This window comes from Cyprinus carpio, chromosome A1, assembly GCF_018340385.1.
Source record: "Cyprinus carpio isolate SPL01 chromosome A1, ASM1834038v1, whole genome shotgun sequence".
Lineage (NCBI taxonomy): Eukaryota > Metazoa > Chordata > Actinopteri > Cypriniformes > Cyprinidae > Cyprinus > Cyprinus carpio.
Window position 1 is genome coordinate 36,565,908 of NC_056572.1, and position 133,049 is coordinate 36,698,956.

General features: G+C 38.2%; 4 protein-coding genes and 1 long non-coding RNA gene across 6 annotated transcripts in view; 1 reads left to right on the forward strand and 4 right to left on the reverse strand.

The window, feature by feature from the left end:
* LOC109071263 (meteorin-like protein) overlaps nt 1-6,200 on the forward strand; it is a 6,669-nt gene extending 469 nt beyond the window's left edge. Inside the window, exons 2-4 of the mRNA XM_019087738.2 lie at nt 2,015-2,403; nt 5,561-5,620; nt 5,836-6,200. Of these exons, the coding sequence (XP_018943283.2) occupies nt 2,015-2,403; nt 5,561-5,620; nt 5,836-6,200 (814 nt within the window). The remainder of the gene's footprint in view (nt 1-2,014; nt 2,404-5,560; nt 5,621-5,835) is intronic.
* Nucleotides 6,201-17,396: 11,196 nt separating this feature from the next.
* Nucleotides 17,397-31,310, reverse strand: LOC122134368 (B-cell receptor CD22-like). The gene is made up of 9 exons (XM_042764969.1): nt 30,594-31,310; nt 20,157-20,504; nt 19,780-20,058; nt 19,437-19,691; nt 19,104-19,352; nt 18,515-18,602; nt 18,386-18,428; nt 17,967-18,160; nt 17,397-17,778 (listed from the first exon to the last, which is right to left on the reverse strand). Exons 1-9 carry the CDS (start codon nt 30,691-30,693, stop codon nt 17,730-17,732), a joined length of 1,605 nt encoding a protein of 534 aa, XP_042620903.1. The 5' UTR covers nt 30,694-31,310; the 3' UTR covers nt 17,397-17,729.
* A 134-nt stretch (nt 31,311-31,444) lies between these two features.
* On the reverse strand, nt 31,445-64,456 carry LOC122134272 (B-cell receptor CD22-like). 2 transcript variants are annotated; one of them, XM_042764931.1, is made up of 11 exons: nt 46,448-47,048; nt 46,217-46,371; nt 45,703-45,827; nt 45,269-45,610; nt 44,922-45,170; nt 41,036-41,293; nt 40,691-40,939; nt 38,996-39,077; nt 33,170-33,209; nt 32,800-33,065; nt 31,445-32,634 (listed from the first exon to the last, which is right to left on the reverse strand). In XM_042764931.1, exons 3-11 carry the CDS (start codon nt 45,761-45,763, stop codon nt 32,583-32,585), a joined length of 1,599 nt encoding a protein of 532 aa, XP_042620865.1. In that variant the 5' UTR covers nt 45,764-45,827; nt 46,217-46,371; nt 46,448-47,048; the 3' UTR covers nt 31,445-32,582. The 2 variants fall into 2 exon arrangements, with proteins under 2 accessions (XP_042620865.1, XP_042620857.1); XM_042764923.1 differs by lacking the exons at nt 45,269-45,610; nt 45,703-45,827; nt 46,217-46,371; nt 46,448-47,048 and adding exons at nt 55,484-55,828; nt 64,246-64,456.
* Nucleotides 64,457-115,203: 50,747 nt separating this feature from the next.
* LOC122146429 lies at nt 115,204-117,493 on the reverse strand. The gene is made up of 4 exons (XR_006160985.1): nt 117,465-117,493; nt 117,237-117,317; nt 116,998-117,063; nt 115,204-115,518 (listed from the first exon to the last, which is right to left on the reverse strand). It is a non-coding gene; the product is annotated as an uncharacterized LOC122146429 (long non-coding RNA).
* Nucleotides 117,494-117,683: 190 nt separating this feature from the next.
* Nucleotides 117,684-120,570, reverse strand: LOC109111470 (B-cell receptor CD22-like). The gene is made up of 6 exons (XM_042768203.1): nt 120,549-120,570; nt 118,928-119,272; nt 118,581-118,829; nt 118,174-118,428; nt 117,847-118,095; nt 117,684-117,771 (listed from the first exon to the last, which is right to left on the reverse strand). Exons 1-6 carry the CDS (start codon nt 120,568-120,570, stop codon nt 117,692-117,694), a joined length of 1,200 nt encoding a protein of 399 aa, XP_042624137.1. The 3' UTR covers nt 117,684-117,691.
* Nucleotides 120,571-133,049: the final 12,479 nt, after the last annotated feature.

Genomic DNA, 133,049 nt, shown 5'->3' on the forward strand with positions numbered 1-133,049 from the left:
AAATGTTAGGACTCGTAATAAATGTTAAGAAGAAGTGTAATAATATGCACTAGTTTTAAATCATGAAATCCTGTGAGGTGATGGGGAAGGTCCGGGCATGCCCTTATTGGACATGTTAAGACATTTTACCTGAAGACACTGAATCGCGAACCGATTGTTCTTATGAACCACTTCTTCAGTGCTCGGATTCGCGAGGGTTTGTTCGTCAATTCGGACGGATTAGTTTGGGAGTCAATTCTGAAACGGTTAAGTATGAATCATTAAGATAGTATCTGACACAATTTACTGTCACTGCATGAAAATAATACATTCCAAAATAATAGATTCCAAAAAGGAAGCGTCCTGATTTGACTGCTCAGCGCTAAAGCGAAGCTGATTTTTGCGCCCACAGTGACGTTCATCCCCATCTGTTCTCGTTCTCTCTCTCTCTCTCTCTCTCTCTCTCTCTCTCTCTCTCTCTCTCTCTCTCTCTCTCTCTCTCTCTTTTTCTGTTGTGGTTTAGAAGCTGACTCGCACTTTTCCTTTCAACTCCTTCATTCGACTCTTTGAAGCAGACCGCGCCGAATCTGGCCTCTATTACGCGCTGCACGGCTTAATTGACTCCAGAAAATGACTTAATGACGTTAATTAAAAGCAAGCCGGATGAAATGGCGGGGAATTTCGGGGTCATGTGTTCGAAACTTGGTTCTTTTCCTCTGAGGACATTTGGCACTGATTTCAGCAGAAACCAAACCCCGTCAGTTCAGTTATCATGCCCGGCCGTGAACCCATCAGCTGAGTTCAGCCATCCTTTACTCAACCTCGTGAAGATCCAGACCTTCACTATTTGGTGGAAATACAGGAATATGATCAATTTGTATTTTTGAATCAGCCGATCATTTTTTGAACTTATGAACTTGACAAAACTCAATTGGCAATGCTGCGATCCAGCCGAAACACACACAAACACTGTAATCATCCCCAAATAAACCAAACCACAGCCAGTTGAAAGCGCTGTAGCGGGGAAAATGAACACGTCACACCTGGATGACGCTTGCGTGATGTCTTTCATCTGCACGTAACCCTCCTCAGTATCTCACTCTTTCGACATCTGATCTCTCCTGATGTTCATCTGAGGGGTCAAGGCTGTGCACATCCCGATTCTTCAAGCTCTCAGATTTCTGTGCCATTTGAAAAACGAGCAGTTGTGTTTCTCTCTGTTGACTGAGAAAAATAAATAAAAATGAGAAAAGCACAAAACAAAATTTGTAAAACAAGCTAAATTAAAAAATATGAAGCAAGCTAATGAATTCTATAAAAATATATAAACAATATTAGAATGACTGGCAAGATGTCCCTGCATTCTTTAATGCTTTTGTTTTGTAGAAAAGGTTTTTTTTAATTAAACAGTATTATTGTGCATTGTTAAATGGATGCATATAAAAAATAATAAATCTGAATTTTCTTTGCCTTGCCAGTTGTATTTTATTATTGTTTATATACTGTTGTGGTATTTATTAATATTTCGAATTAGCTTTTATTTTTATATTTTCAGTTTAATGTAATATGGTTTGTTTAACTAATTTTATTATGTAATATTGTTATTATTTGAATTCATTCATTCAGTTTAGTTTATTCTCATTTGGTGAAAGAAATGTCAAAGTAATCAGATTATTGTTATTATTATTATCTTACTTTTTTCAGTTACACACATGCATTAAACATTTTAAATCTACTTGGTAACATTGGTTGTCTAAATTGTGATTATTTCCTTTGACTGGAAAAAAAAAGTATCCTTTAAAGTATTTTCAGAGCAAATGCATGAATATTAAGATGAATATAAGATAGATAAAGATAAATATTTTTTATACAGTGTTGGATATTGTATAAATTGTTGTATCTCTCTGCATGGAGATCAGCTGATATTGAAATGCGGGAGGATGGTTCATGTAGTCAGAGGATAAAACCACAAGGGTTTGTGAAATGATGTCTCCGTTGTGAAACCTAACATTGAGAAACGGTTCTCTGTGTGCAGTGGTCTGATGCACGAGGCTCGCGAGCGGGACGTGGAGCAGGTGCACCTGCGCTGTGCTGAAGGCTCTCTGGAGTGGCTCTATCCCACAGGAGCCCTCATCGTCAACCTGAGGCCCAACCTGCCCCCGGCGGAGGGTCACCTGCGCGCCTGCATCAAGCCGCGGCCGGACTCCCGCGGGGCCACGCTGTACGTGGAGCGGACCGGAGAGCTGCGGCTGCTGCTGACGGAGGAGGATCAGGCGGCTGGACGCGTGGGCTGCTTCTCTCTGCAGGAGGGGGCGCTGTTTGTGGAGGCGTCTGCGCGACGGGACATCAGCAGGACAATCACAGCGTTTCAGTATCAGCTGATCTCCACACAGACGCCAGGAGACGAGCCCTGCTCACCTACAGGTGCTGAGAACACAGACGGATTTACGCTTTTTTTTTGATTTTCACTTATTAACAAACTGAAAGACAAACCAGAACCCCCTCAAATTCAAGCAAGGAAAAAATACAAATAAAGATAAATAAACTAACTGAAACAAAACAGAAGTAAAATTCCGCAGTAATAATAAAAACAGTAATACAGAATCATATAACCCTGAGCCTAACAGTACACCTAATGAGGGAAATTTATTCATTTGCTCTCAAAAAGATTTTTTTTTTTTTTTTTTGAGAATCATAATCACAGCTTAGACAGCTGGTGTTACCAAATACATTCAATGCAATAAGTCAAATATAATAATAATCGAGCATGTTTTTCCACATTTTCATGAAATTAATTCATATTTTATTTATTGATGTACACCAATTATCAATACACGTTATTATTGTTTAAAATATATATTTAATATTTTATTTATATACACCCATGTAACAATACACAATATTATTATCGTAATATTTTATTTATAAACACCAATTTAATTCACAATATTGTTATTGTGTAATACAGAAAGAAAATCATACTTACCTTATTTTATCTTATTTTTATTTATTTATTTATTACAAAATACAGGCATTAAAGAATGTAAAAAGCCATCTTCCCAGTGCTATTTTAGTATTGTTTTATTACTATTATTTTTTGTTTGTTTGTTTTATTTATGGTACTATTTTATATTCAGTTTTATTTTTATATTTTCAGTTTTCATTTTTGGTTTAAGTTTTAGTCATTTTGATATGTGCTTTTTTATTTTATTTTATTTTATTATTATTAATTTATTTTTTACATTATTTTAGTTTGAATAATTTTAGTACTTGAACTTACACATATTTTAGTTCAGTTAGTTGCCAAGGCAAAATTTCAAATTTTTACATTTTTTTAACCTAAAGTTTTTCACCGAATAGTTAAATTTTCCTTATTTATATCCTTAAAAAATACAGAATTTATTGTAAATATTTGCTCTATCTTGCAGCTCTTTGATACAGCAGTATGCGTGAGAGAGAGAGTGTTGTGTTGGGGGTTGAATAACAACACTGTCAGATGAGCGTCATTCACATGAAAGACTGGTTTAGAGAAGCCGTAAAACCCCCGCCGCTCCCCAGATCCATGTTCAGCCTGACATAAGAAAATAAACAGAGTAATCAGGAGGTCCCTCCGGGGTCAAGCTGCCTGTAGAGCTGTCAATCACAGCCAGCGCTGCGTCTGATTGGCCTGATGCTCACTCAGGTCCACTCTCATTGGTTAGTTTGTTATGAAAGACAGTGAAGGTGAGATGAGAATTAATAGAGTATCTTAATAGTTTCAAAAGGAATATGTAATGATATAATTCAGTTCACACACAGCTGCCTGTAGAGAATCACAGTCTAAATATATTCAAATTAATTGTTCTTCCTTCTTTCCCCCCACATGGTACACACACTTGGCATTTCTTGTTATTTTGTTTCCCTTCCCCCTCACTTTTCCCGTCTTTTTTCCCGCTCCATTCCCAGGGCTTTAGATTCATAAACATGTAAGTCTTGAGGTGTCCTGAGCTCCTCACCTGCTGGTCTCACTCACAGTCACGCTTGGACAGGCTTCGATGCGTCCACAGCGAGAAAAGTGTGTGTGTGTGTGTGTGTTAGTGAATGTCCTAACTCTTTCTTGTAAACAATGAAAGTGGACTGTGATTTATACCAGCTCAAGTTCCTAAAAAAGTACCATAAAAGTTATCAATGTGACTAAAACCCTGCTTTTGTCAGATTTTCAGTGAATAATTTTCGTTCTGTTCATCATAAGGGCTATCACATTGTGATTTGTTGGTTCAACTGGCCTTTTAACTGAAGTCTGCAGTGCTTATAAGACAGCTGTTGCAGTCATTTCTGGTTCCCTTGAAGTTTATAATAAAAAAATGCAAGGTTTACAAGTTAAAATCTAAAACATAACCATTATAGAAAGTTTTGTAAAAGTGACTTTACAATTGTGAATATAAAACCTAAAAATAACATATCTATATGCAGTGTGAGTCTGAAAGTGTTAAATCAAGTGAGGAATCACATTTCCACTGAATCGTTTCTCAGGGTGAGTCTGGAGATAAATGCTTTACGTTTGCATTTCACCCAGTTTGTGAGACTTAACTAAATGTGTTGAGGAAAAGATGATAAATGTCTTATTATTTTGTCTTCTATAACAAGCAAAAACAAACATGCAGCACGATCAGTGTAGTCCGATTCACTTCTGATCTGTTTGAATCATTGGAACGAATCGTTCACTGATTCATCAGAGCATCTGAATCACTCGAGTGAAACATGTCAGACTGTTGCAACACTTTTTATAATAAATGATACTGTAGTTTTAATCAAAATTAAACCACATTAATACATCTATAACATTAAACTGTAAATCTTTAAAATGTTGAAAATGTTATTAGTTACTGTGCTTTTTTTCTATGCATTTGTTTGGAGGCATTTTCAGTTGCCAGAGCGTTCTGAGAAAGATTTTGGTTCCCACTCTACATTTTTAAGTTTTATATTAAAAGTGTAACATTTATAAATAAAACCTAAAAATAAGTAGAAGTAGTTATTTTATAAATGTACATTTAAAATGTAAAAATAACCTTTAAGAAACATTCTGTAAACATTTTTAGTTAAATAATAAAATAAAATAAAAAAAAAACATTAAAGAATGTTCTAACATAAAACCTATTCTGAGAATTGTTATAATAATAACTCTTCTGAAAATGTTCTATTTTGGTTCACAGAACATGCATTTTTACGACTGGACATTGTAACACAGACAACAATTACAACAGTAAAAACAAACTTGTGTTAAAATATTAAAAGGCTAAATAGCACAAATATATAACCTTTAAATGTATTAAGCACTGGAGAAGCTCCAATATCACTGGGTAGATTTTGGGTAGACTTTTCCATTATTTTGTACGAGTCAAGCATAAAAGCCTTTTTACACACGTTTAAGATGTTTATCATGCTGTAATGTAGATGCTGGGGTTTGCTGGTGGAGAGGCAGATAATGATGATAATATCTGAACAGGGTCAGAGGGCAAAGGTCAGAGATCACAGGACTCAGACACAGCTGGAGTCTGACAGGCAGGACATGTGTTCATGTGTGTGTGTGTGTGTGTTTCAGCTGCATGCAGGCCCTGCGCTGATGAGGAGCTGCTGATGGCGATCTGCACCAGTGACTTCGGTAAGATCCACCTGTTTTGTTACTGCTTTAAACTCTTATTTACCCCATTATTTACACTATTAGCTTAATTAAAATGAAAATACTTCATGCATGTTTTGCCTACATGATATTAATTGCGTTATATAAGCTGCAGCACATTTCAGATGTAAAAAAATGTGACTTCTATTCTGTAAATGATGGTAAATCTCTGTCACTGCTGCTGCTCTTTCTCTCAGTGGTGCGCGGCAGTGTTCATCATGTGGAGGAGGAGGAGGAGGAGGATGAAGGTGAGGCGTCAGTGGTGTTGTCGTTGAGTCACGTGTACCGTCAGAAGAGCCGTGTGTTTGTGTCCGGCGGCGGGGGGCGCGGGCGCGGCCGGTGGACGGGTCGTGTGAAGACACCGCGGCGGTGCGGCCCGCGAGCAGGACAGGGCGAGCTCCTCTTCACGGGCGCCGTGCGGTTCCAGGAAGCGTGGCTGGGATGTGCTGCTCTCTATGAAGACTTCATCAGACTCTACCGAGCGTCTCTGGACGCGGGAACAAACCCCTGCCACATAGACAACAGACTGAGAGACACACAAACAGACCTCTGCTGGTGTTAAACTGTGCACTCGGGGTGAATCTCAGCAGAACATACCTTCTTTTTTTGTTCATGCTTCAGTCTGGGTCACATTTTATCCCAAAATCCAATGAAATAAATAAGAAATTATATTTAGTATTAAATTAAATTAGGATTATTTTAGAACCAGTTTTTGAGATAATTTTAATAATAATTAAACACATTGCCCCTCCAAAATAACTGCTTCATCCAGAGGCTTTTTTAATTTTTTATTTATGATTCATAATTTTCAGATGGGGTTTCTTTAGATTAATTACTGTCAAATGTTTCAATTTTACAGTAATACTGTTCTTTAATCAGCATAAATTAAATTGAAATTCAATACTGTAAATCCTGCCATTATGTATGAATATTTCATTTACTTTAACTTTGCTGATATAATAATAATAATAATAATTATTATTATTATTATTATAAATTATATTATTAATATTATTATTACAATTGTTATTAAGCTTGATTTGTGAATAATAATTAAACATATTTAAACAAAACTTAATAATGCATGTTCTGTGAACCAAAACACTATCATAATGTTAGAAATCATAATAATAATGTGAGGGAAAAAAAAAACAATAACATAGAATTTAAATAGTGAAATAATTGTATATAATGGCTTTATTTGTATTGCTAAATTTAAATCATGTTGTTTTTTTGTTTTTTTTATATTATTGTAATAAAAAACCAGGGATTTAAAAAAAAAAAATTCTTCTTCTTGATTTGTGTTGATTTTGGGGTGAAATGTGGCCTGAGTGTTTTTCTGATGAGATCCAGAGGGTACAGATGGATGGAGCTCAGTCAGGAATCCTCCTTAAACGCTGCGGTTCTTGGTTGATGTTTGGGTTGTACGGACAGAAGTTCTGTCTGTTCTTGTTGCCTGATTTCATCTGTCTGAAAGTGATACAGAGAAAGTGGTGTGTGTGGTGTGTGGTGTGTGTGTGTGTGTGTGTGTGTGTGTGTGTGTGTGTGTGTGTGTGTGTGTGTGTGTGTGTGTGTGTGTGTGTCATGAGCTCTTGCCTGCACGCGTGTGCTGCTGCGAGACGATGAACGGTGCTTTTGTTTAAAGCTTTGTTTATAGTTATTGAGCGGTCAATTCTTCTGACTGACGTCTGGACTGTGTTCATGAAGTGAGTTTGTGGGGATTGTGTGTTTACGCTGTGTGTGTTGGTTGAGTTTCTGTTGCTTGGACTCAGAACGAGTCTGGAATAAAACACTCCTAATGGAAACATAATGGTGTCATTTTCTGTGTTTGTGTTGCTGGGTGTTTTCTACAAACTGCCCAACTGTGGAGAGAATTTGTGAAAATGTTCATTTCACCATGTGAACACGAGCGCTTTCAGAGACACAGAGCCCTAATAAAGCAGGTTAGGTAAACATGCTGATATATAGCCAGCTGGAATGATAACACATCTGGTTTAATGACAGCGCCCCCTTGAGTTACTGTGGTTTAAAAACATTAAGTCTGAAATGAAATGTTGAACAAGCCTTGAGAAAATACGGTTAATGAATAATTCTGTGCGATTATTGTAACTAATAATTATTATTGATTTCCGGCTAATGCTAGAACGTTCTGGGAAGGTTATTGTCTGAATAAAAAAAGAGCCAACAGAGAATGAGAACGCTAGAGGAACATTCTGTGTTTGTTGGGTTAATAAATGCATTGGTATTGTAATACACAATTCATCGGTACTTCTTATTATATATATATATATTAGCAGTTTTTTCCAATTTTCCAAACAACCAAGACCACGGAGAAATGATATTAACCAGTTCTGTCAGTTTCACATTTAGAAATGCATCGCAGTTCAGATGCCAAACACATCCAGAAGCCACTTCATGTTGTCGTTGGCGTTCTCTTCCCCAACTTTAGCCTATTCTTCTAAGTTAAAGTTTACCATATCATAACACAGCAGCGCACTGTGCCAGTCTCATATTACGTGTTGCGTTCATTCTGAGAGTGTGTTTCCAACCTTGTGTGATTCTGAAACCAAAGTTTTATTAATCCTTCATGTAAAATATGAACCGTTCTTAACCGCTTACTGTTTTTCCGTGATTTTCTGCCAAGTTGGATCGTTCCTGTGTCGTTCAGGGACTCCATGTGTTCCAGGATGAATTCTTACCGCTGTTTCTCTCAAACATTAAAAAATAAGACCACATGCATTAAGAAAGTAAAAAGTACTATTATTTATTTATTTATTTTTGGCAGATGGGTGCATTCCAGTTATTAGTGATACCTGGATAAATGACCCTGGACCACAAAAAGGTGTAGTAATAATAATAATAATAATAATAATAATAATTATTATTAATATTTTCAAAATTGAGGTATATACATCATCTGAAAGCTGACAACTATTTGAAAATCTGGAATCCGAGGGTGCAAAAAAAAAAAAATAATAAAATAAAATAAAATAAAAAAACCTCCAAATATTGCGAAAATCGCGTTCAAATGAAGTCCTTAGCAATGCTAAGGACTTCAGTTGAACATCAATATTACTATTCATTTGGACTTCAATATTACTAATCATATAGTCTCACAGTGGAGCACCAGAACCATGACAACAGTTTATTGTTCATTGTTCAGAGCTCCGAAAGCGTTCTGTCTGACCCGTTCCTGCATGCATCCGATCATCTGTGGGCTCATCTGATCTGTGTTGATTCTTAAGACTGTCCCCTGCTCAGCTGTCTCAAGCACGACCGGAATGAAGCACAGACAGCACGACTCTGAGCGTGTGTGACGGGTTATTAACACCAATGTGACGCAGAAACTCTTTCCTGACCGTCTTCACCTGGAAAGCGTCTGCTGTGCACAGACATCTGATAGACACGCTCTGTTTGAGCCCTAGGCGAGATTTTAGATCCCCCTCCCACCCCCCCTTTAAAAAATTCAGAAAATGCTGATTTTTCAAAACTTTACTATAACATAACATAACATAACATAACATAACATAACATAACATAACATAACATAACATAACATAACATAACATAACTCCCAAACAGAGAAATGCCACCCACAACTATGCCTACAATGAAAAGTACTTATTACAACAAAGAGAAATATGAGAAATATGGAATGCCTAAAATAGTCTAACAGACAACAATGGCAACAAAATAAAGACTACATATTGTGATTTATTTGTAGGTGTTAGCTAGTTAATCTAATTAGCATAACCATTTAATTACCATTTTGTGCATACAGTGGAAAATTGCTTAAATACTTAAATTATTTTCATTCATGAATGCTAGATTACAGTCCTATGGTCTCTTTCAAAATACATTTAGTGCACTTTTGGTGAATTAAAAGCAAGTAAGCTTCCCGGCTCCTGCCTTGTGCCCCTGATAATTTTCTTTTTTCACTCATATTTATTTATTTATTTTTATTTTTTTAGAAATGATTCTTTCAGAGCACATGCATGGCAAAACTATGCGTGCGCCACGCATAATTAATGCGTTATGATGATGTATTATAATTATGTCATGTCCAGGCAGAAAGTGTTTAAATTAGTCCAACATGACGTGTTATCAAATCTTATGGTTTTTGTTGATGTCAATTGTATTTTATTCTAACATTATTTTAATCAGTTCGATGATCGATCAGTAGCCCATAATTAATTGTCAGCATTTGCACGATGGTCACAAGAGGTCTTGCCAGAAAAAAAAACTTTTTTGCGCCCTAGGCAACTATAATCAAAATCAACAAAGTGTAAACAAAAATAAAAAAAAAAAAAAAAAAAAAAATAGTAAAAATAAAAATATAAATAAATATAAATAGTTATTTTTATTAAAATAGTTATTATAAAATGGCTATTTTCCCCAGTCACATGAACACATCCTTCATTCACATTTTTGTGCAGGAGTCACATGGTTAGTCTCAGTGAAGGCTTAACCAATCATGGCACTTAAGAGCGTTTATAAGCTGCGGTGAGTTTCCCCAATCAGTAGGGTGAGGGGGAAGCCACCGGAGCAGCTGCACTCGGTATGTCTCTACACAAACAAAGCTATTTTTCGTTTGGTTTTCATCTAAAATGCTTGGTTAACTCTAGCATGCGATCCTGCACTTGTAGTGTTCACCATCGTTGTCTTTAGAAGCCGACTGGTGCCGCTGTGCGTCGAATATCTGCGGGAATTGGTGAGTCTGTTGTTGTTGTGTTCGCTAGCATGTTGCTATTGGCGTTGGTATCCTTACGTATTATAGTGAAGGGTTCGCTAGCTTAATGCTAATAGCATTAAGCAATCTCAATGTATTTATATGGGCTGTGGGAGCTGGTAGCATTAGCTTCCCATTTGCTCCTATGGAGTTTTCATTGGATTCCATGAATTACAATGTAAATTGAGCACTTTGTTTTCAATGCTTTGGCTTTAAGTATTTAAATGGATTATTTACATACTGAATGACAAGATTATCAATTGTATTGAATGGAATGTTATATTGTAAATAATCCCAATATTTATGGGTGGTTATTTCCATGCATTTGAGTATTTTTATACAATTTTGTTATGGCCATTTAATATAATTATGACAATTACTTATGCAGTATTTTTGAATGCTATTGTGTACACATAAAAATATAGAACATGGAAATATAAAACTAGCTAGTGATAAATTATGAGTAGTGACTAAACCATGGGTCCTGTTATTTAATACAGGCCAGGTGCGGCCAGTTGCGGGCCAGTTGATGGCGAGCCATTATTACTTGGAACAGAACCTGCCCCAACAACATCATCAGGCCCTGTGGGTTTGGTAGGAGGCTGTGCAGTCTGCTCATCCCCTCCACTCGTATACACATACACACACACCCAGCCATTCACTAAGCTCTGGCTTATGGACTATTTGCGTCTCACGGACCATTTGTGTTATCAGGACGTGGTGTTCATTTTTTATGAACAAAGAATATAGTCCTACAGTGTGTTATGAATTGTCTTTGATCTGAGTACTCTTTCATTCCTGAGTTGTATTTTGTTTTGTTTTCCTTGTGAATTATTGAATTTCTCTGCAGATTGGAAATATTTTGGGATATTGTTATTGTTGTTTGTCTTTGTTTCACTTAATACATGGTACCAACACCAAAATTAAATGATCTGTCTCCGTGTTATTATTTACTTTTTCAACACCTCCTTAAGATGAACTTTATCTTCCGTAGCCCAATCATTATTTAACTTTTTATAGCTATATCCATCTGCTATTTAACACATGCACCTCGTGTGTATGCTACATAAATGTGGCGAGCCAGACAGGAGGTAACATCACAAGCCCAGATTGCATATGGAGAAGAGGAAAAGAATTTATGTGAGACACTGACTATTATTACCAAACAACTCACTGAACAGATGGCTGCAATACAGCGTCAATTGGCTGTTCTAACTGTAAATCAGTCTCAAGGCCGACAGTCTTATACTCCAAGACCCAATCCAGTTGTCACACCAGCAGAGAGACAGTGGCCATGTTGGAGTAGTGAGACTCCTCAGCAAAGTCCCAGTGCGTGTTCCAGCCGGCCGCACATCCATCATCGAGGGCTCTGCTGATGTTGCCTCTCCCAGTTTTAGCCAGTCTGTTTTCGTCCAGCATCCGACATCCATCTTGCCTGGTGGTCTATGTGTTAGCAACTGCCTTTTCACTCTTCCGGCTCATGCTCCCTATAAAGTCCCAGTGGTCGTAACAAATGAGTCAGAGCAGGACCTCTACATTCCACCCTTGAGTGTCATTGCAGAGCTCGGAGCATACCACTGCATTTTGTCACAGCATCAGGTGAAAGGCTATTTATCTGAACCTGCACTTACCTCTCTCAATTTTGATTTCGGGGACTCTCCCATACCATCGGAGTGGAAAGAGCGAATCACAAAGCGATTAAGCGACATGTCAGAGGTCTTTTCGCATCATGACCTTGATTTTGGATGCACAAATAAGGTAAAGCATCACATCACACTTCATGATGGAACTCCGTTCAAACACCGTGCTAGACCAATCCATCCCAATGACATAGAAGCTGTTCGTAGTCATCTGAGCGAGCTTCTGGAGGCCGGTGTCATCCGTGAGTCCACATCACCCTTCTCTTCTCCTATTGTTGTCGTACGGAAGAAGAATGGGGATATCCGATTGTGCATCGACTATAGGAAGCTTAATCTCCAGACCATCAAGGATGCCTACGCTCTTCCCAAGTTAGAAGAATCCTTTGCGGCGCTTACTGGTTCAAAATGGTTTTCAGTCCTGGACTTGAAGTCAGGCTATTACCAGATTGAAATGCACGAAGCGGATAAGCCCAAGACTGCTTTCGTGACACCCCTGGGCTTTTGGGAATTTAACAGGATGCCACAGGGGGTCACTAATGCTCCCAGTACGTTCCAGCGGTTGATGGAGCGATGCATGGGTGACCTCCATCTTCTTGAAGTGTTGGTGTTCTTGGATGATTTAATAATCTTCTCCGAATCCCTTGTAGAACATGAGAGGAGATTGATACGAGTGTTGGACCGGTTGAGAGAGTACGGATTAAAATTGTCACTAGAGAAGTGCAAGTTTTTCCAAACATCCGTCCGCTACTTGGGTCATATTGTGTCAGAGAAAGGAGTAGAAACGGATCCAGAAAAGATAAATACCATCAAATCCTGGCCAATTCCCACCAACTTAAAGGAACTACGCTCTTTTCTGGGATTTGCGGGTTACTACCGCCGTTTCATTAGAGACTATTCCATCATTTCCAAACCTCTGAATGACCTTACCCGTGGGTACTTACCTGCACGGAAGTCCAGAACCAAGCCATCTAACGTTAAATATCAAAGTCCAAATCAGCCTTTTGGAGAACGTTGGAGTCCCAGTTGCCAAGTCGCTTTTACCACATTGATTGAGAAAATAACAACAGCTCCAGTCCTTGGGTTTGCAGATCCATCCCAACCATACATACTTCATACAGATGCTAGTACGACAGGACTAGGGGCTGCACTTTATCAGGAACAGGAGGGAAAGTTGAGAGTGATTTCTTATGCAAGCAGAGGCCTGTCTAAGAGTGAAAGCCGCTACCCAGCCCACAAACTGGAATTCTTGGCATTAAAATGGAGTGTCACTGAAAAAATTCCAGGATTACCTGTATGGAGCCACCTTTACCGTTGTGACAGATAGCAATCCCTTGACTTACATACTCACCTCCGCCAAGTTGGATGCTACTGGTCACCGCTGGTTGGCCGCACTCTCCACATATTCGTTCAAACTCCTGTACCGGGCTGGGAAACAGAATATAGATGCAGACGCACTTTCCCGACGTCCTCACCAGTGACTTGAGGAAGCACCTAAAGATTATGAGCTCATACAACAGTTCCTGGAAAACCGTCTTGCTGACTCAAACCTGATCTCTTTAGAAATTGTTGAAGCCATCTGTCAGGGTGTCTTGTCCGAGCTGCTCAGCCTGTCAGTCCTGGTTCTGAGGGCATTACGCTGGTTGAGTCCCTCTCTATTACAGCAAAGGCAGTCCCTGACAGTTATACCACTGAAGAGGATCAGCTACCTTCAGCCCTGTCTCATCTCAGCATTAGGGAGGAACAGAGAGCTGATGTAACCATCCGAGAGCTGGTTCATCAGATGGAGAATGGAGAAAAGATCTCTCCAATGGCAAGAACAGAGCTGCCTGAATTACCTCTCTTGTTGAGAGAGTGGTCAAGGTTGGAGCTGATTGATGGAGTCCTTTACAGGAAACGGCAAGACCATGAAGATATTACTTACCAACTTGTTCTTCCAGAGTGTCTTCGTCCGGCTGTACTAAGGAATCTCCATGATGAAATGGGCCACCGGGGAATTGAGCGCACCTTAGATCTTGTTCGCACTAGATTTTTCTGGCCAAAGATGGCCAATGACGTTGAGCACAAGATCAAAAAACGTGCGGTCGCTGTGTGCGACGGAAAGCTCTTCCTGAACGAGCTGCTCCACTGCTCAGCATCAAAACATCCCGTCCTCTCGAATTAATCTGCATGGATTTCCTGAGCCTTGAACCCGACACAAGTAACACCCGTGATATCCTCGTTATGACCGATCATTTCACAAAGTTTGCTGTGGCCATTCCAACACCAAACCAAAAAGCAAGGACTGTAGCAAGATGTTTATGGGATAACTTCATTGTTTACTATGGAATTCCTGAACGGTTGCATACAGATCAAGGTCAAGATTTCGAGTCAAAACTGATTAAAGAGTTGTGTGAAGTTGCTGGTATCCAAAAGTGTCGGACGACGCCGTACCACCCAAGAGGAAATCCGGTGGAAAGATTTAATCGGACGTTGCTGGGGATGTTGGGTACTTTGGAAGACAAACAAAAATCTAAATGGAAAGACTTTGTGAAGCCATTAGTTCATGCATATAATTGCACAAGAAATGATGTAACCGGGTTCACTCCATATGAACTAATGTTTGGTAGAACCCCACGTCTTCCTGTCGACTTGGCTTTTGGCTTACCTCTGCGTGAACCACACCATAAAACTCATTCTCAGTACGTGCAAGGGCTTAAAAAAAAACGCTTGGATGAAAGTTTCCAGATTGCTTCCAGAAATGCTTTAAAAACAGCTGAGCGGAATAAAATACGGTTTGACAAGAGAGTCATTCCGTCAGCGTTGGAAGTGGGAGACAGAGTGCTTGTAAGGAATGTACGTCTCCGCGGGAAGCACAAGCTCTCAGATAAGTGGGAGCGGGATATCTATGTCGTGGTCAGAAGGGCGGGTGAACTCCCTGTTTACACTGTAAAGCCAGAGGGTAGAGATGGACCACTGCGCATATTACATAGAGATCTTCTCCTGCCATGTAGCTTTCTACCAGTAGCTGAGAATGTTCCGTCACTGGATTGTGCCCCTGTTGCCAAGCCGCGAACTCGCCAGCAAAAACAAAAATCAGACAACTTGATCAACTTACCTGCTAGTGATGATCATATTGAAGATGTGGAGCCACTTATCTTCAATCCATCTGTATCTCGATTCACTGTGGAAAGACACTGCAGAGTTCCAAATGCCGTTCTTTCTAGTGATGCTGCTGATTGTAGTTCTTCTATCGCACCTCCTGTTAGTTCTCCAGCCCCAGATGTGCCGCCTGTGTCGGAATCCAGCAGCGAGCAGTCTGAGTCCTGTGAGAAAGAGGAAGCTGTGGAAGAGGAAGATGTTGTAGAAACTATAACTGAGACCTCACCTGAACCTGAAGAGACAATTACCGAAATCCAGTTGAATGAAGATCCTCCTGCAGAACTTAGTCCATTGCCTGCTGTTCCTGTTGAGCCTTTAGTTAACGATGACATAGCTGACAATGACTTGACTTTCAGACGTTCGACCCGACACAGAGTACCGCCTGAGCGGTTGCAATATTCGATCTTAGGTAATCCTCTAATCTCCGTAGTTCGGTCTCTGCTTCATAGCTTGTCTGATGTTTTAAGTATATCATCTGCATCTGATACCGCTTCAGCTGTTCGTGTCATCTAGTGTGCCGACATGCAATGGGACGTGCATGAATTAAAGGGGGGAGGGTGTAACCCAGGGTAAATATAAATAAAAATGAAAATAAAACGTCTTGAAGATGTCAGATAGACGTCTCTGTGATGTATCAGTGTAGGCTACTTCACTGTGAGAAGCTTCGGTTATTTTAGCTGTACCAAAAACTTTAGATATTCTTTGGTTGTACATAAACATTCTATTATGATTTGCTATATTATTGCAATTTATTATAGGAATCATAAACACACCGGTTATTAGCGCGAAATTATTTGACCCTTAACTTTCAGAATCAGACGAATCTTACATTCACGGAAATAACTTAATTCCACAATGAAAATAATAAGGTGGATATTCGTGTGTGTTTGTGTTTTCGCACGCGCCCTGCACACGCTGGCCTGACCCCCCAGACACCCACCACCTCAGACACACACACACCCAAATCAGTGTGAAGCCTGCTCTCAAATACGATTCTACTCATAGACTACAGTGCGCCCTGCTGGACAGGATAGGTAAGTGCATCATTTTGTAGATTTGCTGAAAATGTGTCTTCCCCAAGGGTGCCGCACACGTCCTGAACAGTCTGAGAAGCCAAACCCCTGGTGGCTGGACGCAGTATAGGTCATAAACCTCCCCCTATCCATGTCTTATTGGAAGTGGGACAAACTAAAGTGTTTTTTTTTTTTTTTTTTTTTTGTCATTTTATGTAGCTGATGTAAATTCAAGCGCTCGTTTTATAGATACGTTTGGTTTTAGTTAGTTATTTGATGCTATAAAAACGGGAGTGTAACGTCATGATCGATAGCTGATATAGCTGTATAAAATAGGCCTTTATTAATGTGTTACTTTTGACTAGCCCAGGTGGTTAGTATGTTGTATTAACTTTATTTTAACAAGCCTCTTTTTACGGCAATCAGCAGACATCAACATTGGAGCAGTCAGTGAAAGGAGACTTTTGGGTTTCTTGTTTTAGTAATGGCATTCATTCTCGCTACATGAGATGTGTCTGTGATTCAACGCCCTGTTATACTGCATTTGTGTGTAATATTGATGGTTTCTAATATAGCCGTGGCATCATAATGATGTTATGAAGAGATGGATTCATTCAGGTAGGACACGCTGAAGGCCTAGGTGTGAAATGCATGACCTGTCACTGTTGGGATCTCTTTTTTCCTAACAATGTGATGTGATTTCACACATTTTCTGAGAAAGAGAAAACTCTTTTGCGCATGTTTAAGACCAGGTCAATTCCCACAAAGTACAAAAGCTTTAATTTTATGTGATGGCTTTTCAGTGTTTTATCAGTTGGGGAAAAATATATATTTGATGTCCATTGTTTTCCTGTTTAAACACATAAATGAAGAGAAGTATCTCAACATCACATCATCAGTGTTGACGAGGTGAAACCGTACTGTGTCAAGCTGATGTACAGATCAAAACCATATCAACAAATATTCACCATCAGATGTGATTTGGATGTGTAAGAATGTATCACCAAACACATTTAAGCTTTATTTAAATCTTACAGCTCGACTAGCTGCATTAAAATGAAACTCTTTCTGTTAATAGCATGTTTTGTAATTTTCCATGAATTGCAGTCTCGATGTTACATGTGTGTCTTTGTCACTCTTCAGTTAGCCTCAGCCTCAAAACACACCAAAACAGATGCTAACTGAAGAGTGACTAAGGCAAACGTCAACGTAACATCGAGATTGCAATTCATGGAAAATTACAAAATGTGCTATAAACAGAAAGTGTTTCAACATTTAATGCATTTTTGCAGCTAGTCGATGCTATAACTTCCCACACAGACACGCCAAATCACAGTCTTAAAAAAATCTAGGTACAATGATGTAAATAACCACCACTGAAATTCTTCTAGTTTGTGGTGTTGGTACAACTGTGCAGCACTTCCTATTTAACTACAGGCAATCAACAGAGAAGGAGAAAATGTGATGGGACTTTACACGATTAAATCACTATTATAAACATTTGATTTAAAGGTATGTTTACATTCAGCTGGAGTCCAGCTCCATTTTCAGTCCATTTGCCGGGTCCTGGATCATTTGACTGTGCTGTAAATCACTGATTTATCCATCATCACAACGGATCTGTGGAACAACATAATCAAATATAAAGGGAGAACGAGCTTTTTTCTAGTGTGACTGAGAGCCAAAACAAGTAATTCAGGAGCTGATCAAAGTTCAGTCAATTCTGAGAGATCATGCAAGTTGTTATATATACAAAAAACCGATTTCACATGAGAAAATGTGTTTTTCAAACCTATTAAGTTTCTCACCTCACAGCAGAATCAGGATGGTGTATTCGCAGATTCTCATAATTGCTTTCATTGTTTCTGATGTGTTGGATGGTTGTGTACTTGAGCTTCATGGTATCTGTGGATTCAGGAGTTTTTCCTGAGGTCTGATCTGTTCTGTTGGCATACAGACCATCCTCAAAGTGGTTTCTGTCAGAGCTGGAAGGCTGTTGAAGCTGGAGAAAGAAGCCTAGACTTCAGAAAAGTAAACTATGAAACTAAAATCACCTGCATGAGATTCCTGTTCCTGTAAACTTTAGTTCCTTGTAAGAGCATTTTCTAAAACCCACTGATTGCTGATGCTGGATTCAGATACAAAACAAGTCTAAAATATATTGTACATCACAGCACTGCATGTAATTTCACTTTGAAGACTGATGGATATTTCTGTATGTTCTGACCTGCATCTGCCTGACGTCTGACACTGCACTTCCTTTTCTCTTCCTGTAGAGTTAAACATGTCAACGCAAACACACATTAATAATTATGAATGAGTTCACCAATGTGAAATATAAAACCGAAGATCTCACCTCATGAACATGATGATGCAGATAAGAAATAAAACTCCACATCCAACTGCAATCACAACAGCTGTGTACAGGACTCTATTATGTCCACCTAAAACAGAAAAAATGAATACTAAAATATGATATAATGTCTGCATAGGAATAGAAGCAATGTTTTTATTATCTGCAAAATTGAAAATGTTCGATGGCAATCTTGAACTAACTTATATTTGCTTTGTGCTATTTATTTGTTGCATATAGCATTTCTCAGTTCAGTAACTATTATTGCGTAAACAATTATGCACAATTTATTTAAATATTTAAAAAAAAATTGATATTTAAATTCTGATATTGTCTCTGAGGGCAGCAAAGTTCCACTATAATAATTATGGGCAAAAACATGTGAGCATATATACAAGTTGTCTTGTTAGGTCTACTGGACAGTCATAAACATCTTCACAAAACATTTGTTTTGAGTCATGAGTAATAACTGGAAGGATTTTACATGAATGGACAGGCCAAGGAGGTTCTCTAGCAACCTTAGCAGAAACCTATTTATATTAATGATCTTCAACACTTGCACTATCTTTATTTTTCTGTCAAACTGATTTACCTTTAACAGTGACAGTAACAGCGTCTGATCTCTGAGATCCATGTTGATTGTGAGCCTCACAGTAGAAGCGTCCACTCTGTAGTGCACTGAAACTCTGTCCAGATCCAACAGCTGAGCTTTGATTCTCCTTAAACCAGCTGAAGTTCAGAGCAGGAGGGTTTGAATCACTGCTGCAGATCAGAGTCACTGAATCTCCCTCCACTATTACACCAGATCCAGTTATAGACACTGAGACGTTCCTGGGAGGATCTGAAACAGAAAAATAAAGATATCATTATCAATAATGATAAATCTGAGGTGACAAAGAATTAAACTGAACCAGCATTAACTCACACATGATGTTTAAAGTCACAACATCAGAGTATTTCTCTCCATGTTCATTGGTGGACTTGCACTTGTATTCTCCTCTGTGATCAGAACTGATCTTTGAGATGTTGTAGATTCTTCCAGATCCTACAAACGTTCTTCCTTTAAACCAGTTGATTTTTGCAGGAGGGTTTGAATCACTGCTGCAGCTCAGAGTCACTGAATCTCCCTCCACTATTACACCAGATGGACTGATGGACACTGAGACATTTTTTGGTGCATCTATAAAGGATACATATTAAATCCTTATATCATCCCATTCAAACACAATTTCCAGGTTTTTAAAAAGTACTAATGAATCTGTACTCACAGGTGACATTGAGATGAGCAGCAGGAGAGATGTAACTGTGTCCATGTAGAGCACAGCTGTATCTGCCTGCATCCTCTCTTCTGACTCTGCAGCAGCGGAGTTGATTGCTATCTGTTTCTGGCAGCAGGAGTTGATTGTTTCTGTCTCTTCTCTCAGTTAATGGCTGTGAGTTTCTGTACCAGATGAATGTTGCTCTGTCAGTCAGAGTGCAGCTGCTTTTACATGTCAGACTGACATTATGACCCTCTGTCACTCTCTCAGGAGCCTCCACCTGAAGATCTAAACACAACACACACATTATATCTAGTGCTGCTGTCATACACTGATTATTATTCAACATAATGCACAGAAGAAGAGCTCAGCCTCATGAAAGTCACCTGTGACAGTAAGAGTCACTCCTGGATAACCAATCCATTTCACATCAGGTTTATCAGTGATGAATCTGAAATAGTACATGTGTTGGTCCTTCTGTGTCACATGACTCAGTCTGATGGTGCAGTTCTGCTGTTTGTCTCCCAGATACTGAAGCCTCTGTCTGTATTCAGGATCCTTAGATAGATCTGGAGGCTCTTTACCCTTTACAGGGTTTTTGGTCCAGAACACTTTCATGATCTGATATCCAGTAGGGTATGTAAAAGTGCAGCTCATTATCACTGATGAGTTCTTTAGTGCACAGATGTGTGAAGGACTGTAACTCACACCCCAACCATTTTCACTGAAAACATCTGAAATAAGTTTTGTTTTATTATTTAAACAAATACTACAATTAATATAAATATTTGCTAAGTAAAACAACATTATTATTTTGGCATTACATTAATAAGGAAATCTATGGATAGACACACTTTATGTAGGACTTCATGCTGGTAGTAGGACAATTTCTTTTGTCATTCCTTTTATTAATATAATTAATGGAACTAAATTAATATGTTAAATACTCTTGAGCCATGAACAACATGCTGCACTACGATAGAATGACAGAAATGAAAGCACATACAAGCATCTCAAAACTCACTGTGAATCATGAGGAGAAAGATCAGAGGAAGAGGAGGAGGAGCCATTCTGACTGACATCACCATAGCAACGACTACAACACAGCAATTACAATAATCCAGCATGCTTGAGATGAAAATGTGAGATATTTTACAAGAAAAATACTTTTCATTCTTTCTACCTTACATTTTCATGTTCTTTGTAATTATTTGTGAAATGTACAGCAAATTCTGATTGAAAATTGTTTCAAATGAAACCCTACACCCCATTTTCTTCAGTCTAGTAACATTAATAATCAACGTGGATAATATATATATATATATATATATATATATATATATATATATATATATATATATATATATATATATATATATATATATATATATATATATTACTTTTGGTTTTGTGCATGCTCTATTGTTGGTGTAGCATCACCCGGGTGATTTTATGACTGTTACGAGAATAATAATAATCATCCAGTAGATGACACGTATACCGGGGGAATCCCCATCTCCCCTCCCCCCATCATTACGTGTAAACGTCATTTGGCAGTTTTTCTAATATTTGAATAACTAAGTACAAACCTAAAAAGACAGAATAAAGATCGGAGAATTAATTTCATTTACAAATAAGGTAGGAAATGTGCATACTTTTAAATCGACACCTGCCACAGTGTTTCTTATTTGTCTGTGATTCTTCTTTGAGTGTGTCCTAAACCGATGAGAGGTGGAGGAGAGCTTAGCACTCAGTGTACGGTTAAAAAACTGCTACATAGATCTATTATTTATTTACATATTCTGTGTCAATCTATTGATAGACAAAACATGACAGCAACTGTGTAGATGTTTCCTGTTGCACATACACACATCTGACCAGCAGATCTCCAGTGTAGCGAAATACATCTACAAAAGGTTTATGGCTTGTGGCTTTTTTTTTTTTTTTTTTTTGCTGTTATGATTTTCCATGTATATATTTAAGATAGTGTTTTTTTTATTATTATTAAAAATTCAATTTAATTTCATTATTTACACAATTAAAATCAGTATCATGTGGATGTAACCCTTAAATTTGGTTTTGTTTGTGTAACCTTATTTAAATCAAAAATAACATTTCTGATTTAAATAAAATCAACTGAGATGATGCAACATTAAACATTATTGGGTTACAGTTCATTCAGTGCTTGTATGTGTCCATGTCTGAGTAGAAAGAGGATGGGCAAGCAGAGGTTTCAGTTCCTTGATGTAACCAGCAGAAGCTATAGTTAGACTTCTAGTCACTCACACTAAAGATAAAGTACCAACCAACACCAATGTTATTTATATATCTGAATGACGGAACTGGGCCTTAAGGGTTTGAAGAAAACTTCAAGAAAAAATACTTTTTACTAATTCTTTTTACCTCAAATTTTCATGTCCTTTGTAATTATTTGTGAAATGTACAGCAAATTCTGATTGAAAATTGTTTCAAATGAAACCCTACACCATTTTCTTCAGTCTAGTAACATTAATAATCAACGTGAATAAGAACTTGTTCATACCTTAGCGCAGGACACCTCATCAGCTGAAAGCAAGTGACACATGAGAAATAAGGAAGGTTTACCAGCCTCATTTATAACCAGAGCTGCATCATTTCCTCCTCATTTCCTGTCTTTTTTTTAAACCTCTAGTAAGATAAAATATTACATTAAATAAATATTTAAAAAAGAAAAAAAAAATCGTACTTTTATAGCTTTGCGAATAAAAAAAAAAAGTTTATTTTGCAGATATTTATATAGATCATAAATACATTATTGTAAATGAAAGCCAGGAATAAACACATATTGCATGTAAGTTGTACTTTGATGACACATTCTAAACACACAAGTGAAAAAGTACCCAAAGTCTTAAAATATAAACATCTGACACTGACATGTGAAGACCTACATTCAGGGCTGGACTGAAAAAACAAACAAACAAACAAACAAACAAACAACAACAAATAACATTTCTGATTTAAATAAAATCAACTGAGATGTTGCAACATTAAATATTATTAGGTTAGAGTTTATTCAGTGCTTGTATGTGTCCATGTCTGAGTAGAAAGAGGATGGGCAAGCGGAGGTTTCAGTTCCTTGACGTAACCAGCAGAAGCTATAGTTAGACTTCTAGTCACTCACACTAAAGATAAAGTACCAACCAACACCAATGTTATTTATATACCTGAATGATGGAAATGGGCCTTAAGGGTTTGAAGAAAACTTCAAGTCATCTGCATTGTTCTCAGTAAACAAGACATTTCTACACTTTCTAAGAGTAGCTAAAAGAGATTTGGGTGTTTGATCCTGAGTTGGACGGCCACTATAAGGTGCTGTTTCAAGCGATGGCTTGTGATACAAAGACATCCTTATTCAAGATTCAAGATTCTTTATTGTCACTATACAAGTATAGTGAAATTTGAACAATTCTAACAGTGCAGTCACATGTAACTTAAACATCTGTAATACAGAGAAGAAGAAGAAGAAAAAAAATATGTTATGTTACTACACAATACAAGACAAACAATACACAAACCAATACAAACAAGGCAATAGTGCAAATTTAAGTCTTATTAAATATCGTATTGCACACATTATCGCACAGTTGGCACATAGCAGAAAAAGATGTGCATGTTGCATTGTTTGCATTCTAAAGGCTCCAGTGAGTGGACAAATATTGCATAGGAATGTTTTACAATAGACATAATATTGCACACTATGAAGAGGTAAGTGCAACATAATGTCAAAAGAACTGAATAATATAAAGTGTGAACATTTACAGAGTAAGAGCACACTGAGGTATACAGGGGGTATTAACCTGTGCAGGTTGAGATATAAATAGCCCCATCAGATTTGTGCATTTCTCAGTTATATGTATTTGTTTAAGCTGGCAATGTTCAGCTCCCGTACGACGCTGGGGTAAAAGCTGTTGTTGAGTCTATTGGTCCGTGCTTTGATGGACCTAAGACATTTACCAGAGGGCAGCAGTTCAAACAGTTGATGTCCGGGATGGGAAGGATCCTTTTAAATGTTTGCTGCCCTTCTAAGGCGAGGTGAAGTATAAAATCTTTTAAGGAAGCCAGAGGGCAACCAATGATTTTTATGCTGAGTTGATCACCCTCTGGAGAGCTTTCTTATCTGCTGCTGAGCTGCTAGCATACCATGTGGAGATGCAGCAAGTTATCACACTATTGATGGAACAGCGATAGAAGGACACTAGCAGCTGATTTTGCAGGTGGTTCTTTCTGAGAATCCTCAAGAAATAGAGTCGCTGCTGTGCTTTTTTGTCAGCTGCTGAGGTGTTTGTGATCCAGGAGAGATCTTTAGCAATGTTTGTGTCCAGGAATCTGAAGGCTGGAACCCTCTCCATGCAGACCCCACTGATGTGCAGTGGTGTGTGAATCAAGTTGTGCTTTCGGAAATCCATTATGAGCTCTTTGGTTTTAGAAGCATTCAGGGCCAGGTTATTTGCCCCACACCATTCTGCCAGTCTCTGAATTTCATCTCTGTAAGCCGTCTCGTCTCCTCCTGAGTGGAGTCATGAGTGTAAAGGGTGTAGAGAAGTGGACTCAGCACACAGCCTTGGGGGACACCTGTGCTGAGTGTTAAAGTGGAAGAGGAATATGGGCCTAACAGGGTTTCTCAAATCTTGCCCTGGAGGGCCAATGCGCTGCAGAGTTTAGCTTCAACCCTGATCAAACTTACCTACCTGTGATTTTGTAATGATCCTGAAGACATTGATTAGCATGCTCAGTTGTGTTTGAATAGGTTTAGAGCTAAACTCTGCAGGAATATGGATCTTGTGGGCCAGATTTTAGGATCCCTGGCCTAACCTAACTGTCTATGGATGGTTGGTCAGGAAGTCCTTAATCAAGAGGCAGATAGTAGAGTAGAGGAGAGACCTAAATCCAGCAAATTTGGCTATGAGCCTGTCTGGAATAACTGTACTGCACGCTGAACTACAGTCAATGAAAAGTGTCCTCACATAGTTGCTTTGGCGTTCCAGGTGAAGCAATGCTGTGTGCAAGGTAGTAGTGATTGTGTCTTCTGTAGATCTGTTGGCTCTGTATGTGAATTGATGAGGGTCAACGGTGTCTGGGAGGCTGGCTTTGTTGTACTGCTCCACCAGCCTCTCAAAGCACTTCATAATAACTGGGGTGAGTGCAACTGGGTGGTAGTCGTTAAGGCCACTAATGGCTTCTTTCTTTGGTAGTGGGATAATTGTTGCTGACTTCAGACAGGTGGGGATGGTAGCTGTTGAAAGGGACAGGTTGAAAAGCTTTGTGAAGACAGCAGAGAGCTGCTCTGCGCATTCTCTGAGTACTCTTTCCGTTACTCCATCTGGGCCTACGGCCTTCCTTGGGTTAATAGCCCTGAGCACACCCCTTACCCTGTGTTCCTGTATTGTGAATGGAGGCACATGTCCGTTGAGGGTGGGTGTGAGTACTCTGTCACTCTCACTTCAAAGCAGGCAAAGAGACAATTAAGTTCCTCTGCCAGTGAGGCGCTGAAGTCAGAGTTTCTCTGGGTAGTGCTGTTGTAGTTAGTGAGGTGCTGGATCCCCTGCCAGAGTCGTCGTGGGTAAAGTGGTCCCCAATCTCTCCTTTGTACTTTGCTTTCGAACCATTGATGGCTCTTTTAAGGTTAGCTCTGGCTGTACTGTAGAGGGCTTTGTCTCCAGACTTGAAAACAGCATTACATTCTTTCAGGAGGGCCCTGAACTCTCTAGTCATCCAAGGCTTCTGGTTGGGGTATACAGCAAAATCCCCAGTGTTAATGTAACACTCTGAGTGTGGACTCATATAAACACTGAAGCAGTGTTAAAGTTAATGAGAAAATTAGACACCTGATGTTAACAAGCAGAATCGCCAAAGGAGAAAATCACAATTTTAAATCACCATTATAGTGGTCAGTTTTTACTTTAGTTGGCCTCTTGACCCTTGACTTTTTAATTTTAACTTTTTTCTGTAGCTGACTTATAACAGATAAAAAACAAAAAAGCATAAAACAAAAGTCACTGATTATTTATTAATATTTTTTAAAATAGACCTATTTAACCACAAAAACCAAAATAATCTAGAGTCTGTTCTCTGAGTTATATTTATTTATTTGGTTATAACAACCTTGTGATTCCATAGTGAAAGATAATGTATTTTCTATACTGTATTGATAAAAAACAACAAAAAAAAAAATTCTGATTTTTTTTTTATGAGTCCACACTCAGAGTGTTAAATTAACACTGGGGATTTTGCTGTGTAGACCTGGATGCATTTGTCGACAGTGACGTTGTCGACACAGTTCTTAATATAGCAGAGTACCACTGTTGTATACACCTCCAGATCCTGGTTCTCGAAGACCTCCCAATTGGTTCTTTCAAAGCAGTCTTGGAGCTGAGAAGAGGCTCCTTCTGGCCATTTTTTCACCATCTTTGTAGTGCTTTTTTTCTTAAGGGGGCATATGCTGGGCTTAAGAACACAGAAATGTGATCTGACTGTTCTAAGAGAGGGAGTGGCCTTGATCTGTAGCTTTTCTTGACATTTGAGTATGCCTTGTCTAAGGTGATTTTCCCCCTTGTAGCACATTTGATGTGTTGATGAAATTTGGGATGAACTGGTTTTAAATCAGCATGGTTAAAATCTCCTACTATGATGTGAGTTGTATCATGATGGACAGTCTGATCGTAGTTTCTGATATGTAGCAAGTAGCTTTGAGCTGTGTTGGCATTAGCATCCAGTGGGATGTAAACAGCTGTAACTATTACAACGGTAAACTCCAGAGACAGATAGAAGGGCCTGCATTTAACAGTTAGGTACTCTAAATCGGGGAACAGTGACTACCTATGATGTTGGCATTGGTGCACCAGTCACCACTTCTTGATTACACCGAGACCTGTAGCACCGAGGCCAAAATTAAGCTGCGTTTCCACCGTCAGGCCAGAAGCTCCACTGCGCTTCACTAAAACCCGCCCTTTGTCTGGAACAAGGACACGCAACCCCATCATCACCAATAAAGAAAGGTTATCAGAAAACTAATAATAAATAAGTCACTGGAACTAGCACGATCACGAAATGAACATGATAAAAGCAGCCTTTATTTGCATGCTTTGTTAAAGATTTAAATCCAAAAGCATCAATATTTTACAATGATAAGAGATATAATGAATTAATTTATCAGGATTGAAAATTAGTCACACAGAAATAAAGCGTTATGAACATAGCCTACACTTATTCAGTCAAGTCTGTTTCCTGTTATTTGTAGTCACAGTATATACATCACATTTACAAAGAATGATCATTTATATATTTTTATAAAAGCTCCCGAATAAAAAACATTATTATATTTGTTATGACATACGCGGAGCTAAACCCTCGAGAGGAGATCAGGGCTGTATTTACCTCTTTTCGTGACATAGGCAAAACAAATTTTGGGCCCCCCTAATATAATAGGCCTAATATTACCACCCAAGCAAACAAAAATATTTCTTAGTGGAAACATTACAGTGTTTTCTATTGCAATAAGCGCTTGCGTTCAGAAAATAAAAATCGAATGTAGCTTTTAATTTGTTTGAGAACTCAGAAAGACCATTCCAATAATAGATGCAGCGTACCACTCCGGGAGTTATTTCTCTAATCATTTTAACGGCCAGGAGTCACAACCACACACATCAAGACATTGTTCAGATGATTTGTTTCAAGACATTTGACATGTTTTCATCCTGAAATCGTAGGCTATCTTTGGTCAAAAGAGGACGGGTGTCTTTGAACCTCTCTCACTGTAAGACATAAGACCACCGTTTAGGAGCCACGATCACAGAAAACCCCTGATAACCTCCCCGTGCTGGGCTGCATCGTATCATGTGTCGATAGCCAGAGATATTGCCGAAAGCATCAAATATTGGCAATATTAAGAAGATTTGGCATTTCCAATTAATTTAGGCCTGTTACATTCTCATTATTATTAGGCCTAATATTATTATTAGATTAGGCCTACTTTTATTATTGAATTACAGTTAATTTGCCCTGCAACAATAACTGACACACTATGAGGATAATAAAAGATTAGGTTAAAAACATTAAAAATCTAAATGCAGCAAGCTTAAAAGATTGTATAAAGTGTAAAGAGAAAACACACTTAAGGGATTACACCATTTTATCAATTAATTAACTCTTTACTTCCATTTTCACGCAATTATCTATAAAATTATCAGTCAAATGCACTTGTCAATCATTCAGGTCTCCACCCACAAATCGATGTGAAATCAGTAAAATGTTTGCTGTGTGTCCAAAACACTACATCCTCTTCTTTTTATGCAGAGTTTGAAAAAAGAAAAAGAAAGAAAGAAAAAGAGAGAACATTAATGATGATGTATTAAATACAGGCATCAAGAACATTAGTCATGAGGAAAGGCTAATAGGTTGTGTATTTTTCATTATCTAGCGCAGGGGTTCTCTACTCAAGTTCAGCTCCAACCCAATCTTGACCAAACCCACTGCCAGTAACTTTCTAGTGATCCTGAAGAGCTTGATTAGGATTGGAGCTAAACCTCTGCAGGAAAGTGAACCTCGAGGGCCAGAGTTGAGAGCCCTGATCTAGTATGTGTTCTACTTACTGGAATATTTTCATACACTAGAGAGTTCAGTTTAGGTTTACAAACATCAGGGCCATGTTGATCAGCCTTTATGAATGAAGAGACAACATACAATCAGAACTGTGTTATAGAAATTTCTGTACAATAAGTTATAAGACATTTGCTATTTTCACAATGACATTGAAGACTGTTTTATTTCCTTTGGCTACAGGTGAAGAGAGTTTAGTCTTTTGTAGGAAAACCTCAGCTAAAACACATACCAATTCATTTGCATACACAGGTTCATTCAATTCATCATTGCAAGCTTTGTGCCGGTCATGATGAGGTCCGGAATGATTGACCTTTGACATAAAAAAAATAAAAAAAGACAGAGAGTAAATAATGCATGTAATCATCTCAATAGAAAAAGCCACAAATTCGGACTTTCAATCTTTGAGTTCAATTACCTGCTCAGTAAATTACTAATAATGAAATTAATATCCATACCTCAGCTTTATTTCTCTTTTTAATCCACCTGCATCCCCTTTAAAGACAATGATTTGACACAATTACAGCCAATCACAACTTTTTCAAACACACACAAAAACACACACAAACATCTCTCTCTCTCTCTCACACACACACACACACACACACACACACACACACACACACACACACACACACACACACACACACACACACACACACATATCTTACCAAATCAGCAATATCATTATAACTGCAGCTCCACAAACCACTCCAGCAGATATGTACAAAATCACCAGACGACCTACAACAGAGACAAAAGAGTAAAACATCTGAACAGATTCACTTCAGAAAGAGTTCAATATATGAGCTGCTCTACCTTTAACAATGACAGTAACAGCGTCTGATCTCTGACATCCATGTTGATTGTGAGCCTCACAGTAGAAGCGTCCACTCTGTAGTGCACTGAAACTCTGTCCAGATCCAACAGCTGAGCTTTGATTCTCCTTAAACCAGCTGAAGATCAGAGCAGGAGGGTTTGAATCACTGCTGCAGCTCAGAGTCACTGAATCTCCCTCCACTATTACACCAGATCCATTTATGAACACTGAGACGTTCCTGGGAGGATCTAATAACAAACAAAAATCAAGAGAATAGTTACGAATATAAACTCAACCCTTTAAAAAAACAAAAACTAATGAATCTGTACTCACAGGTGACACTGAGATGAGCAGCAGGAGAGATGTAACTGTGTCCATGTAGAGCACAGCTGTATCTGCCTGCATCCTCTCTTCTGACTGACTGCAGCAGGAGTTGATTGTTTCTGTCTCTTCTCTCAGTTAATGGCTGTGAGTTTCTGTACCAGATGAATGTTGCTCTGTCAGTCAGAGTGCAGCTGCTTTTACATGTCAGACTGACATTATGACCCTCTGTCACTCTCTCAGGAGCCTCCACCTGAAGATCTGAACACAACACACACACATTATATCTAGTGCTGCTGTCATACACTGATTATTATTCAACATAATGCACAGAAGAAGAGCTCAGCCTCATGAAAGTCACCTGTGACAGTAAGAGTCACTCCTGGTTTACCAATCCATTTGCCATCATCTTTATTAGTGATGAATCTGAAACAGTACATTTGTGAATCTTTCTGTGTCACATGACTCAGTCTGATGGTGCAGTTCTGCTGTGTGTCTCCCAGATACTGAAGCCTCTGACTGTATTCAGAATCCTTAGATAGATCTGGAGACTCTTCACCCTTTACAGGGTTTTTGGTCCAGAACACTTTCGTGATATTATATCCAGTAGGGTATGTAAAAGTGCAGCTCATTATCACTGATGAGTTCTTTAGTGCACAGATGTGTGAAGGACTGTAACTCACACCCCAATCAGCACTAGAAACCCCTGAAACACAGAATTCATCATTCACCATTTTCACTGAAAACATCTGTAATGAGTTTTGTTTTATTTAAACAAATGCTACAATTCATATCAATATCTACTAAGTAAAACAACATTATTAAGACAATTAAGGCATTACATTAATTAAATCGCTGGATAGACATAACAAAGACACACTTTATGTGGGACTTCATGCTGGTAGTAGGACAATTTCTTTTGTCATTCCCTTTTTTAATATAATTAATGGAACTAAATTAACGTTAAATACTCTTGAGCCATGAACAACATGCTGCACTACGATAGAATGACAGAAATGAAAGCACATACAAGCATCTCAAAACTCACTGTGAATCATGAGGAGAAAGATCAGAGGAAGAGGAGGAGCCATTCTGACCGACATCACCATAGCAACGACTACAACACAGCAATTACAATAATCCAGCATGCTTGAGATGAAATTGTGAGATATTTTAATTGTGAGAAAAAATACTTTTAATTCTTTCTACCTAAAATTTTCATGTTCTTTGTAATTATTTGTTTAATGTAAAGCAAATTCTTAGTGAAAATTGTTTCAAATGAAACCCTACACCATTTTTTTCAGTCTAGTAACCAATCTTAATAGTAATAATCAACCTTGATCAGAACTTGTTCATACCTTAGCGCAGGACACATCAGCCGAAAGCAAATGACAAATGATAAATATGGAAGGAGTACCAGCCTCATTTATAACCAGAGCTGCATCATTTCCTCCTCATTTCCTGTCTTTTATTATTTTTATTATTATTATTACCTCTAGTAACCTCTCTCAATGATGAACTGCCTTTAACTGTCATTTTGCATTATTGACACTGTTTTCCTAATTATTGTTGTTCAGTTGCTTTGACGCAATCTTTTTTGTTTAAAGCGCTATATAAATAAATAAAGATGACTAGTAATGTAAAATATTACATTAAAAAATATACCAGCATACCGGTTAAAAAAGTCACTGATCTCCACTGCTACATATCTGTTATTATATTCTGTGTCAATCTATTAATAGACAAAACATGACAGTGACTGTGTAGATGTTTTCTGTTGCACACATCTGACCAGCAGATCTCCAGTGTGTCGAAATACATCTACAAAAGGTTTAAGGCTTGTAGCTTTTTTTGCTTTTATGATTTTCCAAGTATATATTTAAGATGTGTGTGTTTTTTTTTTTTTTACAAATTCAATTTAATTTCATTATTCACACAATTAAAATCAGTATCATGTGGATGTTACCCTTAAATTTGGTTTTGTTGGTGTAACCGTATTTAAATCAGAAATAACTTTTCTGATTTAAATAAAATCAATTGAGATGTTGCAACATTAAATATTATTAGGTTAGAGTTTATTCAGTGCTTGTATGTGTCCATGTCTGAGTAGAAAGAGGATGGGCAAGCGGAGGTTTCAGTTCCTTGATGTAACCAGCAGAAGCTATAGTTAGACTTCTAGTCACTCACACTAAAGATAAAGTACCAACCAACACCAATGTTATTTATATGCCTGAATGACGGAAATGGGCCTTAAGGGTTTAAAGGAAACTTCAAGTCATCTGCATTGTTCTCATTTAACGAGACATTTCTACACTTTCTAAGAGTAGCTAAAAGAGATTTGGGTGTTTGATCCTGAGTTGGACGGCCACTATAAGGTGCTGTTTCACACAAAAATACTTCTAAGGATCCCTGCGATACCAAAGATGTCCTTATTCACTCAATCAGGTCAATTAGGAAAATATATTGCATGCATCGCAACATGCATCCTAAGATAAACTTGGATATTGTGCTCAATGCAGGGCACTACAGGCTTTGGTTGAAAACTGTATAATTTACACTAAAGGCTTTGACAAATAATTTCTCTTGACAAGTTTTTGTCAGGAGTCTCTCTAGAAGAAAGGTGCCAAATTTCATAAAAATTAGATGAGTTCTTTCATTTTTATTTTTAAAGGGTTCCCTGAAGATTACAATTGGTAGGCCAATGTAAACCAAAGACCTAAAAACTAAGACAACAAGACTGTAGGTTAAAATGTCATTTTCAGTTATTACATAGCCAAAATTTTATCAGGAGGGTCTCTAGATTTCGTACAAACTGGATGAAGAATTTAGGATTTGAGCAACATCCTGATCAAAGGACCAGTGAATCAAAATGTTCTTTGCAAAAACATGGCATACACCATCTCTTTAGCAAAACTAAAAAGAGGAAATTAAATTCCAGCATCAGACCAGCAGTGCCACAGTCCCACCACATGAGGGCGATGTCAAAATGGAGATCAGTTTTCCCAGGAACCAAAATTTCACCAAACTGATCTGTTGATTATTTGACTGTGCTGTAAATCACTGATTGATCCTCCACCTGCTGACCAGATCTGTGAAATTAATATATATTTAGAGACCTTTACAGATCAGTACTGCCTGCATGCAAATACAACCTCAACCAATGCAAATGCTACATTAAAACCATTCAAGTGTCATTAGAAGTGCTATGATTAAATCTAAATATGTTATAAACATGTTATGATTGAGTTTCTCACCTCATGGCAGCATCAGGCTGGTATTTTCTAATGTTGTCGTACTGGCTTTCATTCTCTTCCGGTTGGTTGCTCTCTTTGTTTCTGTGATACAGGACGGTTACATACTGGATTTCTTCTGTATCTTCAGAATCAGACACTTTTTCTTCAGTTTGATTGTGGCTGATATTGCTGAGAGTAATTAAAGAATAGAGGGCATCGTTTTGACTCGCAGGATCAGATTCAGACAGAGGATCATCATGAGCTGAAACGTTGACATAAACATCATCCTGAAATGAGAAAATGACTGTTACATTTTATTTGTGCCAAAAAGAACAATAAATAAATGAATTCAATGTGATGTTTGCATTAGCTTAATGGTCATTTGATTTACCTGCTTTTGTGTGATGGGATCAGGTCTGTGTTTTTTCTTCCTGTAATAAAAAATAATTTTAAATGTATTTAGGAAATAAAAATAAGTTTGGTATACTTAGAGATGGAAAGTAAATAATTACAAATACTTTCGTTACAGTACTTGAGTACATGTTTTCTACTTTCTTGAGTATAATTAAATTTGTGGAACTTTTACTTAAGTAAAAGTGAAACTAAAGAATTCAGCTTCGCTACATTTATATTTCACCAAAAGTACAAATACAGATCGAGCCAGCGTTTGACTGGCACTCACACTGCTGGGGTGGAGCCCTGCGCTCAGGCCAATAACAGACAGGTCGGACTCGGGTGCAAAACCAATCAAAACTTCCAGTTCAGCTGCGGGGGCGGGCTGTTCAAACTTTGAACTATGCTTTGAACGTCAATCACCGGCGTCGTTGTTTTGAATCAGCATCATAAGTGTTTCAGTATTTTAGTGAATGTGAGCTATGCTCTGATTTTAAATCGTAATTTTGTCAACTCCTGAAATGGGTCATACCGTCAATATAACACTCGGTTGATAGAAGGATGCAGTTTTTGCATTGATGCAGCAAGAACAATGTAAGTGTCTAAAATATATGCACACAGTTCAGATGAATGGTTAAAATCACTCTCTTTGAAGTGAAAGTGACGTGACATACAGTCAAGTATAGTGACCCATACTCAGAATTCGTGCTCTGCATTTAACCCATCCAAAGTGTACACACACACACACACACACACACACACACACACACACACACACACACCACACACACACACACACACACACACACACACACACACACACACACACACACACACACACACACACACACACACACAACACACACACACACACACGGAGCAGTGGCCAGCCCATTTATGCTGCGGCGCCGCCCGGGGAGCAGTTGGGGGTTCGGTGCCTTGCTCAAGGACACCTCAGTCGTGGTATTGCCAGCCGGAGACTCGAACCCACAACTTAGGGTTAGGAGTCAAACTCTCTAACCACTAGGCCACAACTTCCCCACAAAAGTGCAGTTAAACTAAATGTACAAAGCTAAAATAACCTCAACATAACAACAACATTGAAATAAGAGTGCATGCATTTTTAAGTGCATCTGGCTGATAGGTCAACCATGATTTATCTGTCAATCAGATGCATTTAAAATCCCCTTTTCTGTGTGCTTGTTTTGGATGTGTGAGCACATGGACGAAGAAACAAGGTATTCTATGTATAGTCTCAGCCTCAGACGTCATGCCCTCGGGCCGTTGGCTAAACGTCTGATGCATATGGGACACAACAGTGGAAACACTTCAGGAGTGTCGAAGTTGTCATCGGATTGGTTGAATTCTACAGCATTTCCGGGAGAAGTATACTGTGGTCTTTAATGTTCTGTCCGGAAACAAAGATACCGTGGCTCCAAACCACCTCATGAAAGAAGAAAGCCATAGTGTTTACAACTGTGACGACGAGTGCTTATCAGGATCAATTAAACATTGGAGGAGTTTCAAAAGTACGTGAAATATTTAAAGTTCCGGCATAGAATATTTCAAATACGCCAGAGAGTTTTACACACTGGTCTGTTATTGTGGTGATATTTACACGCCCCGAAACACGACGCTGAATGAAACAAACTGTGATTGGTTGTTTGACATGTCAGTCAAACGGCCTCATGGGTGGGCCTTGGCCAATGAAAGCTGCCATGAATTCCAGACCTTCAGCTGAGCAAAAGTTATCTTACTAAGCATAGCGCCACACGTAGTGTTTTGGATCATTTCAAAGTTTTAATCTACGTTGATGTCAAGTCAGCATTTATTTTTTTATAGCGATTAAATCAGATGATAGATAGATAAGGTAGCTGATCAGAAACAAGGTGAGATTGATAAGGCTTTCATAAAACAAAGCTACAAATACATAATTAATCACTCAAATGAACACACATACTCAAAAAATATTCAGAACCAAATTCACACAAACCCATTCACAAAATTACCCAATAAATAACTCATTAATGAACACATCGACTCATAATAATCGAATTAATGACTCATAAGGACATTTACCGCCACCTGCTGGCAGTTTTAGTTTCTTATTTAGAGTATTATTTCATTGTTCACCCCCCAAAAAATGTATTATGCCATCATTTACTCAAACCTGAATGAATCAAATTTCGTTTTCATTAGAAAGGATAAACAAAAGTGCTTTCCTTGATCTCTGTATTAAATAGTTTTTTCAGTGAGCTCTGTACATGGTTCTTGAGATGCCCTTTGATTGCTCAGCTGTAAGTTGTTGTTTAAAAAGATTATTGGGTCTTAATTCAGTTTGATGATATATTAATATTTGCTTTTCCTTATTTGTCAGTTTGATTTTCGTCTGATACTTAAATAGTTGTGCCTCATTCTCTTGAAAAATTTGCACTTGAAAGGTATCTTTTTCTAGCTTACGTTTTTCTCTGTCCAGACTACAAATTAACATAATTATTTTCACAGGAAACATGTCCTCACTGTGTGCAAGTGCCAGAAAAGCAGGAGACTGAAATCTGCAACAGGGTATGTTTTTTATATCTCAAATAGGGGCACTTGAGAAAAAAAAATAAATCTAAACTTTCTTGCTACATCCTGACTAAAGCTCATGACTTTTTAGTATTATGTGATACTGAATGCACAGTATTATTAAAGGCATCTCCAACACTTGTTTGTCCACCTCATTCAGGAGCCGAGGATAACAAAAGACCCCCACACTGCAGTTGATGGCTGCAGAAACACCTCTGTGTCTTCAGAGGTTTGGTGAGAGAGCTGAGGTTCCTCCAACTGAAAGAGGAAGACCAGAAGAAAGCTCTTCTTCAGCTTCCACAGCCCAAACGGCTGACGACCAGCAACTGGCCAAAGAACCTTGTGTTTTCAATTCCAATAGAAGGATAATATGGACAGTTTTCTCGATGAGTGCATGGACAAAAGGGGCCTCAAAATAAATTGCATGTTTCTCGAATTTTTCTTTATTTTAGTTTTCTTTTATCAATTTTGATAATTATTGTTAAATGTGTGCCTGCTATGCTTTAACATTTGTTTATTTTATTTTATTTAGTTTTATGTTGTTTAATCTTTTGCTACTTATGTTTGATAATGTGTATTTTTTAATTGTCAAAAAAAAAAAAAAATGAAAATGTTCAGACCCTCAAGCTTCTTGTTATCATCTATCTACCATCTGATTAAATAGTTGTAATAAAATGCTGACTTGACATCAACGTAGATTAACACTTTAAAATGAATTTTTTTTTTTTTTTAATGATTTTTGTTCTTGGTTTTACTTTTATTTTTCATTGTGTTATTTCTTTTTTTTAGATATTCTGCACATTGGTCAACTCTGGTTGTAGTAAATAGTGCTATATAAATACAATTGCTATTGATATCCAAAACACTACGAGGCGCTATGCCTAGTAAGATAACTTTTGCTCCGCCCACTTCTGGCTTGACGCTGCTGTCCTGAGACTGCTGTGACGTAAGGGTTCTGCGGTTCTGCAGCTAGAGGTATCTCGCACAATTGCTACTCAAAACTAGACTAAAACTAGCCCAATGGCATTTTGAGGTAGGCTCCCTATTAAAAATCGCATTCCAGATGGGGTAAAATACATGTTTTTGGCTGGGTTCCCCAGGTAAAATTCACATTCCAGAGGCCAAATATCACATTATCAGTGTTGCTTTAACCCGTGGCAACAGTGATAAAGTAGACCAATTCCGCAGGGGAACTGCAGACTTGACAACACTGCGGAGGGCACTCTTTTGCAGAAAGTCCAAAATGGCCCAGTAGAAGTAATATAATAACTTATGGCATGCAGGAAATCCCTACTATGGACAAAGGCATCCAGCTATGGCTGTAGCTAAAAAAAAGAAGGTAATTTCAGTTCATTTCCAGGTAATAAATATAGTACATGAATAATGCAGTGCTGATTGACATAACATTTATAACAATAAAGAAACTATTCTGCCTTATGTGTTTGTATAAGCCAATCCTAAAATTGTCATTAGGAGAAGACATAATAAAAAATAAGAATATATATGTAAGATTTTTACATTTCTATCTCCCTCATTTCTGAAATGATGGCTATGCCCCTATGTGTGCAGTACAGAAAACTGTACAGGTCTTCTTGTGCTTGAATGGTTTAAAGTCATATTAAAATGCGCACAAAGGAATCAATAAGAGGAATCAAAAAAATTATTTTATAACAACAAGATGATACCTGAATTCCAGAATTGGAATAGATGTTGGATTCCCAAGCCTAGGTATGTGTTAACATGTTAAATAAAATGCTCTTTTTTTTTTTGTCCTACCGAAAATGTCCCTGGAGTCCACCTTTGTTATTATTACAAATTACACTTTCAATGTGATTTTAAACCATTCAAGTCAAGAAGACTCATGGGCTGTTTTCTCTGTTGCACACACATCCTTGTGTAAGTGTTCTTTAGCCTGTCGATTTTCATTCATAGTATTCAGCTAACTATGAAATATTTAGCTCTAAGATGATATCTAAGATGTTTTATTTATTATTATTATTATTATTTATCTTATTGGGATCAAAATTAGGAATTGACAAGAATCGGAATCATTAAAATTCAAACGATGCCCAACCTTACCCATAAACCACATAATTTTTTACTGGCACCTTTCTATTGACACTGTTTTAGACCCTTTCTCTTTTTTTAACCTTTACTTACCCTTCTTTGCTTTTGCCATTCTTAAAAAAAAACATATAGTCTTATACGTGAATGTACTTTTCAAAATTAGTTACAAAACAGTTGCTCCTGGCAACAGGGATAGGTAGTATGTTTGCTTAACATAGCATCAGACATGACAATTTATAAAACTAATATCATGTTTTGCTCCAAAATTACTATATAACATCAGTCATGTTCGAAACAGTTAGTTCTGTGTTTCCATGTTGCTTCTTATCACAGTGAGACAGAAAACATTTTTTATAAAATTCTATACTGTGATACAAGCTATGTCAATTAGCGTTTTATTGTGTGTTTATTGTCTTCCACGTTTCATCAGTCAAAACGTCTCTATCTACATGTTATTCAACTGTATTGATATCTGATGTGTTTGGCCATATAAGGAATTTCCTGGGTCTAAACTTGTAAAACAGACATTAAGTGAAAGTCGTGACATTTGTCAAGTATGGTAACCCATACTCAGAACTGGTGCTCTGCATTTAACCCATTCAAGTGCACACACACAGCAGTGAGAAGTGAACACACCCCCTGAGCAGTGGGCAGCTATATATCCAGCACCCGGGGAGCAACTGGGGGTTCAGTGCCTTGCTCAAGGACACTTCAGTCATGAGTATTGAGGGTGGAAGAGAGTGCTGTTCATTCACTCCCTCCCACCTACAACTCCTGCTACCTTCGGGAAACAAGTCAAACTCTCTAACCATTGGGCCACAGCTGCCTAATGCTCACACTGTCTCATTTTGGGTAAAAATAATAAAATAATACTAAATTAATTTGTAATGCAGTAACTTGAGTAGTTTTTCAGCATACTACTTTTTTACTCTTACTTGAGTCATATTATTTTTCAGTACTTTTACTTGTACTTAAGTAAAAGTATTGCTACGTAAGGAATAATTTACTTGAGTACAAGTAAAAGTACTGAAAAATAATATGACTCAAGTAAGAGTAAAAAAGTAGTATGCTGAAAAACTACTCAAGTTACTGCATTACAAATTACTGCATTACCAATTCTGAGTATTCTTAGTACTCTTTCCACCACTAGGTATACTAATGTGTTTTCTCACAGACAGGATGAACTTACATGAGCAGCACAATGATGAAAATGAAAATGAAACCTCCCAATCCACCGGTGACCCCAGCAACTGCATACAGATACTTCCTTCCTATAGCAAGACGAGTGACAGGACAATGATTTTATCATTATACATGATGACAAAACAAAACAAAACACAATGTTTATCTTCATAGTCAAAGATTTTGCAGTTCTAACTAAATCAAATAGCATCCAATTCTGTAGAGTAGCATCGTCCTACAGCAACACCAATGGAAGGTTCATTCATTAAGGTAAAAGTGAAGTGAATCGTGAGATCATGTGAGAGAAAGTGAAACCTCAACAGTGCTCTGATTGGCTCATTACCCTGTCAATAAAATAATGCCCACCTATCATGTTCTCTTGCCAACTATGTTTTGCTGAGTATTATTTCATTGAGATAAAAATATGGAATTACATTTGCTTCTATAAAAATGAACTAAACTTTATAAAACTGAACGTAACTTTTTCAGAAACTATCAAAAATATGTCATTACAAAAGAAGAAAAACAATGAAAATAAAAAAAATGAACTCAGTCGCACAAATTTAACAGGCTCTTCAAATATGCTTCATTCTTTGTTAATGTTTTTCAAAGATTCGTTTTCGCTAATCGTGGATTCTGAATGCATTGCCACAGATTTCGCTTACGCTTCGAAGCTTTTCGTTTGGTGTTTTGACACAAACCTCTCGTGGGGGCGGGCTTAACAGTGATCTACTCCGATTGGATAGTGAGCTTTTGATGGACAGGTGCTCTTTGACCTGGAAGTACAGACGTCACTCAGTGGCGCACATATTGGAAAGGTGTTGCAAAGATGACTGCCATGTAAACTAACTTTTCTTGAAAGGTTCTTTGATCCAACTTAGTGCTGGAAATGGACATACTTGTTATAAAGAAACCCAATTATAAACACCTCACCCAATTATGTCCAAATCAAAATAAACAACACATTAAATAATCTGTGAGGATGTTGTTTATAACTACATTAAAGGGTTAGTTCATCCAAAAAATGAAAATTCTGTCATTAATTACTCACCCTCATGTCGTTTCAAACCTGTGAGACCTCTGTTCATCTTTGGAACACAATTTAAGATATTTTTGATGAAATCTGAGAGCTTTTAGACCCTCCCATAGATAACAAGGGTCCTTACACGATCAAGACACAGAAAAGTACCAAGATGATCGACAAACTAGTCCATGTGATATCAGCGGTTCAACTGTAATGTTACGATGAAAGAAAACAAAATAATGACTTGGCGGCACCGGCCCTGAAATGGCACAGAGATTCAATGTCATCATGCCGGATCCGGGTCAGCACTGCCAGGTCTTACGAGTTTGGAATGACATGAGGGTGAGTAATTAATGACAGATTTTTCATTTTTGGGTGAACTATCCATTTAATATCGTGTCTATAGAAGATTTTGCAAGTTACGTTTTTTTTTTTTTTTTTTTTTTTTTTTTTGTTGATGTGTGTTTAACCTATAAGAACAGAATGGAATGAAAACATGAAATTACTTTGGACCTAAAACTCCAACCATCACTTACTTTAGGGAATTTTATAAGTACAGTCATAAAATAACAGTAAATTTCTTTTATTGATTTTTTCCACCACATTTTCATTTTGCCTAGAGAATATCAGTAGCAGAAATGCTTGTCTAATCACATAATGACTCGGACTGATACACACCATGTACAGTGACAGTAACAGCGTCTGATCTCTGAGATCCATGTTGATTGTGAGCCTCACAGTAGAAGCGTCCACTCTGTAGTGCACTGAAACTCTGTCCAGATCCAACAGCTGAGCTTTGATTCTCCTTAAACCAGCTGAAGTTCAGAGCAGGAGGGTTTGAATCACTGCTGCAGCTCAGAGTCACTGAATCTCCCTCCACTATTACACCACATCCATTTATGGACACTGAGACGTTTTTAGGAGGGTCTTAAAAGGACAAAAATTAAAAATCACAATAAATATGAGAGAAATGTGAATCTAGAAATTTTGAAAAGGAAAAGGTGCAGATGATGATTAACTCACACATGACATTTAAAGTCACAGCTTCAGAGTATTTCTCTCCATGTTCATTGATGGATCTGCACTTGTATTCTTCACTGTGATCAGAGCTGATCTTTGAAATGCTGTAGATTTTTCCAGATCCTACAGACGTTCCTCCTTTAAACCAGCTGAAGTTCAGAGCAGGAGGGTTTGAATCACTGCTGCAGATCAGAGTCACTGAATCTCCCTCCACTATTACACCAGATCCATTTATGGAAATTGAGACATTCTTTGGAGGGTCTCAAAAGGTCAAAAATTTAAAATCACAATTAATATTAGATGAAATTTGAATTTAGAAATTTTGAACAAGGTGCAGATGATCATTAACTCACACATTTTGTTTAAATTTACAGCATCAGAGTATTTCTCTCCATGTTCATTGAAGGATCTACACTTGTATTATTCATTGTGATCAGAACTGATCTTTGAAATGCTGTAGATTCTTCCAGATCCTACAAACATTCCTCCTTTAACCCGTTAGCCAGCACCCCCCATTATGGGACTCACAGCTGAAAGTGCCCTACCTAACTTAAAATTGCAACAGTTCCTTACTTCAGTGTGTTACACACATAATTTTGGTCTCTTTGGAAAGAAGTACTTTTTTCAACCAGAATTGATAATGCTCAAAAATATTAAAAGTTATAGACACTGAAGTGCCTTGAAAATTTTTTTACCACACTGATTTTTTTTTTTTTTTTTTTTTTTTATATAAAATTACATGAAAATCAGTCCTGGAGCAATCTAGAAAAGTAATGGGTTGAAAGTCAAATCTCTCATGAGTTTCTATTTCAAATCTGAAGGAGATACCATGAAAAATGAGATTCCTGCAATCATTTTTCTGATACTATGTCTAGTCCCCCCCCACCACAAATATAAAAAAATATTTACCAAATGTATAGAAGGGTTCTACAAACTATTTTAGTCATTAAACATACCACTGCATATTTAATTTTTTTTTTTCAATTATAAAACAATAGACATAAGCTTAGACATCATATAAGTGATTTTTTGAGCACTAGAAAGATACAATAATAATAATTTGAGTAAGAAAAATAAGAAAAATAAAAAAGATTTAACTTTGTATGACAATTAAAGAACATCCTGAGATTGCTAGAAATGCAGCATTTACAAGGAATTACAATGAAAATACATGCTGATGTGCAGTTATAGAGATGGTAATCATATAAATGCGCCATAAAATCTATTCATATAGATGGCGTTCACATTGATAGACGTGATTACACAGTAATAGCGAGCTGATTTGCACTCAAACAGATGGTAATCATGCAGATACAGGCACATTCAACATAAAACACACTCACACATATATAAAAAATGTTGAAAAATAAAAAAAAATAAAGAAAAAGTTCCGCCTCCATCAGATGACAGGTGCGTCAGAGCGCGCATCACGAGAGAGTGCCAGAATTCAAATAAACAATCTTCCACCTATCTATCACTTTTTTTTTGTCGATCATCTCATTCTGTTTGTGACACTGTATGCTACAAAACCATGCCATTTTTTTTTTTACTACTAAGACGCAGTTTCTGAGCGTGAGTTATTCCTTAACGGACACAAACAAATCTGTCCCTGAAGAACTGAAACGTAAACAAATATCCATATTACAACGTTATCGCTTCGTTGGACTAAACGTGCTCCATGAGATTTCGTTCAGTGGACCCATACCTTTCTAACTAAACTGGGATTTACAGCTGCGGATGTGTTTATGACTCGTTATTACGACAAATCTGGTATGTACTGCGTTTTCAATCTTCATGTTTTGATGTGTACTGCTTACACAAATTTAGCAAATACATTCTTTATAAGCTTTCCATTGAAAAACAGTGATCGGTCCTCGATGCTTGAGGCTTAGATCTTCATAGTGATATATAGTTTGTCAAGATTAAATTTGTCCCATTTCATTTAATCTATTCGTAAATATTGACAAGTGCAAACAAGGGGAGTTCAGGACGCCGGCGTCGGGATGCAGGTTAACAGGTTTTAAACCAGCTGATTTCTGCAGGAGGGTTTGAATCACTGCTGCAGCTCAGAGTCACTGAATCTCTCTCCACTATTACACCAGATGGACTCAATGCTACACAAGCCCCCTTTGGAGGATCTAGAGGTCCAGTATATAGAATGAAAATAATATTAATACAAACCCGATTCCAAAAAAGTTGGGACACTGTACAAATTGTGAGTAAAAAACAGATGGTATAATTTACAAATCTCCTAAACTTACATTTTATTCACAATAGAATATAGATAACATATCAAATGTTGAAAGTGAGACATTTTGAAATGCCATGCCAAATATTGGCACATTTTGGATTTCATGAGAGCTACACATTCCAAAAAAGTTGGGACAGGTAGCCATAAGAGGTCGGAAAAGTTAAATGTACATATAAGGAACACCTGGAGGACCAATTTGCATCTTATTAGGTCAGTTGGCAACATGCTTGGGTATAAAAAGAGCCTCTCAGAGTGGCAGTGTCTCTCAGAAGTCAAGATGGGCAGAGGATCACCAATTCCCCCAATGCTGCGGCGAAAATAAGTGGAGCAATATCAGAAAGGAGTTTCTCAGAGAAAAATTGCAAAGAGTTTGAAGTTATCATCATCTACAGTGCATAATATCATCCAAGATTCAGAGAATCTGGAACAATCTCTGTGCGTAAGGGTCAAGGCCGGAAAACCATACTGGATGCCTGTGATCTTCGGGCCCTTAGACGGCACTGCAGCACATACAGGAATGCTACTGTAATGGAAATCACAACGTGGGCTCAGGAATACCTCCAGAAAACATTGTCGGTGAACACAATCCACTGTGCCATTCGCCGTTGCCGGCTAAAACTCTATAGGCCTAAAAAGAAGCCATATCTAAACATGATCCAGAAGCGCAGGCGTTTTCTCTGGACCAAGGCTCATTTAAAATGAACTGCGGCAAAGTGGGAAAACTGTTCTGTGGTCAGACGAATCAAAATTTGAAGTTCTTTTTGGAAAACTGGGACGCCATGTCATCCGGACTAAAGAGGACAAGGACAACCCAAGTTGTTATCAGCGCTCAGTTCAGAAGCCTGCATCTCTGATGGTATGGGGTTGCATGAGTGTGTGTGGCATGGGCAGCTTACACATCTGGAAAGGCACTGTCAATGCTGAAAGGTATATCCAAGTTCTGGAACAACACATGCTCCCATCCAGACCTCGTCTCTTTCAGGGAAGACCTTGCATTTTCTAACATGACAATGCCAGACCACATACTGCATCAATTACAACATCATGGCTGCGTAGAAGAAGGATCCGGGTACTGAAATGGCCAGCCTGCAGTCCAGATCTTTCACCCATAGAAAACATTTGGCGCAACATAAAGAGGAAGATGCGACAAAGAAGACCTAAGACAGTTGAGCAACTAGAAGCCTGTATTAGACAAGAATGGGACAACATCCATATTCCTAAACTTGAGCAACTTGTCTCCTCAGTCCCCAGACGTTTGCAGACTGTAATAAAAAGAAGAGGGGATGCCACACAGTGGTAAACATGGCCTTGCCCCAACTTTTTTTGAGATTTGTTGATGCCATGAAATTTACAATCAACTTATTTTTCCCTTAAAATGATACATTTTCTCAGTTTAAACATTTGATATGTCATCTATGTTGTATTCTGAATAAAATAATGAAATTTGAAACTTCCACATCACTGCATTCTGTTTTTATTCACAATTTGTGTCCCAACTTTTTGAAATCGGGTTTGTACAAACATTTAACATTCTAACCAATTTGGTCTTTTACACAATGTGGATTCTTTATTCCACATCATGTCTCATATACTGTATGAATATATTTACCCAAGTTGGCAAAGTATGACTGTACTCACACGTGACACTGAGATGAGCAGCAGGAGAGATGTAACTGTGTCCATGTAGAGCACAGCTGTATCTGCCTGCATCCTCTCTTCTGACTGACTGCAGCAGGAGTTGATTGTTTCTGTCTCTTCTCTCAGTTAATGGCTGTGAGTTTCTGTACCAGATGAATGTTGGTCTGTCAGTCAGAGTGCAGCTGCTTTTACATGTCAGACTGACATTATGACCCTCTGTCACTCTCTCAGGAGCCTCTACCTGAAGATCTGAACACAACACACACATTATATCTAGTGCTGCTGTCATACACTGATTATTATTCAACATAATGCACAGAAGAAGAGCTCAGCCTCATGAAAGTCACCTGTGACAGTAAGAGTCACTCCTGGTTTACCAGTCCATTTGCCACCATTAGTGATGAATCTGAAACAGTACATGTGTTGGTCCTTCTGTGTCACATGACTCAGTCTGATGGTGCAGTTCTGCTGTGTGTCTCCCAGATACTGAAGCCTCTGTCTGTATTCAGGATCCTCAGACAGATCTGGAGGCTCTTCACCATGTATTAACAATTTACTCCAGAATACTTTCGTGATCTTATATCCAGTAGGGTATGTATAACTGCAGCTCATTATCACTGATGAGTTCTTTAGTGCACAGATGTGTGAAGGACTGTAACTCACACCCCAAGCTTTTTCACTGAAAACATCTGAAATTATATATACATATATTTCTCTTATTCAAATTACCTGCATCTGTAGAGCTGGAGGATGTTGAAAAGCTGAAACAGGTGTGACTTACCCGGAATCATGAGCAGAAAGATCAAAAGAAGGGGAGAAGCCATCCGGACTGACATCAGCATAGCAACAACACAATCAATGTGCAGTGCTTTATTTTAGCTTCTGTGAAGGTCAGTCTCATGAAATCTATCAATAATTTTCATTACAGTAAAAGAAGAAGTAAAAATAAAAAATTTAATGTTTAATGCACATTAATTATTATTATTATTATTATTATTGTCATATGACTCTCAGGTGAAACAAATGTTTTTGTGAGATTCACCAATTATTTACAAGTCAAAACTGAAGAAATGTTTTTTTAATTGCGCAAACAAATACAAATTCTGTATGTTAAAACAGTTTCCATCTTAGAAATCAAGTCCGTAAAATTCCAGTCTTGAATTTTTTTTTAATGCAATGACTGAACTTTTGTCTTTTAAACATGCAGCATGAACACGTACAGAGGACAAGGACATTTCTTATGCTTCTTTTAAAATGTAAATTCATAAACTACAAACAGACAAATTCTCCCTTACCGTTTTTCAGAGATGAAGCTATACAGAACCTAACAATCATAAGATGCGTTGTCTTGAAGATGAACTCTTTTCAAGTGCATTTTACCCTCAATTGTTGCTTCCAAAGCATCATCATAAAGCTCATCATAAAAAGGACAGGACAAATGAAGCAGCATCTGCCAGTGCATGAGAATTAGTCAAACAGAAAAAGAGGAAGTGAAAAGAGATGAGAGAACATGCAAAGTTTTTCACATTTTCAGAGAGATTCCCGAAGATGCGTATGATTTTCATATGCAGTGGTGGTTTTATTTCTTCAAAGACAGGACTGTCCACAGATACTGAGTTCCTTCAGAAGGAAAAAAAAATATTCAACCGTGTTCTTGAAATTAAATTTATGAGTTTTTAAAATCATAAATCTCTGTTGTACACTACATTTCTCTTCCTCTTTGTGTGTTGATAAGAGGCCTGTGAACTGCATTAAACCTTTATGCAAATCCTGAACCGACAGACTCTGTATCCTGTATGACACAGATGCTCTCCGTTCCTTGTTCATTGTTGCACAAACTGCAAGGGAACCACATCCGACCTAGTGTTAATTTTGTCAGCCATTTTGATTTAGTCTTAGATTCAGTCTTTAAATTAGTCCTGGTATCAAATGTACTTTTTAGTTGTTATCATATTTAGTGAACCTCGTCCTGTTTTTGTTTAGTCAAGTTTTTAGTAAATGTCTGAGCATTTTATATATTTAGTCAATAAAAATTTTTTGTCACATTTTCGTCATGCTGTATAGTAGTTACACTGATAACATTTTTGCGGGGGCTCAAAATTATAATCAAAAAGATTGATAACATTTAATAATACACATTTAAATTTCACCAATTGCAATCAAAAAAAAAAACAAAAATCAACATAAACATGCCTCATACAGACAGTTTATTTCACCTCATCTATTGTACTGATTTATTATAGGCTATTTAATATATAAATTAATATCAAAGACTTTGATATGCACTCCCACATTATGAAAAATGAAAACTAGCAAAAACAAACTAAATATTTCAACATTAAAATTCCTAACAATGATTTCAATAATTCCAAATTACAATTATTGTTCTCTATTAAAACCACAGTGGTTGAGTTAAGTGCATTTATTCAGCAAACACAAATGCAAACACAATATAGTCGAGATCTCCTGACAGAACACAGACAGGCTGAGTGACACTTTCATTTAAGCTAAACATCGCAGATGGAGATCGCTAAACTTCAGCTTACTTGTTTGTTGGTGTTTTCAGATCATTGTTGGCGCTTCTGTAATGAAGAGTGGGTGTGTGCACATGGTTACCTGGTTGCAAGTAAAGTAAAACACCGGGCAGAAATGTATCCTTTTACTGTAACAGAGAAGAAGCTATGAATTGCGGATTTGAACTCTTGATACCTGGCAACCGCACACATGAAAGTTTGTGTAGTAGAGGCATGTACAGCAGTCCGCAATAAAGTTTGATGTTTATTGAAGGGTTAATTCAGCCCATAAATTACTCACCCTCAAGTCATCCTAGGTGTATATTACTTTCTTCTTTCAGACGAATCCAGTCGGAGTTACATTAAAAATAGTCTTTGATCTTTCAAGCTGTTTAATGGCATTCAGCGGGTGCCGCTGCTTTTTTCCAACCTGCTTCAGCACATCTGGCCTCTGACTTTTCAAGTGATCCTGAAGACCTTAATTAGCTGGTTCAGGAGTGTTTGATTAGGGTTGGAGCTAAACTCTGCAAGACAGCGGGTCCCCAGGAGCAGGTCCAGAGAGCACAGGTACATCTGCACAATGTCTGTTTGGAAAGCTAAAAAAGTATCTGTTGTGTACAGACATCTGACAGACATCTAAAAGACATCTGTTTTACATACATTCTAAATCATAAACATCTGAAAGACATTTCCAAAACGTCTATTTGACATCTGATAAAAATCGCCCTATAGATTATTGCAGATGAGCAAACACTAAAAATACGTCTTGCGGATGTAAATCCAGATGTCAAATAGATGTCTCCATGATGTATGTGTGCTATTAGGGGGTTGAAAGACCTATGCTCTATCAGATGCCACAAGAAAACAATAAACGGTGCTAATATACACTCACAATGTGATATAATACTACCAAAAATTCTCTCTCAATAATCTCAATAATCACTCTCACAGACTTTTTCTTGGACTGCGCCCAGCTGGTGGAATGACCTCCTGATCTCAATTCGAACAGCTGAGTCTTTACTCATTTTCAAAAAACATCTAAAGACTCATCTTTTTTGCCTGCACTTAACCAACTAACACTAGTACTTACCTTTTATTTTTCTTGTCTATCATATTCAAAAAAAAAATAAAACCCTGGCTATGTGTTCTGTACTAGACTAACTGAGACTTGTCATAGCACTTGTATACCGTTGTTGTTCTCTCGTTGATCTGATTGTTTCTACTGTTCTCATTTGTAAGTCGCTTTGGATAAAAGCGTCTGCTAAATGATTAAATGTAAATGTAAAAATTATAATCCTAACCCTTAACGCCATACTGAAATTCCTGATAGCCAGACAATGAAAATATAAATATAAATAAATAAATATAAAAATTATTTGTGTCTGGGACGCTGTGAGCATGGAGACTGTATACACCGTAAGTTTTTAAATGTTTAACTTAAATGTGTAAATGTGCTTGGACCCAGAAATCCTTTTTTGACGAAAATTAAAATAAATTTGGTGTAGTTTTTATTTTTAGTCTCATCTTTTTCGTCAACAATATTCCATGTTGATATAGTCACAGTTAATGTTTATTGACCTTATTGTCATCTCGTCGTTTCGTCTTAAACCCGAAACACACTGCACAATTTCAGCAATTCTATAAGATCACTGCAAATCATACTGTGCGACGTGGATCTGATAAACTTGGTTATGGCATGTCTGTACAGTCTCTACGATGATGATGACAACTATGAACTCGCAGGCTGTGACGCACGTAACTATAGAAGAATAAAAAAAATGGAAGCGGCAAAAGAGGAAGGGTTAAGAATTTGAGGTAAGCATTTTTATGTTTTAGCGCTGTGTCGCATTGATTTCATGTCACATTTTTATTGGCTGGTCAGTAAACGTGGGTTGTAGCAGCAAACACACTGTGCGATGATCATGCTGAATCTCTGACACTATCAGAAAATGATCGTAGGCTACGAACGGGTGTCTTTAAACCTCTCTCACTGTATGACATAAAACTACCATTTAGGAGCCACGATCACAGATAACCCGTGATAACCTCCCTGTGCTGAGTTGCGTTGTATCATTTACATTTACATTTAATCATTTAGCAGACGCTTTTATCCAAAGCGACTTACAAATGAGAACAGTAGAAACAATCATATCAACGAGAGAACAACAACGGTATACAAGTGCTATGACAAGTCTCAGTTAGTCTAGTACAGAACACGTAGTGTTTTTTTTGGAATATGATTGACAAGAAAAATAAAAGGTAAGTACTAGTGTTAGTTGGTTAAGTGCAGGCGAAAAAGATGAGTCTTTAGATGTTTTTTGAAAATGAGTAAAGACTCAGCTGTTCGAATTGAGATCGGGAGGTCATTCCACCAGCTGGGCGCAGTCCAGGAAAAAGTCCGTGAAAGTGATTTTGAACCACTTTGGGATGGCACCACAAGACGTCGTTCACATGCAGAGTGCAAACTTCTGGAGGGTGCATAAGATTGAACTAATGAGCTTAGGTATGTTGGCGCCGTGCCAGTGGTCGTCTTGTAGGCAAGCATCAGTACCTTGAATTTGATGCGAGCGGCTACTGGTAGCCAGTGTAACCTGATGAGGAGAGGAGTAACATGAGCTGTTTTTGGCTCATTGAAGACAACCCTCGCTGCTGCATTCTGGATCAGTTGTAGAGGCTTCATAGTACATGCAGGAAGGCCCGCCAGGAGAGCATTACAATAGTCCAGTCTGGAGAGAACAAGAGCTTGGACAAGAAGTTGGGTGGCTTGCTCTGACAGGAAGGGTCTAATCTTCCTAATTTTGTATAAGGCAAATTTGCAGGACCGGGTTGTTGTAGCAATATGGTCTGTGAAGCTTAACTGATGATCCATCACAACTCCTAGGTTTCTGGCTGTCCTGGAAGGAGTTATGGTTGACGAACCCAGCTGTATAGAGAAGTTGTGATGAAACGATGGGTTAGCTGGAACCGCCAGCAGTTCAGTCTTAGTAAGGTTGAGCTGAAGGTGATGGTCATTCATCCAGCTAGAAATGTCACTCAGACAGGCTGAAATGTGAACAACTACCGTGGGGTCTTCTGGTTGGAATGAGAAGTAGAGTTGAGTGTCATCAGCGTAGCAGTGATAGGAAAAGCCATGCTTCTGAATGAATGATCTTAATGACGTCATGTAGATGGAGAAGAGAAGTCGTCCAAGTACTGAGCCTTGAGGAACCCCAGTAGCAAGTTGTTGTGACTTAGAAACTTCACCCCTCCAGAACACCATGAAGGATCTATCAGAAAGGTAGGAGTTAAGCCACTGGAGTGCGGTTCCAGAGATGCCCATCTTTCTGAGGGTGGACAGGAGAATCTGGTGATTAACGGTTACAAAAGCAGCAGACAGGTCCAGCAAAATGAGTAGTGATGATTTTGAAGCTGCTCTTGCCAGTCGCAGGGCTTCAGTTACCGAGAGCAGGGCAGTCTCAGTTGAGTGGCTGCTTTTGAAGCCAGATTGGTTGCTGTCAAGGAGGTTGTTCTGTACAAGAAACATAGAGAGCTGGTTGAACACAGCTCATTCAAGTGTCTTTGCAATGAATGGAAGAAGGGATACCGGTCTGTAGTTTTCTAGAAATGCTGGATTTAGAGATGGTTTCTTCAGCAGTGGGCTAACCGAGCCTGCTTAAATGCTGAGGGAAATGTTCCAGAGTGAAGAGTGGAGTTGATAATGTGAGTAAGTGAAGGTATGACTGAAGAAGAAATCACTTGAAGGAGGTGAGTTGGGATCGGATCAAGTGGGCAAGTAGTAGGATGACTGGACAGGATAAGTTTGGAAACGACCGTCTCTGAGAGTGGGGAGAAGGAGGAGAGAGAGTGTGCATTAGTCGTTGTGAAGTTATCCTCAGTCTGCGGTGTGGAGAATTGGTCACTGATGGATCTTGATTTACTTGTGAAGAAAACTGCAAAGTCGTCAGCTGTAAGAGTCGATGGAGGAGGAGGTAGAGGTGGATTAAGAAGAGAAGCGAAGGTTTTGAAGAGTGTCCGAGCGTCACAACAGTTGTTAATTTTGACGTGGTAGTATGATGTTTTAGCAGTGAAGACGTTTGCAGAGAAGGAAGAGAGGAGAGACTGATACACACTGAGGTCGGTAGAGTTTCTTGATTTATGCCATTTCCTCTCTGCAGCCCTGAGTTTAGAGCGATGTTCACGGAGTACATCGGACAGCCAGGGGGCAGATGGGGTGGTGCGTGCTGGTCTAGATGACAGCGGACAAAAGTTGTCCAAGCAAGAGGTTAGAGTGGAGCAAAAAGTGTCCGTAGCACTGTTCGTGTCCAGAGCTGAAAACTGCGAGAGTGAAGGAAGTGAGGATGAAACCACAGAGGCTAGGCGAGATGGAGAGAGTGAGCGTAGGTTCCGTCGAAAGGTGACCCGTGCTGGAGCATGTGCCACTTCAGGAGTAAGTGCTAGGTTAGCAAGTGATCTAGGTGAGGAAGTGATCTGAGGTGTGCAGTGGAGCAACTAAAGTGTTGTCCACTGAGCAACAGCGCGTGTAGATGAGGTCCAGTTGGTTGCCTGATTCGTGAGTTGCTGTAGTAGACACTCACTTGAGATCAAATGAGGCGAGCAGAGTGTTGAAGTCAGCAGCCTGGGGTTTATCTAGGTGGATGTTGAAGTCACCAAGCAGTACCAGAGGAGTACCATCTTCAGGATAGTTTGATAGCAGCACGTCCAACTCCTCCAAGAAGTTTCCCAATCGACCTGGAGGATGATAAATGACCACAAAGTGGATTTTAACAGGGTGGGTTACAGTAACAGCATGTGATTCAAATGAACCGTTACTTGTAGGTGGTGGTTGAAGATCATATTTCCAATCTTTCGATATAAGGAGACCGGTACCTCCACCCCTCCCAGTCGTACGAGGGGTGTGGGAACAAGCAAAATTAGTGGAGAGGGCTGCGGGAGTGGCAGTGTCTTCAGGTTTGATCCAAGTCTCAGTCAGTGCCATGAGGTTGAGACCAGAATGAGTAGCAATGGAAGAAATGAAGTTGGCAGTTCCAGAGACCAACTGGAATAGAGAGCGTAGTAGTAGAGGTCAGAGGGACAGGACTTAGATTTGTCGGGGAGGCCTTCCTTTGACGTACATAGCGTGTTCTCCGAGTGTTAGTAGTGATAGTAGAGATCTGAAAGCACATAGTGACTACAAGTGACCAAAATAAGTATTTGAGGACGAGCTGTACAAAAATTGAAGGGGAGAAAAGCAATACTTCAAGTGCCCTGTCAGTGTCCTTGCTCGGTGGAGTCGCGCAGGTAGAGTCGATGGTCTTTACACTCGTCGGTCTTTACACGAGGAGGCTTCACACGAGAGCTGCCGCGACCGCTGCCGCGGTGACACTTACCACTTATATATTTGCCTGATTACCTGTGATTGAAGTCAGCTGGTCACGCCTCCCTATTTAGCAGACCGAAACTGGCCAGTCCCGCGAAAGGCAAACGCAAAACCAAACGCCACTTCAACACGTATTCACCAGGGTAAGACACACAGTAAATAAAGCAAGGTTTCTCCAAGCAACAATGATCACGCAGTAGTCTTATGAAAAAACGAGGCAAAACACTTACAAAACGCTGTCCTTATCTGTCACTCGACTGTGTCGATAGCCAGAGATATTGTCGAAAGGCATTTCCAATTAATGTAGGACTGTTACATTCTTCTTCTTATTAGGCCTAATATTATTATTAGATTACTTTTATTATTAAATTACAATTAATTTGCACCACAATAATTTTATAGCACATCACCAAATATTTGACGCACTGTGAGGATAATAAAAAAATAGGCTATTAGCTTACTCCTCATTGAAAATGTTTTTTAAAAAGTCTTTTAAAACAGGTCTATTAATTTCTACAATGAATTATTGGCCTATAATATTAACACTGCAGTCATCAATGCAAATTAATAGCAGCTTTATTTGAAGCACTGACTTTAAAAAACAATCTGTTTAACGCAAAATACATTTCTCTTATTTTAATTTTTTTTATTCACTATGTATGGCCCACAAGAGAAATATTAAGGGAATAATTCAATACAGTTATATCAGCTGTTCACTGGCATAACTCTTGTGCAAAGTTGGCACATTGCTTAATATCAGACTTCATGGTTTAAAACAGAAATACTCCCCCCCCACCCCAACATGTAAAATTGCACAACTAGCCTTTCATGGGAAATCTGAAAAATACTGACACCTAAGGTTAAAAACATTAAAAATCTAAATGCAGCAAGCTTGTATGAAGATTGTATGAAGTGTAAAGAGAAAACAGACTTAAGTGTGTTAACAGACACCCTTTTATCAATTAACTCTTTACTTCCATTTTCACTCAACTATCTATACAGTTATCCACAAATTATATCAGTCAAATGCACTTGTCAATCATTCAGGTCTCCACCCACAAAACTGATATGTGAAAGCTGTAAAATGTTCGCTGTGTGTCCAAAACACTACATCCTCTTCTTTTTATGCAGAGTTCAAAAAGACAGAAAGAAAGAAAAAGAGAAAACATTAATGATGATATATTTAATACAGGCATCAAGAACATTAGTCATGAGGAAAGGTTAATAGGTTGTGTATTTTTCATTATCTAGCGCAGGGGTTCTCTACTCAAGTTCAGCTCCAACCCAATCTTGACCAAACCCACTACCAGTAACTTTCTAGTGATCCTGAAGAGCTTGATGAGCTTGTTCAGGTGTGTTTAATTAGGATTGGAGCTTAACCTCTGCAGGAAAGGGGACCTCAAGGGCCAGAGTTGAGAGCCCTGTGTTCTTACTTACTGGAATATTTTCATACACAGGTTCATTCAATTCATCATTGCAAGCTTTGTGACGGTCATGATGAGGTCCGGAATGATTGACCTTTGACATAAAAAAATAAAATAAAAGACAGAGAGTAAATAATGCATGTAATCATCTCAATAGAAAAAGCCACAAATTCGGACTTTCAATTACCTGATCAGTAAATTACTAATAATTAAATTAATATCCATACCTCAGCTTTATTTCTCTTTTTAATCCACCTGCATCCCCTTTAAAGACAATGATTTGACACAATTACAGCCAATCACAACTTATTTTATGTTGGTTTAGACGTGTGGTCAGTATCTCTCTCTTTCTCTCTCTCTCTCTCTCTCACACACACACACACACACACACACACACACACACACACACACACACACACACATCTTACCAAATCAGCAATATCGTTATGATAACTGTAGCTCCACAAACCACTCCAGCAGATATGTACAAAATCACCAGACGACCTACAACAGAGACACAAGAGTAAAACATCTCAACAGATTCACTTCAGAAAGAGTAATATAAATATATGAGCTGCTCTACCTTTAACAGTGACAGTAACAGCGTCTGATCTCTGAGATCCATGTTGATTGTGAGCCTCACAGTAGAAGCGTCCACTCTGTAGTGCACTAAACTCTTGTCCAGATCCAACAGCTGAGATTTGATTCTCCTTAAACCAGCTGAAGTTCAGAGCAGGAGGGTTTGAATCACTGCTGCAGATCAGAGTCACTGAATCTCCCTCCACTATTACACCAGATCCAGTTATAGAAACTGAGACGTTCCTGGGAGGATCTAAAACAGACAAAAATCAAGAGTATAGTTACAAATATAAACTTAACCCTTAAAAAAAAAAAAAAAAACAACTAACAAATCTGTACTCACAGGTGACACTGAGATGAGCAGCAGGAGAGATGTAACTGTGTCCATGTAGAGCACAGCTGTATCTGCCTGCATCCTCTCTTCTGACTGACTGCAGCAGGAGTTGATTGTTTCTGTCTCTTCTCTCAGTTAATGGCTGTGAGTTTCTGTACCAGATGAATGTTGCTCTGTCAGTCAGAGTGCAGCTGCTTTTACATGTCAGACTGACATTATGACCCTCTGTCACTCTCTCAGGAGCCTCCACCTGAAGCTCTGAACACAACACACACATTATATCTAGTGCTGCTGTCATACACTGATTATTATTCAACATAATGCACAGAAGAAGAGCTCAGCCTCATGAAAGTCACCTGTGACAGTAAGAGTCACTCCTGGATAACCAATCCATTTTCCATCATCTTTATCAGTGATGAATCTGAAACAGTACATGTGTTGGTCCTTCTGTGTCACATGACTCAGTCTGATGGTGCAGTTCTGCTGTTTGTCTCCCAGATACTGAAGCCTCTGACTGTATTCAGGATCCTCAGACAGATCTGGAGACTCTTTACCCTTTACAGGGATTTTTTTCCAGAACACTTTCTCGATCTCATATCCTGTAGTGTATGTATAAGTGCAGCTCATTATCACTGATGAGTTCTTTAGTGCACAGATGTGTGAAGGACTGTAGCTCACACCCCAATCACCACTAGAAACCCCTGAAACACAGAATTCATACTGAACAATAGTTTTTTAATTATTATTTTTTGCAAGCAAGATGGAAGCAAGCACTGATGCAGTGATGCCCGATCAAATAACTATAGCTTAAGCAGATCTTGAGTGAATTTTTGCACTTAGACACTATACCAAAGGAGATAGCCAGGACACCGGGCTCTACGTGGACTGTTGTTGGGTCCGACAAGTGTCAGGGGGATAGGAGAAGGGCTAAAATTGAGGGGGGATGCGGGGCGATGGCATCCCCCTGGTTGAAAAAAAATGACAAAAAACATCCCCTCAGTAAATATTAAGATTAATAATGCTGTGTATTATGTAAAACCTATTGTGCAAATTAAATATTATTATCATGCAAATGAAATGTTTAAAATGTTCTATTTCTGATAATTCAAGAACTAAATAACAATAATTGCCCAATCAGAAATTGCAACTATAACAAGCTGCGCACAAGCGGAAGTTTTCGTAATTTTTTTGCAGAAATATTTTTGAGAATAAAGTCGAAATTATACAGGAATAAAGTTAAAATGTTTGAGAATGGGGGGGCGCAGCTGAGCAGTGACATGTGAAGACGTGTTCTTGTGAGCTCTGCTTGGATTGAACATTTATTTAATTTTCCCACTCTCCTTTTTGTTCTTTTCAGTGCGAACCTGTCTCTAGTGTGCCTAGGTCTTCGAATTAGTAGTATTTTTTTTTTTTTTTTTTTTAGTCCAAGGCTGCTCAAAATGCCTAAATCGCACAAGCCGAGGCCAGGGCCTGATGCCCCAGACTTGCCTGATGTGGATCCGCCCGCGGAGGTGGGGTCAGGGTCGGATCTCGGCGCAATTATGGCTGCCATAAAGCAAACGGAGCAGAATGTGCTAGTCAAGATCGACTCATCTGTGATGGCAGCTGCAGGTGAATTACACAAGAAAATTGACAACTTAGCGAGTGATTTAAGGACAGAAATCCTGAATGTGCGCGCAGAGTTTGCAAAGGTTATTGAAGAAATACAAAAAGAAAGTGCCACATTATCAACCCGCATTGATGATCTTGAGGAGGAAGCTAATGGCCAGGCTAACCGTGTTGTAGCACTTGAAGCTCAAGTTGATAGATAAGACCGATGATCTGGAGTCACGGCAGCGGCGAGATAACTGCAGACTAATCGGTGTTGAAGAGGGATTCGGAAATATACGACCGGAGAGAGCCGTGGCTGAACTGTTAAAGGAAGCGCTAGCCCTCGACTATACGCCGACGCTTGATCGGGCGCATAGGAGCCTGCAGCCGAGGCCAAAGGATGGGGATGCCCCGAGACCAATAATCGTCAAGTTCCACTACTTTCAGGAGAAAGTGGATGTTCTTCGGAAGGCCATGGGAGCAGGTCCCATCACCCACAATGGGAAGCGTTTTTACATCTACCCAGATTACTCGGCCGCCGTCAGGAAAAAGAGAGCAGCCTTTACCGAGGTGAGAGGATTGCTTCGCCGGTGTACGGGCGTGAAATATGGTCTCCTGTATCCAGCTACATTAAAGATCACGCCCCCAGCTGGCGAGCAGATGTCTTTCGAAGACCCGATCAAGGCAAAGCACTACATTGAGACTAATTTGCGTTCACGGGAAACGGAGGGAGAGCGACAGTTAATTCACCGACCATAACAGGTATCACGCTGCATGTTAGCATTGCTGTAGTCTGTGCAGGCTTTGACTGGTAAACGTCGCCACACTACAGTTGGATGCATTTTATGTTTGGACAATGCATAGCTTATTACAATATGTTGAGACTTTATGTGGACATCATGTGGCCTGGAGAATATTTTATTTAAGAATATCTTCCTCATTGTTTCTCCCTTTTCTCTGCCACGTCAGTGTGGATAGCGCTGAGTCTCAATTTGTCACTATAACCCTAATGGTACTTTTATTTTGTTTTCTAATGTAGTTTGTTTAATCCCATTATTACCACAAGTGTCATTAATTTTATTTGATTTTACTCTTTTCTTGTGGGATTATCTTCCAACTGTGAGTGTTTGAAACCGTATCAGCCTGTAAACAGATGGGTACCGGCATGCATGTAGCAATAATAGTGTTGAGAAAAGGGTCCTATTACATTTTGTTCTACCTTTGCTGAGTTCATGTAAGAGTTGAAGTTAGTGTAAACTTGTTATATGCCTAGGAGAGAGAGGAGAGTTTTCAGGGCGGTCTCAGGTTTAAGGAAGACCAGCCCAGGGGCCCAGGATGGTAAGAGGTTTATCTATGTTTTATCTGTTCGTTTTTGTTAGTTTTGTTTTGGGTTTATTTGTGGTTTATGATTTGACTCAAACAGGCATTGAAGTATTGAGGTATAGCCAACGTGTAGGACTGGTTCATTATCAATTGTGGCACTATGATTCTGGATAATGTAAATAGCCAACAAAAAGCGGTTTCATATATTAGCTGGAACGTCAAAGGGCTGAATAATATGGTTAAAAGGAGCAAAGTATTTAGTCATTTGAAATCATTCAAACCTGATGTAATTTTCCTACAGGAGACGCACTTAAACATTAACTCCCATAAAAGACTAAGCTGTAAATGGATTAAACAAATATATCATTCTCGTTTTAACTATAAAGCCAGGGGAACGGCAATCCTAATTAGGAAGGGGATTCCATTTGAACACTCTAAAGTAATATCAGATGCTAATGGCAGATATATTGTTGTAGTGGGCAAGCTATTTAACACACCATTAATATTGGCTAATATCTATGGACCTAACTGGGACAATGCACAATTCTTTCTTAATTTTTTTTTCGACACTCCCAGACCTTAACTCCTACAAGCTAATTCTAGGTGGAGACTTTAATTGTGTCCTCCATCCTCAGTTGGACAGGTCAAGCGTAATGTCGAACAATACTTTTTTGTCAGCTGCAGTGGCTATTAATTCTCTCCATCGTTCTTATGGCTTATCAGACCCTTGGCGTATAAAAAATCCAACTACGAAGCAATTTTCTTTTTTGTCCCCTGTTCATCATAGTTACTCCAGGATTGATTACTTTATTGTCGATAACCAGCTATTACCCTTAATTTCCAGCACCAAATATCACAGTATAGTGATATCAGATCACAGCCCAGTACAGATGGATTTAGTTTTCCCAGGCAATGTAGTGCCCCAACGAACATGGCGGCTAGATCCCCAATTACTTTTATGTGAACACTTCAGAATATTTCTCAACAATCAGATCGACTTCTTTTTGGAATTTAATGACACTCAGGATGTGTCAAGGGGAGTTTTGTGGGAGTCTATGAAAGCCTATATTAGGGGCCAAGTTATTTCTTATGTGGCACATAGAGATAAGGAGCGTTCTAAACAACTTAAAGGACTGGCTGACAAAATTGCAGATATTGACAAGCGCTATGCTCTTTTACCTACGCCAGATCTTTTTAAGGAGAAATTATTGCTGCAAACAGAATTTAACACTCTTATAACATGGAAAGCCGAGAAAAATATTTTTAAATCCAGACAGGTATATTATGAGCATGGAGATAAGGCTGGGAGGCTCCTTGCACTACAGCTCAAACAGCAGTCGGCTGAACAAATGATTTCAGGAATTGAAAGAGGTGCTGACTCGATATCCCACAATCCTCGAGTCATTAATGACCAGTTTAAACAATTTTATTCTACCCTATATCAATCAGAGGTGGGTAGTGACTCGTTAGAGATCTACTCATTTCTTGATTCGCTGGATTTCCCCAAGCTTTCTCCAGATGCTCAGTCATCTCTAGAACAGCCGTTGTCGCTTGAGGAAATAGCGAGTGCCATCAAGTTGTCTCGGACAGGAAGGGCGCCAGGTCCGGATGGTTTCCCCATGGAGTTTTACAAGGAATTCTCTTCTAAACTCACACCCATCCTGAAATCAGTCTATGATGAAGCTTTGGCTACTGGAAATCTGTCGCAGACGCTTACCCATGCCACGATTTCAGTCTTACTAAAGAAAGATAAGGATCCTGTACAGTGTAGTTCATACAGACCAATAAGCCTTCTGTGCTGTGACTATAAGATTTTAACCAAAACTCTTGCACAAAGGTTAGACCCTATTATTTCCACCATTACTGATGAGGACCAAACAGGCTTCATTCCCGGACGGCAATCATTTTCTAATGTGAGAAGACTATTTAATGTGATATTTTCCCCCCATTCAATGATACATCCAGAAGTTATTCTGAGCCTTGACGCTGAAAAGGCGTTTGACAGAATCGAATGGACCTATCTTTTCGCAGTTTTAGAAAGATTCGGCATGGGGCCTACTTTCTGTAGGTGGATCAAAGTTTTATATTCAACACCTATGGCGGCAGTCAGGACAAATGGTCTGATCTCGGAATACTTTCCGCTCTACAGAGGAGCAAGGCAGGGTTGCTGCCTGTCGCCCTTCCTGTTTGACATTGCGATCGAACCACTGGCAATTGCTATCAGATTTGATGGGAGTATTAAGAGTATATCCAGGGGTCAAATAAAACATTAAACTTTGCTTTATGCCGATGATCTCCTTTTACAGATATCAGACCCAATTGAGAGTATGCCCCATCTTCTCTATTGGCTACAAAAGTTTAGTAACATATCGGGATATAAAGTTAATTTGTCAAAATCTTTATTGTTTCCATTAAATAATCTGGCAAAACAGATCACTTATGAAAATTTGCCTTTTAAAATTGAAAATGACAAATTTACTTATTTGGGAATAGAAATAGCTGGCTCAATTAAGGCTATTTTCCAGTATAAACTACAGGTCTATTTTAGATCGTACCAAAACTGATCTGGATAGGTGGTCAAAAACTCCACTCTCCCTGGCAGGACGGATAAATGCAGTGAAGATGACTGTACTGCCCAGGTTTCTTTATTTATTTCAAATGATTCCCATTTTTCTCCCCAAATCCTATTTTGCTCAGTTGGACCGCTGTATCTCTTTGTTCATATGGAACAAAAAACCTGCACGTATGAAGAAAGCAAGCCTGGAGAGAGCTAAATCTGATGGGGGGTTGGGTTTACCTAATTTCTTGTTCTATTATTGGGCAGCCAATATTGTTAAGCTGACATACTGGATAACCATGTTCGCAGATAAGGAGGGTCCAGTCTGGACTGATATGGAACTGAAAGCTACACTCCCAGTTTCTCCGATTTCGATCTTAACTGCCCCTCTCCCACTTAATAATAAATTAACTGAGCTGAACTCAAATTTGGTGGTTCAGAATTCGATTAAGATCTGGGGTCAATTCAGAAAACATTTTAATTTGATAAATACATGTAGCTTCTCTCCAATAATGTTTAATCATCTTTTTGTACCATCTCAAATAGACCATTCATTTGCAGCTTGGCACAGAAATGGCTTGGTCTTCTTTCGAGATCTCTTCACTGAGGATGGCTTTGTTTCATTTAAATCTTTATGTGAAAACCATAATTTACCTAAGTCTCACCACTTTAGATACCTTCAGGCTCGGAGCTTTGCCTCTAAATTTTTCTCAGGGTACCCATCTCCACCCTCTAAAGACCTACTGTATTTGGTTCTTAATGTGAGTCAACCTACTAAAAGAGCAATATCAAAGATTTATGCATTAATTCTTGATAGCTGCCCTCATACATGGGACAAAATCAGGGCAGCGTGGGAAGGAGAGTTTGGAGAAATGATACCGGAAGACATCTGGAAAAATACCATACAGCGCATACACACATCTTCTCTCTCTGTATTAGACATGGCTTGATTCAATTAAAGGTTGTCCACAGGTTGCATTACTCAAACGACAGATTGTCTAAATTATACCCTAATGTTGAACCAAACTGTCCTAGATGTCACTATTCTCCTGTTTCTTTGGGGCACATGTTTTGGTCATGTCCATCTTTGTATGATTTTTGGTCATCAATTTTTTCAATCACTGTCAGTTATATCTGGCGAAACACTGCAACCTGACCCCTTGATAGCTATCTTCGGTGTAGCACGTGATGAGCAAAAGCTCTCCCACCTCCATAAAAATGCAATAGCTTATGCTTCGTTGCATGCCCGCCGTCTGATACTGTTGAACTGGATGGCGAAAAACCCTCCTTCTTATGTCCATTGGATTAGAGAGGTGATGTTGGGATTAGCTCTGGAAAAGATTAGGTATACAGTGCACGGCTTGGAGGGTAAATATGACAGAACCTGGTCACAGTTCATAACTCATATTAAGAATCTGCCTTTTCCTTGACTCATTGTCTTTTTATTTGTTGATAATTTAGTTTCTTGCTCTTTTCTCTGACTGCCGTCCCTAGTCTCCTCAATGCCCGCATTCTGATTGTTAGGAATTTTTTTATTTATTTATTTATTTATTTATTTTTTTTTGTGTATACTTGTTTTCTTCTTTGTGGGGATGCCACCTGGATGGGGGTGGGGGGTGAAGTTCACACAACCTTTGTAAGAAATGCTGAACTTATGTCAATGTTTTGTTGAAAATCATAAATAAAGTTGCAAAAAAAAAAAACATGTTTGAGAATGTAAATCTTAGAAATTAAAGTAATAATATTTCAAGAGTAGGCCTATAGTCTTATAGGGAGAAGTTGCCAGGCCCCCACACACCCAATCAACATCCCCCCAGATTTTTTATTTTTTTTATTTTTATTTTTTTACAATTCGACAAATGCGTAGGAGACACAGAAAACAAAAGCATGGGTGCCGGATCGCCCTACTTGCCAGACGACTGCACAAACCATGATATGCTACCCAGCATTTTTCTCACCAGTGCCAGATCTTTTAGCCACAAAATGGATGAACTGAATCTATGAATCTATAAAAAAGTAAATAAATAAATTAATTTATTAATTTAAAAAAGGTAGATTTACCAAAAACATAGGTAGGTTCTGCCAATGTGGAGTACATGACAGTCAAATGTATCTACCATGTGAATTTAATGTTTTTATGGTCACAGTCAGATATTCCACAAGATGCAAACTTCAACATAGCTTTAGGCCGCCTGCTCAGTGAAATAGCTGATTAATTTAACTGAGCAGATTTAAATGCTGTTCTCCAGAAATTTGATCAACACATCAGATGTGTTACCAGGGGGACAAACACACTAGACAGTTTGGGCCTACCACATTTAGACCAATCAGATCACTTGATCATACTTCTATTCCCAGCATACAGGAGGAGGAAAGCTCAACCCAAAACAAAGACTGGCAAAAACTTTGCCAGAAGGAGCGAAACTTGCTTCTTCCTTGACAGACAAACTGGGATATTTTTGAGGTTCAGGACATGGGGGAATATACATACACTGTAATTTGTGTCGACAAAAACATCAATGTGTACCCCAACCAGAAGCCCTGAATAACAATACATCAACATAACAATACATACATAACAATACTTCAAGTCTGGCTCTGCACCTTATACAGCATTGCTAGAGCAAACCTGAAGAGAGGCAGCAGGGAGGCAAAAGTGGCCTACAAGAAGTTGTTTGAGGGCCACCACCACCAACAATGACTCACAGCAGGTGTGGCATGGCATCCAGCATGTCACCAACTATAACGCCTATTTAACGGTGACACCTCCCTGGCAGAGCAACTAAATTGTTTCTTTTGCTAGCTATTGAGATGAAAGCAGTGGAGACAGTCAAGACATCTCAGCCAGCCTCCAGTAGCCACACCCTCATGTCGCAGGAGCATGTTGTGAGGCATGTGCACAAAGCCAAACCAGCTTTCTGAGGGTTTGACTGGGATCTTTAATAAAGGGGGCTATTTGAGGATGCTGTTTATATACTTTAACACAGTCTTCCCAGGTAGATTCATCACCAAACTTGCTGACTTAAAAAATTCACAGTCCATCTGTCATTGGATAAAGGACCATCTCTTTTCCTTCCTCAGTGTGCCACAGGGCTTTGTGTTGAGTCCACTTCTGTATTCTGTCTACACTCCTGACTGTGCCCCCACCAATACCATTAGTAACTAGTCAAGAAGACACAGTAGTTTCCACTTCCTGAGGATCCTCAGATAAAACCACCTGCAAGAAAAATTACTGCCCTGAGGGTCATCAGCCAACATTTCAAAACACTGTCTTTTTGACTTCCTGCCCTCTGGTAAATGCTTCAGGTCCATTGTATCATAGACAAATGGATCACAGACATTGTATCACAGGCTCAAAAGCAGTTTCTTCCCCAAAACAAGAACCAAATACCTTCAAATACTGATTTCCCCCTCGGGTTGAAATCACCAGCTTCCCTCAATATCTGGGGGCCCTTAAAATCATCGCCATCTTTCTCCCTGTTAGCGACAGCCCTGATTATAGGTATACATGTTGTTTTTGTTATGTGTTATTTTTGCTGTATAATGTTGTTGGGCTGTGTGCAATAACAATAGAGTTACTGAACAAATGTTTGAAAAAAGCATAATATAGAATCTTGAAAAAGTGTTGCTGAAACATCAGTGACTCACCGTGAATCATGATCAGAAAGATCAGAGGAAGAGGAGGGGCCATTCTGACTGACATCACTATAGAAACACCTACAACATATGTACAGTGGCTTATTTGTATGTATTTTTGAAATGGTTTATAAGGCAAATATGTAGATATTACAGTAGTGCATTGCCCGTAGATGCTTTGAAGCTTTTCAAATGGTGTGTGGCTCATGGTGAATAAAGTTTTACTCAAAATATACAATCTATTATCTTTTTGTCTATTTTGTATTGTTTTTAAATATTCATTTTTACTCATTTATTTTTATTTTGTTATCTGTGTCTTGTCATCCAGTCTGTGCACTGGAAGCTTTTGTCACCAAGACAAATTCCTTGTGTGTGTAAGCACACTTGGCAATAAAGCTCTTTCTGATTAGATGATATTAGCTTGATTATGATTGCACGTGCAAATGTACTAGTTTGTGGTTAACTTAATGTAGTATCAGTTATCTTCCTCTTTCTTTTCAGGCCAAATCAAACACCATCTGTTCTGAGATTAAGCAAAGAACAAACCAAAAAGAGAGCTTTTCTTATGAAAGCCCATTCAACTATATAATAAATCTGTCTTCATTATATAGTTATCTGTTGTTAAACACAATTATTTGTACCAGAGGTATTTGTTATTAACATACAAAAGCTGCTAAAGAAAACTTTTTTTTTTACAGAGATACAGTCCTACAGTATGACAACTAGCCCCAACCAATCTCCAATACATAAGATATTTGACAGAATGGTAATAAAATCATGCACTTACCCATTTCACCAAGGCTCTTGACCAGTGATAGCACTACAAAAGATCAAGATGAGACCTGCCCTGGTGTTTTTACACTCTAAATATCACGTGATTAACACCTTATATTTTAAAATGATTTTGACACCTCACCTAGTGCTAGATAGAGCGGAAGAAGCATTTTAGCAGATGACCTTAGACTAAATGCCAATGAAAGTTGAACAGAGAGAAACTTACAAAGATGATCCTGTTAAATTTTCAAACTTGGGAATATCTAAACAATCAATTACATACAGATGCCGATGACAAAGAACCTGTGCCTGAGAGACAAAGAAATATAATTTATTGAATAACTAAAATTTTAATATACAGTCCAGATATGCTGGTTTGAGGACGCTGCACTTGGGATCGTGAAATACTGGAAGACATTGCATTGGCAGTGACTGCAATAAACTGTGCATTTGATGAACCTCAATTCATTACCAAATTTATATTAATCAATCAATGGAATAAACTTAAAACAAGTTGATGAAGCAGAATTTATTTAATCTTAATGTCTTATAGTTTTTATCATATGAGAACCTATAAGCTTTTTCTGTCAGCAGCCTTGCTCTTGAATACATGCTGAGTCTCTATATATGGTCATAAATACAGTTTCCGTTGTAATGAGAGAGGCGAGAAAAAAAAAAAAACATGTGATTGTAGACCATGTGATCACATGACCTTCATGAGAGATGGAGAAACACTAAGTGATGTCACTTCTGGGAGGAAGAGGAAATCAGTTCTGTCAGTTGGTGATGTCATGGTGTTACTGCATCAACTGTTAGAAGCTCTGCTCCCCACAGAAACAGTTCTGAGATGCATGCTTGGGACTCCAAAAGAACATTGGCTGGACGGACCTGAACGCTTTGTTCAGAATCAGAATCAGGAAGAGCTTTATTGCCAAGTATGCTTGCGCATACAAGGAATTTGTTTTAGTGACATAAGCTTCCAGTACACGGAGACAACAACACACAGTCAAAAAAAAAAAAAAAACATTTTCACATAATTAAGTGTATAAACAATTGTGTTATGAATGATAATGGATTAGGATTGAGTATGATGCAGGGATGTACTAGGATGGGGGGGGACAAATAAATTTAAGGATATTGCACATTTTTATTGCATAAGTGGGGAACAATGTCATTTGAGCATTAAAAAAAAACTACAATTATGGACCAGTTTATGTCAGATTTTATTGCTGATTTTAAATATATGATCAGTTTGGCAAGCAGTTCTTAATATTTCAGCATATTTCTCCATTCTAGCAGACTGGATTGAAATAGCTGCAACTGTCTTCACTTGTGACACATTTCAAACAAACAAACAAACAAACAAAAAAGTCTGGGAATTAACTTTATCCACTGGTTGTGGGATTGGATTATAAAAATGGATTGCATACCAAAATAAAAAATTTTGTTGTCTGAAATGTGCATTACACTGTGTCCTAACCAGACGTGACGTGACACTGCAACATGTGATAAAAGGATTCTTTTTCATGTTAATCTGAGTTTTTGTCCTAACCAGCCACAACAGTGACACGCGACAAGTGACATGGGGATTCTATTTTAGAAACGGTTTCTATTTTCTGACATTGCAGCGGGAACAAAAACACACAAAATATGACAGTGATAATCTCAGGCACTGATTATGTGCTTTATTCAATGTTACAAGTGTCTATTGTGAGTTTGAATATCATTTTGTGTGACCTCTATAGCCATACTGAATGTGACGACAGAAAGTTTACCTGCCACGTCTTACCTGCCACGAAAATAATTAACAGAAAACAGTATTTAATAACCTGAAGAGGGCAAATCTAACTGAAGAACAGGTAATCCAAACACAGCAACACACAGACCAGACCTGACAATGAAACACAAGGAGGACAGAACGTAAGTAGTAGGGTCCAGGGCGGTGCAGACAGAGGTGAAAGCCAGGAAAGTGATGGTGGTGAAGTCCAGGGAGGAGCCTTGAGCAGGAGAGGGTAGATGGAGACACAGGCCACAGCTAGGACTGCACTCCATGGCCAAGGTGTGATGGGAACACACAACACCATGGGGACAACTGGAGGTGACGACAGCAATGGAGGGGTGGAGCCCCTGGCACAGACAGAGAGCCAAGGAGGTGGAGCAATACTGAGGATGCAGGTGGCCACGATGGAGCCGTATCCATAGCTGTAGCCTACAGCTCCATAGCCACTTAGAGACTGATTCCTAAGATTTGGCCTGTGACCACCATAAAAATTCCTCAGGACCTCCAGATGCAGCAGCAGTAGGTGAAATAAAGAGAGATCACATAGATCCATTCATAACTGTTTTCAAACCTTAAAACTGATACAAACTACAACACAACCATCTTATACTTATTCTCAGTGAGAGTGATGTGTAGTGTGACATCTTACACAAAAACTCAGCTGTTAATGGACAAGTGAATGCAAGTATGACAGTTCACTCCTTTTTACATTGTAATTGACCCAGTGGGATTGTTTAAAGGAGCAGAATCCCAAAATAATTTAGGGGAGGGTCCCTCAACTGAAAACTACACAGAACAAAGTGTTTATATAAATAGAGACAATCCACAGATCACTACAGCAAATGCATGTAAAACAAAGTCGTTTTGAGTTTCATTAATCAAAGTAAAGAAAAAAAAACACTTATCTGGTTGAATGGATACTCATTTCTAATCCGAAGCATGCACAGAATTCGAATACTGAATAAATACTCAATGATAGAAAGTCCAACAGTCCTATAGCAAGCGTACTACAAACATTCATCGATCTGAGTTTCCTTAAGACATAGCGTGTGTTGCAGTTCTTTGATGTTGATTTGTCCTGCGATGAGCACAGAGTTCTGATGAAGTTATTTCTTAGTCCACTGATGAGGAATTCATGTTAAAAAAGAAAGACGGAGAGAACGAAACAAAAAAAGTTTTTCTACAAAACAAACAAACAACTAGTATTAGCATTTAACAACAGCCCATAATTTCACCATATGTTAAACTATTTACAAAACAAATGCAAATTTACACAGCGTAAAATAAACTAATACACTTTCATGCCTGAGCTGAAAACCTTAGTTTCTCAATCCGAACTCCATTTGCAGTAAAGCCATGCTTTCCCTTAACCAAACAGGTATGTCTTACTCTACTGCCTACATCCATTTTAACCCTTAACATAGAAAATCATATAGTGCCCCCTGGAGCACAGTAGAGAAGCTATACAAAACTACAACAACAACAACATAGTAACAGTACTATGGTCGGTTACAACATCATGTTTGGACTGAATGTGTTCTCAATATTGCCACAGGTATTCTGGTTGTGGTTTGGAATAATGCATCAGTAAAACTTTAGTGACACTTTTCTAAATGTGTGTTTAGACTATGCAAATAAGTTCCACAAGAGGAAAGAAGAGTGGGACACACAGTGTCCCCTCGCTCTGATGGAATGCATATTATCAGTATATTATTTTCTAATTTACCATAGATGTTATATATAGCTGATCAATTAAGGACAAATAATCTTTCATTTATTTGTTTGAGGCATACTAAGGTTTTTCACCTTATTAGATCAGTTTATCTTTTAATAAGATAACACAACTCTGCCATAGTAACACCCAACTTAATCACTTACATTTTATCCATCTTATGCACGTTATTCCTTTTTATTGACTTGTGTCTTCCTTGTGTTGATAATACAATAATAGTTTCTGCAAGTTAGATATCCCACCAATCTTTCTTCTCTGATGTACTCATCACCGAATCTTAAGTGACACGTGATCCAATAATCACTACGTCATTGGTGACATGAGTACCCATCACTACACGATTTCACCGAAAGAATCACTACAAGTTAGATCATCATCAAGTCTCTATAAGGCACACATTGTCACAAAATGTCGTAGAAAAGTGAAAGTGAAAGTGGTGACATTTGCCAAGTATGGTAACCCATACTCAGAATTGGTGCTCTGCATTTAACCCATCCAAGTGCACACACACAGCAGTGAACACACACACCGTGAACACACACCCGGAGCAGTGGGCAGCTATATCCAGCACCCGGGGAGCTGTTGGGGGTTCAGTGCCTTGCTCAAGGGCACCTCAGTCGTGGGTATTGAGGGTGGAAGAGAGCGCTGTTCATTCACTCCCTCCCACCTACAACTCCTGCCAGCACCGAGACTCGAACCTGCGACCTTCGGATTACAAGGCCAATTCTCTAACCATTAGGCCACAGCTGCCTCCAGAAAATGACAGATGCCCATAATAACACTGTATACTTGGTCAACCAGCACTCATAAGGGAAACTTTCTGCATAGCTGTACTTCTCTTCTTTCTCCTGCAATCACTGCAACTAAGGCCCTGTCCACATGAACGCGGTTATTTTTAAAACCACATCTTTTTCTTCATAGTTTGGCCATTTTTCCACACCCAAACACAGCACCAGGTCACTAAAACCGAAAATTTTTGAAAATGCCTGCCAGGTTGACACTGGCGATTTTGGCTTGTGACGTCGGAGCCAGCGCTGTTATTTCCGCCTACTGGAAACTTTTTCAGGCTTCTGATTGGCCAGCATGGCTTTAACGGTTGAGATTATATTGCCACCTGTTGGCTTAGCATGCTCTTAACAGTTTATCACAGTATGGCTGCATCCGAAAACTTAGGCAGATTACTTGCTGCCTCGCTGCCGTATCAGGCAATGACTTTGCAGGCAGCGTTTTTTGCACGAAGGCACCTCATGAAACTGATTTTGGACAGGCTTCTGAGGCATAGTAATGGTTAAATTATCTACAGCAAAATATAGAGACCTTTGGTTATAAGTAAGTGGATATTTAATTACTGCAATATTAATTTCTCGCTAGAAATGACAAAAAGTGGAAACCGTTGATCAAAAACATACATTTACACACAAACTGAGCACCGACCACAACTTTCAGACGCCATCTTTATTTTTTGGCCTAACTGTCACGGAATGGAACGCACAGGATTGTGGGATATCAAAGGCAGCGAAGGATACATCTATCCTGCCTTCAAAAATCGGCCAGATGAAGGCATCTCAGCAGACAGGAACTGAAACTAACATTGAATTCGGACGAGCCTTGATGCCTTCCTACCTTGGAATGCGTCCTCAGAAGGCAGCATTTTTCAGGTTTCGGATGCAGCCCATGTGTTTGCGTTTTCATGTGGACAGAGATTTTTTTTAAAACGGAAGAAGAAAAAACTCAGTTTCTAAAAATACCCGTGTACGTGTGGACATGGCCTAAGTTAAAGGTGCAGTGTGTAAATTTTAGCGCCATCTAACAGTGAGGATGCAAATTGCAACCAACAGCTCAGTCCACAGGACACACACGGGATAAAGATGTAATGCTGTTTAATATTTATTGTGCTGATGTTCTGATGAACTGAATGACTGAAAAGTGTCAAATTTAACAGCTAGAGCCTGCCTTTAATGCAAAACATGAACATTACACTGATACATATTAAAAACATTGAAAATCTAAATTAAGTGCTTTAAACTTCATATAAAGTGTAAAGTGACTCGTGCTCTGCATTTAAACCATCCAAAGTGCACACACACACCAAGAACACACACCCGGAGCAGTGGGCGGCCATTTATGCTGCGGCGCCTGGGGAGTCGGGGAAATAAAAGCATCAAGAACATTAGTCACGAGGAAAGGCTAATACAGTGTAGGTTGTGATTTGTTTCTATCTAGTATGTGTTTTTACTTACTGGAATATTTTCATACACAGAAGAGTTCGGTTCAGTTTTACAATGCGTTACTGTAATTAAATTACTTATCCACTGAAAAAGCAAAGTAAGGGATTACTGTTTATTTTTGGGTAAGTTACTTATAAAGTATTTGCGTTACATACAGTAAATCATTTAAACAGTTATTTGTATGACTTTTTGAAATGCTTTATAAGGCACAAATGTAGATATTACAATAGTTCATTGCCTGTAAATGTTTTGAAGCTTATCATATGATGTGTGACTCATAGCAAATTAAGTTTTACTCAAAATATACAATCTATTGTCTATTTTGTATTGTTTTTACATATTTATTTTTACTCACTTATTTTTATTTTGTTATCTGTGTCTTGTCATCCAGTCTGTGCACTGGAAGCTTTTGTCACCAAGACAAATTCCTTGTGTGTGTAAGCACACTTGGCAATAAAGCTCTTTCTGATTAGATGATATTAGCTTGATTATGATTGCACGTGCAAATGTAGTAATTATGTGATTAACTTAATGTAGTATCAGCAGAAGTGGGTAGTAACGAGTTACATTTACTTTTGGAGTATATTTAAAGATAGGTACTTTTACTCTTACTTAGGTAAATTTTTGGGGGAAATCTGTACTTTTACTTTATTTCCGTGAAAGAGTTTATAAGTTAAAAAGGGTAAAATGTCACAGTGCATGTTAAATAGTTCTAATTATATTGTTAACAAGTTCATTTAGACTAACAATATAATTCGATTTTTTTTTTTTTTAATGAACAATTCCTGTATAAAATGGGACATCAACCTTTATATCAAACATTTTTTTAAATCGTCCACAGCTGAGCAACGCGCGAGGCAGGTTGAGCGTGCGAAGTGAATGTGCTGCACAAAGTCATTTTCAAATGCAATGAAAATAAAAAAAATTAAAAACCCTGGATAGCCTAGATTAGGCCCAGACTCTGTTCCTAAGTATATAATAATTATAAATTACTGTTAACCCACAGTAACAAATTTTAATGTATAAAATGCTTTAAAAGCTTTAACAGAGATGTCTAGAGGGTATTTAATAGGTCTGCCCCCCACGTAAGATTTTTCTAGTTACTAGTTCTTCATTTGTCATTATTCAACTAATCAGAGGTTTATATTAAATTTACATCTATAATCCACAATGAACCTTAATATATTCTGTGCTCAAGCACATGCATTAAGTTTGCCACAAAGCACAGGCAGAAGTAGCCAAATCTTCATATATATCAAATCTTCATATATAATCAAATAGCCAAATAATCAAATAGCCAAATCTTCATATATAATCTTCATTATATAGTTATCGGTTGTTAAAGATAATTATTTGTACCAGAGGTATTTGTAATTAACATACGAAACCTTATAGTTACTGAGAAACAGCCCAATGACCACTAGCCCCAACCGATCTCCAACACATAAGATATTTGACAGAATGGTAATAAAATCATGCACTTACCCATTTCACCAAGTCTCTTGACCAGTGATAGCACTACAAAAGATCAGGATTATACCAGCACTTCAGTTTTCACACTCTAAATATCACATGATTAACACCTTATATTTTAATGTTTTTGACACATCAACTAGTGCTAGACAGAGCGGAAGAAGCGTTTTGGCAGATGAAAGTTTTTAGCCCATAAATATGATCTTGTTAAATTTTCAAACTTGGGAATATCTAAACAATCTATTGCATACAGATGGCGATGACAAAGAACCTGTGCCTGAGAGACAAATAAATATAATTTATTTAAATAACAAAAATGGGCAGTGACTGCAATATGCTGTGCACTTGATGAACCTTAATTCATTACCAAATTCCTGTTAATCAATTAATGGAATACACTTAAAACATGTTGATGAAGCAGAATTGATTTAATCTAAATGTCTGTTTTAATCATATGAGAACCTATAAGCTTTTTCTGTCAGCAGCCTTGTTCTTGAATACATGCTGAGTCTCTATATATGGTCATAAATAGTTTCCATTGTAATGAGAGAGGCAAAAAAAAAAAAAAAAAAAAAAAAAACGTGTGATTGTCGACCATGTGATCACATGACCTTCATGAGAGATGGAGAAACACTAAGTGATGTCACTTCTGGGAGGAAGAGGAAATCAGTTCTGTCAGTTGGTGATGTCATGGTGTTACTGCATCTACTGTTAGAAGCTCTGCTCCCCACAGAAACAGTTCTGAGATGCATGCTTGGGACTCCAAAAGAACATTGACTGGACGGACCTAAACGCTTTGTTCAGAATCAGAATCAGGAAGAGCTTTATTGCCAAGTATGCTTGTGCATACAAGGTTTTTGTTTTAGTGACATAAGCTTCCAGTACACAGAGACAACAACACAAAAAAAAAAAAAAAAAAAAAAAACATTTTCAAATAATTAAGTGTATAAACAATTGTGCTATGAATGATAATGGAATAGGATTGAGTATGATGCAGGGATGTACTAGGATGGAGGGGTAACAAATAAATATAAGGATATTGCACATTTTTATTGCATAAGTGGGGAACAATGTCATTTGAGCATTAAAAAAAAAAATATTTTATTGCTGATTTTAAATATATGATCAGTTTTTTCAAGCAGTTCTTAATATTTCAGCATATTTCTCCATTCTAGCAGACTGAATTGAAATAGCTGCAACTGTCTTCACTTGTGACACATTTCAAACAAACAAACAAAAAAACGGCCAGGAACTAACTTTATCCACTGGTTGTGGGATTGGATTATAAAAATGGATTGCATGGTTAATATTCTGATTATTGATGTCTGTGTGACTAATTGACACCATAGAAGACCAAACTGTTTGGAAAGTCTTTTATACTAACTGATTATGAAAGCACCACTGACTTTTTGAATGGCTTTCATTGTAATCAACTGAACTAACTATAGAACACCTATTTAGTAAGATTTTGAACTCTGAACAGCTCCATAATTGATGATTATCATTACCAATATGCTGTATAACAACCAATACCTGATCATATTTTCTCTGGGTTTTTTGAGTTATAACAAACATGTTTCAAAAACACATGGTTACAACATCCAAAAAAAATAATATAAGACAGAAATCAAGGGTCAAGAGCCCAACTAAAGCAAACACTGATCTCTAACATGGTTACTTCAAATGAAACAATAAATCAACATCTAAACCTTAGTTAATTCTCAATAAGATCTTCTGTAGACGTCTGACAGAAATAAAGTCAGTCTGGTTATTAATAAGTGGAGCTGGTGATGCTGTTTGTTAACAGCAGCTGTTCATCACTAATGCTCAATCAGCACTTAATTAATCACTTGATTACATAATTGCAAAGTTTTAAAACTCAAATGGTTTAAGTAAAGGCAATCTGTTTACTCAAACGGTTTGTTACTGTGACTTGTCAGGTTTTACAGTGAACCAAAATGTTGAAGTCCAAATCAATGCAGTTTCAAAGAAGTATATAAATGTTTATTTTTTTTTTAGAAAATGACCGATCGTTTCGCTAGATAAGATCCTATTCCTCAGCTGGGATCATGCAGAGCCCTTTGAAGCACCTCAAAGCCCTTTGAAACTGCATTGATTTGGACTTCGGCATTTTGGTTGTAGTTGAAGTTCATTGTGTGGAGAAAAATCCTGAAATGTTTTCCTCAAAAAACTGTTAAAAGAAAGAAAGACATAGATATCTTGGATGGCATTGGGGTGAGTAAATTATCGGGAAATTTTCATTTTGAGGTGAACTAATCCTTTAAGGAACACATTAAAAATGGTCCTAAGACACCCAAACAAATAATCTGTTAACACACATTAACACTTTTTATTTTAATTTATTTTTTTAGATCAAGCATTGGAACAATGTTTATGGAGCAGAACAGGCACCAACAGAGAAGTCCATCACTAGTAAGTATCCACTGCAGTATATAAAACCATAGTCAATTTTAAAGGCACAATGCACTCCAAAATAAAAATAATCTACAGACAAAAGTTTTAGATACAAGACAAACAGACAATTTATTACAGATGCACCAAGGATCCAGCTGATTACTGGCCGTTTGCAGAATTGCTCTTTATTTGCTGTATCTGTCACATCTGGTACACTTTTGTTGTATGTTTTGATTTAATGTATTAATACACTTGTTATAGTTAGGATTCTGAACTAAAAGACAGTATGATATTTATTATCAGAACTATGCAGGGCCCCTAGGGGTCAGGAGAATATTGTGAAAACAATATATAAAACCGATTTGGAAAATACAAGCCAAAAACAGCACAATTAGTATTTTTTCCTATAAAAATACTATAGTATAGTTCCTAGCCATATCGGCCTAGAAAATTGCAACTTTTCATTTTCTGTCGGTCTTAGTACACGATGTAACTACAGAAGAGTCAAGTTTTAAATAGGAAAAATATCAAAACTCTTTGGTCATTTTTTTTTTTTTTTGAGAGAGATGCTAATGGTCTGATCTGATTCAATGATCTATGCTAAGCTATGCTAAAAGTGCTACCGCCAGACCCGGAGATCGGCTGAATGGATTCGAAAACGATAAAACTCAACTGGTTAACTCTGGGGGAGTTGTAAAATGAGCATATTTCCAAAAAAGTGGAGTGTTCCTTTAAATTTAAATTGTTTAATGTTTAGAATCAATAGTGGTGTGAAATATTGTAAATATATCAGTTTTGTGTTCAGTATATTTAGAAAATTTCACTTTAATCCTAAAGTTTGAGAATTTGTTAACTGATAACTACACTGTAAAAAAAAGTCTGTAGTTTTTACAAAATAATTTTGGCAGCTGTGGTTGCCAGAATACTTTTGTAAAAAATACACTGTAAAAAAAAGTCTGTAGTTTTTACAAAATAATTTTGGCAGCTGTGGTTGCCAGAATACTTTTGTAAAAAATACAGAAAAACTGTAAACACAATTACGGCCAAAAACTGTAAATTTTACAGTATAAAACTGTTATTTACAAACAAGAAAATTTTAATGTAAACCAGTTAATTCAACAACGCACACTGCTATTAAAATCTGTTTTGTACCTTTAACATACTGACAACCACCATAATAATGCAGGTGGTAAAAGAGAAAGCCACATGAAGAATCGAAGTTCATCATAAGTAGCTTCGCCACAAGCAGAAGTTTATATTAATATATAGAAGGTGCACAAAGTCATTCATGCAAACACAAAAACACCATCATGGTGACACACGATACTTAAACAATTCAATAAACTTTCATTAAACAGCAGAAGATGTAACATAAAGCCCAAATGTACAACTGATAACAAAAAACTATTAAAAAACACGATTATTTAAACAAAATACTTTCAAATGTGGAGCGTCACACAGGGAATTCTGGGAATATCAGTTTACAGTTTTTGACTGTAAATTATACATTGATTTGTTCTTTTTTTTATTTCTAAAAACTGTAAAATTAACAGCATTTTACTGTAAAATTACATGAAATGTCTGGTTAGATCTTTTACAGTTTTTCCCTGTATATAGTACAGGAACTTACTGTTAACCTATTAACACTTTTTTTTTGTAGCGTTTTTACAAAATTGTACAGTTAAAATGACACTTATTTTTTACAGTGTACTAGTAGTTAAAATGTTGTATTTAATTTAAGATATATACTGTAATTTATCAACTGAATCATTCCATTTTATTTAGATTACATGTTTACGGAGATGATTTTAATCCGTTTTATACAGTTTTTTTTTTTTTTTTTTTTTTACAGACTTATTTTGTCTTCCAAAATAAAACTGTTAATTTACAATCTTGAGCACGTCTTGACAATTAATTGAATGTGTTTGATTGTTATAATTTAGCAAAGGTCTGTTAAATAACAGTGTTTGTCATTAGAACCTTTAGTGCCGTCACTTTTTTAAAGGTGTTTGATTGTAATAATTTAGGAAATACCTGTAAAATAAGTGTTTCTCAGTAGAACTTTTAGTGCAGTCACATTATTGAAGGTGTTTGGTCATTAAAATCTAGGAAATACCTGTAAAATAACAGCATTTCTCCATAAAACTATAAGTGCCATCACTTTATTGAAGGTGTTTGACTGTAATAATTTAGGAAATACCTGCAAAATAACAGTGTTTCTCAGTAGAACTTTTAGTGCCGTCACTTTATTGAAGGTGTTTGACTTTAATAACGCCCGTTAATTTTTCCACATACCCCTTCCCAATTTTTCTGTTGAGTTACATCATCACCCAAAAAAACACCTAAATATTTAATCCCTCTTTTACCCCAAACTACCCCATCAACCCACTGACCAACCAACAGTGTCTCACATTTTGTCCAATTGACTTTAGCAGAGGATTACAACATAAAATCTCAAATTAATTTAAGTAAAGTTTGTACATCATTCTGCCCACTAATTAAAACCATCACATCATCAGCATAAGCTGACAAAACAATGTTATTTTTACAATTGGGTAAACATAAGCCACACACCTTTTGTCTTATTTGTTGTAACAATTGTTTAATGGCCAAAGAATATAGCGTCCCAGATAAGGACCATCCTTGTCTTATACTCCTTTGAACCTGGAAAGGAGCGCATAAGCCACCATTTTTCTTCAGTACACTCTCAACGTTACTATAGAGTACTTTGACCTTGTCTATAAAATCTTGACTAAAACCAAAAGCTCTCAAAGTCCCCCACAGATAGGAATGTTCGACTCGGTCAAAGGCTTTTTCTTGATCCAAAGAAATCAAACCAACGTCTAACTTTAACAAATTTGAAACTTCTAATACATCTTGAATTAGTGAAATGTTATCAAACATTGATCTACCACAAACACAATAGGTCTGGTCCGGATGGATGACCTCATCCAATACTCCAGCCAGTCTGTTAGCTAAGGCCTTGGAGAGCAGTTGTAATCCCTACACAGAAGTGAGATGGGGCGCCAGCTCTTGATCTCAGTGAGATCTCCTTTTTTGGGTATGAGGGTGATTATCGCTCTACGACAACTCAGCGGCATCATACCTTCAGACAAGCTGTTATTCAGTACCTGTAATATATCCACTCCCAGCTCCTTCCAGAATGATTTATAAAAATGAACTGGGAGACCATCCACTCCTGGAGCCCTCCCAGACTCCATGCCTTGAAGGGCCTTATGCAGCTCTCCCAAGCTCAACGCACCTGAAAGGGCTGCATTACCCTCTTCAGACATCTGGGGTAAGGAAGTGAAAAAGGCATTTCCTTCATTATTCCCAGACTCAGACTCACTTCTGTATAGATTCTGATAAAAACCAACTGCTCTCCTTCGAATATCAACAGGTTCTACTAACAACCCCCCTTTCTCAGAGCGCAAAGCTTGAATTAAACGTCTTTGCCCATTCTTTTTCTCAAGGCTGAAAAATTTTTTAGACGGCACATCCATTTGGGCTATACTCTGAAATCTTGACCGGACCAGTGCCCCTTGTATACTATACCCCAGCAGATCATCTAACTGAGCCTTTTTCCTTAAGCCAATTTCTAAATATTGATTGTCTCCAGTGGATTCCGCTAACTGTTGACATTCATTTATTTCAGTTTCTAAATTCTCCAAAGATCTTCTTATCTCTCTAGTAACATTGTGAGTGTACTGCTGACAGAACTGTCTAATTTGAACCTTGCCAAAGTCCCACCACTGTTGTACTGACTGAAATTCGTGCTTTGTATTTCTGTATTCCTCCCAAAAAAACTAAAAGAGCCCCTAAAAAAACTTGTCACTCAACAGAGAAATATTAAAATGCCAGTAAGCACTTCTAGGTTTGAGAGAACTTAACATGAAACAGCATTGCACCATTCCATGATCTGAGAAGCCTATAGGAATAATTGAACATTTATTAAAAATATCAAGATGATGCTTACATCCATAAAATCTATCCAATCTAGCAAACGACATTACGTTATCTCTTGTATGAATCCATGTGTATTGTCTCTCAGTTCCATTTAATTGTTTCCAGATATCACATAGTTCATACTTCTTTATTATGTGGATGAGCCGTTTTTGGGAAGGCAAGTGAGGTTCATGTGGTTTCTGTCTAACATATGTTCAGTACAATTAAAATTACCCCCCACAAATAAATACTCTTCAGAAGAACAGGTTTGCAAGATAGAACATAATGTGTCTAAAAAAACCATCCTCTCAACTGCAGCAGTTGGAGCATAAACACAAATAAAAACAAACACACTATTTTCAAAACAAGCTCTTACTTTTAAAAGTCTGCCTTTAATGATTTCATCAAAAACATATGAAATTGGACTAAAACTTTTTGCAAACAAAACAGCAACTCCAGCACTTGTTGAAGTATGATGGCTCAGTACAGAAGTACCCTCAAACTCCCTCGCCCAATCAGCAGCATTTTTTTTTACATCACTGTGTGTTTCTTGTAATAAGATAACATCTAGGTTCTTCTGTTTCATCACTTCATTCAACATGGCTCTTTTCCTAATGTCTCTGGCACCGTTCACATTCAAGGTAGCCAGGCGTACTTTACTCATAACAAAAGTAAGCAGATAAAAGAAGAAACAGCCCTTCAGCACACAACAAGTCATAAAAATAGTGGTATCTCTTAAAAACATCATCATGCAACTCCTTGTCTAAATTCCTCACAATCTTCTTCAAACGATACATTTCAACAAACTGCTTGATGTCAGGGAAATATTCTTGAACACAAACATCTCCTTTGTTTTTTGTTGCCTTAAGAAACATCTTTATATCCTCATTATCGTAGCTTCGATCAGAAAAAACACTTTGAGAAAGCACTACACTGGAGTCAGACAACTCACTATCACTTTCAGTCTCCTGATCCTCACTAACTTGTACATACATTTTTTGCAAGCTTTTTCATCCTGCAATTGACCAGGTTTTTTCCTTTTTTTGGGCACTTTGAACATATTGTTTTCCATCTCTGTAACACATACACTCTGCAACAACGGCAAAGTCATACTCTCTGCACCATCAGATGATTTTTTTTTGCCTTCTGGGTTCCCAGAAAACTGTACACCATTCACAAATAGTTCAACGCATGTCATACCTGAGTGCTCTAGATGCGTCGAGGTTGAACCAGCCTCAGCGAAGCCAGCAGCATCCAGCTTCTCACCGGGGGGATCCTTACCCGTGACCGCCCACTCCGGCTTGACCCGGCTCACCCCCGGTGCCTCACAGTTCAACAAAACAGCCACGGTTGCTTCATTCTTACTGGGAACGGAATTAAAGTTACTTTCTTTATTAGCTTCAGTTTCCTTTAATTTATCCGGACACTTTCGAAATATATGACCTGATTTGCCACATCCGAAACACTTTGCTTTCACGGTTGTAACAAATATCACGTAGTCAAATCCCTCAACTCAAAAAATAAGTGACAATTCTAACTCGGCATCATCTTTGACTACCATATATGCAAAACGCCTAAAAGAAACAACGTGTTTCAAAAGAGGGGATTCACTACTGATCGCAATCTTTTTGATTGGGGATACCAGTTTTCCGTAACGAGACAACGCCTGAGTTAATATTTCATCACTAAGAAAAGGGGGAACGTTGGATAAAGTAACTCTTTTAGATGGTAGTAAGAGGGGAAACACAGTAACAAACTCGTCGTTGATCACAATTCCATGCTCAACTAATTTGTTTGCTTTTTCAATACTGTTGAGGAAAATCACCATGGCATTATTCATCCTAGAGGGAGATACAATACATTCATGCCCCACAACCACTCCAACAGCCATGCAACATTCCTCAACACCTGCAGCGGACGCCACTTTAACCGCATGGCGCCGTGTGCGTGAACCCAAAACCTGCGCACTTTGGCCCGTCATGTTTCCCTGATAAAACAGGTAGCACGAGGCCCCAAAGGCAAACACAAGAAAATAAAAGAAAAGAAAAGAAACCAAACAGAAAAAAAAACAAGAAAAATGAGAGAAAAGGAAAGATTCACTCGAGTAAATCCACCCATGCTCACAACCATCCACTCGCACCCAACACTCATGCCGGAAGCAGAGAGAGAGAACGCACGTGAGAATACCTGCGTCTGTGCATCTCTCAGCAGTGTTCAGCAGCAGCTATTTTATTGATTAATTCACAAGGGTGCTGTTGATGACGAGTTTCTGTCCACGTGTGTGCCCCTGTGAGAGAGAACCGGAGAAAGTGTAGGTCGTAGCAGCAAACACACTGTTCTAGGATCATGCTGAATCTCTGACACTGTCCAAAAATGATCGTAGGCTATCTTTGGTCACAAGACGACGGGTGTCTTTGAACCTCTCTCACTGTACGACATAAGACCACCGTTTAGGAGCCACGATCATAGAAAACCTGCGATATCCTCCCCGTGCTGGGTTGCGTCATATCATGTGTCGATAGCCAGAGATTTTGCCGAAAGCATCAAATATTGGCAATTTTAAGAAGATTTGGCATTTCCAATTATTTTAGGCCTGTTACATTCTTATTATTATTTTTCACAACTAGCCTTTCATGGGAAATCCGAAAAATACTGACACCTAAGGTTAAAAACATCAAAAATCTAAATGCAGCAGGGTTAAAAGACTGTATAAAGTGTAAAGAGAAAACACACTTAAGGGATTACACCATTTTATCAATTAATTAACTCTTTACTTCCATTTTTCACTCAACTATCTATAAAATTATCAGTCAAACACACTTGTCAATCATTCAGGTCTCCACCCACAAATCGATATGTAAAATGTTTGCTGTGTGTCCAAAACACTACATCCTCTTCTTTTTTTGCTGAGTTTGAAAAAGAAAGAGAAAGAAAGAAAAAGAGAGAACATTAATGATGATGTATTAAATACAGGCATCAAGAACATTAGTCATGAGGAAAGGCTAATAGATTGTGTATTTTTCATTATCTAGTGCAGGGGTTCTCTACTCAAGTTCAGCTCCAACCCAAACCAAACCCACTGCCAGTAACTTTCTAGTGATCCTGAAGAGCTTGATTAGGATTGGAGCTAAACCTCTGCAGGAAAGGGGACCTCGAGGGCCAGAGTTGAGAGCCCTGAGCCCTGTGTTCTTACTTACTGGAATATTTTCATACACTGGAGAGTTCAGTTCAGGTTTACAAACATTAGGGCCACGTTGAGCAGCCTTTATGAATGAAGAGACATCATAAAATCAGAACTGTGTTATAGAAATTTCCGTACACTACTTTATAAGACATTTGCTATTTTAACAATGACACTGAAGACTGATTTATTTTCTTTGGCTACAGGTGAAGAGAGTTTAGTCTTTTGTAGAAAAACCTCAGCTGAAACACCTACCATTTCATTTTCATACACAGGTTCATTCAATTCATCATTGCAAGCTTTGTGCCGGTCATGATGAGGTCCGGAATGATTGACCTTTGACATTAAAAAAAAACAGAGAAAGAATAAATAATGCATGTAATCATCTCAATAGAAAAAGCCACAAATTCAGACTTTCAGTCTGAGTTCAATTACCTGATCAGTAAATTACTAATAATGAAATTAATATCCATACCTCAGCTTTATTTCTCTTTTTCTTCCACCTTTAAAGACAATGATTTGACACAATTACAGCCAGTCACAACGTATTTGATGTTAGTTTAGACGTGTGGTCACACACACACATCTTACCAAATCAGCAATATCGTTATGATAACTGCAGCTCCACAAACCACTCCAGCAGATATGTACAAAATCACCAGACGACCTACAACAGAGACAAAAAAGTAAACTATCTGAACTTCAGAAAGAGTAATATGAATATGAGGTGCTCTACCTTTAACAGTGACAGTAACAGCGTCTGATCTCTGAGATCCATGTTGATTGTGAGCCTCACAGTAGAAGCGTCCACTCTGTAGTGCACTGAAACTCTGTCCAGATCCAACAGCTGAGCTTTGATTCTCCTTAAACCAGCTGAAGATCAGAGCAGGAGGGTTTGAATCACTGCTGCAGCTCAGAGTCACTGAATCTCCCTCCACTATTACACCAGATCCAGCTATAGACACTGAGACATTCCTGGGAGGATCTAAAACAGACAAAAATCAAGAGTATAGTTACAAATATAAACTTAAGCCTTAAAAAAACAAAAACTAACGAATCTACACTCACACGTGACATTGAGATGAGCAGCAGGAGAGATGTAACTGTGTCCATGTAGAGCACAGCTGTATCTGCCTGCATCCTCTCTTCTGACTGACTGCAGCAGGAGTTGATTGTTTCTGTCTCTTCTCTCAGTTAATGGCTGTGAGTTTCTGTACCAGATAAATGTTGCTCTGTCAGTCAGAGTGCAGCTGCTTTTACATGTCAGACTGACATTATGACCCTCTGTCACTCTCTCAGGAGCCTCCACCTGAAGATCTGAACACAACACACACATTATATCTAGTGCTGCTGTCATACACTGGTTATTATTCAACATAATGCACAGAAGAAGAGCTCAACCTCATGAAAGTCACCTGTGACAGCAAGAGTCACTCCTGGAGCACCAGTCCATTTTTTTACAGGTTTATCAGTGATGAATCTGAAACAGTACATGTGTTGGTCCTTCTGTGTCACATGACTCAGTCTGATGGTGCAGTTCTGCTGTGTGTCTCCCAGATACTGAAGCCTCTGGCTGTATTCAGGATCCTCAGACAGATCTGGAGACTCTTTACCCTTTACAGGGTTTTTGGTCCAGAACACTTTCTCGATCTTATATCCAGTAGGGTATGTATAAGTGCAGCTCATTATCACTGATGAGTTCTTTAGTGCACAGATGTGTGAAGGACTGTAACTCACACCCCAATCAGCACTAGAAACCCCTGAAACACAGAATTCATACTGAACAATTGATTTTTAATTATTATTTTTTTGCAAGCAAGATAGAAGCAAGCACTGATGCAGTGACAACCGATCAAATAACTATAGATTAAGCAGATCTTGAGTGAATTTTTGCACTTAGACACTTAACCAAAGGAGAAAGCCAGGACACCGGGGTCTATGTGGACTGTTGTTGGGTCAGACAGGTGTCAGGGGGATAGGAGCAGGGCTCAAATTGAGTGGAGATGCGGGGGGATGGCATCCCCCTGGTCGAAAAAAATGACAAAAAACATCCCCTCAGTAAAACCACCTTCCCCTTTTACAATCTCCTTTGGATTATAAATGTTGTGTATTATGTAAAACTTATCATGCAAATGAAATGTTAAAATGTTCTATTCTGATAATTCACAAACTAAATAACAATGATTGCCCAATCAGAACTTGCTACTGTAACAAGCTGCGCACAAGCGGAAGTAAGTTTTCGTAATTTTTTGCAGAAATATTTTGAGAATAAATTTGAAATAATACAAGAATAAAGTTAAAATGTTTGAGAATGTAAATCTTAGAAATTAAAGTTATAATATTTTGAGAGTAGGCCATATAGTCTTATAGGGAGAAGTTGCCAGGCCACCGGAATTGATTTGAATATTTTTGCTTCTGAGTGGTTCAGTGCATCATTTTACTATGATGAGGAAGAGTACATTTTAAGGACTTGTGGAAACATCTTAATATCAAGAATATGTTATTTATTAACAGACTGAACAGAAACAACATTTTATCTTAACAACAGCTCACACGCCCAATCAGCATTCCCCCCAACCCCACCAACCGAAGAAACTGACCACATCCCCCAAGATTTTTTTTTACAATTCGACAAATGTGTAGGAGACACAGAAAACAAAAGCATGTGTGCCGGATCGCCCTACTTGCCAGACGACTGCACAAACCATGATATGCTACCCAGCATTTTTCTCACCAGTGCCAGATCTTTTAGCCACAAAATGCATGAACTGAATCTATGAATCTATAAAAAAGTAAATAAACAAATTAATTAATTTAAAAAAGGTAGATTTACCAGAAACATAGGTAGATAGTTTCTGCCAATTTGGAGTACATGACAGTCAAATGTATCTACCATGTGAATTTAATGTTTTTATTGTCACAGTCAGACATTCCTGTCACGGCGTGATAAAGGACAGGAGGCAAATGCAAGTAAAAATTAGGTTTATTGCAAGTAGGTGATGGTGAATGGCTTCTGGAGAATGACGCAGGGACTTTGGTGGCAGCACAGACAGGTGAGTAGATCCCCTTGAGTGCGTTGGTGGAAGTGGTGAGATCCTAACAATCTCCTTGAGTGCGTTGGTGGAGGTGTTGATGGCGATAGATCCGGGCAATGATGGCAGTAATCCAGAGACGACCGAACAGGAAACAGAGCATGAAGCAGGAACGCTGAATGACGAACAGACATACACCACACGGACCTCACACAACGATCTGACAAACAAGAGACGAAAGACCGGGCATTAAGTAGGCTGTTGTATATAATCAGATGATCAGCGGTAACACCCACAAGAAACAATTAACATGACGTCACAACAAACCAGCAGGAGACGGTGCATTCATGAACCGTGACAGAACCCCTTACCTGTCGATTGTAATCATCGATAAGAGAGTGATCCAGGATGTCCCTAGCAGGTACCCAACTTCTCTCCTCCGGACCGTAACCTTCCCAGTCCACCAAGTACTGAAATCCGCGTCCCCTCCGTCTAGAGTCCAGAATGCGATTGACCGAATAAGTGGTCTCCCCATCTACGAGTTGCGGGCGGGGGGGGGGGGGGGGGTGGGGGGGGGGGGGGGGAACCGGGATAGGCGGATTAATAGGGAAATGAAAAACATGATATACATGAAAGGCGGGATGAATTCTCCTGTACGCAGGAGGGAATTTAAGGCGGACTGCCACCGGGCTAATGATCTTGGTGACAGTAAACGGGCCAATAAATTTGGGAGCCAACTTATTAGATACGGAGCGGAGAGGAATATTCTTAGTAGAAAGCCACACTCTTTGACCCACAACGTATACGGGAGGCCTAGACCGGTGGCGATCGGCTTTAGCCTTGGTGCGCGCCCCCACTTGGAGTAGAGTCTCACGGGCTCTAGTCCAAGTGCGGTGACACCTCTGGACAAAAGGCGTGAACGGAGGGGACGACCGCGACTTCGGATTCCAGACTGGGAAAAACAGGTGGCTGGTAACCTACACTACATTCAAATGGTGATAGGCCCGTAGCTGATATGGGTAAGGTATTGTGGGCGTACTCCACCATAGACAATAGTTGGCTCCAGGAGGAAGGATTCTTGGAAACCAAACATCACAACACCCTTTCCAAATCTTGGTTGGCTCTCTCGGTTTGACCATTGCTCTGGGGATGAAACCCTGAGGACAGACTTACAGTCGCCCCCAGTAATCTACAGAATTCTCGCCAAAATTTGGACACAAATTGGGGTCCCCTGTCGGAAACCACGTCTATCGGGAGGCCATGTAACCGAAAGACGTGATCTACAATGGCCACCACTGTCTCCTTGGCTGAGGGTAATTTGGGCAAGGGAATAAAGTGGGCAGCCTTCGAGAACCGGTCCACCACGGTCAAAACTACCATGGTGCCCTGGGAGGGCGGGAGGGCAGTAATAAAATCTAGAGCGATGTGGGACCAGGGTCTCGAAGGGACCGGCAGCGGTTGAAGTTACCCATCAGGGGGTCGATTGGAAGTCTTACCAGTGGCACAAACCGAGTAAGCCAACACAAAACTGTGAATGTCGCGAGCCATCAGTGGCCACCAGAATCGTTGCTTGACCAAAAACTTAGTACGGTTAATTTCTGGATGGCAAGCCACATTAGAACAATGTCCACACTGGATAACGTTGGACCGTAATCCCTCCAGCACAAATAAGCGATTCGGTGGGCACCCGGGCGGAGGCGTTACCCCTTCTAAGGCTGTCTTAACCTTCAATTCGATCTCCCATGTGAGTGTGGAGACCACTAATGTCTCAGGAAAAATACACTCGGGAGTGAACGGTCAAAAATACGTGACAAAGAATCGGGTTTAGTATTTTTGGAACCCGGGCGGTACGAGATAGTAAAATCAAAACGTCCGAAAAAAGTGCCCACCGAGCCTGCCTGGAGTTCAACCTTTTAGCCGTACTATCCATACAATAAAAGGAACCCCCGATCCCTCTAACCAGTGGCGCCATTCCTCCAATGCCATCTTGACTGCCAACAATTCTCGGTTACCAATATCGTAATTTCGTTCGGCTGGAGATAAACGATAAGAAAAATACGCGCATGGGTGGACCTTGTCGTCTGAGGGAGAACGCTGAGATAACACCACTCCTACCCCCACCTCTGACGCATCGACCTGCACCACAAACTGACGTGATGGGTCAGGGGTGATCAAGATTGGGGCTGAAACAAAGCAGCTCTTCAGTTTGGCAAACACAGCCTCGGCTGTGTCTGACCACCTGAACGTAGTCTTGGCGGAGGTCAAGGCGGTCAGAGGTGCGGCTAGTTGGCTGAAGTTGCGAATAAACCGCCGATAGAAGTTGGCGAACCCCAGAAACCTCTGTAGGGCCTTACGGGAATCTGGACTTGGCCACTCTACCACAGCCTTAACCTTCTCGGGATCCATGCCTATTCCCTCAGTCGAGACGATATACCCCAAAAATGGAACCAACTGTGCATGAAACTCGCATTTCTCCGCCTTGACAAAAAGCCCATTCTCTAGCAACCTCTGAAGCACTCGTCGAACGTGCTGCACATGTTCCTGGAGAGAAGAAGAAAAAATCAATATGTCGTCCAGGTAGACATATATGAACTGATCAATCATATCTCGCAGCACGTCGTTGACGAGTGCCTGGAAGACCGCTGGGGAGTTGGAAAGCCCGAAGGGCATGACCAAATATTCAATGTGCCCCCTGGGGGTATTAAAAGCGGTTTTTCCATTCATCCCCCTCCCTGATGCGGACCAAATGATAAGCATTACGTAAGTCCAGTTTTGTGAAAATCGACGCTCCCTGCAACCTCTCGAAGGCTGAAGACATCAACGGCAAAGGATAAGTATTCTTGACCGTGATGTCGTTCAGTCCCCGGTAATCAATACAAGGTCGCAGTGATCCGTCCTTCTTTCCCACAAAAAAGAACCCCGCCTCCGCTGGAGAAGAGGAAGGGCGGATGAACCTGGAAGCTAGAGAATCAGAAATATATTTCTCCATAGCCTTCCTTTCCGGAACAGAAAGTGAATATAATTTGCCCTTAGGCGGAGACTTACCCGACAGTAATTCTAGGGCACAGTCGTAGGGACGATGCGGAGGAAGAGAAGCAGCACGAGACTTACTGAACACTTCCTTCAGGTGGAGGTACTCCGCGGGCACGTAAGACAAATCCACCGCCTCCTCCTGCAGCACAGACATAGAAACAGACGGACAGGCAGACACTAAACAAGACTCGTGACATCCTTGACACCAAGTCAGAATGGTATTTGAGGACCAGTCTACTTTAGGGTTGTGGAGGAGGAGCCAGGGGTGACCAAGGACTATGGGTGCCAGAGGGGAGTCAAGGATGTGAAAGGAAATAGTTTCAGAGTGATTGCCAGATGTGATGAGGGTGATGTCTTCAGTGACGTGAGATATGACCGGGAGTTTCTGTCCATTGAGGGCGTGAACCGTGATGTGGTGCGGAAGGGGTCTGAGAGGAATGTGAAGACGGTGTGCCAGTGTACTGTCCATGAAATTACCTTCTGCCCCTGAGTCCAGTAGTGCTTGACAGTCGTGGGTCTGTGCTGCCCACCTTAGTCTTACCAGAAGGAGCGTGGATGATGATGAGGTCTTCTCGGCGGAGATCCCACCCGATAGTAGCCTCATACGTACTACCTGGCCTGGCCTTTTACCGGGCAGGTGTAAGCGTGATACCCAGTTCCCCCGCAGTAGAGACAAAGGCCCAGGGACCTCCGCCTCTCCTTCATCTCCCGGGAAAGCCGAGCTCGCCCTACCTGCATGGGCTCGTGATCGTAGGAGGGGCTGGCCGCGTCCCCGCCGCTGGACCGCACGTCCGGCTGGGTCCTGGATGTGGAACTGGGTAAGCTCCGCCTCTCCATCCGCGTCAGACGTGCGTCGACCCGCAAAGCCAGTTCAATGAGGCCATTCAGTGAAGTGGGGAGGTCCAGGGCGTAGATCTCCTTCTGGACGCGGTCAGCCAGCCCATGCAGGAACATGTCCCACTGCGCCTCCTCGTTCCAATGACACTCTACTGCCAGGGTTCGGAACTCGATGGAATAGTCCGAGACGGATATCTCGTGCTGCCGTAGTTCCGCGAGCTTCCTGGCCGCCTCCCTCCCGGCGACGGCCCGATCAAAGACCCGTCTCATTTCGGCGGAGAGTGACTGAAACGAGGCGCAGCATGGATCCTGGTTCTCCCACACCGCCGTTCCCCATAATGCCGCCCTCCCAGTGAGCAATGTCAGCACGAAAGCCACCCTGGCTCTCTCATTGGCAAAGGTTCTTTCCTGGAAAGAAAAGAGCATTTCACACCGGGATAAGGAAACCTCTACAACCGTTAGGCTCACCCGAATATGACTCCGGAATGGGGAGCCATGGTTCCGGCTGGGAGGGGGCTTCCGATGGGGCTGGAGGAACGGGCGGTGTGAGCGGCGCAGTGGGAGCTCGTAGTAACTGTAGTTGTTGGGTGAGCTCCAACACCTTCAACACCACTCCCTGAACTGTGCGACCAGTGTCGTTAAGATTCCTCTCCTGGGAGTCCATCCTCCGAACACTGGCGCTGAGAAAATCCTCCAGAGCGGACGTTTGATTACTTGCTGCCTCCATAGTTGGTCAGATCGTTCTGTCACGGCGTGAGAAAGGACAGGAGGCAAATGCAAGTAAAAATGAGGTTTATTGCAAGTAGGTGATGGTGAATGGCTTCTGGAGAATGACGCAGGGACTTCGGTGGCAGCACAGACAGGTGAGTAGATCCCCTTGAGTGCGTTGGTGGAAGTGGTGAGATCCTAACAATCTCCTTGAGTGCGTTGGTGGAGGTGGTGATGGCGATAGATCCGGGCAATGATGGCAGTAATCCAGAGACGACCGAACAGGAAATAGAGCATGAAGCATGAACGCTGAATGACGAACACACATACACCACACGGACCTCACACAACGATCTGACAAACAAGAGACGAAAGACTGGGCATTAAGTAGGCTGTTGTAATGAGCTGCAGCTGCCGCTGATCATATGATCAGCGGTAACACCCACAAGAAACAATTAACATGACGTCACAACAAACCAGCAGGAGACGGTGCATTCATGAACCGTGACAATTCCACAAGATGTGAACTTCAACATAGCTTTAGGCCGCCTGCTCAGTGAAATAGCTGATTAATTTAACCGAGCAGATTTAAATGCTGTTCTCCAAAAATTTTAATCAACACATCAGATGTGCTACCAGGGGGACAAACATACTAGACAGTTTGAGCCTACCACATTTAGACCACTCAGATCACTTGATCATACTTCTATTCCCAGCATACAGGAGGAGGAAAGCTCAACCCAAAACAAAGACTGGTAAAAACTTTGCCCGAAGGAACAAAACTTGCTTTACAGTTGCCTTGACTGACAAACTGGGATATTTTTGAGGTTCAGGACATGGGAGAATATACACTGCTCAAAAAAATTAAAGGAACACTTTTTAATCAGAGTATAGCATCAAGTAAATTAAACTTCTGGTATATTGATCTGGTCAGTTATGTAGCAGAGGGGGTTGTTAATTCATTTCAGCTGCTTTGGTGTTAATAAAATTAACAACAGGTGCACTAGATGGGCAACCATTAGAAAACCCCCAAAAGAGGAATGGTTTTACAGTTGGAGGCCACTGACATTTTTTCCCCTACTCATCTTTTCTGATTGTTTTTCACTAGTTTTGAATTTGGCTAGGGTCAGTGTCACTACTGGTAGCATGAGGCGATACCTGGACCCTACAAAGGTTGCACAGGCAGTCCAACTCCTCCAGGATGGCGCATCAATATGTGCCATTGCCAGAAGGTTTGCTGTGTCTCCCAGCACAGTCTCAAGAGCATGTAGGAGATTCCAGGAGACAGGCATTTACTCTAGGAGAGCTGGACAAGGGCAGTAGAAGGTCCTTAACCCATCAGCAGGACCTGTATCTGCTCCTTTGTGTGCAAGGAGGAACAGGATGAGCACTGCCAGAGCCCTACAAAATGACCTCCAGCAGGCCACTGGTGTGAATGAATCTGAGAAAACAGAAACAGACTTCATGAGGGTGGCCTGAGGGCCTGATGTCCTCTAGTGGGCTCTGTGCTCACTGCCTGGCACCATGTAACTTGATTGGCATTTGCCATTGAAAACCAGAATTGGCAGGTCCACCTCTGGTGCTCTGTGCTTTTCACAGATGAGAGTAGTTTCACACTGAGCATGTGTGACAGATGTAAAAGGGTCTGGAAAAGCGGTGGAGAATGTTATGCTGCCTGTAACATTGTTCAGCATGACCGGTTTGGTGGTGGGTCAGTGATGGTCTGGGAAGGCATATCCATGGAGGAACACAGAGACCTCTACAGGCTAGACAATGGCACACTTACTGCCATTAGGTATCGGGATGGAATTCTTGGACCAGTTGTCAGACCCTATGCTGCTGCATTGGGTCCTTGTTCCTCCTGGTGCACGACAATGCCCGGCCTCATGTGGCGAGAGTATGCAGTCAGTTCCAGGAGGATGAAGGAATTGATACCACTGAATGTCCCCCACGCTCACCTGACCTAAATCCAATAGAACACCTCTGGGACATTATGTTTCGGTCCATCTGACGTCGCCAGGTTGCACCTCAGACTGTGCAGGAGCTCAGTGAGACCCTGGTCCAATCTGGGAGGGAATACCCCAGGACACCATCCTTCGTCTCATTAGGAGCGTGCCCTGATGTTGTCAGGCATGCATAAAAGCATGTGGGGGCCATACAAACTACTGAGTACCATTTTGAGTTGCTGCAATGAAATTTCAACTCAATGGACTAGCCTGCTGCATCCTTTTTTCACTTTAATTTTGAGTATCTTTGAATTCAGCCCTCTGTAGGTTGATAATTTTCATTTCCATTAAACAATGTGGCATCTTTTCATTCCTAACAAATTACCCAGTCCATATCAGTATAGATATCCTGCATGATATTTTTCCCCACTGAGATCTGATGTGTTTTCAAAGTGTTCTTTTAATTTTTTTGAGCAGTGTACATATGCTGTAATTTGTGTTGACAAAAACATCAGCGTGTACCCCAACCAAAAAAAACCTTCACCAGCAACCTCAATGATAATCTTCGAATGCAATTACACCGGTCATCATACTGAGCTTTTATAGGCTGGTTCTACAGCCAGTCTCCAACTCACCTTTTACCTGTTCATTTACAGAGCTACAGACAATGCCATCATCACTGGCCTGCACATGGCAGGGCTCACACACCTTCAACATCAAGGGAGCTATTTGAGGATACTGTTTATATACTTTAACACAGTCTTCCCAGTTAGATTGGTCACCAAACTTGCTGACTTAAAAATTTTCACAGTCCATCTGCCATTGGATAAAGGACCATCTCTTTTCCTTCCTCAGTGTACCACAGGGCTTTGTGTTGAGTCCACTTCTGTATTCTGTCTATACTCTTGACTGTGCCCCCACCAATAACATTAGTAACTAGTCAAGAAGACACAGTAGTTTCCACTTCCTGAGGATCCTAAGATAAAACCACCTGCAAGAAAAATTACTGCCCTGAGGGTCATCAAAACCTTATAGTTACTGAGAAACAGCCCAATGACCACTAGCCCCAACCAATATCCAACACATAAGATATTTGACAGAATGGTAATAAAATCATGCACTTATCCATTTCACCAAGGCTCATGACCAGTGACAGTACTACAAGAGATCAAGATGATACCAGCACTGCTGTTTTCACACTCTAAATATCACATGATTAACACCTTATATTTTAATGTTTTTGACACCTCACCTAGTGCTAGATAGAGCGGAAGAAGCGTTTTAGTAGATGACATTAGACTAAAGGCCAATGAAAATAGAACTGTTAATTTTTCAAACTTGAGATTAAGACAAATAAATAGAATTTATTTAAATAAATAAAATTTGAATATACCGTCCAGATATGCTGGTTTGAGAACTGCTGTACCTGGGATCGTGAAATACTGGAAGACATTGCATTGGCAGTGACTGCAATATGCTGTGCATTTGATGTACCTCAATTCATTACCAAATTTCTATTAATCAATCAATGGAATAAACTTAAAACATGTTGATGAAGCAGAATTGATTTCATCTAAATGTCTTTTTTTTATCTTATAAGAACTTATAAGCTTTTTCTGTCAGCAGCCTTGCTCTTGAATACATGCTGAGTCTCTACATATGGTCATAAATATAGTTCCCTTTCAAGGGAACGAGACACTGCCTCCTCTAGGGGTCGCTATGGGGGAACACCTCGTCGTGACCCGTGTCTGAAGCATACAAATGAAAAAACACCAACGAGTTGGCCGGCGACAGCCTCTGACGTCACTACCGGTGCGACTATAAAACAGGCACTGGGAAAACACGTCATTCTCTTCTTCGTCTTCACTGACTGTTTTGTTTGAAGCGTGCATCTGAAAGAACCGGTAAGAGCGCTCTTTCTCTGTCTATCATGGCGACTACTAGCAAGCGTTTAGACAATGTATGCATCCGTGTCGGCATTATTTGACACCCGATGACACACACGATCTTTACGTGATTTTGTTTGGGTAAAGAGCACGCACGCGATGTCTTTGAGGAGGCAATCTGCATGCATTGCGAGCGTTTTTTTCAAGGAAAAAGCTCCGCTCTGGTTCGTCTCTCTTTCCGAGAAAAAAAAAAAAAGGCAGCCATCTGCTTCCCGCGGTTCAGGACCCGCCGCTGCTGAGGCACGGAGGAGAATGAGCTCGTGAGAATTTCAGGTGGATCTGTCTGAATAGTTTAAAGAGGGACTTTCCCTTTCGCGCTCATAATGGCGTCGGATGAGAGAGAGCCTCGGGAGGATGATGTTATATCTTTAACACTTTCTGATACTGAGGTTAGTGCTCTGCTGGGTTTTTTTACCCAGGAAAAGCAGGAGATATTTGAGGATGGTGAAGAAGCTGAGGCTGAGCCTTCTCAATTCTCCTGCTCTGCGTATGTAGAGCTGTTGGAGTTTATGGATCGCGCCTCGATGAGCGTTATCTTTCCGACCATAGCCCTTCCAGCTCAGGTGAGCCTTCCATTTCTACCTGATCTCCATACTGAGATCGAAAGGAAATGAAAGAGGCCGTTTTCTTCTCGCATCCATCGGTTTCAGCATAAGAGTTTTGCCGACATCGAGGCGATGCACGAAAACGGCTATGAGAGGATGCCCCCCTGCAGAAAGAGCTTTCATTCTGCGGGGGAGACATCCTCTCTTAATCTCCCTCCTTGCCATCTAAGCCCCTTCAAGCAATGCATCTTGCTTAAATGGCAGGGCATACGCAGCAGCAGGTCAGGCTGTGGCTTTATTACAAAATAAATGCTTCAAGCATATCAGACTGATCTGCTAAGAGACCTGGATAAAGGCGAAAGCCTTTTTACCTGATCAGGTAGCCGAGCTGCGCCGCACCACAGGCCTCTCTCCGGGCTACCAAGCAGGCCGCCTCTGCCAAGCGCAGGACTATGGCGGCCATGGTGGTAGCGGAGAGACATCTGTGGATGAACCTGTCAGACATCGGGAAGAAAGAAAAGGCTTTCTTCATGATGCTCAGGTTTCGCCTTTTGAACTTTTCGGTATTTCCGTTGAGACAGTGATCGAGAAGTTCGGGGAGACAAAGGCGCACTCTGCTGCTTTCAGATCCTTCGTTCCACGAAGGTCCAGGTCTGAGCCCGAACAACATAGGGGTCCTGGCCTGTCTCGATCTGAGAATCAAAGACGGGCACAGAAGGCTAGTGTCGCGACTCACGCTCCTCCCCCACCTGCGGGCAGGGTTAAGAGGAATTGTGGGTCACAAGGGGGTAAGCAGAACCTAAGGGATGTGATCCAGACGAGGCAGCACTGAGTCAGAGTGATACTGAGGTATCTACTTGTCCCCTTTAGGGATTTTTTAACTTCTGCTTTTATCCTCCCCTTCCTAATTCCCCTGTAACCACCAGCTCTCCACCTGATCGAGGTTAGGTGGAAACCTCTAACGCATAACAGTCTCCTATGCTGGACCTATAATGTTTTTGGCTGGTTCTATGTTCATAGCAACCACCTTACTGATGGTCCGGACTAAAAGGAGGCGCCCCTTGAGTGGGGCTCCAGCGCAGGAGGGTGGGAGTATAAAAATAACCCTTTCTGTATATACTTATGTGTAAATTGCTGGTGGTTATGTCTACTAATAAACTCTGTGAGTTTCCTTTGCAGTGCTCAGTTACAGTGTTTACTAAACACTCGTCAGCACCAGCCATCCGGCTTCATGTTCCGGTATTAGGCGGCTGAGATCACAGGTTTCTGCGGGAGCCTCCTTGATCATCAGGCCTGGCACAGCACTGCAGGGAATTTCATGGATGTCCGGCCAGGTCACCCTGAGGGGTCTCCTGGCCGCTTAGGTGCTGTCGCATCCAGCGGGAAGTGAAGGTGGCAGTTACAGAAGTCTTCTTGTATATGCTGCCTCAGGTGATGCTCCCCTCGCTAGAGGTTTATAAAAAAATTTGAGCTTGCCTCTCCCGTACGGTTCAGCGCCTCTGCGATGCTTAGGAACCTTTAGGTACACACGCTAAGCTCTGTGTACTTTCTGAAAACCACATGGTGGTCAGTGTGCACGTGAACACTTTGCGCACTTTCTAAAAATCCACATATTGGTAAGTGTGCACGCAAGACTCTGCGCACTTTCTGAAATCCTGTATGGAAGGGTTACGCGCTCCGCCTCGTTCCCTTTCTTGAGATGATTAGACCTTGGTTCCTTGGGCTCCATTCAGCCAGTGTGTATTTGTTTATACACTTCAAGCATCGCTTCCCTCAACATGAGGGGCTATTCGGGCGATTCTCGTGGTAGTTTAGCAGCGCTCCCCTTTTCCAAGAAGGGTCGCCTATGAGCGTGCTACTCTGGATTCAGGAGTTCTCCTCTCATATGAGACTGAGTTCACTGTTTTTCCCAGAGCGCTACAGCATTATTTCCACAGATCGAGTTGATGACTCTCAAACATACTTTTTTTGAGATGCACCATTCCATCTATGAGCTGCTCTATCAGAGTGCCACGAGAGCCCTTCCCTAGAACAGTATTTGAAAATCCATGATATGGTAAGTGTGCACGTGAAGTCTTTGCACACTTTCTGAAATCCACACTGTGGTAAGTTCGCACGCTAGTACTCTGCGTTCTTTCTAAAATCCTATATGGTGAGGGCTTCGCGTGGTTGCTTCGTGCCCTTTCTTGAGTTGGTAAAAGCCCCGTTCATCTTGGGCGCCACTCCACCCATGTATCCTCGGATACCTATCTAAACAGGGTGTTGCTACTGGAGATCTGTTGAGACAGCTCCTTCAGCAAGCTTTTGCGGAAGCAAGCTGTAGCCCCTGTGTGACAGGCAAGACTTAGTATAAAATGCTAGGTTCCTAGCCGTATCCCTTTAAAGGAATCTTTCCTGATTCCAAGCCTTTAGCTCTACCACCGGGCCGAGGCCCTAACAATTAAGTTGGGTATGTAGCTTAGGCCTTTGGCCGTAAGGGGTATTGTCACAGACAGCCGTCTAAACGTCCCGGGGGCAACTCCCATTGAAATGGTAGAGTTGGTACTTAGTGTTCGCCATGATTCTGGCCTGCACTCCCCTCAGCATGGCGGCGTGGGTATACTGTTCCCCATAGCGACCCCTAGAGGACGCAGTTCGAAGTTCCCTTGAAAGGGAACGTCTCAGGTTACGAATGTAACCATGGTTCCTGAGTAGGGAAACGAGACACTGCGTCCTCTCTAGCTCCCTGCCATGCTTCGGACGCAAGCTTCAGACGAAGAAGTGAATGACGTGTTTTCCCAGTGCCTGTTTTATAGTCGCACCGGTAGTGACGTCAGAGGCTGTCGCCAGCCAACTCGTTGGTGTTTTTTCATTTGTATGCTTCAGACACGGGTCACGACGAGGTGTTCCCCCATAGCGACCCCTAGAGGACGCAGTGTCTCGTTCCCTACTTAGGGAACCATGGTTACATTCGTAACCTGAGACGTTTCCATTGTAATGAGAGAGGCAAAAAAACAAACAAACAAAAAAAAACCTTTTGATTGTCGACCATGTGATCACATGACCTTCATGAGAGATGGAGAGACACTAAGTGATGTCACTTCTGGGAGGAAGAGGAAATCAGTTCTGTCAGTTGGTGATGTCATGGTGTTACTGCATCTACTGTTAGAAGCTCTGCTCCCCACAGAAACAGTTCTGAGATGCATGCTTGGGACTCCAAAAGAACATTGGCTGGACTGACTTAAACGCTTTGTTAATGTCATTTGAGCATAAAAAAAAAAAAATACATTTATAGACCAGTTTATGTCAGATTTTATTTTGGATTTAAAATATGTGATCAGTTTGGCAAGCAGTTATAAATATTTCAGCATATTTCTCCATTCTAGCAGACTGGATTTAAAAGCTACAACTGTCTTCACCTGTGACACATTTCAAACAAGGGAAAAATAAGAAATAAATAAAAAAAAAAAAATACTTTAAGTTAACTTTATACACTGGTTGTTGGATTTGATTGTGAAAATGGATGGCAAACCGAAATTCAAATTTTAATTATTTTTTTTTGTCTGAAATATGCATTACACCGAGTCCTAATCAGACGTGACGTGACGCTGCAACATGTGATGAAAGGTATCTTTTCCATGTTAATCTGAGTTTTTGTCCTAACTAGTTTTGTCAAAAGACCCAGTACTTTGGTACCAATTCGGTACTAAAAAACATTAAAATGTCACGGTACCAGGTTTCTTTAAGTACCGGTGGTACTGAGTACCCGGTCAACCCGGTTCTTGACGCATACAGCGCTATGATTTCCGCGAAGCAGAAAACGCGGACAGAATCTCAAAATCCAGTCATGAAAATGAAACTTACATTTTAATATGGACAGTCATGGAATTTGTCAAAGTTATCATAAAATAATCAAATCAAATCTCCATATGGACCAGTATCTGTAAATGTTATGCCGCAAAAGTTGGTTGAAATATGAATCCTGCATGTTCTGCGCGTCTCTGTGTGAATGAACGAATTGCAGAGACATGCATTTTGTTTACTACATAGACTGAAGCGTGTGACGCTTGCAGTAATTTCAGCATCTTACATCTCAATGAGGACATAAATACATAAACAACATCACCAGAACTGTTCTGAGTCACTTCACAAGCATTTTACCATTTCATTTGAGTAAAACCAGTGTCAATTTAAAGGTATTCACGGCAACCCGTCAAAATAAAAGTTCATTTTTACATAAAGGCATTGTGCTAGAAATATTACTATTATTTAGTAGAATGTATGTGATACTGCTACTACTGTTGAAAAAATTAATAAAACTTTATTTTTTAAAGAAAAACTTTAAACACAATTGTAAATAAGTATAAAGAATGGCATTGGTTTTATTTTTAGTGATAAAAAGTTGTTGTTTTTTTTTTTGTTTTTTTTTTTAATTAGCATATTTTTGTGTTTTGCTTTGATACCGAAATTGGTACCGAGAACCGTGGATTTTCACTGGTATCGGTACCGAATACTGAAATTTTGGTACCGTGACAACACTAGTCCTAACCAGCCACAACAGTGACACGCGACAAGTGACATGGGGATTCTATTTTAGAAACGGTTTCTATTTTCTGACATTGCAGCTAGAACAAAAGCATACGAAATACAGAGTGTCTATTTACTCTAAGTGCAAATAGCCCGCCTTGTTGGCTGAAACTATTTACACTAACTCCATCCACCAACGTGTGATTCAGCTAGTCAACACTACAAAAGACAACTGATATTCATTAGCGTCGGTGGTGCAGATGGTAATACGTGCATGGGCACCATATAGGGGGGAAAAGTTAGGACAATTCCAAGGGCCCCTGACTGACAGGGGCCCCAACAAATAGGTAAAAACTAATTTAAAATTTTTTATTATATTATACACTATAAAAACCATCATCACTGAGTATATTTCAAATAATAATAAAAGGAATGATGTCTTTGATTTTACTTATGTTGGCAATAAAAGTTAAATATCACCATTGACCAAAAAAATAAAACATCCATATTGACCAACCACCCCCCCTGTATCTGCATGAAATGGTTTGGTCCTGTCTTAGCGCACTCATCCAAGTATCTCCACTCATCAGTGACGGTGTTTAGTTAGTTGCAGACAGTCAATCAGTGCACGGAGTGCTAGAAATACAGAGACCATAATGTTGAGTAGGAAAATAAAATCTGGTTTTCAGAAAAGGAAAGAGAGAAAAGAGAGAGAGAGGAAAGACAAAAGAAAGGGTGTAGTTCTGTATCCCAGTTTTGCACCAAGAAAGGTGGGTAACGTTAGCCTTTAGTCTGTGAGTGGTATTAACCTGTTGTCTATAGTGAAATAAGATAGCTAGCTGCAGGCTAGTGTTAGCCTACATTTCATCAACATTTAATCAGTGCAGGGAAACGTTTAGCAAGATATTCATATTAAATCATTGTCCATGCCCCCTTATCAGACTTAACAACAGATGAGTCAGCAGCACCCCAGTCTCCCCATAACTGCACCCTCCCTGTCCCAGTGAAGAAGATGAGCAACACTGTGTTAATGACTTAGCATCATTCCAAGAAATCAAACACAAGTTCTCTGTCTCTCTAGCTCTTTTTTACCATAACAAAATAAAATGAAATATTTATTAATGACAGAAATCAAACACAAATTATTTTCTCACATAATGACCATTATGACATAAATAAAAAATAAATAAAAAAAAAAAAAAACAACCTCCTGTCTGTACTGGATGCAGTTAGAAACAATGAGTAGCTTACCTCAACCTGCATGAAAGTTACAGACGATATTAAAATAATCCAGTTGGATGTGTTCATTTAGACTGAATTTTGGCTGTTAAATGACATCTATAGATACAGACTTTATCATTCCCATCATAAAGGGCAATTTATTTGAGAAGCTCACACACACACACACACACACACACACACAAATCTATCGTATCTAATGTATGTAATCAAGTGGTGGTAATACAGAACTATAGGTCATTTGTGTCAATGTTCTGCAGTGTTAGTGTCATTTATTGGTATATGGCATATTTTAATATACTGTATATATCACAGTATATATGTATATCCACATGCATTGTGTGCATCCTACAGAGCCAGGGGCCCTCTCAGGCAGAAGGAGGAAGAAGTGTGGAAGGAAAGGTAGAGGGGAAAGAAAGTTACAGTGATGATGAGAATGAGATATGCATGGTGGAAGAAGGCAGAAGTCATAGGCAGGATGTTGACCCAGGTTTGTGGCATAAGTGCCTTTCACCCTGTTACGACTTGATGAACCACTGAAACGATTTTGGAAACATTATTTTAAGGTAAAAGGACATTTTTATGGTGGCTTTTAATCTTGCATCAAATAGTGAACTGCATACTGTATGCAGACTTGCATTTACAAATCACCAGCAGTAAATATTGTGCTAGTACTAGTATTAAACTACAAGAAGCAAGACAGTTACAAGCCTTTGATTAGAGTTATGTAAAGCTTTTGATGGGACAGTTAGGTCCTAGAGATGTGGTGACAACAGCTGCACAGAGGGGGCCCAATTAGATTTTTTTGTCATGGGGCCCAAAATTCCTGGCGGCGCCCCTGAATACGTGTGACGTATTCATTTTGACGCGATCGACCTTGGTTCAAATCCGACTTTTGGCGAACTTTTTTCTCCCTTTTGAAATTTCAAATCACATCAGAAAAGCATTTATTTTCAATGAAAAGGAAGAATATAATCAAAAAGTTAAAAATAAACTATTAGGTAGGGTTAGGATAGGTGTAGGGAGGGCTTTATTGTTCTAATAAGGTGGCATCCATTTTATAATTTGAATTAAAATGACAATTTAGACTCAAAAGGTTAATATTGTACACTATTGTATTACAATGTACAACAATACTGAGGTGCAGATAATTGCCACTAGCTGCAATAAGTAGTAAAAATGTAACAGTGTAAATAGAATATATAGCTATTTGCACTTAGTGTAATAGTACCTCTCTTGTCTTAGCTGACTAATAACATGCACAAAGATAATTTAAAATCAGTCTTTAATAATCTGAAGAGAGCAAATCCAACTGAAGAACAGGAAATCTAAACACAGCAACACAAAGACCAGACCTGACAATGAAACAAGGAGGACAGAACGTGATTAGTGATGATAACGAGATGAAAAACCATGACAACAAACAGGGAGCAGGAAAGACACAAGACACAGACAAAGTTCATGGTGGTGTGACAATAGTGAGTAGCCACAGCTTTAGCCTACGGCTCCATAGCCACCTAGAGACTGATTCCTAAAATTTGGCCTGTGACCACCATAAAAATTCCTCAGGACCTCCAGATGCAGCAGCAGTAGGTGAAATAAAGAGAGATCACACAGATCCATCCAAATCCTTTCATAACTATGTTTTCAAACCTTAAAACTGATACAAACTACAACACAACCATCTTATACTTATTCTCAGTGAGAGAAATGTGTAGTGTGACATCTTACACAAAACTCAGCTGTTAATGGACAAGTGAATGCATGTATGACAGTTCACTCTTTTTACATTGTAATTGACCCAGAAAACCAAACTGTTTAGAAAGTTCTTTATATTAACTGATTATCACAGAACCACTGGCTCTTAGAATCACTTTTATTGTAATCAATCCAACTAATTACACAACATCTATTTCATCAGAGATTAGACCCCAAACAGTTCAATAATCAATGATTGTCATCACCAAAATACAGTATAAGAACCAACATCTAGGTACAGGTTAGATAAAAAAAAAAAAAAAAATGCTAACCTGAATGCACTTTAAGTTGCTTTGGATAAAAGCAGCTTTTAAGAGTGTGAGTGTGTGTGAGTGTGAGTGTGTATAACACCTGATGATATTTTCTCTGGGCTTTTGAGTTACAACAGCCAAAGAAAAAACTAAGACAGCAATCAAGGGTCAAGAGCCCAACTAAAGCAAACACTGATCTCTAACATGGTTACTTCAAATGAAAACATAAATCAACATCTAAACCTTAGTTAATTCTCAATCAGATCTTCTGTAGACGTCTGACAGAAATAAAGTCAGTCTAGTTATTAATAAGTGGAGCTGGTGATGCTGTTTGTGGGGTTGTTTAATCAGATCTTGAGAGATTTAATGTATTTTATTTCAGTTTATTTTATCTAAGGCTGTGTCTGAAGTCAGTTGTAGTTCTTGTGTTTCTCTTTTCTTCAGTAATTCTGTTTGTTAACAGCAGGTGTTCATCACTAATGCTCAATTATCACTCAATTAATCACTTAATTACTTAATAGCAATGTATATCTTCTTTCAGTGAACTCAACTGAATTAAGTTCAGAATACTCATAACTAAGTTTTAAAACTTAAATGGTTTAAGGCAATCGGTTTCCTCAAACGGTTTGAGTAAACCCAACTTGTCATGTTTTTAAGGATATTTGTTTACACAAAAGGTTTGAGTTACGTTACTTGTCGGGTTTTACAGTGTTGCTATTAATGAACGTAATTTCATGATCATCATGCTCTTATTTTAGTGCAGTTGTCTCACAGCCACTGTGGTCAAATATTGAGAAAAACTTTATAAAGTATCATCTATTTACTTTAAATAAATATATTAAATTTGTATCTTTTCTGATACCCATTAAAACCATTGGCCTAAAAAGAAAACTCTTAACGTGGCGTAATGCATTAAAACGTGTTTTAAAAAGACCAAACTCAGTTAACATGTTTAATAAAGCATTCTATTTACAGACAAGCAGGTTATGGGAGGAAAATTCTTAACGAGTAATTAAACGCACTGTGTTTGTATTCTAGGCTCATATCTGCTTGTCTGTGAATAGAATGCTTTATTAATAATTTGTTTACTGAGTTTGATCTTTTTAAAACAGTTTTAATGCATTAAGCCACATACTTTCACGTTAAGCATTTCAGAATGTCCCAATGATTCATTTGTGAATTCGACTGGTCCAGAAGATTAAACTTGCAGCAGCTAACATCTCGTGATATAATAAATCAGACATAGTGAGACAAGTTAACAATAAACAACTGTACATCATAATGAAGGCTTTGTAAAACTGCACAGCGTTTTTAGCTTTTTAAACAACATACTCCATCCTACACCAACCACACACATTTCTTATCATGTATGTCTATGAAAGACGATCGAACCAATCAGAGTAGGTAAGGGGCGGGGCTACACGTGCAGCCCCGCCCCAGATGCAGCCCCGCCTCGATCTGCAGGCTGCAGCCGGGTGTACTTGACATGAAGCATTCTGTTGATTTTCACCATTGTAGAGATTCATATGCTGGTTCTTGATATCTGTGTGTGTCTTAAAAAGCACTGGAGTTCAAATTTTTATCTGTGTTACACAGATTTAAAATTCATTCTCTGTAAATATTATTGCAGTACTATTTTTGTTGCTTATAGTTTTATTGGGATGATTATTCAAAACCTAAACATATGAAAACAAACCAAACAAAAAAAAAACATTGCTTTAGATATAATCAAACCAGCTCATTGTGACTATATGTCCTTATTATGTCACTGTTCTCTCTTCCACAACACCACATACAGAGCTACAGAGAGAGATCTAGCATAATAAGACAAGGGTCAAGAGCACAACTAAATCAAACACTGATCTGTCCAATAAAACATTAACATCTGATTCTCTGTAATTCTCAATAACAGCAGGTGATCATCACTAATGCACAATCATCATTTAATTAGTCACTTAATTATCTCATTAACTTTAACTCTTTGAGGACCTGGGATATGATTTGAAGACTTGCTTTTGACTTGAAAGTCCCACCTTTGATATTTATTGTGCTGTTGTTCTGATGAACTGAATGACTGAAAAGTGTCAAATTTAACAGCTAGAGCCTGCCTTTAATGCAAAACATGAACATTACACTGATACATATTAAAGACATTGAAAATCTAAATTAAGTGCTTTAAACTTCATATAAAGCATAAAGTGACATGACATACAACCGAGTATGACCCATACTCAGAATTCATGCTCTGCATTTAAACCATCCAAAGTGCACACACACACACCGAGAACACACACCCAGAGCAGTGGGCGGCCATTTATGCTGCGGCGCCCGGGGAGTCAGGGAAATAAAAGCATCAAGAACATTAATCACAATGAAAGGCTAATAGGTTGTGATTTGTCTCTATCTAGTATGTGTTCTTACTTACTGGAATATTGTCATACACAGAAGAGTTCAGTTCAGGTTTACAGGTATGAGAGCCGTGTTGAGCAGCCTTTATGAATGAAGAGACAAAGTATATTTTACACTGTGCCATTTAAATGTCCATATACTTATTATTAATAAGACATTTGATATGTTTACACCAGTGTTGGGTGTAACGCGTTACTAAGTAACTGTAATTGAATTACTTATCCACTGAAAAACTAAAGTAAGGGATTACTGCTTATTTTTAGGTAATTTAATTGCAGTTACTTATAAAGTATTTGCGTTACATACAGTAAATCATTTCAACAGTTCTAAAATCTATATTGAAATTGAAATCTAAATTTAGCATCTAAAGATAAATTGAATGCGACGTCTTTAACCCAGCGCGTTCACTTTCAGTTTTTCCTGATTCACAGAGAAACTTTAAATACTCAGATACAGATAAGACTAAAATCAATTGAATATAAAAAGGGCCTACTTTTATTTGTAAACACTGACAATAAGAACAAAACATTGTGCTTTTGCAAAATAAACAAACAAACAGGGTGCAATTTCTGCCATCTATTTCTCTGTGAGCAACTTTCTACACGTCACAAACTCAGGGAATATTTTGCACAGAGACATGAGAAATGTGTCTACAGAAAGCTTGTGTCTACTTTTAAATGAACAAATTCAAATCAAAAATGAATATTCTCTGATTATGTAATCCATATGAAACTAAAGTGAGGCACAGTCTTTCCCGTATCTGAAAGCTTGAAGTGTCTACTTTTAAATTAACAAATTCAAATCGAAAACAAATATTCTCTGATTAAGTAATCCGTATGAAACTAAAGCGATGTGCAGTCTTTTTCCGTATCAGAGCTCATTATACTGTATGCAGTCACCTGCGTGCAAACACCCTCATAAAATAGATTTAAAAAATCAAACAAAGATTAGTCTAATTTTCATCGTTTTTGAAAGAAGTCCTACTATGAGGAATGTACTTCAGAAGAACTGCGGGTTCTGACATGGCTTTATTCAGCAAAGAAGATTATTTATGTAATTTATATTTTACAGATTTTACTAGTCCTGAACATCTTGCCAAACTGAAATGTATTGTTTAACTTTTCTTAAGCTTTTTTTGTTATTCAGATATGTTATTATTCAGAGTATTTCTATTTGTTAACCAAAGAAAATTACATTTTTTTATAGAAAAATATTTAAGTATTACAGTTGTTTTAAAGCTAAAAGGCTAAACTATTCTATGTTTGACTCAAATTGCAAGAATAAAGAGTTGAATTTCAATTAAACTTTATTGGGATTTTCAGATGTAACCTAGCGATTTGAATAATTAAGTTACTTATTGAGTTACTTAGTTACTTTTCAGACAGAGTAATTAGTAAAGTAATTTAAATACAATATTGATGATGTAATTAGTAATAGTAATTAATTACTTTTTGAAAGTAACTTACCCAACACTGGTTTACACAGACTTTGAAGAGTGTTCAATTTCATTTTGGCCAAAGGTGAGGAGAGTTTAGTCTTTGGGAAATTCTCAGCTAGAATTTTTACCTTTACATTCTTATAAACAGGATCAGTCATCTCAACATTGCAAGCTTTGTGTAGGCCATCGTGAGGTCTGGAATGATTCATCTTTGCCATAAAAAAATAAAGATACAGTCATAGATAGATATATAGATAGATAGACAGAGTCACAACTACATTCAGACTTTCAATCTTTGAGCGATCAGTTCATTTACCTGCTCAGTAAACTACTGATAACAAAATTATTTTTTTTCTCACCTGAGACTTGTGTGCACCATTTCTGTTTTTAATCCATCTGCTTACCCTTTAAAGACAATGACTTGCACAATTACTGTCAATCAGAACTCAGATGTAATGATTTTGAAACAATGTCATTTCTCTGTAGGATGGCTGTTTTGAATGTGATGAAATGTGGTGCATCTATGGTTCATGTTTGGCATGGTTCACTCACATTACGTTTACCACGCTATGGGGAAACTGTTTACTTTGAATGCTGAAGCCTGATTTGTTAATATTCGTGTATAGCTGCACAAAGAAAAGGGGCGGCCCAAAATGGGCGGAGCTGACTGCCTATATAATATATATGATGTCTCCTTGCTGACTCAAAAGCACACACACACATACAGCATTACGACAACTGCAGCTCCACAAACCACTCCAATGGATATGTACAACATCACCAAATGTCCTACAAAAGAGACAAGAGAGTAAAACATCTGAACAGATTCATTTGCCTCACTTCTGAAGGAATCATGTAAGTAAATGATCTGTTCTACCTTTAACAGTGACAGTAACAGCATCTGATCTCTGAGATCCATATTGATTGTGAGCCTCACAGTAGAAGCGTCCACTCTGTAGTGCACTGAAACTCTGTCCAGATCCAACAGCTGAGCTTTGATTCTCCTTAAACCAGCTGAAGTTCAGAGCAGGAGGGTTTGAATCACTGCTGCAGATCAGAGTCACTGAATCTCCCTCCCAGAGTTGATCAGACTGACTGACGGACACTGAGACGTTCCTGGGAGAGTCTAATAACAATCACCAAATTAATTAAGATGTTGACACAATCTTAAAATTGCTAATATGAACTGAAGTGAAGAAAAAAAACTTACACATGATGTTTAAAGTCACAGCATCAGAGTATTTCTCCCCATGTTCATTTCTGGATCTGCACTTGTATTGTTCACTGTGATCAGAGCTGATCTTTGAGATGCTGTAGATTCTTCCAGATCCTACAAACGTTCTTCCTTTAAACCAGCTGATTTCTGCAGGAGGGTTTGAATCACTGCTGCACTTCAGAGTCACTGAATCTCCCTCCATTATTTCACAACATGGACTCACTGCTACAAAAGCCCCCTTTGGAGGATCTAGAGGTCCAGTATATAGAATGAAAATAATATTAAAACAAACATTTAAAATTCTAACCAATTTGGTCTTTTACACAATATGAATTCCAGCCTCATGAAAGTCACCTGTGACAGTAAGAGTCACTCCTGGTTTACCAATCCATTTTCCTTCTGTTACATTAGTTTTGAATCTGAAATAGTACTTGTGTCAATGTTTATGCATCACATGACTCAGTCTGATGGTGCAGTTCTGCTGTGTGTCTCCCAGATACTGAAGCCTCTGACTGTATTCAGGATCCTCAGACAGATCTGAAGACTCTTCACTCTTTCTAGGGTTTTTGGTCCAGAACACTTTCGTGATATTATATTCAGTAGGGTATGAATAAGTGCAGCTCATTATTAATGATGATTCTTTAGTGCACAGATGTGTGAATGATAAAATCATAAAACTCGGTTGTACACTACATTTCTCTTCCTCTTTGTGTGTTGATAAGAGGCCTGTGAACTGCATTAAACTTTTATGCAAATCCTGAACCGACAGACTCTGTATCCTGTATGACACAGATGCTCTCCGTTCCTTGTTCATTGTTGCACAAACTGCAAGGGAACCACATCAGTCCTAGTGTTAATTTTGTCAGCCATTTTGATTTAGTCTTAGATTCAGTCTTTAAATTAGTCTTAGTCCTGGTGTCAAATGTACTTTTTAGTTGTTATCATATTTAGTGAACCTCGTCCTGTTTTTGTTTAGTCAAGTTTTAGTCAATTAAATGTCTGAGCATTTTATTCTAGTTTTAGTCAGTAAAAATTTTTTGTCACATTTTCGTCATGCTGTACAGTAGTTAAACTGATAACATTTTTTGGGGACTCAAAATTATGCACTTTCACTAATAAGCACAATCAATAGAATGTGGACTCATACAGACAGTTTATTTCACCTCATCTATTGTACTGATTTATTATAGGCTATTTAATATATAAATTAATATCAAAGACTTTGATATGCACTCTCTCTGTCTACATTATGAAAACTAGCAAAAACAAACTAAATATTTCAACATTAAAATTCCTAACAATGATTTCAATAATTCCAAATTACAATTATTGTTCTCTATTAAAACCACAGCGGTTGAGTTAAGTGCATTTATTCAGCAAACACAAATGCACAACACAATATAGTCGAGATCTCCTGACAAAACACAGACAGGCTGAGTGACACTTTCATTTAAGCTAAACATCTCACATGTATATTCAGATCATTGTCGGCACTCCTGTAATCAAGAGTGAGCGTGTGCGCATGGTTGCCAGATTGCAAAAAATAAGCAAAAAACATAACCTGGTTGCAAGTAAAGTAAAACACCGGGCAGAAATGTATCCTTTTACTGTAACAGAGAAGCTCTGAATTGCGGATTTGAACTCTTGATACCTGGCAACTGCACACATGAAATTTTGTGTAGAAGAGGCATGTACAGCAGTCCACAATAAAGTTTGATGTTTGTTAAAGGGTTAATTCACCCAAAATAAAAATAAGCCCATAAATTACTCACCCTCAAGTCATACTAGGTGTATATGACTTTCTTCTTTCAGACGAATCCAGTCGGAGTTACATTAAAAATAGTCTTTGATCTTTCAAGCTGTTTAATGACACTCTGCAAGTGTTGCAGTGCATCAGTCCAAAAGAAGTGAAATAAAAAGCACCCATCCTTAATAAAACGTGTCTCACACGGCTCCGGGGGGTGATCAAAGTCCTCCTGTAGTAAATCGATGTGTTTTTGTAAAAAAAATAATCATATTTAAAATTTAATAATCAATTTAACCTTGCTTGTGCTCAGTGTTGTACATGGAAGCAGCTCCGAGCGGACGACATATGAGGTCACTTTGCGCATGCACCAATCAGAAGTGACAAACGCGGAAGCGCAGGGGAGAGATCAAAACTCTCATAACATCACAAATGGAGAGTTAATGTTCATGTTTATTTTGTATTTTTATGTTTTATCTTCCTGATTTTTTTCTGCTTTTATTGTATAACTTTTATATTGTCTTAATTTAGAACTGTTTATCTCTTTGTTTTATTATTTATTCTTGTTTTTCTATTGTCTTTGTCAAGCACCAATTTACCAAGACAAATTCCTCATACAAGTATACATGCAGTACATGGCAATAAACGTGATTCTGATTCTGAAAACAAATCAACGGTCACTAATTAGAAGTACAAACTGAGGATTTGTAAAGAAGAATGTCGGAGGATTTTGATATAAGCCATGTGGAGACTGGTTTTCCTTTGCTCCTGTTTAAAAACGTTGGTTTTCATTAGGGCTGGATGATATGGCCAAAATTTATATCACAATATATTTCTTAATTTTGGTCGACTCAATTTTCTCAGACTCACCTAATTAATATTAATATCTTTAACTTCAAATTATAGCCTACACTATACACTACCAGTCAAAAGTTTTTGAACAGTAAGATTTTTAATGTTTTTAAATCTTTATTTTCTGCTCACCAAGCCTGCATTAATTTTATCCAAAATACAGCAAAAACAGTAACATTTTGAAATATTTTTACTATATAAAATAACTGTTTTCTATTTGAAAATATTTTAAAATGCAATTTATTCCTGTGATTTCAAAGCTATATTTTTATCATCATTACTCCAGTCTTCAGTGTCACATGATCCTTCAGAAATGATTCTAATATTCTGTTTTGCTGCTCAAAAATCATTTATTAATATGTTGAAAACAGCCGAGCAGATTTTTTTTTTTTCAGGTTTCTTTAATGAATAAAGAGTTCAGAAAAACAGTATTTATTTGAAATAGAAATCTTTTATAACATTATAAATGACTTATAATCACCTTTGATCAATTTAAAGCATCCTTGCTAAATAAAAGTATTAATTTCAATAATTTCTTTCCAAAAAAAAAGACATCAGTGACTCCAAGCTTTTGAATGGAATAGTGTATATTGTTACAAAAGCCTTTTATTTCAGATAAATGCTGATCTTTGGATCTTTTTATTCATCAAAGAATCCTAACAAAAAACAAAAAAAAAAAATGTACTCAACTGTTTTAAATATTGATAATCAGCAAATTGGCATATTAGAATGATTTCTGAAGATCATGTGACACTGAAGACTGGAGTGATGATGCTGACAATACAGCTTTTTTGTTCACAGGAATAAATTACATTTTAAAATATATTAAAATAGAAAGCAGTTATTTTAAATAGGAAAAATATTTCAAAATGTTACTGTTTTTGTTGTACTTTGGATAAAATAAATGCAGGCTTGGTGAGCAGAAGATAATTCTTTAAAAATAATAATAATAATAATAAAAAAAAAACTTACTGTTCAAAAACTTTTGACTGGTAGTGTAGGCTGATTATTCTTATAGACTGAAACAAATGTGCTTTAGCAGTATAAAGAGTATGAAAAGTGCTCTGAGTTGCTGCAGAAAAAAAGAGCAACAACAAAAGCATGTTGCTGGAGATGGGCTTATTATTGAAAATGCAAACTGATTGTCTGCATGCACTATGAGATCTGAAAAACCAAAAACCATATAAAAAACAAAAACAGGGTAGAACCAGTGGTTTCTCCAGTAACGGCTGTAATCAAATCATAATCGCTTCTTCATCAGATAAAATGAAAATGGTATTGAAACTTTTCTGAAGACAGTCTGATTCCTTCAGAGATACATTCATATAAAACACCCGCGCCGTCTTATGATTTTGAAATGTGCAGTGCTCATGTTTATTCAACAAAGTCAAACGTCACAAATAAGGGTTAGAGTTAGCCTGAAGACCTTAATTAGCCGGTTCAGGAGTGTTTGTTTAGGGTTGGAGCTAAACTCTGCAGGACAGCGGGTCCCCAGGAGCAGGTCCAGAGAGCACAGGTACATCTGCACAATGTCTTATTTTCCTTATACTTACTCCGTCTTCGTTTCATTTTTGAGTCCCATAAAGTTTCATATCACATGTACGCAGATGACACTCAGCTTTATTTTCCATTAAAATCAGGTACTGATTCAGTTTCCTCTCTGCTAGCTTGTTTAGAGGACATTAAGGCTTGGATGGACAATAATTTCCTTCAATTAAATCAAAAGAAGACTGATGTTATGTTGTTTGGCCCTTCACACCATTTAAATAATATAAGTTCTACCCTAGGCCCCCTTCAAGATAACATTCGTGACAAAGTTAAAAATCTGCGAGTTACCCTTAACCCTGAATTAAAATTTGATAAACAAATCAACTCTGTAGTTAGAGCCAGTTTTCTGCAGCTTAGGGGACTTTCACAAGCTGAAAAATATCCTGAGCTTTAGTGATTTGGAGGCCGTTATTCATGCGTTTATTTCAACCAGGCTGGACTACTGTAACGCTCTATATGCTGGAATAATCAGTCCTCGCTACAACTGGTACAGAATGCTGCGGCTCTTTTTTTAACAGGGACAAAAAAGAGAGAACATATTACATCTGTGTTGTCATCACTTCATTGGCTACCTGTTCGATTCAGAGTTGATTTTAAGGTTTTAGTATTTGTATTTAAATCACTTCATGGTCTTGCCCCTTCATATATTTCAGACCTTCTCCACTCGTATTTTCCAGTGAGAACGCTCAGATCTTCCACCCAGATGATATTAAATGTTCCAAAATCTCGACTTAAATCCAAAGATGACAGAGCTTTCTCAGTTCTTGGTCCTAAGCTCTGGAATTCCCTACCTTTGTCTATTAGACTTTCCCCTACTCTTTCTACATTTAAATCTTCTCTTAAAACATACTTTTTTTCTCAGGCATATGTGTAATGTAGTATTAATTATTAAATTAATATTATTTTTTTTTTAGTCTTAAATATTGTTTTATATTGCATGATGTTCCTGTCTTAATTTTATTATTTTTGTTTTGGTTTCTTTTGATATTTTATTATTAGTGTTTAAATTGTATTGTACGAGGATGGAGACTGTATACACCGTAAGTTTTTAAATGTTTAGCTTAAATGTGTAATATGAATAAACAGTGCTCATTAACAGCTGTTGAGATATTCTTGGAGGTATGCTTAGACCAAAAAATCCTTTTTTTGGCGAAAATTAAAAAACATTTGTTGTAGTTTTTATTTTTAGTCTCGTCTTTTCACGTCAACAATATTCCATGTTAATATAGTCACAGTTAATGTTTATTGACCTTATTGTCATCTCGTCGTTTCGTCTTAAACCCGAAACACACTGCACAATTTCAGCAATCCTATATGATCATTGCAAATCATACTGTGCGACATGGATCTGATAAACTTGTCTATAGACTTGCAGGCTGTGACGCACGTTACTATAGAAGAATAAAAAAAGTGGAAGCGGCGAAAGAGGAAAGGATAAGAGCTTGAGGTAAGCATTTTTATGTTTTAGCGCTGTGTCGCATTGATTTCATGTCGCATTTTTATTGGCTGGTCAGTAAACGTGGGTCGTAGCAGCAAACACACTGTGCGATGATCATGCTGAATCTCTGACACTATCAGAAAATGATCGTACACTGTAAAACCCGACAAGTAACGTAACTCAAACCGTTTGAGTAAACAGATATCCTTAAAAACCTGACAAGTTAGGTTTACTCAAACCGTTTGAGGAAACCGATTGCCTTAAACCATTTAAGTTTTAAAAACTAACACACTGTAAAACCCGACAAAGTAACGTAACTCAAACCTTTTGTGTAAACAAATATCCTTAAAAACATGACAAGTTAGGTTTACTCAAACCGTTTGAGGAAACTGATTGCCTTAAACCATTTAAGTTTTAAAACTTAACAGTTATGAGTACTCTGAACTTAATTCAGTTGAGTTCACTGAAAGAAGATATACATTGCAATTAAGTAATTAAGTGATTAATTGAGTGATAATTGAGCATTAGTGATGAACACTGCTGTTAACAAACAGAATTACTGAAGAAAAGAGAGAAAGGAACTACAACTAACTTCAGACACAGCCTCACTAAAACCTGACAAGTTATGTTAACTCAAACCGTTTGAGGAACCGATTGCCTTGAACCAATTAAGTTTTAAAACTAATAGTTGTGAGTACTCTGAACTTAATTCAGTTGAGTTCACTGAAAGAAGATATACATTGCAATTAAATAATTAAGTGATGAATTGAGTGATAATTGTGAATTAGTGATGAACAGCTGCTGTTAACAAACAGAATTACTGAAGAAAAGAGAAACACAAAAACTACAACTGACTTCAGACACAGCCTTAGATAAAATAAACTGAAATAAAATACATTAAATCTCTCAAGATCTGATTAAACAACCCCACAAACAGCATCACCAGCTCCACTTATTAATAACCAGACTGACTTTATTTCTGTCAGAAGTCTACAGAAGATCTTATTGAGAATTAACTAAGGTTTAGATGTTGATTTATTGTTTCATTTGAAGTAACCATGTTAGAGATCAGTGTTTGCTTTAGTTGGGCTCTTGACCCTTGATTTTTGTCTTAGTTTTTTCTTTGGCTGTTGTAACCATTTGTTGTAACTCAAAAGCCCAGAGAAAATATCATCAGGTGTTATACACACACTCACACTCTTAGAAGCTGCTTTTATCCAAAGCAATTTACAGTGCATTCAGGTTAGTTTTTTTTTTTTTATCTAACCTGTACCTAGATGTTAGTTATTATACTGTATATTGGTGATGACAATCATTGATTATTGAAACTTTTGGAGTCTAATCTCTGATGAAATAGGTGTTGTGTAATCAGTTAGATTGATTACAGTAAAAGTGATTCTAAGAGCCAGTGGTTCTGTGATAATTAGTTAATATAAAGAATTTTAATCAAATCCATCAAACCATACTAGCTTCATATTCAAACACACACAACAATAATAAACATAATGACCATAAATTCAACAAAAAAAAAAAAAAAAAAAAAAAAAAAAAAAAAAAAACAATGCAGCAGAGCATGCTGGGAGCCATGGATTAGTTTTGTACTACAATAGTACCCAGCATGCATTGCAGCATGTTTTTCTTTTTGTTGTTGTTTTTTTCGTAACCATTGTTGAGGTTCATATTGTGATTATTGATGTCTGTGTGTGACTAATTGACACCATAGAAGACCAAACTGTTTGGCAAGTCCTTTATATTAACTGATTAAAAAAGAACCACTGATTTTTTGAATGGTTTTCATTGTAATCAGCTGAACTAACTATAGAACACCTATTTAGTAAGATTTTAAACTCTAAACAGCTCCATAATTGATGATTATCATCATCAATATGCTATACAACAACCAATACCTGATCATATTTTCTCTGGGTTTTTTGAGTTATAACAAACATGTCTCAAACACATGGTTACAACTTCCAAAAAAAAAAAGACAGAAATTAAGGGTCAAGAGCCCAACTAAAGCAAACACTGATCTCTAACATGGTTACTTCAAATGAAACAATAAATCAACATCTAAACCTTAGTTAATTCTCAATGAGATCTTCTGTAGACGTCTGACAGAAATAAAGTCAGTCTGGTTATTAATAAGTGGAGCTGGTGATGCTGTTTGTTAACAGCAGCTGTTCATCACTAATGCTCAATCAGCACTTAATTAATCACTTGATTACATAACTGCAAAGTTTTAAAACTTACATGGTTTAAGTAAAGGCAATCTGTTTACTCAAACGGTTTGAGTTACTGTGACTTGTCAGGTTTTACAGTGTAGGCTACGAACGGGTGTCTTTAAACCTCTCTCACTGTATGACATAAAACTACCATTTAGGAGCCACGATCACAGATAACCCGTGATAACCTCCCCGTGCTGAGTTGCGTTGTATCATGTGTCGATAGCCAGAGATATTGTCGATAGCATCAAATTTGGCATTTCCAATTAATGTAGGACTGTTACATTCTTCTTATTATTAGGCCTAATATTATTATTACATTACTTTTATTATTAAATTACAATTAATTTGCACCACAATAATTTTATAGCACATCACCAAATATTTGACGCACTGTGAGGATAATAAAAAATTAGACTATTAGCTTACTCCTCATTGAAAATGTTTTTTAAAAAGCCTTTTAAAACAGGTCTATTAATTTCTACAATTAATTATTGGCCTATAATTAAAATTATTAACACTGCAGTCATCAATGCAAATTAAGAGCAGCTTTATTTGAAGCACTGACTTTCAAAAACAATCTGTTTAATGCAAAATACATTTTTCTTTTTTTTTTCTTCACTGTGTACGGCCCACAAGATAAATATTAAGGGAATAATTCAAGACAGTTATATCAGCTGTTCACTGGCGTAACTCTTGCGCAAAGTTGGCACATTGCTTAATATCAGACTTTATGGTTTAAAACAGAAATACCCCCCCCCCCCCCAACATGTAAAATTGCACAACTAGCCTTTTATGGGAAATCTGAAAAATACTGACACCTAAGGTTAAAAACATTAAAAATCTAAATGCAGCAAGCTTGTATGAAGATTGCATGAAGTGTAAAGAGAAAACACACTTAAGTGTGTTAACACACACCCTTTTATCAATTAATTAACTCTTTACTTCCATTTTCACTCAACTATCTATACAGTTATCCACAAATTATATCAGTCAAACACACTTGTCAATCATTCAGGTCTCCACCTACAAACTGATATGTGAAAGCTGTAAAATGTTCGCTGTGTGTCCAAAACACTACATCCTCTTCTTTTGATGCTGAGTTCAAAAAGACAGAAAGAAAGAAAAAGAGAAAACATTAATGATGATATATTTAATACGGGCATCAAGAACATTAGTCATGAGGAAAGGTTAATAGGTTGTGTATTTTTCATTGTCTAGTGCAGGGGTTCTCTACTCAAGTTCAGCTCCAACCCAATCTTGACCAAACCCACTGCCAGTAACTTTCTAGTGATCCTGAAGAGCTTGATGAGCTTGTTCAGGTGTGTTTAATTAGGGTTGCCCTTACCAAAAAGTAGTATACTTCAAGTTCATTTTATTAAGTATACTCAAGTAAAGTTCAAGTGTATTTTAAGTATACTTTATGTAACAAGTATACAAATATCAGTGTTCTCCTAGTATACTCTGTAAGTGTACTGTTTCAATACTTCTTGGGACTAAATTGGCCCACTTTCTAGTATATAAAAGTATACTTGTATGTATACTTTAAGTATAACAGTAGTAAACATTGAGTACACAACTAGTTTACCTCTATGTTTGTAGTTTGTACTGCAATTATACTAAAAGTGAACTTATAGGTATACTGATAGTTTATTTACTAATTAAATACTTTGTACACTTTGAAATATAGTCTCAGTAAACTACTAGTTTAGTAGTTTTATACTGCAAGTATACTCATAAGTTTTCTTTAAGTGAACTTTACATCACACTTTAAGTATACTACTATGTCCCTATTTAGGTTTAAATTTGTATACATTTTATTATATGAATATATGAACATACAAAACATCCAAAGAAAGAACAGGGTATCTGCTTGTAAACAAAAACATTTTATTCTAGGTTCATGCATTCATTAAACACTAATGTGGGTAAGTTTCATACAAAATAAAGAAATAACATTTTGAACAAAAAGCTGAAAAAAGACTATGAATTGGATTCAGGATGATAATCAAAACGTAGATGGAGTCGATCAACACCCCAAAGCTTGACTTAATTATTACCTCTTCATCGGTTGACATTTTATTCTGACTTCAGTTTACATTTTAAACTGTAACGTTGACATAACGTTACAGTTTTGATGCTATTTCATGTCAGATGATCGTGTTACATGTGTTAGTATCTGTTGTTTCTTCTTCTTCTTCACTTGTGTTTTTTTGGAAATTCTGTACAGAAGATGTGGACTAGCGCCCTCTATCATATAGCAATGAAAACACTGATTCTAGGAGCACAAGTATAGCTCAAATATATTCAGACTTTTTGTAAGTATAAGTCAAGTATACTTAAATGTCATTTTAAGTATATTTCTGAGTAGTACATGAAGCCCATTTCTGAGAAGCACACAAAAAGTAAACTAAAAGCATACTTTCCTATTTTTTAGTTTAAAAGAAGTATACTAATAGCACACTTGTATAAACTTCTTTTTCGTAAGGGTGGAGCTAAACCTCTGCAGGAAAGGGGACCTCGTGGGCCAGAGTTGAGAGCCCTGATCTAGTATGTGTTTTTACTTACTGGAATATTTTCATACACTGGAGAGTTCAGTTCAGGTTTACAAACATCAGGGCCACGTTGATCAGCCTTTATGAATGAAGAGACAACATAAAATCAGAACTGTTTTATAGAAATTTCAGTACTCTAAGTTATAAGACATTTGCTATTTTCACAATGACATTGAAGAGTGTTTTATTTCCTTTGGCTACAGGTGAAGAGAGTTTAGTCTTTTGTAGAAAAACCTCAGGTAAAATACTTACCAATTCATTTTCATACACAGGTTCATTCAGTTCATCATTGCAAGCTTTGTGACGGTCATGATGAGGTCCAGAATGATTGACCTTTGACATAAAAAAAAAATAAAAAAAGACAGAGAGTAAATAATGCATGTAATCATCTCAATAGAAAAAGCCACAAATTCGGACTTTCAATCTTTGAGTTCAATTACCTGATCAGTAAATTACTAATAATTAAGTTAATATCCATACCTCAGCTTTATTTCTCTTTTTCATACATCACAAACACACAAAAAGACAAAAATATTACACAAATAAACCCAATCACAACCTCTCTCACTCTCTCTCACACTCTCTGTCAGTATCTCTCTCTCTCTCTCTCTCTCTCTCTCTCTCTCTCTCTCTCTCTCTCTCTCTCTCTCTCTCTCACACACACACAAACACACACACACACACACACACACACACACACACACATCTTACCAAATCAGCAATATCGTTATGATAACTGCAGCTCCACAAACCACTCCAGCAGATATGTACAAAATCACCAGACGACCTACAACAGAGACAAAAGAGTAAAACATCTGAACAGATTCACTTCAGAAAGAGTTCAATATATGATCTGCTCTACCTTTAACAATGACAGTAACAGCGTCTGATCTCTGAGATCCATGTTGATTGTGAGCCTCACAGTAGAAGCGTCCACTCTGTAGTGCACTGAAACTCTGTCCAGATCCAACAGCTGAGCTTTGATTCTCCTTAAACCAGCTGAAGATCAGAGCAGGAGGGTTTGAATCACTGCTGCAGCTCAGAGTCACTGAATCTCCCTCCACTATTACACCAGATCCAGTTATAGACACTGAGACATTCCTGGGAGGATCTAAAAAGGACAAAAAATAAAATTCACAATAAATATTAGAAATTTATGATTGACAAGTGCAGATGATCATTAACTCACACACAACATTTAAAGTTACAGCATCAGAGTCTTTCTCTCCATGTTTATTGATGGATCTGCACTTGTATTGTTCACTGTGATCAGAGCTGATCTTTGAGATGTTGTAGATTCTTCCAGATCCTACAAACGTTCCTCCTTTAAACCAGCTGATTTCTGCAGGAGGGTTTGAATCACTGCTGCAGCTCAGAGTCACTGAATCTCCCTCCACTATTACACCAGATGGACTCACTGCTACAAAAGCCCCCTTTGGAGGATCTAGAGGTCCAGTATAAAGAATGAAAATAATATTAATAAAAACATTTAACATTCTAACCAATTTGGTCTTTTACACAATATGAATACTATATGAATTCATGTCTCATATATGAATACATTTACACAAGTTGGCAAAGTATGACTGTACTCACAGGTGACATTGAGATGAGCAGCAGGAGAGATGTAACTGTGTCCATGTAGAGCACAGCTGTATCTGCCTGCATCCTCTCTTCTGACTGACTGCAGCAGGAGTTGATTGTTTCTGTCTCTTCTCTCAGTTAATGGCTGTGAGTTTCTGTACCAGATGAATGTTGCTCTGTCAGTCAGAGTGCAGCTGCTTTTACATGTCAGACTGACATTATGACCCTCTGTCACTCTCTCAGGAGCCTCCACCTGAAGATCTGAACACAACACACACATTATATCTAGAGCTGCTGTCATACACTGATTATTATTCAACATAATGCACAGAAGAAGAGCTCAGCCTCATGAAAGTCACCTGTGACAGTAAGATTCACTCCCGGATAACCAATCCATTTGCCATCAGGTTTATCAGTGATGAATCTGAAACAGTACTTGTGTTCATCCTTCTGTGTCACATGACTCAGTCTGATGGTGCAGTTCTGCTGTTTGTCTCCCAGATACTGAAGCCTCTGACTGTATTCAGGATCCTCAGACAGATCTGGAGACTCTTCACCCTTTACAGGGTTTTTGGTCCAGAACACTTTCATGATCTTATATCCAGTAGGGTATGTATAAGTGCAGCTCATTGTCACTGATGAGTTCTTTAGTGCACAGATGTGTGAATGTCTGTAACTCACAGCCCAACCAGCACTAGAAACCCCTGAAACACAGAATTCATACTGAACAATAGTTTTTTAATTATTATTTTGCATTTTTTGCAAGCAAGATGGAAGCTAGCATTGATGCAGTGATTCCCGATCATATAACTACAGCTTAATCAGATCTTGAGTGATTTTTTTGCACATTGGTATACTTGACACTATACCAAAGGAGATAGCCAGGACACAGGGCTCTACGTGGATTGTTGTTGGGTCAGACAGGTGTCAGGGGCGTAGGAGCAGGGCTCGAATTGAGGGGGGATATGGGGGGATGGCATCCCCCGGTTGAAAAAAAATGACAAAAAGCAACCCCTCAGTAAAACCACCATCCCCCTTTACCATCCCCTTTGGATTATTAATGTTGTGTATAATGTAAAACTTATCATGCAAATGAAATGTTAAAATGTTCTACTTATCATAATTCACGAAAATAAATAATGGTGATTGCCCAATCAGAACTTGCTACTGTAACAATCTGCGCACAAGCGGAAGCAAGTTTGCTACATTTTTTGCATAAAATAGTTCAAGCGCAACATTTTAAGTTCTTTAAGTTTTTAAGTTGTTAATTTATGATTTTTCCTTGATGAGAATTTAAAAACATTTCCCTGATATAATGTTATTGTGCTGTATGTGTGACTGTGAGGGACAGAGAGACGACAGGAGAGCTGGCATTATTGAATCACCGACTTTGCAAAAAAAAAAAAAAAAAAAAAATTCTAATATTACGAGAATAAAGCCTAAATGTTTAGAGAATAAAGTTGAGATATTAACGAGAATAAAGTTGAAATGTTTTGAGAATAAAGTCGTAATATTATGAGAATAAAGTCAAAATGTTTTGAGAATAAAGATTAAAGTTATAATATTTTGAGAGGATATTCTATCCTTTTGCACATGCAAATGGCTCGGATTGGGAGCAAGGCGAGATATTCCAAAGTCTCAGCTTTGAAAATCTGTCAGTTTTTTAGTGAAATACTACAATATATTACAATAATGTGTTTTTTTTTTTGTTTTGTTTTTTCACGCTCTTTAATGTGGCGTGACAGATCGCTGTATCCTCTTCAGTTTAAGCGGAGTCTTGAGTCTTTCCAATTAAAATTATGAGACATTATTTTCATTATAAATTAAGCTATACTGTTTTTTTTTTCATGCCTTCTGATGTTCCTCCACATTTATATCTTGCTATAAACTTGAAATAAAGAGGAAAAACACATTTAATATGGTATTGCCGGCCCATGACTCGAACGCACAACCTTAGGGTTAGGAGTCAAACTCTCTAACCATTAGGCCACGACTTCCCCATAAGTAGAAAGTTGTGTTAAATTAAAAGCAATAAAGGACTAAATTATTGCGATTACTGGGTGGCCGGCGTGCTACAAATAATGAATGGAAGACGTTAAATATTAATCTTTAACCGGGGTAAGAGTCTCCTGATATTTGATTAGTTTCCCCAGTAATTCACCTTTGTTTGCTATGACTCAGTTATGTGCGCTGTCCCCTTTAAGAGTTCATGCATGCGCTAATGAGAAGTGAAGGTCAGACCGAAAGAGAATGCAATTAGAAACAGGAGTTACACAGAGGAAGACATAGTAGATAAAACTGTTAAAGAGAGGACATTTCTAGTTTTATATCAACTTGTGAATGTGTGGTGATTACAGTCGTGTGATTTTATTGAGTGGATGGTTTAATTTACAGATAAGCGTTGTGTTCCTGCATGTGAGAGATCTCCCATGGGGAAGGGGAATTTAGACCACATTGAAGGAGATTTGAGCGTGAGTTAAAGGGATACTCCACCCCAAAATGAAAATTTTGTCATTAATCACTTACAGATGGTAGACAACCAAAATGAGTAATGCCGCCGCGCGTACCGCCGCCGCAGGGCCGCGGCGTTAACTGCAAATCAGTCGCGTGTTAAAATTCGCGAAACTACCGCCAGGTGGCGCAAAGGGACGGATTGGGAACTGAATGTAATTGTAAAATGAAAGGAAGACGTAAAACAACAATAACATTATAATATACATTATAACATCCTTAAAAAAGCCATTAAAAATAGGATAGTCTTAGGCTACAGTCTACTCATCAAAAAATAAAAAAAACCCTTTACACAAAGGCTCTTATGCATGCTATTGTTTTTAAACAGTCATTATATATATATATATATATATATATATACGGATTAAAATGTTTTCATTTCGGTTCATTCTTGGTTTAAAAATAATAATAATAATAATAATAATCTTCAGGTTCCATTTGCAGAGCGAAATGAGAACGGTCCAGCATTTACAAATAATTCTTATTAACTTATTAACTGGAGTCTTATTAACTCATTGGAAACAGCAGTCGTTCACCGAGCCATGCGGCGCGAGCAGCGGGCCACTTTGGCATAATTTTGCTAATTATGATTTTTTTTTTTTTTTTCGTCATACTGAAACACGTGTGAAATCCAAAGCCTATTTTACCTAATGAATAAGAGTTTAGCTTCAAATGGGCAACATGTTTGGATTTGTCCCGAATGAGAGAGATAAGCCCAACATAATGTATCGCTTTAAATTATTTTAAATTATTATTATTTTTGTTGTTGTTTATAAGCCTATATTATTATATAGCCTGCTGCAATTATATTTATCCATTAGAATTATATATTTGTAATTCTTGTTCTGTTCTGATAATTTTTTTTAATTTAAAGGATTTGTTGTACACTGTAAAACCTGACAAGTCACAGTAACTCAAACCGTTTGAGTAAACAGATTGCCTTTACTTAAACCATGTAAGTTTTAAAACTTTGCAATCAAGTTATCAAGTGATTAATTAAGTGCTGATTGAGCATTAGTGATGAACAGCTGCTGTTAACAAACAGCATCACCAGCTCCACTTATTAATAACCAGACTGACTTTATTTCTGTCAGACGTCTACAGAAGATCTTATTGAGAATTAACTAAGGTTTAGATGTTGATTTATTGTTTCATTTGAAGTAACCATGTTAGAGATCAGTGTTTGCTTTAGTTGGGCTCTTGACCCTTGATTTCTGTCTTAGATTATTTTTTTTTTTGGACGTTGTAATCATGTGTTTTTGAAACATGTTTGTTATAACCCCAAAAACCCAGAGAAAATATGATCAGGTATTAGTTGTTATACAGCATATTGGTGATGATAATCATCAATTATGAAGCTGTTCAGAGTCCAAAATCTTACTAAATAAGTGTTCTATAGTTAGTTCAGTTGATTACAATGAAAACCATTCATGAAGTCAGTGGTTCTTTCATAATCAGTTAATATAAAGGACTTTCCAAACAGTTTGGTCTTCTATGGTGTCAATTAGTCACACACAGACATCAATAATCAGAATATGAACCTCAACAATGGTTACGAAAAAAAAAAAAAAAAAAACATGCTGCAATGCATGCTGGGTACTGTTGTAATACAAAACTCATCCATGGCTCCCAGCATGCTCTGCTGCAATGTTTTTTTTTTTTATGGTCACCATTGTTGAGGTTCATATGCTGATTATTGATGTCTGTGTGTGACTAAGTGAAACCACAGAAAACCCAAACTGTTTGGAAAGTTTTTTATATCAACTGATTATCACAGAACCACTGGCTCTTAGAATCACTTTTACTGTAATCAATTCAACTAATTACCCAACACATACTTCATCAGAGATTAAACTCCAAACAGTTCAATAATCAATGATTATCATCATCAATATACAGTATAACAACCAACATCTAGGTACAGGTTAGATAACAAAAAAATGCTAACCTGAATGCACTGTAAGCTGCTTTGGATAAAAGCAGCTTCTAAGAGTGTGAGTATAACACTTGATGATATTTTCTCTGGGCTTTTGAGTTACAACAAATGGTTACAACAGCCAAAGAAAAAACTAAGACAGAAATCAAGGGTCAAGAGCCCAACTAAAGCAAACACTGATCTCTAACATGGTTACTTCAAATGAAACAATAAATCAACATCTAAACCTTAGTTAATTCTCAATCAGATCTTCTGTAGACGTCTGACAGAAATAAAGTCAGTCTGGTTATTAATAAGTGGAGCTGGTGATGCTGTTTGTGGGGTTGTTTAATCAGATCTTGAGAGATTTAATGTATTTTATTTCAGTTTATTTTATCTAAGGCTGTGTCTGAAGTCAGTTGTAGTTCTTGTGTTTCTCTTTTCTTCAGTGATTCTGTTTGTTAACAGCAGCTGTTCATAACTAATGCACAATTATCACTCAATTAATCACTTAATTATTTAATTGCAATGTATATCTTCTTTCAGTGAACTCAACTGAATTAAGTTCAGAGTACTCACAACTATTAGTTTTAAAACTTAAATGTTTTAAGGCAATCGGTTTCCTCAAACGGTTTGAGTTAACATAACTTGTCAGGTTTTAGTGAGGCTGTGTCTGAAGTCAGTTGTAGTTCCTTTCTCTCTTTTCTTCAGTAATTCTGTTTGTTAACAGCAGGTGTTCATCACTAATGCTCAATTATCACTCAATTAATCACTTAATTACTTAATTGCAATGTATATCTTCTTTCAGTGAACTCAACTGAATTAAGTTCAGAGTACTCACAACTATTAAGTTTTAAAACTTAAATGGTTTAAGGCAATCGGTTTCCTCTCAACGGTTTGAGTAAACCCAACTTGTCATGTTTTCAAGGATATTTGTTTACACAAAAGGGTTTGAGTAACGTTACTTGTCGGGTTTTACAGTGTGTTAGTTTTAAAACTTAAAAGGTTTAAGGCAATCGGTTTCCTCAAACGGTTTGAGTAAACCCAACTTGTCAGGTTTTTAAGGATATCTATTAAATAAAACGGATAAAAATAAAAAAATAAAAGAGATAAAAAGAGTAAACTGAAGGGAACTAAAAATGTCCTGTTGGTACATTAGCCTATAGCATTATTAAGCCTGCCGTTATTATTTCTGAATGTAATAAAATGCAACTCTCACAAATGTAATTTATTTAAAAAAAACATTCACGTGTATGTTTTTATCCAGCTTTATTTTTCCATTGCATCTAAAAATGACTTTGTGCATCACATTCACTTCGTGAACAAACAAATATAACTTCAGATCTGCCTCCTGCGATGCTCAGCTGTGGACGATTTCAAAATGTTTGATATAAAGGTTGCCGTCACATTTTATACAGGAATTGTTCATTTAAAAAAAAAAAAAAAAAAATCAAATTATATTGTTAGTTTTATGCTAACATGCAATCAAGTCTTCGGATACTATACAAGATACAAGTTAATTTAGGCTAGCATGCACTGTGACATTTTACCGTTTCAACTTATAAACTCCTTGAGATTTTAAAGTCAGTTTAATAGTATTGAAATTCAAGTTGAATCTCGAAAAAAAAAAAAATAATTAAATTATTTCTATGAATTAATAAGTTAGCATGACTTTTTCATCATAGCATTTTTTACGAGCTGTATTTGTTTTCTGAAACCAAGCACCCACTTTGTAAATCTATGAATCACTCGCATATCTCCTACAACCTACAAATAAGGGCTCAGTTCAGCTGGAGGGGGCTGGGGTTTTGGGGTAGTTCTGTATAGCTTGTGGGGGTCGAGATAAAGGTGTGAATCTCTTGCTCTTTCATATGGACAGCCTTATGAAGGTTTCAAACTTGCAGAACAGGTTTTAGGACAACTTTAAAGAAAGGTTTGATCACTTCAAATGTTGACTACTGTATAGCGCAATAAAGTTTATTAGTTATTATAACTTAATTTCAGAGGAAGTTGCCTTAACTTAAAAAAAAAAAAAAAAAACTGTTGCATTAGGGCTGGGCGATAGGCCTATCCCCCAAAAAAAAAACCAAAATTCAATCACAAAATAATCCGATTTACAATTTAAATCGTTTTTTTTTTTTGCCTCCCTACTTAAAATCAATATTCAAATGACAAAGAAATTGTTCAAAGCAAGTTTTAATATAAAAATATATTATTTTTTTAATACTAGCCCATCATGCCATCCACTCAGCGTTAAGAGCTGTTCAGATTAAAACTGGCAGCTCCGCAGTGAGTCAGTGTCATGGACGGAGGACAGACCAAGTGTAGGCCTAAATCAGTTTTCTAGTCTATATTTTCATCTCGTTATGCCGCTGGTTTAGGTCATGTATTTATTTTTATTTCTTATATCAATTATTTGTAAATATAGCAGACACTGTCTAACCGTGTCTACACCGGACGGCCTTGTTCATATAGGGCGAAACATCTCTCTCACTCGGCAGTACAGTAGGCCTATGTGAGCGGATTGGAGCAGCAACAATTTCCCTCCGCGCTCCGAGCATTTAATAATCACTAAGCTCCGCGTTCATTGATACCAGAAACACTGCTCCGCCTTCACTCCGCGGCTAAAAGTTGAAATGTTATGTTCATAATAGCTTATAAAAATAAAATAAAAATAAATAAATAAATAAAATTACAGGAGAGTTTCAAAGGGGATTAGGCTATTGTGTGCAAACTTTTTGTGCCAAACTAATAAAATTGTCAGCATTAAAAGGTATAATTGCTGCTTTCTGCTGCGCAAATTTAGTTTGTAATGAAAAATAAGTTTACATCGTCAGTTATTTTATCTACAGATCAATGCATTTGTTACAGATTTCTGCTCATTCAAAATCAGATACAGATGAAGTACACTGTTAAAAATCGCTGTAAAAAAACGGCCAAATTTTGACAGTAACATTCTGTTTTCCATTAAAACAGTGCATTCTGGGTAATATTTGTCATTTTCGAGAAAGTAGCCTGCTGCTATATATCGTTAATTAACAACGTTCAAAGTCGACACTCAGAGGCTGTGTTTCAAATCACACCCTACACCCTCATTCACTATTCCCTACATGAGTTTACTAATATATTCCACCTGACAGAGAGAATGAAAACTAATGAGTGAATTCAGACAATGATGAACAGCTGCTGTTAACGAGCAAAATCACTGAAGAAAAGAGAAACAAGACAAACACATGAACTACAACTGACTTCAGCCGCAGCCTTAGATGAAATCAACTGATTTAAAGATTTAAACAATCAACAAACAGCTTTACCAGCTTCATGCATTACTAACCAGACTGACATTATTTCTGTCAGACATCTACAGAAGATCTTATTGAGAATAAACAACAGTTTAAATGATGCTGTTTTATTGTTTCGTTTGACGTTACCATTGTGGAGATGAGTGTTTGCTTTAGTTGTGCTCCTGACCCTTGACTTTTGAACATTAGCATTTGTTTAATTGCTATAACTGTTTTGTTAAGATACAATTGTTATAGCAAAATGTTTGTGGCTGGTCAAGTGATGTTGGAGTTTTCTAATAGCCATAATCTGTAATATGCGTTTAAAGTTTTGATGAATTATATGATTGAATTGCTTAAGTGTTAAATATATTTTTGTGATTTGCAGTGATGAGCTTGAGCAGTGCTCTAATACATAAAATTAAGAATTTAAAACATCTCATGTTCAAATTATTTTTGAACTACCATCTCATTCACACTCAGAGAGACATCAAGAATCAGCATATGATTCTCAACAATGGTGACAATTAAAAGCTTCATTATGCAATGCATGCTGGGTACCACCCATTACTCCCAGGATGCATTGCAGCATGAATAAATTATACTGCCCAATTGTCCACTTGTTTCCTTGGATTCTTACTATGTTTTTATTTTTGCTTTTGTGTTGAGCTTTAGTAGCATGTTTGTTGATGTTCAGAACTGATCTGTTTATATATTTTTTAGATTGTCACCATTGTTGAGATTAATACGCTGATTATTGACGTGTCAGTCTAAATTACAAGAAGAGACACCAGATAAAATCAATGAGTGTTGAGTTTTTACAGTCTTTCATAACTGATTGCTTGATAGTGCTTCTTTTTCTGTTTTAGTAACAATGTTCAGTATGAGAAGAGACACCAGATAAAATCAGTGAATCTGAAGCAAGAGGACAATGCTATGAAACAACAACGTCAGATATTTATTTATTTATTTTTTTTTTCGTGCCATAACAAACATGTTCCAGAAACACATTGCTACAGCAGCAAAAGTTAATATTAAAAAGTCAAGGTTCAAGAGCCCAACTAAAGTGAACACTGATCTCAATCATGGTAGTGAACAAAAAAAGAAGAAGAACATCTAAACCTTTGTAACTCTCAGTAAGATCTTCTGTAGACGTTTCACAGGAATAAAGTCACTCTGGTAATAATTGAGGCTGGTGAAGCTGTTTTGGCAGTTGTTTAATCAGATCTTGAGAGATTTAATGTCTTTCATTTCAGTTGATTTCATCCAAGGCTGTGTTTGAAAATTGTATTTCTTGTGTTTCTCTTTCATTCACTGATTCCATTTGTTAATAGCAGGTGTTCATCACTAATGCTCAATGCTCAAGAACATGCATTAAGTTTGCCCCAAAGCACAGGCAGAAGTAGCCTAATAATTATGAAAAAGGAGACATTTTAATTATTTATTAATAAACAAATGTTTTCTTGTCGGCTGCAAGATGAAATTCACAGTGCTGACTCTCTCCACATGGAAGCGCCTTTAAACAGAAATACAACCTTCACAGATTACATAATGCTTTCGTTTTGAATTGATTCGTTTAAAATACATTTCAAGCTTTCTGTAGATATATTTCTCATGTATGTGAGACGCCACAATTTTCAGTTATTTCATTATTAGGAAAAAAATTATGTGATCGAGAGGGCGCCTCCCTGTCATGCATGCGCATTAATAATTTTTGCACAAACACTTGAATATAAATAATAATTCACATTTTGCATATGCATTACAAAGTAAATAATTTTTTACATCCAATTATCCAAAATAAAACCAAACAAGATTTGTAATGAAGATAAAATATGTAGACAAATAAGAATAAATGCTGCGTGCACTCAGCATCATGCAGAGCAAATCTTGCACTGATATTTTACGGAATATTATACAAACCTGCATTTAAATGCGGCTGCAATTTATTTATTTATTTTATTTATTTATTTTTACTTTACTTAAATTATATGAAAGCAAGCAAAGAAGACTCCATTTAAAATCACTAAAGTTGTCAATTAATGAAGCTCTTTTTTTTTACATCGTGTGCACTTTGTTGATAAGTGATGACTTTTTATTAATCCATCCATTCTTTAGAGTTGCAATGATTTAGTTAAATCGTGCAGTTTTAATTAATTTGTTTCTTGTTTTAATTAGGCCTAAATAATGGGAGCGAAATTATACAGTGCCTCACGTTTTACTAAAATAAAGAAAATTAATTTATAAAACACGCAAGCCTAGCTCACAATAGGCTACCACTCTTAATGCTCCGATGCAAAGTAAACCACATTTTCTTTTTAATAATATAACACATAATTCATATTATATAAATAATACTGCACACTATTTAAATGTGTCTAGTCTAAAATATGGTGTAGAGAAAATATAAGCACAGGCTCATAGGCTTGACATTTATCCTGCTTGAATTCGTTCTAAGAAACGCACATAACTTCATAAGGACTAAACTTTCATCTGTGAATATTAAATATTTTTTCTTAAATTTTCCCCGACTGCAATCAAATATAACACTTCGGTGAGGCAAAGCTGACGTCTATTTGCGAAAATGTGCTTTGATGCGCTTGTTTGAAAACTTGTGATTAAAGCGCTACTCAGCGCTCAAAAGCTGCAAATGCACTTTGCAGACGCCGCGGAGGCGGTACTAGCGGCGGTAGAAACAACGTTTTGGATGTCCTCCTACACTGTAAAACCTGACAAGTCACAGTAACTCAAACCGTTTGAGTAAACAGATTGCCTTTACTTAAACCATGTAAGTTTTAAAACTTTGCAATTATGTAATCAAGTGATTAATTAAGTGCTGATTGAGCATTAGTGATGAACAGCTGCTGTTAACAAACAGAATCACCAGCTCCACTTATTAATAACCAGACTGACTTTACTTCTGTCCGATGTCTACAGAAGATCTTATTGAGAATTAACTAAGGTTTAGATGTTGATTTATTGTTTCATTTTAAGTAACCATGTTAGAGATCAGTGTTTGCTTTAGTTGGGCTCTTGACCCTTGATTTCTGTCTTAGATTATATGATCAGGTACTTGTAACCATGTGTTTTTGAAACATGTTTGTTATAACTCAAAAAACCCAGAGAAAATATGATCAGGTATTGGTTGTTGTACAGCATATTGGTGATGATAATCATCAATTATGGAGCTGTTCAGAGTCCTAAATCTTACTAAATAGGTGTTCTATAGTTAGTTCAGTTGATTACAATGAAAGCTGTTCAAAAAGTCAGTGGTTCTTTTTTAATCAGTTAATATAAAGAACTTTCCAAACAGTTCGGTCTTCTATGGTGTCAATTAGTCACACACAGACATCAATAATCAGAATATGAACCTCAACAATGGTTACGAAAAAAAAAAGAAAAAAAAAAAATACTGCAGTGCATGCTGGGTACTATTGTAGTACAAAACTCATCCATGGCTCCCAGCATGCTCTGCTGCATTGTTTTTTTTGTTTTTTTTGTTTTTTTTTTTTATGGTCACCATTGTTGAGGTTCATATGCTGATTATTGATGTCTGTGTGTGACTAAGTGACACCACAGAAAACCAAACTGTTTGGAAAATTCTTCATATTACCTGATTATCACAAAACCACTGGCTCTTAGAATCACTTTTACTTTAAACAATCCAACTAATTACACTACACCTATTTCATCAGAGATTAGACTCCAAACAGTTCAATAATCAATGATTATCATCACCAATATACAGTATAACAACCAACATCTAGGCACAGATTAGATAAAAAAAAAATGCTAACCTGAATGCACTGTAAGTTGCTTTGGATAAAAGCAGCTTCTAAGAGTGTGAGTGTGTATAACACCTGACGATATTTTCTTTGGGCTTTTGAGTTACAACAAATGGTTACAACAGCCAAAGAAAAAACTAAGACAGAAAGCAAGGGTCAAGAGCCCAACTAAAGCAAACACTGATCTCTAACATGGTTACTTTAAATGAAAACATAAATCAACATCTAAACCTTAGTTAATTCTCAATCAGATCTTCTGTAGACGTCTGACAGAAATAAAGTCAGTCTGGTTATTAATAAGTGGAGATGGTGATGCTGTTTGTGGGGTTGTTTAATCAGATCTTGAGAGATTTAATGTCTTTTATTTCAGTTGATTTTATCTAAGGCTGTGTCTGAAGTCAGTTGGAGTTCTTGTATTTCTCTTTTCTTCAGTTATTCTGTTTGTTAACAACAGCTGTTCATCACTAATTCACAATTATCACTCAATTAATCACTTAATTACTTAATTGCAATGTATATCTTCTTTCAGTGAACTCAACTGAATTAAGTTCAGAGTACTCATAACTGTTAAGTTTTAAAACTTAAATGGTTTAAGGCAATCGGTTTCCTCAAACAGTTTGAGTAAACCCAACTTGTCATGTTTTTAAGGATATTTGTTTACACAAAAGGGTTTGAGTTACGTTACTTATCGGGTTTTACAGTGTGTTAGTTTTAAAACTTAAATGGTTTAAGGCAATCGGTTTCCTCAAACGGTTTGAGTAAACCTAACTTGTCAGGTTTTTAAGGATATCTGTTTACTCAAACGGTTTGAGTTAAGTTACTTGTCGGGTTTTACAGTGTACTGTACCCCCATGTTGTTCCAAACCCGTAAAAGCTCCATTCATCTTCGGAACACAATTTAAGATATTTTGGATGAAAACCGGGAGGCCTGTGACTGTCCCATAGACTGCCAAGTAAATAACACTGTCAAGGTCCATAAAAGGTATGAAAGTCGTCGTCAGAATACTCCATCTGCCATCAGACGTGCAATCTGGGTTATATGAGGCGACGGGAAAACTTTTTGTAAGCGAAGAAAACAAAATAGTGACTTTATTCAATAATTCCTTTGTCAACAGTCTCCTCTGTCTCTTCATATCACCGTATGCTTCGTATGCTCTTCTGTATCATCCACCCCACAAGGATGCGCTGTTTCTATGTGTATTTAGCTTTGATTTGAAAGTAAACAACGCATCTTTGTTGCACGTCTGATGGCAGATGGAGTATTCTGATGACGACTTTCATACTTTTTTTGCGGCACATTTTTGTTCATTATGATTTTTTCTTCAAATACATTGCGAATATGGAAACATTTGGATTTGTGATGAAAGAGAGCTGTACGTGAGCCCAGTTTCGCTTTACATTAGGTTTTGGCTTGTTTCTAGCTATTCTGGGCTTGTCTGCTTTCCCTGTGCATAATATGCTATATTTTATTAATAAAACTTGTTTACCATATTTTGGTTTTAGCCTATATAGCCTACTGTCTTTGTCCAGCTTCCCTTAAGGATCCTTTCTATATCCTGACGGTTTTAAATGTGGGAGAAACGTTGTATTATGGCTATTTGCTTTACTGATAGCTATTAATAAGGTTATTAATATTACAATTTTTATTAGCATTAATAGTATTTATTAGGCCTTACCGAATTGGGCCTCCAATGTCACTGTTATAGTAGCTACATCCACATTAAGTGTTTTAGAATGTCCCAAAACCATGTCTTAAACTATAGGCAAAGCTGACTGTAGCCTATTTGAACTTGAGTCCAAGTTTAAAATAAAACTCTTTCTTTCTATGAGGGATAGCCTACGCTTAAAGTGCAGTTTACCAGGTTACGTTCATATTCTGGGCTATACTGCTTGTCTGTCTACTTTAATAATATGGTGTGTAATCCGTGTACTGAATTTAGTCATCCAGTGTGTAACAAACGTTATAGTCACGGGAAGAATGAGGCGGGAACCGGCGAACATTCAAACAAAACTTTAATAATAAAATATACCTAAAAGACCGCGACAGCCCCTACTCGTGGACGACTGTCGCACACAAACAGAACCAAAAACACAAAATAAAGTCCGAGCCTGGTCCTCTATCGTCCAACACTGTCATCAGTCCCTCCTTCAGTTCTCCTTCGCGGGATTCGTTACCGGTGAATGGCGCAGGTGCTCCACCGGGCTCGCTCCGTTCCCACGGCTCTCACACAGTGTTTTACATTAAGCGTTTTAGTATGTCCCAAAACCGTGCCGTAATAAGCATGCACTGACTATTTCTCCAAGTTCAAAACAAAACTCTATGAACCGCTCCATTGTGAACTTGGAGCTGTATAAACCACTACAAGCTGTAAAGTAAACAGGAAGTGTTTGTCCGAACTCAGCTGGTTTTGCGAGAGAACGCAAAAGTTTTGCGAGCGAACGCAAATAATTTTGCGAGAGAACGCAAAAGTTTTGCGAGGGAACGCAAAGTTACGGAAGTTCTAAGCGGCCATGCATTATAATTTTTTTTTCTTTTTGTTTTCTCGTTATAACGACTTAATTTTCTCGTTATCTCTGTTATGTATGCAGCTAAATGTTGTTATATAAAGACTGAACCATTAGGGGGCATCAGTGTTCTATTATTGGTTGATGTCTGTATTGAATAAAGCAGTTGAAGAAGCAGTGAACCAAGAAAACAACGTGTGCGTGTTGCTCTATATGTAATAGATAAAAGTGTTTATCTAAAGTCCTGAGTCGGCAACATAATATAAACTGGCGACGAGTTGTGTAATCCGGAAGACTTTTCACTGCATCGGCGAGAGAAATGCCGGTGTTGGTCAAGTTTGGATAAGAAAAGAACAACCACGCTAAAAACAGCACCGAGCTAGTGAGCTAGGGTAGCTGTAAAGAGTTGATGGATCAGTCTTCTTCCGAAGAGTCTAACGTTACAGTGACAGAGACTAGAAGCAGACACATCATGGCTGGAATA

Excerpts from the sequence above, each read along its gene's own strand:
- LOC109111470 (XM_042768203.1), bottom strand. The coding sequence starts at position 120,570 with ATGGGGAAGTCGTGGCCTAATG. Across the intron at positions 118,096-118,173 it reads TGTAACTTTAAATGTTGTGT|ATCCTCCCAGGAATGTCTCA; the intron begins GTGAGTTAATGA and ends TGTCCTTTTTAG. Across the intron at positions 117,772-117,846 it reads TGTTACTGTCATTGTTAAAG|GTCGTCTGGTGATTTTGTAC; the intron begins GTAGAGCAGATC and ends TCTCTGTTGTAG.
- LOC122134272 (XM_042764923.1), bottom strand. The coding sequence starts at position 64,441 with ATGAGCCACACACCATTTGAAAAGCTTCAAAGCATCTACGGGCAATGC. Across the intron at positions 40,940-41,035 it reads TGTGACTTTAAATGTCATGT|ACCCTCCTAAAAACGTCTCA; the intron begins GTGAGTTAATCA and ends TGTCCTTTTAAG. Across the intron at positions 39,078-40,690 it reads TGTTACTGTCACTGTACATG|GAAGGAAGTATCTGTATGCA; the intron begins GTGTGTATCAGT and ends GTCTTGCTATAG.
- LOC122134368 (XM_042764969.1), bottom strand. The coding sequence starts at position 30,693 with ATGCTGGATTATTGTAATTGCTGTGTTGTAGTCGTTGCTATGGTGATG. Across the intron at positions 20,505-30,593 it reads CTTTCTCCTCATGATTCACA|ATGTTTTCAGTGAAAATGGT; the intron begins GTGAGTTTTGAG and ends AACTTATTTCAG. Across the intron at positions 17,779-17,966 it reads CATCCTGATTCTGCTGTGAG|ATCCGTTGTGATGATGGATA; the intron begins GTGAGAAACTTA and ends GTTGTTCCACAG.